This window comes from Ceratotherium simum, chromosome 13 (genome assembly GCF_057802395.1).
Source record: "Ceratotherium simum simum isolate JZ-2026a chromosome 13, ASM5780239v1, whole genome shotgun sequence".
Taxonomy (NCBI): Eukaryota; Metazoa; Chordata; class Mammalia; order Perissodactyla; family Rhinocerotidae; genus Ceratotherium; species Ceratotherium simum.
In genome coordinates, this window is record NC_141912.1 from 17,898,393 (window position 1) to 18,042,571 (window position 144,179).

The 144,179-nt window shown below is 37.1% G+C and overlaps 1 long non-coding RNA gene across 3 annotated transcripts; it reads right to left on the reverse strand.

The window, feature by feature from the left end:
• Positions 1-19,847: 19,847 nt before the first annotated feature.
• On the reverse strand, positions 19,848-96,184 carry LOC147915382 (uncharacterized). 3 transcript variants are annotated; one of them, XR_015553974.1, is made up of 7 exons: positions 96,106-96,184; positions 91,833-91,886; positions 60,640-61,999; positions 52,916-53,029; positions 47,557-47,644; positions 45,678-45,783; positions 19,848-20,281 (listed from the first exon to the last, which is right to left on the reverse strand). It is a non-coding gene; the product is annotated as an uncharacterized LOC147915382 (long non-coding RNA). The 3 variants fall into 3 exon arrangements; XR_015553975.1 differs by lacking the exons at positions 19,848-20,281; positions 45,678-45,783; positions 47,557-47,644; positions 52,916-53,029; positions 60,640-61,999 and adding an exon at positions 76,491-78,636; XR_015553976.1 differs by lacking the exons at positions 19,848-20,281; positions 45,678-45,783; positions 47,557-47,644; positions 52,916-53,029; positions 60,640-61,999 and adding an exon at positions 87,550-91,313.
• Positions 96,185-144,179: the final 47,995 nt, after the last annotated feature.

Here is a 144,179-nt window from a genome sequence, read left to right on the forward strand (position 1 = left end):
ATCCATAACTTTCTGTTAACCTTCTAGTCTTTTCAATTTGTGCAGAGTTATAAATTATGAAATAGAGACAGTTTAAATTAGAGTGAAAACATTTTCATTGGTGAAAATTTGCCTTTTATTTATTTTGTGACTTTTTACCCTATTATAGAGTGGGAATTGTAGCTGTACTTAAATGCTTTCAACCCACATTCTTAGATCCAATAGTATGTATGATGGTAAGAGAATCAAGTGGTGTCAGAAGGCCTGGCTTAAATTCTAGGCTTTGAAACTAACCCCTACGTCTCCTTTACATCTCAGGGCTTCATTTTCCTCACCTGTAAAATGATATAGTTGGGCAAAGTTGTTTCTAAAGTCCCTTTTGTTCTGAAAGTCTGTTTTCCTTGAGGGTCTTTGCTTCAAGTGGCATATTTGCACTACGTATTAACGATTTCTCTGTATTGATTTTTGGCTACTCTATTAAATAGAAACATGCTTATCCTTGCCTTCATGAGTGTAATGGAGACTAAAATGGAGAAGGTGACATGACTTTCACCCTTTAAGGGCACATTACCCTGAGCAACTTCTGGGCTGTGCTCCTAATCTACTTTTGATTATGTCTCTTCTTTCCCTAAAGACGTGGCAATAAGAAATTCAGAAAGAAGATGCCAATTATGTTTTCACACCCTCCCCCACTTTCATTTAAAAACACACTGCTATCATGCACTTATTTTATAATTTACCATTCATCTCTGTGACACTGCTGCGATCAGGATTTCAGAACATTTTTGAAAGGTGCATTGTCTCATACTGCTTTTGTAGTGAATTGCATTTTGCTGCTATCCACTTTCAAGGTTGCTGAAGCACACTCATAGTGGGTTACCATGATCCCAGACAAAAGCAACCCAGCAACACCAGATTACACACCCAGGCTTTCCTTACAGGGTTCTTATTTTACTTTTCAGCCTCAAAGACCTGGCTTTGCCCTGTACTTTTTCAGGGTCCGAGAGAAAAATATAATGAACTGTTAAGATCTAGCCTCAGAATTCAGCTCCTCTGAAGTCCTCGGTAGTGATACTACTTTTGCATTTACAATTCTAAGGACAAAAGGAAAGGGGACAGTAATTGACATTTAAGTCGCTTCTATCATATATTCCAAATGCCGTGGCAGGCATGTTATAAACCCTTTCTCATCTAATCCCTCCTAGCAATCTGTGAGATAGATAGTATTGTGGCCATGCTACAGATCAAACCCAAAGGCTTGGAGATATTTTGGAAATTACTGAATATTGCACAAAAAAGAAATGTAGAAGCAAGACTTGAACCCAGGTCTGTTTGTTTATCAAATCCATATGGTGGGTTTGTGATTCTTTCATCCTTTTTTATTTTTAAACAGTTCACTCTGTATACATAATAAATTTCTTACATTTACTCTTTCAATATCTAAGAGCTTGTTTTCTTTTTCTACCATGCAATCATCAGTAAATATGTTTACATCTTTCAGAGTTTGATGTTCCCCTGTCTGTCATTTCGCAAGGAGGACCAAGGTTCTGCAAATATTTTTAAATCTGACATGGAGTCTTTGCTAAGCCGACCATAATGGAACCCTATAACTCATGAGTCTGAACGTCCTTCTCTGCTATCGAAGCATCTATTTGCCCTGCCCTTTTCATCAAATAAGGGGATATAGTTCTTAGAGGTGAAGAACACAGGCAGGTTTATAAAAGTGTTGCTGGTGGAGATCAAGAGCTGGAGTCTTGTGAACACGTTGAGTTAGTTTAAGAACTTAATTTTTTAAATCTTTATAAACGAGGTGAGCTTTCAAGATTTTTTTCTATCGTGCATCCAGTTACATATATGTACAAAAATCGAAAATAGAAATTGTAAAAACTCCGCCAAGTGACCTAGAAACTATGGAAATTTCTTGCAAATGCTAGACAGAGAAAAGTCAACACCAAAGGCAGTGTACAAGCTGTGCACAGGTTGAAAATACTGAAGGTCGCATAGATGTCATTTTCCCAGATGTGCACGTCAGCACAAAGGTGCATCCTCAGCAATCGCTGTGGCAGGGCTCTCAGGGGAGAGAAACTTAGACTGTATCTAAGGAAACATGCTTGCCTCGTGCCATCAAATACTGAGATTTAATGTTTCTTTTACTCTTGTTCAATGAACAGACACTTTAGTCATAAGGCAGGGAGTCCTGAGACCTTCCTTCCAAAAATTAACAATTTTTAATTCTTAACAAGATCTCATGTTTCTAGGAGCAAGGGTTCTTTGCAGGGTTTTCATCACATTATTTTCTCGTGCTGGAGCACTTTTCAGGATCCTGTGGCTGCTTCCCATTGCTCGTCACACCCCAGACATAACAGTGACCTACTATATTCTGAAGCGATTTTAAAGGTTCAGTATTTGGAAACCACTCTTGTGAATTGAATACATTTTAGTTTTCTTCTTAGCAGACTGTAGTTGTGTATCTGGGTTGTTTAGAATGAAGTTATTTGCATTCACATTCAAGTGGTTACTCAAAGGAAATGCTCACTTCTTGCTGTTTCTCTTGAAGAAGATGATAAGAAATTGACCAAAAAAAGAAAATAAGATATAAAGGAAAAATTCCAGATCTGTTTAAATCCAAATTCCTATTGGTACTTTGATATTGGCGTATGCTGTTCTTTGTGCTATGGACAAGAAATCTCAATCTTCAAAACATTTTGAGGATAGTTTTATTGACAGACAAATTAGCTCACAGCAAAGATCCTAGCTCACATATAAGAAAACTATGTGGGGCCGGCCCGGTGTCACAAGTGGTTAAGTGCGTGCGCTCTGCTGCGGCAGCCCGGGGTTTGCTGGTTCGGATCCCGGGTGCGCACCGATGCACTGCTCGTTGAGCCATGCTGTGGTGGCGTCCCATATAAAGTAGAGGAAGATGGGCACGGATGTTAGCCCAGGGCCAGTCTTCCTCAGCGGAAAAAAAGAACAGAGGAGGATTGGCATCAGATGTTAGCTCAAGGCTGGTCTTCCTCACCAAAAAAAAAAAATAAAAAAAAGGAAAAAAAAAAAGAAAAAGTATGCTCGAGAATTCAATAAATAGCATCTCATATTTTGTGTCACCATGTGCAGTTCAGAGAGAAAGACGTGCGACTTCAGTAGTTCTGAACCCTGGCTGCACATCAGAATTCCTGGGGAGGGTTTGAAACTTACCGTTGCCCTGGTTCTCCCTGCCCCCAAAGTTTGGGTTCAATTTTCCTGGGGTGGGACCCAGGCTTTTTATTTCTAAAAGCTGCCCAAGTAAGTCTAATATGTAGCTAGGATTGAGGACCACTGCAACTTCTGGCAACTCTCATCAACGGAGTAGAAGACGGACTTGGGAGCTGGAAACGTGTCATCAGCTGGAGGAAGAGAGGAAAGAGAGGCAAAGGAAAGAAATGTTAGTTGGGTTTGAGCTCACCAACAATTATTGGAAACAATTATTATTTTCTCTTCCTCTTCCATGGCAGTGACGTGGCATAGTGGAAAAATTCCGACCTTGACATTGAGCAAATGACTGAATGTCCAATGGCAGGGCCAAACCAAAATTTCAGATTCAAAGCCTTAGAGGCAAGCCTATTAGAATTACTGCTTTAGTGATGTTGTTTTCCATATTACTACACGGAAAAATAAGAGTGAGGTCAATTTCAAGCTGGCTGGTGATGGGATTCAGAAGTAAAAAATAAAAAATGAATTTTTTTATTCCCACCCCCTCCTTCCTCCAATTTATGACTTGCCCTCACCGCCACTCCACATTCCCCACCACTGGCCCACGATTGGTGGCTGCCTCTGCTTCTGGTCCATATATATATATATATATATATATATATTTTTTTTTTTAATGTATATATCTATAGCCATGCCTTCCTCTCCTCCTTCAACCTTCTCATCCTGGTTAAGAAAGTGGCTGCATTTCTTACCCTGTCTTGGGTCTGTAATGCTGCTCCCCATCCTGAGGATTCTTCTTCAACTTCAGTTCTATCTGCTGTATTATTCTTTCCTACTACTAGTTCATAGGACGATTTTTTCAGTGTTTTCTTCTATTCAAGTCCTCCAGCCTGGTTGCTAAATTTTCTCATATAATTCTGAGCAAATAACCTGGGGGAAAACTAGTGTTTCTGTCTACAACTAGGGAGTTTGGGTACCTGGAGAATCAGGGACTCCAAAACAAAACATGTTTGTAAGATCATATCTTGACCCTGCCTCATGCAAAATATTACTAAAATGGGAATAATAATGTCTGCTTAAAAGTTGTTATTGAGATGACAGTAAAATAATACATTCCACATAGCTAGCAAACATTGGCACATTCCTACTTTCGGCTTCTGTCTCCCCTGTATTCCCTGAGGGCCAGAAACTGTGATATGGATCCCATCCAGGTTATTGTTAGTATTTAATATCCGATGATTGGAACATATGAGATATATTCCTATAATTCCAAAGAAAGAAGGGTGTGAAGGTTTTCTTATTTCCTCTAAATTACTCAGAAATCTTTTACAAATATTTTTTATCTATATTCATACAATTTGTTATTGACAATATGTTGGGGTTTATGAATTTGGAAAATGGAAATTTTCCCAGGTGGACTGTAGGGCTGCATTTATGTTGATGGACTCTAGGTTCCATTGAGGATGTTAATATTTATTTCATGAAAGCTTTGGGTCCCTCCTCCCTCCTTTAAGTAGACTTTATGTTTTAGAGCAGTTTTAGGTTCACAGCAAAATTGAGCAGAGGGTACAGAGAGTTCCCATGTGTACCCTGCCCCCATACATGCATAATCTCCTTGGCTATCAATATCCCTTACCACAGTGGTACATTTGTTACAACTGAACCTACATTGACACATTATCATCACACAAAGTCCGTATTTCACATTAGGGTTTACTCGTCATGTTGTACATTTTATGGGTTTTGACAAGTGTATAATGACACATATTCACCAATATAGTATCATTCAGAGTAGTTTCATTGCCCTAAAAATCCTCTGTGCTCTACATATTCATTCTTCCCTCTTTTTAACTTCTGTCAATCTCTGAACTCTTTGCTGTCTCCATAGGTTTGTCTTTTCCAGATTGTCATATAGTTGGAATCATACAGTAGGCAGCTTTTTCAGATTGGCTCTTCACTTAGTAAGAAGCATTTAAGTTTCCTCTGTGTTTTTTCATGGCTTGATAGCTTATTTCTTTTTAATGCTGAATAATAATCCATTGTCTGGATATACCACAGTTTGTTTATTCATTCACCTACTGGATAACATCTTGGTTGATTCCAAGTTTTAGCAATTACGAATGAAGCTGCTCTAAACATCCATGTGCAGATTTTTGTCTGGACACAAGTTTTCAACTCATTTGGGTAAATGCCAATAAGCACAATTGCTGGATTGTAAAAGCTCTATTTTTTGTCGTTTCAAAATTGAATGTCACTGACATTTACAGCATGGTAGATTATATCCACTTTAGAATTATAACAGAACTTTCCATCAGACAGACCCAACACTCAAATGGGATGTTTCACTCAACAGTTGACTATTTTGAAAAATACATATGTCACAATGTCAGACACTTCGGGTGTGTTGAATAGTATGCCTCATGCTATGGAGGCTTCCAGTGGAGAAATTCATTGTACCTTTGCTCCTATGTCATGGTTTTCAAAGAGTTATACCCCAACACGTATGCTGTACCAATGCTACGCCTACTTAAACTCCACTTTAAATATAAGTGATCTGAACTTATCTGTTGAACTGGTAGGGCAGATCCAAAAGAAAGGTATTTAGAGAGGGAGATGTGGATAAGAGATCTTGTTTTGGAGAAGGAAGATCCTAGATTAATGAGCTTATAATAAAAATTTAGTTATAAGAGAAGAGAAGTGATTCTGAATACAGCATGATTGCTATCTCCCAGATGTATCTTGTAACTTAGCTCCCCCTGGGTGCATATCTTGGACAATGGAGAGCAGAGACTGTACATTAAAGCTGAAATGATTTGTTTTTTCTAAAAAATTTACAGAACAATGGAGCATAAACAATTTTATTTCAGGAACTTTAGACCTGAGTGTAACCAAAAGGGAAAAAAGAATTCTCCCCTACTCTGTCACAGATAACCTTGTAGATTTAGCAAAACAAACCACCAGTGGGTGATGGAGCCTGTCAGAGCATGTGGGATCCATGAGTGCCAGTGTTGCCACCTATTGGATGTCTAGTAGGAATAAGAAGGATGTGGTAGTTACCAGGTAGAGCAGCAGTGGAGCTTGGCAGAGGAGACTTGTTCAGAAGCATATGTGTGGTAACGCTTGGGAATTCTCAGCTATTAGTAATAAGACTTAGAGGAAGGGCAACACTCTAGGCATGTGGAGCAACAAGATGGAAAGAGCCTGGGTCCCTAGACGACCTCATGAAGCCACCCCACAATACCAGCCCTAACCATCTCTCTCCAGGCCATTCAATGAGAAAGAAATAAAGTCATCTCTACCTGGCCAGTGTTATTTCAAGTCTCTGCTATTTGCAATGGATCTTCTATTCTGGTAAAACGCTTCTTTCTCAGGCCATCCTCCACAGAGTACTCTCATGCTATCTCCTGGCCTCCTCTGTGGATCTTCCTCTGCACAGCATTTTTTTTTTTTATAATTTCATTTATTTATTTTTTCCCCCAAAGCCCCAGTAGATAGTTGTATGTCATAGCTGCACATCCTTCTAGTTGCTGTACGTGGGACGCGACCTCAGCATGGCCGGAGAAGCGGTGTGTCGGGGCGTGCCCAGGATCCGAACCCGGGCCGCCAGCAGTGGAGCGCACACACTTAACCACTAAGCCATGGGGCCGGCCCACAAAGCTTATACCCCAGTTATTTCCTAAACCCCTCTTTCCTGTGAAAACATACACATAATTTGACAAATTCGTTCAGGTCTCTGTTATGGCTTTCCTTAAGAAACTGAAATTTTACAAGTGGTTAGTATTATTTGCATTTTAACAAAAGTTTTTATTATGTTAGGAAAAAAAGTGGCCAATGGTAGAGATGTAGTCTATGTCACCTACGGAGTTGACATTCTCATTCACTGAGACCTATAAGCATCCTTCAAAGAACATTTTGATTCTGCCCCTCCCCACCACCACCACTTTACTCATGTATATGGCTGACCTTGGGGAAAGAAATCCACAGTAGTATCCCACAAGCATCTCTTATAGCAATCTCAGTATATTTCCTACAGTATGACTAATCTGAATTGCTTCTACTCTGAAAACTAAATATTTTCCAAGATGTAAAGCTAAAAAAATAAAAGTAAAAAAGAAAGTAAAGGCATTCAAGTGGTCAATACTCAAGAGTGTTCGGGTAAAAAGGTAAATACAGTTAAAAATATGAAACCATTTAATTCAAACCTAAATCAGGGTAGAAACTATGTTCCTGATGACCTTATCTTCTTTCTGTTTCAGCATGTACCTCGTGAGCCATTGCTCTGTATGATGTAAGATATCATAGGTCATGACAAAATGACATGTCGTGACAAAATGAACAGTGCCTATCACACAGTAGATGATTAACAAATATTATTGAGTGAATGATGAATGACTCTGCTATGTGAACAATATTGTTTAGTAGGTAAATATCCACTTGTTAAACTTCTTATACATGTCTAGTCCCTTTGAAACCCTGTGTATAAGACTGGCATGGAAAACATGCCATCCAGAAGAAAATGAAGAAAGGAAGTTAAAGGGAAAACGTGGGGGAGGGAACAGAAAATTATAAGAAAGACAAAATTGATAATTCTCTTTTTGTACTCAGCACTATATTCCTAGAATAAAGTATTCTTTATTCAGCAGCAGAGTTTATTTAAGCCCCCTAAGCCCAGTATGAGGCATTAGAAGGTGGGAAAGAGCAATAGTTGGGCATTGAGAGTATTTATTTCCTCCACAAATGGGAAAACACAGACACAATTGCTGGAAATTTCTAGCAGTAACTTAGGATGCGGTAGAAAGGATTCCTAAGGAATCACAGGTGACCGTGATAGGCTTCAGGTAGCTGGTGTCTAATTTTACTCCTGGCAGTGGGTGAAGTCAGGAAGAAGACATCAGCTTCAACGTGTGAGGCTCACTGAAGCTAAACCAAGCGCTGCTCGGTTCAAAGGAATGGGTTAATTTTCTCTTCACTGAATTCTGCATGCCTGATCATTGTTTATAACTTATTTTTATTTGTTTAGCTTATTCCAGGTTGTATCATCTGGAATTCCCCCAGACTGACAAATTTACAGTGTTGACCAGTGAGCAGCCATTCATTCCCTTCTTTTAAGGAAAATGATGCCTGTACCTACTCAGTGCACACTCACCCCTGGCAAAGAGAGTTCTTCTCTCATGAAAATGTTCTCATAGGATACCATCCTCATTGCCTAATGCAATAGTGTATTCTCAACTTGGGTCTTTGCAGCAGATCAGTTTTGTGCTGGTAAATGTTTAACCACTAGCTCTGGGGTGGTGGGGGGCCCCTGGTTTGTAGCATTTGTCAATTTCTGTGATGTAAATATACGCACCATGACCTATTTCAATTTCCGTGGTGTAAATACACCCACCATGACCTATTTCATGTTCAGTATGAGGCCACCAAACCTATAGTTAGAAAGAGATGTGCACAATAGACTCTCGGGAGCCAGCGCAGGCCAGCTCCAGACATCATTATACGTTATAGTTAACCACCTCCCAGGTCCTTCTTGAAACTCGCTCTCAAATACCTCAAGAAATCTCAAGATTTCTCTTAAGACTGTAGACCTATTAAGGTCTCCCAGCTGGTTTTCCTCTGTACAGAATCCCCACAGTGGTTAACATATATTTTCTAAATCTTCCAGCAAGCTGCTGTCGATCTGCTGTTGAAAATCACCATCTTAGGGGCACAACCCATCCTCTGCCTTCCCTTCCTCCTCTCTCCTCCCTCTTTAGCTCTGTTCCACCTCTCCCCACTCTACTGCTGCCTTCTCTTCTGCTAGCCCCACAAATACTTCAGGAACTCCTGTTTTACTGTAAACTGTCCCCTATTTTTTCTTCCCTAATTTTCTCATGATTACCTAAATCTCAAAGTAATCTATCTCTCCTGATCCCAGCATGTGTCTGAAGACAGTGGTACCCTCGTCCAAGGAAATAAATGGCATTCTTGCTTTTCACCTTATAAGGTGAAAAGAAAGAATCAGAGAACTCCTTTCTCCCTACTGCCTCTTCTTGGCTGCTGTTACATTAATGTATCTAAAAATTAACTTATCTTTTGTAGTACCTCTTATTTCTTTATGTCATTTCTCTCTATCCCTGTTGTTTTCATGTGCTGAGTTCCAGGAAAGGTGGTAAACTTTCCCGGTGAATTAAACACCAGGTCCACAAGTTTTTTTCTCTTCCTCTTCCCTTGTCATTATCCTAATGAGTTTCAACAACTGCTTACTTTTATAAGCACACTTCTGGCTTCTCACTCTCATATACTGTTTTTTCTAGTCAAAATGAACTATTTGTTTTTATCATACACACACTTTATTCTCTCCCAACTCATAGATACAGTGGTTATTCTCCATTTAGCCCCTATCCCAATCCATTTTCTACCTCGAGCTGTACTCCGGAGAGCTGTCCCTACTGACTGTGTTGCCTAGCTCCCTTGCTCTCTTGCTCCTGATTAGGATCAGCTGATAGGAGTCACAGCAGGAGATTGGAGAGTGGGAGGAGAGAGGTTGAGGGACTTTTCCTCCTGTTCCCTTTCTGCTTCAGCATCATGGCTGTTCTAGTAGCTGCATCCCTCCAGGACAATAGCTCTGTTAGGTGGTCCTTTCTCCATGGCCCCAGTCTTCAGTGACTTCTAGAACATTCTTTCCTAGTTGTGACCTCTCCCTGTTGTGTATCCCTGGGCCCCTCAACATCCCTATCTGTCCCTTAACCCTACTAGCACCTCTGTAATTAATCGCTATAAATAGTCACTAAAATCTTTCCAGAGCCCCATCATATTGTGCCTTATGCTTCATACAAGGACCTCTTACTATTATAGGACCACAGCTAATATCAATTATTCCATCTAGAATTGCCCCTACAGAACTTTCTCCATGTGAAAACCTTATCCATTTTTAAGATACAGACCAAATGCTACTTACTACATAAAATAATATTCCCATGTATCTTCCAGTAGAAAGTAATACCTCTTTTCTCAGAATTCTCAAGGCATTTATCTACAACTCTTTTAATAGAAGTATGTAATTAACGAAAATAAAAAATAACATGTCAGTCACGTCTGTGTCAGATTTGAATGTGGAATTTGTTTGTTTCCTAAAGTATCAGTTCAGTGTCTTTCAATAAGTACCCGTAAAATATCTGCTGAATCGATGAACAGGTCATTCATGTTATCACCTTTCATTTCCCTACCCCATATATTTTGCCTAGCTCATCTTAACTACTAATAAGCATCCCTTTAAGAATTGACTTTATGTAGCATTTTCGATCTCTTTCCTCTCTCTCTATCTCACAAACTATATTCCACTTCTACAGTTCAACAATCTCTTTTATAAAGTTGAGTCCTAAATTTCTTACTTTTTTTTTTTGTAGTGTCAGGCTTGCATTTCTAACTGCAAATTTATCATCACTATATGTAGGCATCACTACCTTAGCCTCTCAATAGCCCAGGCCCAAATAATGACACTCTTCTTAGAAACAGCTCCTTAGCCTAATTTTCACACTTCTGAAAGTCATCTGTATCCTCTTATAACACAAAATCAGAAACTTGGAATTATCTTGAAATGCAATTTCTACTACTTCTTGATCCTACCTCTGCTAAGTCCCTTGCATTAAAAAATATATATATTTTCTTTAAATACTCCAGTCACTATATTTCATTCCTCTATTTATTTTTGCCAAAATTACTACCACATACTAAAAAGTCCTTGTATTTCCCATGTTTTCCTCATCACAGTATTCAGAGCTGTGCTATTTGAGAGCTAGGATAAATATCAGAAGCCATGTTCACCACCCTTATTTTACAGACACCAACAGGATCCAGAGAGGTCAAATGACTCACTTAATCTCATACATCTGGGTAATATGAGCCCAAGTCTCATGATACCTACTGTGGCATTTTTTCCACTATCCCAGGATTCAGCCTCTATCCTTCTGCCAGATTAATGTTCATCCTCGCTGACCTATTCATATTATGCTCTTGCTTATTAACTACTCACGCCTTTCTGTTGTTCATTAGCTAAGTCACTCTGGTATTCAGTTACTTACCCTGTATCCCCACATTCCACTTCTTGCCTTTTTTTCCCCACTGTCCCCTAATACACCTTTGTGTGTAAAATTATATGCTTATTATATAGCTTGTTCTTTTCCAACTACATTCTTGCTTTTCCACCTCTGTGTCTAATGTTTATGACTGTATTCCCTTCCCTGACCATCTTTGAAATACATTATCAATGCCATGTTCTCCATTACACCCTTTGATATTCCCTTAACTGGGTGTACTATCTCCCTTCTTTAACTCACACTAACATTGTGTCTATGATTTGTTATTGAAAGTATTTAATGATCCTGTGTAGAGTGATCATAAGCACGTTTGCTTCTCTTTCCATTTCCCTGTCCCTACTTACTCCTCTTTATGTCTCACACCACCAGGTCCAGTACTTTGTACAAAATGAACACTCAATGTTGATTAATTTTAATATTTATAATGGTCTAAGCTGTTGAACTTAAATGTTTCAGATACCTGATTATTTGTTTCAATACATTGGTATTTTTACTCTAATCTCTTAAGATGCACACCTGATGAATACAATTGAATATAACCTTGAGTTTGAGGGATAGTGGTACCAGGAAGTTGTGACACAGAATCTTACTCCTCCACTAAACAAAAGCAAAAACAAAACAACCGTACCAAAAATTTTCCAGCAGCAGAAAGAAAAATGGAATAATTATACACTTCAAAAAAGTGATGACCCTTGAAAGAACAGAAGATTCTGGTGTATTGGCTAGGTTGACAGGATTCCCAACCCTGCTCCTACCTCAGATAGCAGCACCGAGGATATAGGATGCCACAGAAGTCCTGAGAATATTTCTAAATATTGTCTAACTTGAAAAGGATGGGGCTAAAGGGATGAGTAGGCATGCTTGGGAAAATCAAGATAAAACACTGAGCAAATATTCTACAAACCACATCTGGACCTTGGCAGAAGCAGGAATGGCCCCTGATTCTTTTGCTCCAGCGTATAGTGCTAAGTTGGGGGAGGGAGCCAAACACCAGAAGAGTTGAATGCATGCCAAGCTGGGTGGAATGGAGACTAATAAAGGACATCTGGTGGGATCTCAGCAGTAAGAGTGAAGTTGGGGCCTCAGCAAAGACTGCCATCAGCCTGAGCTGTGCTTTCCCCTTCTCTACCTCCTGCTGTCTGAGCCCTCTAGTTCAGAAGGGAAGACAAACGATCCCAGATAAGGTGGGAATGATGTCAATGTGAAATCACACATGCTATTTCAAAGAAAAAGTGAGATCTGAACAAAGGTGGAAAAGGAAAGAAATGGTTTGAGAACTATGAAAAAATATTACAGCCCAAAAAAAGAAAATCAAAATATATAAATGGAGATAAGCATTGATTTTAAAATATAGCAAAGATAATCTAATTTGAAAGAAGATATAATCCAAGGAACCAAGGCAGATTCTCTGCTGGTGCTTTGCATGCATTATAGAATGGAATAAGGACATGGATTCAGTAACACAGGAAAGCACAATGATACCATAAAAGATCAGAATGAGAATAAAGGAGATATTGTAAAGAAAAAAACCCTAAGATAAAAAACAAAAACAGTACAGATAAAATAAACAAATGAGAAGCAGCAAGAAACAGAAAATTATGAAGGCTTCATTTAGTCATAATGAATAAAAGTAAAGAGACAAGTTTAAAATGGTTAGAAAGATAATAGATGTGAAAAGTATAGTCTATCAACCATAAAGGTGATTGATATTGCAGAAATAGATTCCAAAAACAGGACAGAAAATAATCAGAGATATAATATAGGAAAATCGACCTAAAGTAAATGAATGATTAAATCTTCCAGTTGATAGGGTACATCATACACCAAGAAAAGTTGATACAAAACTAGTAATATAAAAACATATTTTGTTAAGTTATTAAATAGAGCATCCTTCAAGTTTCTGGAAAGAAAAATCAAGTAATTTACAGATAGGAAAATCTGGCCTCAGAATACTCAGTTTCAGAAGCAATGTAACAAAATATCCATTATATCACGTCAATTTGCTCTTCAGATATAAAAACAACAGAAAAGCATTTCCATGTGAAATAACACGTTCAGTGAAACTCAGCAACAATGAAACTTTTTTGAAAAACCTGCTTGAAGGTACAATATAGCCATTTAAGAGGTGAATCAAAATAAAGAATACCGACGTTAGGAAACCATGATAATAGGACATGGAGTTAAACACAATTTATTTAAATAACACTCGAAGATAAAACAACTGGGTAACCATTATTAACCCAGATATATGATAAACCATTAAAAATTAAAAGCAATAAACTCAGAGGAAAGGAGGCATAGAGGTTATTAATTACCTCATCTTTCATAGAAGGAGTTAATTAATAATGGTGACTAAATTAAAATATGTAAGTTAAATAAATCCATGCTGACTACAATTTATTGATGATTTTAATAATTTTTTTCTTAAACTTAGAGGAATCTTTTAGTATCTATTACTTTGTATGATTAAAAAAATCTGAAGTTCTACAATTCTTCCATTTACCCTAGTTGCTTTTTCTGTCACTAAATTCATGTTAAATTAAAATTACTAGTCACTATTTTTAAATAACATTTATCCAGAGATTCTATTTTGAAATTATTTTTGTCTTTTGTTCTCTCTACATATTTTTGTCTCCATTTATCTATAGTTTTCTTTCAATAAATGTAGACATGTTATTGAAATATTCTATATGGAATATTAAGAGTAACACTTCCTCTTTTAAGTAATTTATTGCTTTTGTTTTCCCTAGTGTGGCCTAATTTAGTTTTAGGTTAAATATATATCATCACTTTAAAATTATTTTGATAAATTAATTTGAAATTATTCTTCAAAGTCCATAGGAAAGCATTGGGAAGACCAAGGTACAAAATATTGGTCTCCTACTATATAGTGAAGAACAAAGAGGATCAGGTTTAGTCAGCCTCCTGAGGCAGTCCAAACATACCAGGATTTGCAGCTTACTCATTTGTTAATTCCAGGAGAAATTTGGTTGCCTTTTTTACTCACATTTTAAAACTCCCACATCTGTTAGCCTTCAGTTTATTTGTTTGATTTACTATTTTGCTGCTGGGTGTAGGAGAAAGAGATTGTCTAGGAAAAGACTGAAGAAGAAAGAAAATGAAGACTGGTAAGGATTAGGGGAGTAAATGGATACCCGTCTGTATTAGTCAGGAAAAATTAGGTTCTGCTATGGTAACAAATTAACCCAGAACCTCAGTGACAGTGCAACAAAGTCTGATGACATTAGGAAGCTACTTTACCAGCAGCTATTCTCAAGCTGTTGACTCAGAGAGCCAGACTGCTGCCCTTTTAACAGTAATCCCAACAATCATTGAAACAAAGGAAGAGAGAACATAGAGGACTCATTCTTGCACTTTTTTTCCATTGGCCTAAAAGTGAAAAAACTCAGTTTTACTTATAGCCTATTGGCTAGTCCTAGTCACATGGTCCTAATCTAACTGCAATAAAACCTGGGGAATGCAGTATGCCTGTGTGTTCAGGAAGAAGACAATAAAACAGAATTTGGGGGACGCTTAATATAACCTCTTCCACATGATGTGAAAGTGAGACAATTATGTGGTTAAACATAATAATCTGAGAAATTAAAAGAACAGAAAACTTTAAAATAATTATTACTCCACATACATGATAAAAGAAAGACAAAATAAAAACCTGAGAGTAAATTGCTAGTGAGAAAATTTGCTCAAATAAGTGGAACCAAGTTGTTTTTTATTCCCTGTAACACTGTTCATAATAGGGAAAATCAGGAAAAAAATGTTCATAGCTAAACAAATTAAGGTATATCCATGCCACAGACTATCACTCAGAAATTTGGAAGAATGAGTTATATCTATCTGTAAAATTCACCATATGCCAAAAAATTAGATAGCCTAAATGAAATGGGTCAATTCCTAGAAACACACAGACTTCCAAACTGGCACAAGAAACTTACAAATATGAATAGGCCTATAACAAGTAAAAAGATTGAATTACTAATTTAAAACTTCCCACAAAGAAAAGCCAGGATTCATTGGCATCACTGGTGAATTCTACCAAACATTTAAAGAAGAATTAACACCAATTCTTCTCAAACTTTTCTGAACACTTGACGATGAGGAAACTTGCCAACTCATTCTTTGATGCCAGTATCACCCTGCTGCCAAAACCAAAAATATCATAAGGGAAAAAAAACCCTACATAACAATATACTTTATGAATATAGATCCTCAACAAAATACTAGCAAACCAAGTCCAGAGATGCATACAAAAAATTATACACCATGACCAAGGGTAATTTATTCCAGGAATGCAAGATTTGTTAAACAAATGAAAATCAATCAATATAATATAGCATACTAATAGAATAAAGAACAAAAACATTTTTTTCTCAGTGGGTACAGAAAAAGCATTTGACAAAATTCAATATCCTTTCATGATAAAAACATTCAACAAACTAGGAATAGAAGGGAACTTCCTCAGTCTGATACAGGGCATCCTTGATAAACCCAAATCTAACACCATACTTAATGATGAAACACTGAAAGCTTTCCCCCTAAGATCAGGAAGAAGACAAGGCTGTCTGTCCTTAATACTTTTATTTAACATTGTGCTAGAGATTCTAGCCTGGGCAATTAGTCAAGAGCATGAAACAAAAGGCATCCAGATTGGAAGGGAAAAGTAAAACTATCTCTATGAGATGCTCTTATCTATAGAAAATCATAAGAAGTCCACAAGAAAAGCCTATTAGAGCTAAAAACATGTTCAGCAAGGGTGCAGGATATAAGATCATATCCAAAAGCCAATTGTGTTTCTATATCTTAACCATCAACAATCTGAAAGTGCAAGTAGGAAAACAATTCCATTTACAATAACATCAAAAAAATATGATAAGAACTGAATAGATGGAACTGTTAAAGGACTAAATAAATGGAAAGACATCCTATGTTCATGTATTGGAAAAATTAATATTGTTAAGATAGCAGTATACCTCAAATTGATCTACACATTCAATCTACACATTCAACACAGTCCCTATCAAAATCCCAGCTGACTTATTTGCAGAAATTGACAAGCTGATTCTAAAATCGCCTCACCTTCTCCCTCAGAAGGGAAGGGGAGAGGGAGGAGGGTGAAAGGGATAATTCGGTACATGTGTGTGGTGATGGGTTGTAATTAGTATTTTGGTGGTGAACATGATGTAATCTATGCAGAAATAGAAGTACAATGATGTACACCTGAAATTTTTACAATGTCATAAACCAATGTTACTGCAATAAACAAAAAATTAAAAAAAAATAAAAAATAAAATCGCCTCACACATATACAAAAATTAAATCATAATCAATCAAAAACCTAAAGCTAATAGCTAAAACTATAAACTCTTAGAAGAAAACATAAGCATAGAATTTCATGACCTTGGTTTAGGCAATGGTTTCTTAGCTATAACATCAAAAGTACAAGTAAAACAAAAACAAAAGTGTAAGTATCACCAACAAAAATTAGATGTCAGACTTAATCAAAGTTTAAAATAATATGTACATCAAAGGACATTATCGAGAAAGTGAAAAAGAATCTACATAATTTGAGAAGATATTTGCAAATCATGTATCTGATAAGGGTCTAGTATTCAGAATATGTAAACAACTCTTACAATTCAACAACAAAAAGATAAACAATCCAATTTTAAAAATGGGTAAATAATTTGAATAAACATTTGTCCAAAGAAGATATACAAGTGGCTAAAAGCACATGAAAGGATGCTTAACATCATTAATCATTAGGGAAATGCAAACCCAAACCATAATTAAATACCACTTCACCTCCACTAGGATGGTTATAATCAGAAATACAGACAATAATAACGATGTGGAGGTATTGGAATCCTTATACACTGCTGATGGGATTATAAAATGGCATAGCCACATTGGAAAACAGTTTGGCAGCTCCTTAAGCTGGTGTTACCATACTTCAAATCAAGTGTTACTATATGACCCAGCAATTCCAATCCTAATCATGTATACAAGGGAAATGAAAACGTATAAGCATATGTCTGCACAAAAACTTGTATGTGCATGGTCAAACATATGGATAAAAATATTTGGTATATCCGTACAATGGAATATTCAGCCACAAAGAGAAATGAAGTACTGATACATGACACAACGTGGATGCCTTTGAAAGTATTATGCTACATGAGAAAAGGCAAATACAAAAGACTACGGATTCCATTCATATAAAATGTCAAGAATAGGCAAATCTAAGTAGAGACACAAAGTAGATTAGTGTTTTCTAGGAGCTTGGGGAAGTGGAGAATGGAAAGTAACTGCCAATGAGTAAGGGATTTCTTTTGGGGTGATGAAGTTTTCTGGAATTAATATTGTTTATGGTTGCACAACTTTGTGAACATACTAAAAACTGCTGAATTGTACATTTTAAAAGAGTAAATTTTATGTTACATGAATTATATCTCAAAATACTGTATGAGAAAAAAGTTCACCAAGGCAAATTGTCAATAAGGAAAAGAAAGTTATAGAATGAAATAGAGTGTAATCCCACCTACTTAAAAATGTATGCCTAGGGGCCGGCCCTGTGCCATAGCGGTTAAGTGCGCGCGCTCTGCTGCTGGTGGCCCGGGTTCGGATCCTGGGTGTGCACCGATGCACCGCTTGTCAGGCCATGCTGTGTCGGCGTCCCATATAAAGTAGAGGAAGATGGGCACGGATGTTAGCCCAGGGCCAGTCTTCCTCAGCAAAAAGAGGAGGATTGGCATGGATGTTAGCTCAGGGCTGATCTTCCTCACACACACACACACACACACACACACACACAAAAATGTATGCCTATCCATGTGCACACTCATATGAAAATGCATAGAGAAAGGACTGGAGTCATATAAAGAGAACTGTATTGGGAAGATTTCAAAGGGGGGACTCCTTACTCTCTCTATTTTGTAGTTTTTGAATGTTATATGTAGAGAATATATTCATATGTTATATAAAACTAAACAAAAAGAAAATGAAGTTAGAAAGTTTGAGATAGACACTATCATACTCCATCTTCAATACTCAGTTCATTTCTCTCCATTTTATGAAGTATTCCTTGATCCTTACATCTTTTACTGATTTGTCTTATCTCACTCTTACAACCCACACATCCCATGCTACATAATTTAGTGCCTATCATATGTTTAAATGAACCAATCATATGTGAAAGCACTTGCTAACCTGTGAAACACAAAACAAATATCATGGCAACATGTTGGGCAGTCTTTTGGCATTGTCAGTGTGAAATTAAGGATAGCAAAGGCAAGATTGGAAGTAAAGGTCAGAAGTTGGAGAAAGCAGAGTTGGGTGCTGAACCTACATCCTTAAAATAATAATGGTGTCAGAGGTCAAACTGAGATTGTATATTCTGAATTAACATAAAGAAAGACCTCAAATCTAGCAATTTCTGGGCAAATCGATTTCAAGCAAGCAGTGTTTGATAAGAGAGCAATCGTAGTAAGTCCAGAACTCACATAGAAAGTTTTCTGCTATTCTTTGAAGAAAAAAAAAAATGCATCAAAACAAAAACTACAAGACCTAAGTGAATAGGTTGGTGGTCTAGTGGTTAAGATTCAGCACTCTCACCACAGCGGCCTAGGTTCATTTCCAGTCAGGGAATCACACCTCCTGTCTGTCGGTTGTCATACTATGGTCACTGCGTGTTGCTGTGATGCTGAAAGCTATGCCACCAGTATTTCAAATACAGCAGAGTCACCCCTAGTGGACAGATTTCAGTGGAACTTCCAGACTGAAACAGATGAGAAGAGGACCTGCCCACCCACTTCCAAAAAAATGGGCCATGAAAACCCTATGGCTATCAGTGGAGCATTGTCTGATACAGCACTGAAAGGTGAGAGGATGGCGCAAAAACACCAGGCCAGGGCTCCACCCTACTGTGCACAGAGATGGCTAGGAGTTGGAATTGGACTCAACAGCACTAACAACGAGGAATGGATAAGTACACTTCATAATGGTCTTAAAAGCAAAGTTCTTGTCATAATATTGTTTTTATCTCTGCCTTCATGTTGTTTCATGTGTTAGGCTCAATTCCTCAGTTAGATTTCAAAATTGCAATCTACCAAGATTGTTGGATTTTGGGAAAACGCTCATATTTATTGTGCAGCAGCCTCTAGCACTTATTAGATTGAGAACCTGATTAATTTTGTTGATTTAATTGATAGACTGGCCAGTTACAGTGGGCTTGAAAAATGAAAATTAATTTTCCAAAAATATTGAGTCTGTTTTGACTACACCCAAATTAATATATTGCATGGTCATGATCACCCGATAAAACTTGCAACACCTATTTCACAGGGATCATAATAAATCTGACATGGGAAATAAAGTAGAAAAAGGAATTTATCTGACTGTCCCAAACAGCCAGAGTCTGACCGGGCTCTTAAAAATAATCTCTCTTGCTAACCTTTACTAATGTGATTATGATTATTTTTAATGCTCTTCTCATAGCAGATAACATGTGTTGAGAGTGTATGCACTAGGCACTAAGTTAAACATTTTTATGTGTATTATCTCATTTAATAATCACAACAATCCTATGCAGTAGGTACTATAATCAATTTATTGTACAAATGAGAAAGCTGAGATGAGTGAGTATAAACAACTTGTCCATGACCACACAGCTAGGTGGTGGTGAAGATGTGATTCTGTTTCAAGCCTGCTTAACTCCCAAATTCATGTTCTTTACCAATATACCATTCTAGCTACACAATGCTTAGTATCTGAATATTACTGAGGATCCTGGATTCCCATGTGATCCTGCCGTGGTCGTCTACTTCTTTAGGTCTTCAAAGGACGTGTGTATCCAGAGGACAAATCCCATTAGGGATTTAGTCTCCAACCCCAATAAGATATCTGGTGAACTAGTCTAGATTCTGCGGATGACTCTTCTCGTAGAGGCTAATGTTGGTCCAAGTGGCCTCCTTTTTCCCTTCTTCCTGAGTCCATCCACTTAATGCGCCAGTGCTGAAGGTATGAGTCTAGAAGAAATGACCAAGCAAGAGCGTCAGAAACTCATGTTTTCTCTCCTTGTTCTCCCTCATTTCCCCCTTTTTGCTCTGCTTATTCAATGACTCTATTTAATATATCTCATCAATAAAGATATTTTCTTTTTTTGTGTGTGAGGAAGATTAGCCCTGCGCTAACATCCGTGCCCATCTTCCTCCACTTTATATGGACACAGCCACAGCATGGCTTGACAAGTAGTGTGTCGGTGCGCACCCGGGATCAGAACCCTGGGCCGCCGCAGCGGAGTGCGCGCACTTAACCGCTCCGCCACTGGGCCAGCCCCAAGATATTTTCTAAGATAAAAAAAGGAGCAAGGTGGAAAAAAAAGAGAAAACCTCCAGAGAGAGAGGTTTTCAATTTTTTATTTTGGCAGAAAAACCAGGAAGCTTGTTAAGCACAAAAATGCCAACATCAACCTATCAAAGGGTATTCTGCCAACAGTCTGTTTCAGGAATCATGAGAATCCATTTGATTAGATGATAAGGAAGGGAAACGTCCAAGATTAAGAGAAATGGAAACACTTTTATCCAAAAGGCGAGAGTTCCAGATAGTTACTTATCATTTCATGCACCTCAATGGTCCGGGAAAGCAGGAATAGACTCTTTTAATTTGTCTGGAACTGATGACACCATGAACGTATTGAGTATGTAATTAATAATATTTTAAAATGGGAAAACAATAGTTTTCTGTTCACGTTTAGCTTGAGAAGGAGATCCAGAAAAGTGTGGCATTCATCTATATAGAAAATTCACGTGAGAGATAAAAACTGACTACTTTACCTTTATTTGTTTTTTTTTTTGTTTGTTTTGGTGAGGAAGATTGTCCCTGAGCTAACATCTGTGCCAATCTTCCTCTACTTTATATATGGGACATTGCCACAGCATGGTTTGATGAGTGGTGTGTAGGTCACGCCTGAGATCCAAACCCGTGAACCCTGGGATGCTGAAGCCGAGCACGCGAACATAACCACCAGGCCGGCCCCAACTACTTTACCTTTGTGAATAATAAGGAAAAGATTTTCAAAACACTACTTTTTTTTTTTCAAAAGTGACATAATGAAGAAAGATATAAGAGAGAAAGAAAAACAAAGCAAAAGAGAAAAGTTAGGCAACTCCCAAGAAATCAAAGTTTATTGGACTAAAAATCAGAAACAATGCTAAATAAAGAAAAAAGCAATGAATTCACATAAATCAGAGAGGAGATGTCGCTGTTAATGAAGAGAAGCACACAAACAAAACCTCTAGTGCACAAAGCAATGAATCCCTCACTATCTCATATTTCAAGCAAACCACAAGAGAGTGCGGGGAAAAAATGAGAGCAACACTTGCAGCTGAAATAACTCTTAAAGGGATAAATTCTTCTCTTTGTCTTACATTTTCTCATGATTTTCCTCTTGGAATTCAGCAAGCTCTTTTAAAAGAAGATACTTATAAATGCTGATCTAGCCTTTCACTGGATTAAATTTGTTTCTCTCCACAGTTCTTCTCCGATATTATTGAACATGCCCATAGATTTCTTCTTCACCAAAATTTTTATCCATAACTAAAGTATACCACCTCAAAGCGTCCAGAAGCCCACACCTAACACCCACGAGCACAGATCTGCAAAAACATTTTTCAATGAGTGGGTGGCTGATTTATGGTATGATGATGCAATGTATTCATCTCCTATACAACTTCTCTGATGATTTTCAAGGATGTATCTACACATTATTGGTAGTCTGATTAGCATCAGTAGACACAGCAGCAGCAAACATCCTGTGTACTTCCCCACCCCCACCTCATTCCTGTCACATGTTTCTACCATTTGAGTTATGATCTCATTCCTAATAGCCTCGAATAGGAGATTATGGAGGTTTTTTTCCCCTTTTTTTCCAGTGGGGCTAAAGCCAGCAGGGAATCTTCATTAAAATTCACCAAAAGGCCCATTTGTTTGCCATTTCCCTTCCCTCAACTCCCATATCCCTCCTACCCTGCTGTGAACTCTTCACAGAGCAGAGGGGTGACCCGTGGAAATCTCACCGCCATGTCGGGGTGCACAATCCAGAGAAACATTCTGAGCTGCTCCTGTCTGTCAAATGAAGATGATAAATATTTACTGTCTCTGGACACCCCTCCAGGTAGTTTTATATTCACGATTTTATTTTATTCTATATTTTAGGAAACAAGATTTCTTTCCTCATGAACAGGTGCAAATACTGCTGGCATTTATAACATTCCTCAAAGTCAAGGACTAAGAGAGGATCTAGGCTTGCACGATGTTAGTTGTTACAAGGGACCAATATCAGAGGATATTTTTTGAGGTGGTTGTTATTGTTGTTGGTTATTGCTTTCTTCCTCTTCATCCCAGTGAGACATAACTTTGCCAGAGTCATACTTCATACTCATCTATAGGAACATCTGGCCCATGTCTAACATTTAATTTCCACACCATTAGAGTCAAACAATACGTGTACATCAGTAGATAATGTAATGCATTATCACGCAAGGCAGAGAGTAGCAATTTATTAGCCTAATTTAAAATAGCCTTCAGCAAAAAATAGTGCATCTTAATTCAGAGTTCTGAATGGAATGACATGTTTTCCAGTAAAATCCAAAAGTATATACTCAAACATGCTTTGGAAAAACTTTCCTGCATACATTATCTTCTGAATTATTCAAGAAGGAAATATCAATTCTGTTTTTTATGTTCTAAACCAATTTTATCCATAATAACACAAAAAGAGATAATGGCCTTAAGAGAAGAGGAAAAAAGGAATTCCCTGGAACATAAGTAGACCCCACATCTTTATTTTTTAGAAATCACAACTTGAATGTGTAGGTTACTCACAATTTCTTTGCATATACTTAAAATCACAGAAAATTGCTTGCTTTGAATATAGCATGAATTTTGCTTCAATTTCTTCTCCTTAAGACATTTTCATTACTATTTTAGGTTTATAGACAATGGATATGTAGAGTCTTAGCTTGCCTTTGTGGAAGAATATTATAACTTTTCTAAGGATTTAAATGATATAATCTTAGAAAGTAGCTTAAACTATGGAGCCTGCACAAACCATTGTTATTAAAAACAGGTGTATTCAAATATCGTCTCAGTTCTTATTAATGAAAATCAACGTCTAGTTTCTTGACACAAATATCTGACATAGAAAGATGTGCAGTACTTGTTAACACTGATAGAAAACATTTCCATTCCCCTAAATATTATAAATGGAAATAATAGTATATACTTATAGCAAGTATATGGCAATATAAATTCTGAATTCTGTGACACTAATCAAAGCATAGTCATAAGGCTCATTGGATGCGACAATTCAGTCTCAAAATAGGTGGGCAAAATTTGTCATCTTGGGGTCCTCAGGTAGTCCTTAATCTGCTTTGGAATCTTCTTTCCCCAGTGATGTGCAAAGCCCATGGCCAGTCCTTGTGATGAATGCATATACCCAAGTTTTCGTGAGCTCATAGATTAATGAGGGAAGTAAGAAATGCACATACAAAACCAGAGTACATAATATAAAGTGCTAAATACCATAAAAATTTGGAAAAAGTGCGTTGGGAGATGAAGGAGAAAGGGATTTTTTTCTGGCTTTGGGCGACAGAAAGGCTTCAAAACAGAGTTTGCTTTGTGCTGAAATTTAGGGGACAGGTTGGCATACACTGGATATGTTCAGTGACACAGCCCAGAAGGCAAGATCCTGGCCCTTTAAGAGAGTTGCTGAGACTGTACGTCAGTCATGGTGTACCAGAATTAATATGGACCACCCTGCCCCCAAATCCCCATGTTCTACTACCAGGTTTTCTCCCAATAATCCTAATCTCTAGTTTGGATTCACCAGTTAGGTTAAAAATATTTGCTCCTGTTCACTTGTTGAGATCTTCTCTTTGGAACCTATAATGTGACTAATATTTTGTTCCCTCTCTTCCACTCCTGCGTTGTGATAGCTGGCCAATTTTGGTTTGGTACTGCTACTCCCTGACCTGTGATTAGCATGGGAGCAAATGGAGGAACCATCCAGGAGAGTGAGGTTTTGTCCTAATCCCTGATTGCCTGAGCTAACTTCTGGACTTTTTACTACATGAACTTCTAAAACCTGTTTTCACCCTTGATAGTCTTCAAATCAGTTTGTGGCTTCATTACTTCACTTTACCCTAGAAGGCTTGAATTTATAACAGATCTAGGAAATTTGTCCACAACCTCAAATACCTAGTCACACGTGCCTTACCCTACACTCAACCCCCAGCGCAGAGGTGCATATGCAAATTAGGTTCCCCAGTCTTCCAAAGTTTTCTAAAGCTGGGAATGGATAGTAACCTTGAGTCGCAGCCTTCTGTTCTATATTATAATAAATGTAATATAGCAAAACAAATTAAAAAGAAGGGTAAAAATTTTAAAGTTAAAATCCACCTCCCCAATCTCAATTTCCCAGTCCCAGCATCATTTCCCAGAGATAATTACATTTAAATGTTTCTAATTTTAGTTCTTGTAGTAATTATCACCATAATTATAAGTACTGGGCTTTTGATAGCTTATATAGACTTCATTCTGGAAAGAAGAGGAATTTAGTTCACTTACTAGAGTCTTCGCCGATGTCCATTCCAATTTATATTATTATTTTCCATTCTTCAAGTGATTACATTCATAATTTAAAATGATATTTGCTCTTCAATTTCAAAATTATCTCCACCATATAAGATTCTTTTTTTTTTGCCCGATAAATATTTATTGAGTGCCCACATTGAGCAAATCCTGTGCTAGATTCTGGCAATAAAACAGTGAGTAAAACAGACATAAACCCTGTCATCATGGAAATTACCACGTAACGAAAAAGGCAAAGATCAATCAATAATAACACAAACAAGATTCAATGACAAATGCTGCCCAGAAGTTCATAGTTACGAGAATTTATATTAAGGAGGTCAGGGATGGCTTCTCAGAAGAGGTTACCCTTGATAAGAAATCTGAAGGATGAATAGGATTTAAGTCTGTGGAAAATGGTAACAAGAGCATCCCAGGCACAGGAACAGCTCATGTAAAGGCCCTGTGGCAGAGACCTCATGATGAGTGTGATATGGAAGAACCCAGCGAGACTCAAATGGAGAAATTTGGGAAGAGCAAAGGGGTAAGAGAAAAGATAAATAAAGGCCAGGCAGGCCGAGCTTTGCAGGCTTTATTAAGGGGTTTTGCCTTTATCCTAAGAGCAGGAGGAAGGCACTTAATGGTTTTTAAGCAGAGGCAAATCATTATCAGAATAGAATTTCAAAAAGTTTATCCTGACTAATGTTTAGTGGATATGAATAAATGGGCTGGAGTATTATTTTTTTCCACCTAGCTCTTCTGTCAGTTTTAAGCTTGCTTTTAAATTACCAAGATTTTTGTTATTTTCATTTACTTTGTTACTTTATATGAGCCTTCAATGTTTTCCCTATAGGTTGAGTGTAAATGTTAAAAACAATAAAAATATCTATGACCCAGCAATCCCACTCCTAGGTATTTGCCCATATGCAAATAAGTGCACACATCCACCAAAATACTGTGGAAGGATGTTCACGGCTGCCTTATTCATAATGCCAAAAACCAAAAACAACTCAAATGTCCAAAAGAAGAATAGCTAAATTGTGGCGTATAAATGAAGTGATATATTAAATATTACACAGCAATGAAAAGAGAATGAACTACTGGCAAACACAATGATAAGCATGACTCTCACAGCAAAAGAAGCCAGGCGCAAAATAATACACATCATAAGAGTGCATTTAGACGAAGTTCAAGAACTGACAATACCAATGAATAGAGATAGATGTGGGAATGGTGATTACCATTTTGTGTGGGGAGAGAGATGACTGGAAAGGGACATAAAGACACCTTTTGGGAGTCTAGAAGTGTTCTACATTTTTATCTTAGTAGTCGTTACTTAGGTGTATATACCTTTAAAATTCATCAAACCTTATGAAGATTAGCTAATTTGATGCTCATTAGTCTCTATATATTCTACCTCAATAAAAATGTGAAAAGAAAAACAATAAACAGCATTTACAATACTATGATATTACAAATACTCCAGATCCAAGTGACACATTTGGCACAGATTCATGTGTACTCCTCTAAGGAGACTATTCCAAGAGTAAAGGTCAAATTGATTTTTTTTTATCTTATAGTCTATAATTTTCTCCAAGTCATACCATATGGACAGTGTACTTTCAAAGTCCTTGCATGTCAAAAAATATGTCTGTTTCACTCTCTCATTTGTTTAGCTCTAAATCATTTTCCCTCAGAACATTGAAGGAATTGTTCCATTGTTTTCTAGAATATTATTTTGTTAATGAAAAGTCTAAAGTTATTCTAATTTTTATAACTTTAAAATTTTCCTTTGAAAGCTTTAGGGAGCTTTCCTTTACACTTACAGTTCTGAAATTTCACCATAATAAATGTGGATATTGTACTGGATTCCCATTGTTGCTCAACAAATTACCATAAATTTAGCAATTTAAAACACCTGTTAATTATACCATAGTTTCTTAGGTCAGAAGTCCAGGAAAGTCTTAGCTAAATTCTCTGCTCAAGGTCTCACAAGGCTAAAATCAAGGTGTTTAGTGGGCTGCATTCTCATCTGGAGACTTGACTAGGGAGGAATTTACTTCCATGGTCCCTTAGGTTGTTGGCAGAATTCATTTTCTTGAAGCTGTAGAATTCACAACAGCTTGCTTCTTCAAAGGCAGCAAGAGAAAGAGAGAGTTTCTCCTTCCAGTCTCTGAGCTCAGGAAAGTACTAAGCCCCCTTTGAAAAAGCTCACTTGTTTAGGTCAGGCATACTTAAGATAATCTCTCTTTTGATTAACTCAAAGTCAGGCTGATTAAGGACCTTAATTATATCTTCAAAATCCCTTCACTTTTACCATGTAGTGTAACCTAGCATAGAGTTACATCCATGATGGTCCTGGGCCCCTCCTCATACCCAAGGGGAGACTATATAGGGCATGTACGTAAAGAGGTGGGAATCTTGGGGGCCATCTTAAAATACTACCTACTACAGATTTTTTAAAATTATTTTTTACTCTTTTTGATACTCATTTCTATATTCACAAAATTCTGAATAAACTGAGTTCAAGAAATGTTTGTTGAATATACAAATAATAAATGAATACATTGTTACTTTATAGCCCTTTTTAAACCTGAAGATGTGAATCTTTCTTCTACTCAGAGAAATTTTCCATCTTCAACAGTATGTTTTAACTTTCTATCTGAACTCTTAATGTATTTTTAATAAATATTATCCATGTCTCAATATTTTCTCTCATGTTTTTCATCTCTGTCATTTTGCTTTCTGTACTTAGACATAAGTGCATGGAGAGATAAACGTCTACAAATCTTTCAGATCCCAACTTTAATAACTTGTGTCCAAGTTTTTATTCAGTTATCCTATTCAATGTTTTATTTTGACAACCATATGTATCATTTCCAAGAACTATTTCTAGTTCTTTTATCCTGTTCAATTCTGGATAAGATAGGCTCTCAAATCTCTCTGAGAATACTGAAATCATAATTTTTAAGTTCTCTTTCCCTTCTGAATTATCTGTTTTTTTTCCAGAACCATTACTCTTTTTTATAAGCCCTCTCTTGTTGATTTTATAAACCCCCTTGTTGTAGGTGTTCCTCAAATGTCTGGTGAGCCTTGATTATTTATTTATATTTGTTAGTGAATGGCTGAGTAGTTTTGATGTGGTGGATGGTCCATAACTTTGATTCTATCTCTAAGATGCCGTGCTCTTTTCCATCTTTCTGCCTTAGCTCATACTGTTACTCTACCTGCATATGTAAGGCCTTCTTGGTCCCAGCATTCACAAACACCTCCTACCTCTTCAGTCAAAAACACACAGTTTAGAACATAATGTTAGTTGAACATATGTTAGCAGGTTACTGGTATGGTTTTCCTCTGCATCTATGTGGTCTGTTTTCCCACAGTCTCCCTTGAAAGGGTAGGCTGACTGCAGGCTTTGTGCGTGTGCATGAGGTGTGCCTTGTGACATAATTGACTTTAGTTGTACAGCAAAAGAGTGCAGGCAGTTAGTTGAGGAGCCAGCCAATACAAATTACTCTGAGGACACATTATCATTTTCCTCACTTAGTCAGATCTGTTTTTCTTTTAAAATATCTTGTCTGTTGGAAGGTTTACATTAGTCTTTGCTCTGCTTTTTCATGTACCAGCACCTACACCTATGGTCCCTAATTATCCCCTGGCAGATTGTTCCATTTTCTTAAATGGCAGCTCTTTGCATGTATCATAGGATGGATATGACTGTGAGTCATGCTGTACGAATGGATGTGGGGCTGTGGGTACCAAGACGTTGCTGGCTCAGTTGTTTAATAGAGAGTATGTTAATTAATTCCTTAATAACTACCCCACAGCCCACTTTTGCTCTCACTGCTTGACAACTTTGAGCATAGAGCCTTTCCTTTCTCTGCCAGAAAGAAGTATTCCCACTTCCATTGCAGCCTTCTGTGCAGTATCTGGTTCTGTTCTGGTGGTATATCCATTATTACGATTCCTTCTTTCCACCTTTCAGGTGGATGCTAGATCATAAAATGTTTTATTGATTGGAATAGGACTTGAAGCACAAGCAAGATTTATATTATTGTTCCTTTAATCAATATTTGAACATCTAGTTTACAAACACTAGTAGATACTACAGAAGATCAAAAGAAGAAAAAAAGAGTCTCTTCATCCCAGGACCTTAGACTCTAGTAGGATTTAAATAATTATAGCAGAGGAGTAAAGACATTCAAAGGCAGGAAGAAATAAATGAGCATGCCATGAATGATACAGAATCAAAGCTATGAACTGACTACTTCAGAATAGTCTGGTATGTTGAGTAATGAATTAGGGGCTACGCCAATGAGGGACTCCCAGAAGCTCATTCCCAAGCTATGGGTGGGAGTGAAGTCACTAAATCTGAGGGCTGGTAACTCAAGAGGATAATAGCTAAGAGTGATGGAGCTAATGTGAAATAGATAGGATAGAGCTTCTGGCTATTCCTAGGCACTTCCTTGGGCATCTCTGTAAGCTATTACAGATCACCCAGGGTGTATTATCTTTCTATTGCTGTGCAATACATTGCTACAAATCCAGCATCTTAAAGCAACACAAATTTATTATATCACAGTTTCCATAGCTCAGGAGTCTGGGCATAGAATGACTGGTTTCTCTGCTCAGGGTCTCATAAGTCTGAAATGAAAGTGTCAGGTAGACTAAGATCTCATGTGGATGCTCTGGGGAAAAATCCACCTCCAAGCTTATTCTTGTTGTTGGTAGAATTTAGTTTCTTGCAGTTGTAAGACTGAGGTTCCTCTTACTTGGCTGGCTGTCAGCCAGGGTCTGCTCTCAGCTCCTAAGAGTCACCTACATTCCTTGCCTTGTGGCCTCCTCCATATTCAAGCTAGCAGTAGCAAGTCAAATCCTCTCATGCTTCAAATCTTTGACCTTGTTTGTCTTTATCCTCTAGACTCAGATTTAAAGAGCTCATGTGATTAGGTCAGGCCCACTCAAATAATCTCCCTTTTGATTAGTTCAAAGTTAACTCAGTAGCAACCAAAATTACATTTCCAAAATCCCTTTTGCTATGTAACTTAATTGGAGAGATGTCCTATCATATTCAAGGGCTCCTTTCACAGTTAAAGGGAGGGAGTTATACATGGATGTGGATCCTTGGGGATCATCTTAGAATTCTGCTGACCACATGGGCTCTCAGAAACTACATTCCTTATGGCACCACTGCTAACAAGGAGAAAAAATATCAAAAACCTACGTCCCCTCCCTCTTTCCTTTTCTCTATTCATACCTACCCTCATAATTTATCCCATGCAGAGTCAAACTTCTCTGAAAAGAGACAAGCAAGAAACTGTTATGGGTAGAGACTTTGTCTTTAGGCCTTGTATTGAGGTCTATTTTTACTAGGCTAAATGAGTGCAATATAGAGATTATTATATGAATCCTTTATATATTCATTATATGAAAATGAATCCTTTATCTTTTCTGTTATTAACCTGAAGGTCAATCTGAAACCCCTGATTCTCCCACGAAGAAAAGGGAAATGAGTTAAATTTACATTTACAAAGTGTCTACCATGGACTAGGCACAATATTTTACATATTTATATATACGTTCACTTACATCAGTCTCACAGCATGTATGAATATTATTATTTCCATTTTATGGATGAGAAACCAAGGAGGCAAAATAACTTGGTCGAGGCCACACAAATGAAGTGAGGAAGCTAAGACTTTAATCTAGACTGAGGACTTTTACAGATGTTAGTGCACACCCTGGGAGGCAAGCACACAAAAAAGACAACTCTTTCTATTAGCAGATGTGAGAGACAGGCATGGGGATGCTTAGGTTGCTTTGCCTAGTGTCACAAATGAAGCTGTGTGGATCTGCAGGGCAAGTGTCTAGATATCCAAATTTGGTTCTAGGGCTTGACCTACTAAACCATTCATTGTACTGGGCAAATTCTCATTCTCATTCCTCCACAGGCCATAGGTCAATGTCACAGTTGGGGACTTGCACATAAGGATCTACAATGATGACTAGAGTGGCGCTGGGTCCACTTCGACTCTCCTTTCCTAGTCAAGGAGGCTTGAATAACAGTATAAGACAATATCTGAGACCCTAAATCCTGATAGAGGGGGCATTGTTGTCATGGCAGCTGTCTTAATGTGTTCAGGCTGCTATAACAAAACATCACAGACTGGGTGGCTTATAAACAACAGAAATTTATTTCTCACACTAGTAGAGCCTGGAAGTCCAAGATCAGAGTGTCAGCATGGTCAGGCGAGGGCTCTCTTCTGGGTCACAGACTTCTCATGATGTCCTCACATGGTGGAAGGGGCTAGGGAGCTCTATGGGTCTCTTTAATAAAAGCACTAATTCCATCCTTGAGGGCCCCACCCTCATAATTTAAGCACCACCTAAAGGCCTCACCTCCTAACACTGTCACATTTCACACATGAATTTTAGAGGGACACAAACATTCAGACCATAGCAGCAACATTCTAGGTATATTTTTATTTATTCATCTCATTACTGGAAATAAAAAAGATTTATAAGGGTTTACACAGATACAAAAAATATAACAACATAACATAAATAGTAACTTAAAGAATTCTTATTATTCATTAGGTACTAGGCACTTTCCTTAAAACAATCCTATTAGTTATGTACCAATATTGACCTCATTTTGTAAATGAGAACAAGGAATGTTAAGGAAGTGAAAGAATTCACTTGAAGTTAATCAGTTAATGAGTAATGGATGCAGGACTCAAACACAGGTCTTTACAACCCCAATATCCATGTTAAATAAGAAAGGAAAGTACGAGTATGAGCATAATTTGGCATGAGGAATAAAATACATACTATGAATTACTATGTACTTGATATGGGCAGAATTCAGATTGGACTTTAAACTTTCTATAAGATGGTAAAAAGAAGGAAATCTGATCAATCACTATTCTCAATATCTATTCCTAGGATGAAATCAATCACTCAACTATTCTTGATAGTACGATCACAAGAACATCCTACTCAGAGTCTGTGGAGAGGACCCTGCATAATTGTATGTATATAAGAGCTAATATTGTGAACATTTTACTCTAGGTCAAGTACTTGACATGCATTTTATCCTTAATTCTTATAATAAGCCGTGGTTTGAATAATATTATTATCTTCATTCGACACGTGGGCAAACTGAGACTTAGAGATGCTAACTAACTTGGCCAAGGTCACAGAGCCAGTGAGTGGTAATGTCACGATCGAAACTCAGATAGTCAGATGCAACTTGTGATCATTGTGCTATGCTGCCTCCAATGACCAGTTTATTAGTAGTCTTACAGTAGTTTCATGGTGCTATTTCTTATGGCGTTGCTAAATATAAGCATCACTCCAAAGCACAAGGCAGTAAAAAATAAAAGACTATTGAGAGACAATAAAACAGAGCAGGCAGAGAAATATACAGCTGAGTCCAGGGATAGATTCTTAGAGTATTTAGAGCATGAGTTTTCAACATGGGCAATATCATCCAACATGGGGTGACAGTTGGTTCTTGGGAGGCATAAAACCTTAGGTATTAAAGTGATTGTTGCCTTCCACAGGGCCACAGCACATAGACATATATACCGTATACCTCTGGTATTCAAACTTCACTAGGAGCAGGGAGGATATTGGAGGAAGGGAGGAATGTGTACAAAGGCTCTATAAGGGGACAATTAAAAAAAATTTTGAGAAATGATGGTTTAGAGAAATAGATTGCCTGCGTGTTCTTCAGATTATCTTCCTAGATATTATTTCTCCCACTTGTGGATTTGATAGCTGTGGAGCATCAGTGCATTCCAGATTATCTGCTCTGATCAAGAGGACAGTTGGCCTGTTACCAATTGTATACAATACTTACGCCAAGCAGATATCTGTGAAGGGATACATTTGACATTTCGTGTGAAGACTGAGTTGCCTAACAAATCCAGTAAGGACACAAGTGCAACTTCTGTGAGAAGGTGACAAAGTCTGTAAACTGTGCGAAGATTCTGCTTATGATGGATTCAAAATTACTTTATACTATAAACACATAGGTGGTAAAAGGTCCAAAATTCTCTTCCAAATAGTATGGCAGAATAATGTTAGTCTAAAAGTTCCCTGCCTCAGGGGGAAAAAACCCTCATTTTGTTAAAGAACTAATACATACTTTTGAGCAGTGCTATCCTTTCCCTGTTTTATATGTGCTTTTAAAAAAGTTTTACTTGTTTTTAAGACAACTACAAAGATAATGGCTTCAGATTTAGAATAATTAAATTATAGCCCTCTTTTTCTGGCAAGAATCAGGTTAGCTTTGGTGGTCTATTAATGCTATCCCAAAAGAATGCAGAGGTAGATTAATTCAACTTCCTCCTGTCTGGTCTGGGATTTTACCCTACTTAGAGGGTAATAAGTAAGCCTGTTACTGCTTCACAGACGCTGCCAGAAGACACAAAACTCCTGAATCAGAGACAAAGGACTTCATTACTTACAACAAAGCAAGCAGCATAAACACCAGCATGTTTGCAGCCTTTATGCTTTGGCCCCCATGTCCCACAGGGGTGATGCACAGAGCCCAGATTGATGTTACACCAAAGCAGTGGCTTTGCCTTACAGCCAAGGAACATTGAAATTGGGATCTTTTACCCCTTGGCCCCCATGTCCCACAGGGGTGATGCAGAAAGCCCATATTGATATTACACCTGCAGTGGCTTTGCCTTGCAGCCAAGGAACATGGAGATTGGAAATCTGCTATTTTATAGCAAGTAGTAAGCAAGCCTGCTCTTTGTCACAGAGACGTTATCTCATCCTTTATGGATGCTCACTGCAAACACAACACTGAAAAATAGCCAGGTAAAGATTGATTAGGGCTTGAATTCTTTGCATACTCAGCAAGACAGTAAAAGCAAAGAGACCCAAGGAGGAGTATCTCCCAATATGTTTCACCTAGTGTTCTCCACACCCTCGGTTCAGTGTGATGTTCTTCTTCCAAAGATACTATAGGTACATTTCATTCTCATACTTAATTCCTTCTTCCAATTCCTTTATTTCCTCTGGGCTTTCTCTGACTTTAGCAGAGGAATACCCTGCAAAGAGTAAGCTGTCATAACTACTCACTTTCCTATGGTATTTATTCACTGCCTAAAAGTAAACTAAATTATTCACCTAGTAAAAAGATGCTAACAAATTTGAGAAAGTAATCATCAACTGTATTTGAGTTGCATCAAAATTTAGGAGCACTGAGAGATTAGATAGAAACATGTTTCTAGATTAACTTTAGGTAATATTATGAAAAGGATCTCTAAATGCATGGGAAATTGGACAAGGTAAATTCTAAACTCTCAACTTTTTGTTTCTTTGATATTGTGAAGGGTCACTACCCAATATAAACTTACAGACAGTTATCTCTAATTGTCCTTATCCATGCAGTCTTTTGGAAAGTCATAATGTTACTCAGTGGGAAGAGGGTATTTGTTGACACTAGATTAATATTATTGGAATGACCTTTTAATCATATCACAATGTCCTCCCTTCCACAGGTAGAATAGCTTATAACAGCTCTATTTTCCTACAGAGCACTAGAAATTCTTATATATTAACTGTATTTTTAAAGAGATTTACTAACAGTTTAAACATAAAGAACTAGCAAAATAACCAGAAAGAATTATTGTCTCTAGGAGGCAAAGGGAGTGGGGAGGGAGTTACAAGAGATTTTATTTGACCCCGTGCAATATCTCTGCGCTAAGACATAGATATTTTGCAAGGTGTGTGTTTGAGTCAGAAAGGAAAACCAGACTCTTGAATCCCAGGAGAATTTCCGTTTAAACTGAAATAGGTGAGCCTATTGCCCAAGATTTATTTTAACACAACACTCTTTGTGGCTCTCGTGTATCTAGAATGATTTCTTTGCACTGTGCCAGGTGTAAATAAGTTCTGGTGAAATCAGATGATCAAATACTGGGGTCTTATTCAGTTTGAGTTTTATAGACATGGCTTTATGTAATTTGCTTTGTTTTTCTGGCAGGTGAAATTTTGTATTCTTTTCTTGATTATACAACTACATTGAGCTCCTATTTAGAAATTATCTGTGGTCAACAAACCAAAGGTTTAAGTTCCAAGGCACATCAGTTCATAAAACAGGTACAGCCAAACACCTAAATCCCTTAGATTGAAAAAAATAAAGACAAAGAGAAGGTGCTTAAGCTAAATCTGCCTTGAGGCGCTAGAAAGTTATGGGTTGGTGGGTTTTATAAGACTACTTACTATGCTATTCAATTAAAAAAAAAGAGAGAGAGCAGTTACCATAGCAACATCACATCTAATGGTACTTATGCTACCTCTGAGATACAAAACACTTTCTTCCAGGGACACATTGACCAATACAGCCTGTTATGGAAAGTTTTATGCCTAACGTTAGTCTTGCAGGAGGTAAAATGTATTTTAATGATATGAGGAACACACACACATACAATCTTAATTTGCAGTGTTCATTTATTATAACACAGTTTTAACTCATTTTCTTTCTTCTCCAACATTTTTAAAGATCAAATTGTTTTGCTGAACTTTAGGGAAAATAAAATCCATTTAAGAGTAACAAGTATAAATAGACTTCTGCTGATATATGAACATGGAGATATTTTTAATACTTCCCTGAGAGACACTAAATTTATATAATTTTTTATTGGAATAACACTGACTTTGTGATTATTAATACAGAAATTTGGATATTATCTGTGTTTGTGTAAATTACATTTTAATTCCTGGCCAGAAAAAACATGTTAAATTCCTGTTCATTTTTTATAAAAAAACTCTCACTTAAATAAAGTAAAATAAAACAATTATTTAATAAAGTAAAAATATTTGGGCTAAATAGTATTAATCTCACAAACTAGTTAAATAAATATCAAAGAAAAATACGAATAGCAAACAAAAGCAAACATTATTTTAGCATAGAGGAGAATATCTACATCTTCTCTCAGATGAATTTTAAGAAACTGAATGGGACTCAACCCTAAATTTGTTTTTAAACAACTAGCAAACATGTACCAATAAATATCTTCTTTTTTAATGGTGTTTTTGGATAGTCTGTAGTAAAGAGATCCATTTAAGGACTGCCTTTCTGATTGTCCAGGTGCTTGGAGTATTGCACTCAAATCCAATGTCAAGATCAGAATGTACCCAACATGAGGCTGAAGTTAAACACTATACATCTTCCTTGTTCCATATATAAGGACTATATTTACCTATTTGCCATTTACATCTTGCCTGCTTCTGAAAACAGGGCTTAATATGGTTGCTACATGAATCTTAGGATGTTCTTGATGAAACTTGGTTTCTGACCTGAAAATTTAATGATTGCTCAGAACTCAATAGAGATTGTCATTAATGCAAAAATTATTTTTGAACTCAAAGTTTGTTGGAAAGTAAACTTTTTGTTACTTGGACCATGGACCACATTTTCATGCAGAAACAATGTAATAAATACAGTTTAGGCTTCCTGGAAGGCTCATAAAACCTATGTGATCTAGGATATAACAGAACTGCTTTAGACTTGCAATAAAACATAACTGGCTGTACTATATATGAAATCAAAACATAAAACTGAAAATAAATCATTTTTACTACAAATGCTAATACTTGAGAAATTAGATTTTATTTCAGCAACATAATAGATTATTTACAACTTTTTGGAACTTTGGAGAAAACTTTAGAGACCTTTCAAAAATTTCTTTATTCAATAATTATTCAGGAGAGGGGAAGTCAAGATGGCGGCGTAGGCAGACTCTGAACTCACCTTCTCCCGCGGACATAACCAATTTAGAACTACTCGTGGAAAAATTACCCCTGGGACAGAACTGAAAACTGGATAAGAGGAACTCCTGCAACAACGGACAATCCTAACTGAGGTGGAAGAGGCAGAAACTCCCTTCTGGAGAGGAAAAACGCCGCCTTCACAAGCCGCCAGCTTCACGGCCGCCGGGAGCAGCGCACAGGTACGCAGCCCTCCCTGGAGGCGCGGGGCCCTGAGCCGGGGAGCGCCCCCGCTGTGGGCATTTTGTGGACCCAGCACAATCGACACCAGCGGCATAATATCTGACTTTGCCTGCTACTAAAACATTGGGGAGTACCCCCAGAAAAGCAGGTTCACAAAGAAACTAAAACCGGCTCTTAAAGGGCCCACGCGCAAACTCACCCGTTTCAGAAAGCAACCTAAAATCACCAGAAAGAAAGGTGCACAGTGCTGTGGTGAAAAGAGACTCACCTGATGGGCCCTGAGTGCATCTCGGTGAGGGGTGAGACCTCTCCAGGGACTGGGACATTGGCAGCGGCCATTGTTGTGGCCTGGTGTGGCATGCTAACACAGACGCCATTGGAGTTCTCCCTGGGGCCTGCTAGCCCAGGTCTGCCCCACCCGCTAGAGCACCGATTTAATCCAGCTCAGCCAGGGCAGGCAGCCCACCCTAGAGACTGGCCCCACCCAACAACAAGCCCTCAGACAACTTGTGGGCCTGCATAGATTGGTGACTGGATTCTCTGCAGCCTGGCGACAGAGCCGACTTCAGCGGGGCAGGACATGCACAGGGAGCGGGTGGAGAGTGTGGGGTGGTGGTGCAGTGTGTGGGGCTCCCGCCGTGGAGGGACTGGGTCCGCTTCAGGAGGTCAGGGCATGCACACGGGGCAGGACTGTGTTGACTGTGTGTGTGGACCTATGGGCAGCAGGGCTTGTGAGCTGCAGAAGACTTGTGTTTCTCAAAGACCCAAATAGGGGGTTTGCCCCACCTTCCAAAGCCTGAAACAATTGGGTGCTCCTGTGCCTGAGGCCAGCCCCACCCAGCTGCAATCCTCAGAGAGCTGACAAGAGACCTAAAGGCTGGAGGCTTATAACAATTGTAAGCCCCTGAGCCTAACAACCTGCCACTCTGGGAGCCTACTCACTTAAAAGAAATACTGCAACACAAATGTGGTATGAGAACTTGCAGCCAACTGTGCTGGGGCTCCCCACACCTGATAAAAAGACTGAAGGGCCCACAACAACTACAAGCAGCTGAGCATTACAACAGCTGGCCAGGAGCATAACTCGGCCTCCCTGGGCACCTACAGGGAGAGCAAACAGGCCACAACAGAAGGACACACGTAGCCCACATAGGGGTCACCCCTGGAACATTGAGAACTGAGGGAAGCACACGGCAGGCCTCCTAAGCCATCACTTACATCAGATCACCTATCCAAGAGCAGGAGACGTAGATGACCTACCTAATACATAGACACAAGCACAGGGAAAGAGGCAAAATGAGGAGGCAAAGGAATACATTCCAAGTAAGGGAAGAGGACAAAACCCCAGAAAAGGAACTAAGTGAAACAGAAATGAGCAACCTACCTGACAGAGAGTTCAAACAAAGAGTGTTAAGGATGCTCACTGATCTGGGGAGAAGAATAGATGAACTCAGTGAGAATGTCAACAAAGAAATGGAAGATATAAAAAAGAACCAATCAGAAATGAAGAATACAATACTGGAAATGAAAAATTCACTAGAGGGACTCAAAAGCAGAGTAGAGGATACAGAAGAACAGATCTGCGAGCTGGACAAAAGACTAGAAGAAATTGCCCAAGCTGAAAAGGTAAAAGAGAAAAGAATTAAAAAGAGTGAGGACAGTCTAAGGGACCTCTGGGACAACATCAAGCGCACTAACATCCGTGTTATAGGTGTCCCGGAAGGAGAAGAGCGAGACAAAGGGGCCGAGAATCTATTTCAGGAAATAATAGATGAAAACTTCCCTAACCTAAGGAAGGAAACAGACATCCAGGTACAGGAAGCACAGAGAGCCCCAAACAAGATAAACCCAAAGAGGCCCACACCAAGACACATCATAATCAAAATGTTCAGAATTAAAGATAAAGAGAGAATCCTAAAAGCCGCAAGAGAAAGTCAAGTTACATACAAAGGAAACCCGATAAGGCTATCAGCTGACTTCTCAGCAGAAACCTTACAGTCTAGAAGAGAGTGGCACAATATATTTAAAGTGCTAAAAGGAAAAAACTTACAGCGAAGAATACTCTACCCAGCAAGATTATCATTCAAAATGGAAGGAAAGATCAAAAATTTCCCAGACAAGCAAAAATTAAAGGAGTTCGTCAACAAGAAACCAGTGCTACAAGAAATGTTAAAGGGACTACTTTAAGGGAAAAAGAGAAGACCACAAATAGGAAAAATTATCTATTTCCATGATAAGAACGTAACGGATACAAATGCACAAAAAAGAGGTTAGATATGATATCAAAAACATAAAAGGAGGGAGGAGGGGAGTTAAAGAGTAGAGCTTTCAGACAGAGGTCAAACTAAAGAGACCATCAATTCTGTATAGAAGAAGAAAGGAACAGAGAAGGACTACTAAAACACTGAGAAAAAAAAGTTAAAAAATGGCACTAAGTACATACTTATAAATAGCTACTTTAAACGTGAGTGGACTAAATGCTCCAATTAAAAGGCATAGGGTGGCTGAATGGATAAAAACACAAGACGTGTATATATGCTGCATACAAGAGACACACTTCAGACCTAGAGACACTCACAAACTGAAAGTGAAGGGATGGACAAAGATACTCCACGCAAATGGCAATGAAAGAAAGCTGGGGTAGCAGTACTCATATCAGACAAAATAGACTTTAAAACAAAAACTGTAAAAAGAGACAAAGAAGGGCATTACATAATGATCAAGGGAACAATCCAACAAGAGGATATAACACTTGTAAATATCTACACACCAAATGTAGGTGCACCTAAATATATGAAGCAATTATTAACAGACATAAAAACAGAAATAGACAGTAACACAATAATAGTAGGTGACTTTAACACTCCACTTACACCAACAGATAGATCATCCAAACAGAAGATCAATAAGGAAACATTGGCCTTAAATGACACACTAGAACAGATGGACCTAGTAGATATATATAGAGCATTCCATCCAAAAACTGAAGAATACACGTTCTTTTCAAGTGCACATGGAACATTCTCCAGGATTGATCACATATTAGGCCACAAAACAAGTCTCCATAAATTTAAGAAGATTGAAATAATACTAAGCATCTTTTCTGACCACAACGGTATGAAACTAGAAATCAACTATAGGAAGAAAATCAGAAAAGCCACAAATATGTGGAGATTACACAAAATGCTACTGAACAACGACTGGGTCAACGAAGAAATCAAAAAATACCTGGAGACAAATGAAAATGGAAATACGACATGCCAGAATTTATGGGATACAGCAAAAGCTGTTCTAAGAGGGAAGTTTATAGCGATACAGGCCTATCTCAGCAAACAAGAAAAATCTCAAATAAACAATCTAACAATGCACCTAAAGGAACTGGAAAAAGAAGAACAAGCAAAGCCCAAAATCAGTAGAAGAAGGGAAATAATAAAAATCAGAGCAGAAATAAATGAAATAGAGACTAAAAAACAATAGAAAAAATTAATAAAACCAAGAGCTGCTTCTTTGAAAAGATCAACAAAATTGACAAACCTTTAGCTAGACTCACCAAGAAAAAAAGAGAGAAGGCACAAATAAGTAAAATCTAAAATGAAAGAGGAGAGGTTACAACAGACACCTCAGAAACACAAAAGATTATAAGAGAATACTATGAAAAGCTATATGCCAACCAATTCGACAATCTGGAAGAAATGGATAAATTCTTAGAATCATACAACCTTCCAAAACTGGATCAAGAAGAAGTAGAGAATTTGAATAGACCAATCACAAGTAAGGAGATCGAAACAGTAATCAAAAACCTCCCCCAAAATAAAAGTCCAGGACCAGACGGCTTCCCTGGTGAATTCTACCAAACATTCAAAGAAGACTTAATACCTATCCTTCTCAAACTCTTCCAAAAAATTGAGGAGGGGGGGAAGCTCCCTAACTCATTCTACGAAGCTGACATTACCCTGATACCAAAACCAGACAAGGACAACACAAAAAAAGAAAATTACAGGCCAATATCACTGATGAACATCGATGCAAAAATCCTCAACAAGATACTAGCAAATCGCATACAACAATATGTTAAAAAGATTATACACCATGATCAAGTGGGATTTATTCCAGGTATGCAGGGATGGTTTAACATTTGCAAATCAATCAAAGTAATACACCACATTAATAAAATGAAGAATAAAAATCACATGATCATCTCAATAGATGCAGAGAAAGCATTTGACAAGATACAGCATCCATTTATGATAAAAACTCTGAATAAAATGGGTATAGAAGGAAAGTACCTCAACATAATAAAGACCATATATGACAAACCCACAGATAATATCATCCTCAATGGTGAAAAACTGAAAGCTATCCCTCTAAGAACAGGAACGAGACAAGGATGCCCACCCTGTTTAACATAGTACTGGAAGTCCTAGCCAGAGCAATCAGGCAAGAGAAAGAAATAAAAGGGATCCAAATTGGAAAGGAAGAAGTGAAACTCTCACTATTTGCAGATGACATGATTTTATATATAGAAAACCCTAAAGAATCCACCAGAAAACTTTTAGAAGTAATAAACGAATACAGTAAAGTTGCAGGATACAAAATCAACATACAAAAATCAGTTGCATTTCTATACGCTAACAACAAAGTAGCAGAAAGAGAAATTAAGAATACCATCCCATTTCCAATTGCAACAAAAAGAATAAAATACCTAGGAATAAACTTAACCAAAGAGGTGAAATATCTGTACACCGAAATCTATAAAACATTTCTGAACGAAATTGAAGAAGACACAAAGAAATGGAAAGATATTCCATGCTCTTGGATTGGAAGAATTAACATAGTTAAGATGTCCATACTTCCTAAAGCCATCTATAGATTCAATGCTATCCCTATCAAAGTTCCAACAACATTTTTCACAGAAATAGAACAAAGAATCCTAAAATTTATATGGAACAACAAAAGACCCCAACTAGCTAAAGGAATCCTGAGAAAAAAGAACAAAGCTGGAGGTATCACACTCCTTGATTTCAAAATATTCTACAAAGCTATAGTAACCAAAACAGCATGGTACTGGCTCAAAAACAGACACACAGATCAATGGAATAAAATCGAAAGCCCAGAAATAAACCCACACATCTATGGACAGCTAATCTTTGACATAGGAGCCAAGAACATACAATGGGGAAAAGAAAGTCTCTTCAACAAATGGTGTTGGGAAAACTGGATAGCCACATGCAAAAAAATGCAAGTAGACCCTTACCTTACACCATACACAAAAATTAACTCCAAATGGATTAAAGACTTGAATGTAAGACCTGAAACTGTGAAACTTCTAGAAGAAAACATAGGCAGTACGCTCTTCGACATCAGTCTTAGCAACATATTTTCTTTTTTTTTTTTATAATTTTATTTATTTATTTTTCCCCCAAAGCCCCAGTAGATAGTTGTACGTCATAGCTGCACATCCTTCTAGTTGCTGTACGTGGGACACGACCTCAGCATGGCCGGAGAAGCGGTGCGTCGGTGCATGCCCGGGATCCGAACCCGGGCCACCAGCAGCGGAGTGCATGCACTTAACTGCTAAGCCACAGGGCTGGCCCTTAGCAACATATTTTCAAACACCATGTCTGACAGGGCAAGAGAAACAATAGAAAAAATAAACAAATGGGACTACATCAAACTAAAAACCTTCTGCACAGCAAAGGAAACCATCAACAAAACGAAAAGACAACCTAACAATTGGGAGAAGATATTTGCAAACCATACATCTGATAAGGGCTTGATCTCCAAAATATAAAGAACTCATGCATCTCAACAACAAAAAAACTACCAACCCAATTAAAAAATGGGCAAAAGACCTGAACAGACATTTCTCCAAAGAAGATATACAGATGGCCAACAGACACATGAAAAGATGTTCAAAATCACTATCAGGGAAATGCAAATCAAAACTACAATTAGATATCACCTCAAGCCCGTCAGAATGGCTATAATTAACAAGGCAGGAAACAACATGTGTTGGAGAGGATGTGGAGAGAAGGGAACTCTCATACACTGCTGGTGGGAGTGCAAACTGGTGCAGCCACTGTGGAAAACAGTATGGAGATTCCTCAAAAAATCAAGGATAGAACTACCATATGATCCAGCTATTCCAGTGTTGAAGTATTTATCCAAAGAACTTGAAAACACCAATTTGTAAAGGTACATGCACCCCTGTGTTCCTTGCAGTGTTATTCACAACAGCCAAGACTTGGAAGCAACCTAAGTGCCCATCAAGGGACGAATGGATAAAGAGCTGTGGTATATATACACAATGGAATACTACTCAGCCATAAGAAACGATGAAATCCAGCCATTTGTGACAACATGGATGGACATTGAGGGTATAATGCAAAGTGAAATACGTCAGAGGGAGAAGGTCAAATACCTTATGATTTCCTTCATTAAGTAGTAGATAATAACAACAATAAACAAACACATAGGGACAGAGATTGGATTGGTGGTTACCAGAGGGGAAGGGGGGAGGGAGGAGGGTGAAAGGGATAATTCGGTACATGTGTGTGGTGAGGGGTTGTAATTAGTATTTTGGTGGTGAACATGATGTAATCTATGCAGAAATAGAAGTATAATGATGTACACCTGAAATTTTTACAATGTTATAAACCAATGTTACTGTAATAAACACAAAATTAAAAAAAATAATAATAATTATTCAGGGAGCAGCTACTCTAAGCCAGGTATTGTTCTAAGGACTACAGAGGTAAAGAAGATAGAGAAGCTTCCTAAAATCTTATTATGGTGGCAGAAATAAACAATGCACAAGTAAACAACAATGAAAAAAATAATTTTTCATTGTCATATATGTTGCAAAATCAATAAGGTATATGGCGTGATAGAGAATAACTGGTGTTTTAAGACAGAGGTCACTTGAACACAGAGAGAACAGAGAGATGATTGTTGAGCTGATGCTTAAAATATGAAATGGAAGAGATAAGTGATAAGAGTTGTAAAGAGAAGTAATAATAAAGGACCAGAAGCAAAAGGAGGCCAGTGTGGCTGGTGCTGGGTGAAGAGGAGAATGGTTAGGGGTAATCAGCAGATAAAACAAGATTCTATAGGCCATGGTGAGTATTTTCTGCTGAGAGCAATGAAAAGCTACTGAAGCTAAGATATAAAGCCCTTAAGCAGAGCAGTAATTCCATCAGATTAGAAGACCACCCCTTTACTACAGACCACTTAATGATCAGGCCCCTTACTCACAAAAAAATATAGTGCTTGGATTACTTTCTTATTGATTTGTCTTTCTTATAGCTATACTCCCTATTTTCAACTCCCATTTACAATCTTTACATTTTAAAAATGTTAATGTTGGAGCCATGCAGAGAATGGACTGAGTGCTATTAGGAAGCTCTTACTGCAATCCAGGAATGATATTATGGTACATTAGAATGCAGGGGTGGCAGTGGGGATGGAAGAGAAGTAAAAGGGTTCAACATATATTTCTTAGATATCAGGAAGTGTAGGAACTAAAGATGACTCATATTTATTTCTCTAGCAACTAGCTGAATGCTAGTGTCATTTATAGCAATTAAGGATTCAAGAAGAGGACTTGTTTAAGGAGATGGGGTAGGGAGGCCAAAAATTCTGTTTGGGGAATATTAATTATGAGATGGCTATTAGACTTTCTAGAACAGATGTCAGGTAGATAGTTGGATAAATTAGTCTGCAGCGCAATAGAGAATTTGCATATTTTGTTTCAGCCAAGATTGAGATCTTTCTAAGTGTGTGTGAGTAATGGATAGCAATATAATATTAGTCATATAAAATTAAGAATAATTATGAAGGTAAAAGGATGCTACTAATAATTACTCAAGGACAACTGGTAAAAACTAGGACTGTATGTTCAACGACTGATGGAGAGAGAGGGACATAGTTGAACATATTTGAAAGGAAATGCTTCTAGTGATGAATATGAAACCTAAAGAAGGAAGTGAAGCAAAGGATCATGACAGAAAGTTTAAAAGTGGTGGAAACATTGGATTTGATATCTGGATCAGTTCAAAAAGTGTTGCTGGGGGGCAGAGGGTATGTGGAAAAGAATAGATAATTGTAGGGTAGAACTGATGGCTTTCTTTTTAAATTTATTCAACATTTATGGCTGTTTCTTTGGTATATATATCATTAGATCAATCCTATGCTTATCTCCATGATTAGATCACTTTTTATTTACTAACAGAACAGAGAACATAAGGAAAATGAGGGAAAATGGTGGAAAGATATAGAGAAAAGAAAAAAACAGATAGATAAAGTACAAACATTTTTTTTAAAAGGAGTTCCCGGGTATAAAGGAGAAGCTTGTGTTAGGGGGAATAAAAAAAAACCTCCTAGAGAAGAACAGATAAAAATGGAATAAAATAATATATATTTAATGAGAGAGCATTTGAAGACAATAGAGATCAACTAAGGCCAACAGATTTCATGGGCTAAGATCTCAGAGAGAAGGAAAAATCATTGAGTTGAGTCCTATACTCAACTAAGTATTTTCCACTTGGGTCATTTGTGTATAGAAGCCTAGAGCCTAAATAGAAATCCGAGTGCTTGTTGCAGACTCACTAGCCTCAAGAGACAAAAATAGGCACCCTATATTCAAGAAACCAAGGATGCCAGAGAAAAGATAACCACAGAGGAATTAGCCCTGTATTCTGTGTTCACTTTTCTCTCAAAAAATTTGCCAGTTCCTAAGCTTCGTATGCCTAGATCAAGAGGTCAAGAAATTGAGCAAAAAGCCACTGATGAGGCTAAACAGCAGACTGAAGATTTTACCTGACTGATAGTTCTGAAGAGATGAAACTTGGAATTGAAGTCTCTTTGTGAAGGAGAGATCACGGTAAAACCTCAGGCTTTCTCTTGAGAGCTGTGGAGGGCTACACTGCAGGAGTAGGAGCAAATTAGAAATAGCAGAACATCACAAAGCTGAGACATAACATTGAATAATCTCAATGCTTGATTGTATTAAAACAGTTTTCTTATATCTATTTGCTGCCAGAGGGTGATTAACTTCTCTCTGGAGGAAGATAACTTCAACCAAAACACCCATAAATTTTCATATACAATGTCTGGCAGACAATCTGAAATTACCAGGCTTGCCAGTAAATGAGACCAAATGACAGAAAGCCAAGAGAAAATTTACACAATAAAACAGATTCGTGGATGATACAGATATTGCAGTCATCCAAACCAGACTTTCAAATGCCTATGATTAATAAACTCAAATACCTATGATATAGTTTTTTGAAATATGGTAAATATCACAAGAGAATTAGAATCAATAACAAAGAATCAAATGGAAATTCCAGAACTAAAAAAGCAAAATAATCTAACACTGATAATTCAAAATATGCATTTAAGAGAAGAGAAAGAGAGGATTAGGGAACTGGAAGATAGAACAGTAGGAAATATCCAGATTGTAGTATTGAGACAAAACATTGAAAACACAGAAAATGACACAAGACATATGGAAGTTGGTGAATAGATGTAACATAATCTATATTTGCATTTCCATATGGAGACGAGAAAAGTGAAAAAGTATCATTAGAAAAGATATTTCAAAGAATATTTCTAAACCTATGAAATGTATCAAGTCACAGGTCAAAGAAACATGAGACCCAAAGAGGATATATACAAATAAAACCACGTATAGGTACATTAGAGTCAAACTGCTGAAAACCAGAGGCAAAAGGAAAATCTTAAAGAGAAAAATGACACAACACTTTCAAAGAGTTAACAGACTTTTCAACAGAAATGAAGAAGTCAGAAGAAACTGCATTAGTTTACTAGGGCTACTGTTAACAAAGTACTACAAACTGGCTGACTTAAAGAAAGAAATTTATTGTCTCACTGTTCTGGAGGTTAGAAGTATGAAATAAAGGTGTCAGAAGTGCCATTTTCCCTCTGAAACTTGTAGATGAATCTTTTCTTGACTCTTCCTAGCTTCTGGTAGCTTGCTGGCAATCTTTGGCATTCTGGGGATTATAGATATATCACTCCAATCTTCTATTTTCATATAGCATTCTCCTGTGTCTCTTCAAATCATCTTTGGTACGTGTATGTCTGAATCTGTGTCCAAATTTCCCCTTTTTATAAGAACACTAGTTACATTATGTTAGAGCTCATGCCAATGACTTCATTTTAACTTGATTAACTCTTTAAATACCCTATTTCCAAAAAAAGGTCACATTCTGATGTACTGGCAGTTAGATCTTCAACGTATCTTTTTGGGTGACACAATTCAACACATAAAAACAATAAAATGCCATCTTCAAAGAGCTGAGAAAAAAAGGGACACCTGAAATTTATACTCAGTGAAAATACATAGAAAAAAATGAAGCCAAAGTAAAAACATTCAGAAAAATAAAAGCTGAGAGAATTCATTGACAGTACATCTGAAGTAAAAGAAAGCCTAGTAGGAATCCTTTAGGCAGTAGAAAATGACCCCAGATGGAAAGCATATCATATGTAAAGACAGAAGAGCAACAAAAGGGTAAATATGTAGGAACATGCAAATTAATAATGATTGTATAAATCAATAATAAAAATAGTATCTCCTGGGGTTTAAAACGCACATGGAATTAAAACACTAAAAAATAGTAGCAGAGAAGTTGAAAGATAGGTAAGAGAAAATAAACTGTTCTAAAATTCTTACCTTGTGTAGAAAGGAGAATGTAGAAAAGGAAAACTTAAAGTTTTCTTCAATAAGTTGTGGATAGGCTTTATGTTTTACAGAACAATCACTAAAAATAAAAACACGCAGCAAGTTAATATAGAATACAAATGAAATAAAAATCCATAATTTAGAAAGAAAGCAAAAAGCAAAAGAAAGAGAATAAAGAAAAAGTAGGGCTAAGAGAAAACAAATAGTAAAATGATAGGTATAAACTCAAACACATATATCAATGATTACATTAAAAGTAAATAGAAAGCATGTTCAAATTAAAAGACAAAGGGAATGGCTGCATGAAAATAACAACTATATGTTGCTTATCAAACACACACAAAGTGTAGTGAGACACAAAGATTGGAAGTAAAAGGATGGAAAAAATATACCATACAAACACTCAATGTTATATAGCTTTGCTAATATCAAACAAAGTAGACCTTAAAGTGAAATATTACTAGAGGTAAATAAAAACATTTAATAATTTGAATCAATTTAAAACAAAGAAATGAAATTCTAAATTCATAGGTACCTAATAATATAGCCTCAAAACATATAAAGAAAAACACTTAGAGAAATGAAAGGAGATGTAGACAAATAGAGAAAGATTTTAATGGACAACTGTCAATAACTGATAAAATAAACAAGCAAAAATTCTTAAAGATATAAGATAATTAGGCAACATAATTAATATACCTGTCCTAATGGAAACATATACAACACTGCATGGGATAACTACAGAATACATTTTCTCTTCAATTGGATATGAATAATCAACAAAAATAGACTATATATTGGACCATAAAGTAATTCTCAACAAATTTTATAGTATTGGAGCCATACATAGTATGTTCTCTATACCAAGTGAAATCAAAGTAGAAAAAAAATAATAGAAGATAACTATAACATCTCAAAATATTTAGAAACTAAGCAAGGTCTTCTAAATATTACATAATTCAAAGAGAAAATCACAATGATAATAAGAAAATATTTTGAAAATTGAAAGCAGCAAGAGAGAAAGACTCATCATACACAAGAGCTACTGAATAAAATTAACAGCAGATTTCTCCTCAGAAATCATGGAGGCCAGAAGGCAGTGGGATGACATACTCAAAGGTCTGAAAGAAAAAAGAGTGTCAACCAAGAATTCTATATCTGGCAAAACAATCTTTTGTAAAAGGAGGAGAAATTGAGACCTTCCCAGATAAATAAAAAATGGAGAAAAGTCATTGCTAGCAGACCTACTGTCTAAGAAATACTAAAAGAAATCCTTTAAGCTGAAATGAAAGGACACTAGACAGTAACTGGAATGCACATGAAAATATAAAGAACAATGGTAAAGGTATCAATATAGGTAAATGTACTAGAAAGTATAATGTATTTTCTGTTTATAATTCCTTTTTTTCTTATGTCTGATTTAGAAGGCAACTTCATAAATCAATAATTATAAATCTAAGTTGATGGGCATACAATGTGTAAAGATGTAATTAGTGAAAATAACAGCATAAAAGAAAGGGAGAAATGGAGCATTATAGAAGCAAAGTTTTTATACACTATTGAAATTAAGTTGGTGTTAATCCAAACCACGTTGTTATAAGTTAAGATGTTAATGATAACCCTTAGGACAATACTAAGAAAATAACTTAAAAATTATATATTTAAAAAATGAAAAGAAAATGAAAAAAATTAAAAACTTTTGTTTTTCAAAGGACACAATCAAGAAAGTAAAAAGATAAAACTAGGAGAGAACATTTGCAAATCATATATCTGATAAAGGTTTAGTATCCAAAATATATAAAGAATTTTTACAACTCAACAATAAAAAGACAAATAACCCAATTTTATTTTATTTTATTTATTTATTTTTTTTGTGAGGAAGATCAGCCCTGTGCTAACATCTGCCAATCCTCCTCTTTTTTTTTTTTTTTACTGAGGAAGACTGGCCCTGGGCTAACATCCGTACCCATCTTCCTCCACTTTATATGGGAAGCCGCCACAGCATGGCCTGCCAAGCAGTGCGTTGGTGTGTGCCCGGGATCCGAACCGGCGAACCCCACGCCGCCGCAGCAGAGTGCGCGCACTTAACCGCTTGCACCACCAGGCTGGCCCCCAATAACCCAATTTTAAAAAGGGGCAAAGGATGTGAATAGACATTTCTACAAATAATATATACAGATGGCCAATAAGCACATGAAAAGATGCTCACTATCATTAGTCATCAGAGAAATGCAAATCAAAACCAAAATTCAGCACCACTTCATATGCACTAGGATGGTTTTAATTAAAAACAAACCGAAAACAAATGTTGATGAGAATGAGAAGAGGATGAGCCTTCATACACTGCTGGTGGGAATGTAAAATGATACAGCCACTGTAGAAAACAATTTGTCATTTCCTCAAAAAGTTAATCACAGAATGATCGTATGACCCGGAAATTCCACTCCTAGGTATGTACCCACGAGAACTGAAAACAGATGTTCACACAAAAACTTGTACATCATGTTTATAACAGAATTATTCATAATAGTTGGAAGTGGAAACAACACAAACGTGCATGTACTGATTAATAGAAAAACAAAATGTATAGCCAAATAATGCAATATTACTCAACCCTAAAAGGAATGAAGTACTGACACGTGGATGTGTCATGTAACACATCCATGTTATGTGGATATGACACATAACATGGATGAACCTTGAAAACATTATGCTAGGTAAAAGAAGTCAGATACACAAGACCACATGTTGTATGATTCCATTTATTTGAAATGTCCAGTTTGTGCCTGTTATTCCAAAGTAATAATTCAATGCGTACCCTTTCATGCTCAAAATTGTCCCCATTTAAATGACAAATCACAAGATTATCCTATCCTTGTGTAAAATGTGAGGTAGAATGTAAAGTATGTTGGATTTACCTGAGGAAGAAGGGTAGTGCTATAGAGTAATTTTAGATCAGACACTTTTCCAGGATGCAGGCCAGAGTAAGTCATTTCAGCAAACATGATGGGACCAAGGACTGGGCCAAAAACAACCAACAAGAGCAACAACACAAAAACAATAGCAACAAACTATTGTTCATCTATAAGAGATAATTCATCTTCATCTTCATCTATAAGTGATAATTATGCATGTGATGATCATGACTCAGAAAGTATAGTGAGGTGAAATTTTCCAAATACTACTACTCTCTTATTGAAAAAGTGGAAAATGCCTTTTATACCAATGTTTAAAAATAGTCCCAAGTGGTTTTGTATGTGTTGATTATGCTCTTCAAGAATCATTCTATCTGGTCCTCTTCAATATTTGTAATTAGACACTTGAAAGAGTCTTTCTCTATATGAATATTTCATTGCTAAAACCAGGAAATACATTATTTACAACATGTCTTGTGGGGACCTTGTAGATATCCCTGTGCTTTTCCAGGTATTCTTGAAAATAAAGCATGTTTCTTACCTTTCCTATTTCAATAGTTTTTATATCCAGAAACTCACTATTTATTTTAAATAAAATATCAGTAACTTTCCTAACTCTATATTACTAAAGCAAAACAATTTTGGATGCTCCTCCGTGAGTGAAATGGAGGATATGTCTGAAGTGTCTAATTTTATCTGAAAAAATTAACAAAAATGAAAATTTCTTGTGTTGCATATTTAAAAATTTGATGGCAATCTAAAATTATAATTGGCATTAATGTATTCTAAAATATGAATTATTAAATGAATTACATCGATGTAACAAAAGACAGTCTGTACCAGCTTTATCCTCAAGCATTCTGAATCACTTTTTTCAGCCTACTTTGAAAGCTGCTAAATACGTAAAGGAAATTTTTCTAATTGGAACAATATATACATTATATTTACATTTTTTAAAAACTACATTTTCACTCTTTCCTATGTGAATAACATTAGAATAATATAATTCAGGACATCTAGGATCTTCAAACATTTGTAGAATCTTTTCTTTGTAGTGTCTCCTTATTCCTGAACCCTATATTGCAAAGAACACTTTTCACCAGTCAGAGTTGGAAACTATTTGTTCCATTCCTGGTGGTCACAGGAGAGGGTCTGGCCCAGGAAAGAACTGACTCACACTGCTCAGTGATGTCTTGTTTGCCAGGTATCTTCCAGGAAGAGAATGTCTAGAATCCTTCTGGAAGCATCCAGGAGGGCCCCCTCCTCTCCACTCCCGCTACCCAACTAGATAGAAAGACCAGCTTCTTCCTTTTAGGAGTCAGAGAATTAACAGAGAAATGCCTCTGGAATACAATTTGCTTAAGATGAGAAAAAAAGAAAAATCAGAATGCCATTTTGTCAGCTATTCCCAAGGTGAGCACTATGGGAAAGGTGAAAAGCTAGGAGAGAGAACAAGATAAGAGAATTAAAAGCCTTTGCATTACATTCAGAAGGAATTGGTCTAAATAGAAGGCTATATTGAAGGAGAAGAACAAAGTTGGAGGACTGACACTACCATTCTTCAAGACTTACTATAAAACTACGGTAATCAAGACAGTGTGGTATTGGCAAAAGAATAGAAAAATAGATGGGTGGAACAGAATAGAGAGCCCAAAAACAGACCCAGATAAATATTGTCAACTGGTCTTGGACAAAGAAGCAAAGGTAACACAACGGAGAAAAGATAGTCTTTTCAACAAATGCTGCTGGAACAACTGGGCATCCGCATGCAAAATAATGAGTCTAGACGCAGACTTGACACCATTCCCCAAAATTATCTTAAATGAATCGCAGATGTAAATGTAAAATGCAAAACTATAAAACTCCTAGAAGGTAACATAAAAGAAAATCTAGATGACCTCGAGTTTGGCCATGACTTTTTAGATAACAACCCTAAAGGCATGCTCCATGAAAGAAATCATTGATAAATTAGACTTCATTAAAATAAAAAATTTCTGCTCTGCAAAAGACACTGTTAAGAGAATGAGAAGACAAGCTATAGACGGAGAGAAAATGTTTGCAAAAGACGTGTCAGATAAAGGCCTGTGATCCAAAATGTACACAGAGCTCTTAACAGTCTACTATAAGAAAACAAACAACCCAATTAAAAAATGGGCAAAAGAACTGATCAGATACTGCATCAAAAAAGATATACAGATGGCAAATAAGCATATGAAAAGATGCTCCACACCATATGTCATTAGTGACTTGCAAATTAAAACAAGGTGTTACCACACCTATTACAATGATGAAAATCCAAAACACTGATAACACCAAATGCTGGCAGAGATGTAGAGCAACAGAAACTCTCATTCCTTGCTTGTGAGAATGCAAAATGGTACGGCCTCTTTGGAAGACAGTTTGGCAGTTTATTACAAAACTAAAAATACTCTTACCATATGATCCAGCAATGGTGCTCCTTGGTAATTACCCAAATGAGATGAAAAATTATGTTTACACAAAAGCCTGCACATGGATGTTTAAAGCAGCTTTATTCATGATTCCCAAACCTGGAAACAAGCAAGATGTCCTTCGGTGAATGAATGGATAAATGAACTGTAGTACATCCAGACAGTGAAATATCATTCAGAGCTAAAAAGGAATGAGCTATCAAGCCATGAAAAGACATTAAGGAAACTTAAGTGTATATTTCTAACTGAAAGAAGCCAATCTGAAAAGACTACATACTCTATAATTCCAACTATATGACGTTCTGGAAAAGGCGAAAGTATGGAGATAGTAAAAACATCAGTGGTTGTCAGGCATTAATGCAGGGAGTTAGGGATGAGTAAGCAGAGCACAGAGGATTTTTAGGGCAGTGAAACTCCTCTGTATGATACTATAATGGTAGATACACGTCATTATACATTTGTCAAAACCCATAGAATGCACAACAGGACAAGTGAACCCTGACATAAACTATGGACTTTGAGTGATAACAATGTGTCAATGTAAGTTCATGAATTTTAACAAATCTACCACTCTGGTTGAGGATATGGCAGTGGGGGAGAACATGGAGGAGGTGGGGCAGGGAGCATATGAGAACTCTCTGTGTACTCTATACACAGTTCTGCTGTGAACCTAAAACTGTTCTAAAAAATACAGTCTATTTCGGGGGAAAATAAAAACAGCCTCTAGTTTTATCCTCTACATTTAGCTTCACCTAGCAATCAAAAGGGTCAGGCCTGGAGTTATTTCTGAAGCTCAGGTACTGAAGAAAGGAAGCAACAGGCTATTGTTGCCTGTCACCAGCTTTCAGATAGCCTGTCAGTCAAAGCCAGCTTTGTCCTCTACTCCAAGTCAGCAATGCTGCTACTTGTACTGGGCTTGGTAAAATTGTACCTCAAATTGCAATGACTCCTCTCGTAGCCCTACTGTAGCAGCTCTCCAGTTGCATTAGTGGGTGTCATTTTCACTCTTTCCTAAGCCCGTTTTTAGACAACTTTTGGTTTATTCTGGTCCATGGCTTTTATTCCCCTTACAAAGTGCACCAAAGTTAGAAATATATAGGAAGAAATAAACAAAAAACACAGAGAAAAAACACAGAGAAAGCTCCTTAAAATTATTTTTTCATATATAAATTTCAAAAACATGGCATTGTGCCATACTCTAGATGATAAAGTTGTTTCCCATGGGGGTATGTGTTAACAATTCTGATGTTGTTATACATGTATACTGGAATTGAACAATGAAGAAAACGGATGGCAGATGGTAGGAGCCAGGTTTCTTACTGTTGGAGTGAGAATTTATAGAGGAGCAAGGGGAGGAGGCTAGAATGGTCCATGCGGTAATGGATTAGAGCTGGAGACATGATTATGAAGTCATATTTAGGTTAATATAGATATAGATGGTTACATATAAAAATATTTAGAGGTATGTGTATATGCAAGGGTTAGCGTACACACATATGTTTCCTTGCGTAGTCAGCTGAGGGGGTCTAAAAGCAACCAGTAGCAACAAGCATAGTTAGCACCCAGATCTTGGTTTCTAATACTCTTCTCTGATAAAAGGAATCAGGGAGCCTTGGAGAAATAGTTATTTTTAGGACTGGGGACAGAAATATATAGTCATGCACCACGTGACATTTTGGTCAACGATGAGCTGCATGTATGACAGTGGTCCCATAAGATTAGTACCATGTAGCCTAGGTGTGTAGTAGGCTATACCATCTAGGTTTGTGGTATACTCTATGATGTTCGCACAATTATGAATTCGCCTAACGACGCGTTTCTCAGAACGCATACCTGTCGTCAGGGGTCGCGTGACTATACAAGATAAGAAGATGAGCCTGGAGCACTTTGTAGTGCCAGAAAGTAAAGAAGTGCTAAAAGCAAAACACACAAATGAGAAAAACCTCATAAATATGAGGGTAAGTCAAAGGGACATAGTAGTCACCTGTAAGAGCTCTCAGTGGCCAAAGCTGGACTCCCTTGAGCAACAAAATAAATAAATAGTATTGGATTATAAACCAAAGTATCAAATAAGTATCCCTGAGTCCATACTGATATAAATATATGGTCCAATACGTAAATAAAGTGAGAAGAAGAGACAAATTTCCCATGCAGACAAATTCCAAGTAAATTATTTAAACACTCCCCCCTAAATGAGAAGGAACATAACTTCCAGTCCTTAAGTGTGAGCTGTGCATAGTGACTTTCTTCCAAAGAGCGCAGATTGAAAAGGGGGAAAAATAGTAACTTTACAATGGAGAAACATGACAAACACTACCTAAGCCAGGTGATTAGGGTCAACATCAACAGTGTAATATTGTATGTGTTGCGGTGTAATATTATGTGTTGATACTATGTGCACTTGGTATGATGTGTTGAGAATAGCTCTTTACCTCTGTGATCTTCAAATGCGTAACTCCAGGCTAAGCATGAGAAAAACATGAGGCAAGCCCCAATTAAGGGACTTCCTGTAACATACTTGACCAGTACTTTTCAAAACTGTCAAGGTCATCAAAAACAATGTAAGTCTGAGAATCTGCCACAGCCAAGAGCAGCCTAAGGAGACAAGACAACTAAATGTAATGTGGTATCCTGGATGGAATTTTGGAACAGAAAAAAGACATTAGGTAAAAACTAAGGAAATCTGAATAAAATATGGACTTTAGCTAATAATAATGTATCAGTATTGGTTCAGTAATGTAACAAATGTACCATACTAGCATTAGATGTTAATAGGAGGCAGATCTGGGTCCTGGGTATATGGAAACTCTCTGTACTATCTTCACAATTTTTTGTACACATAAAACTGTTTTAAAATAAAAGAAGTTTATTTTAAAAAAAACATGCATTTTGTTACACTGGGAAAAATGGTATATAAAGGAGGTGTGTATTAATGTATCTCTATAATATGCTTGCATTAAGATAAGCATACTTTGGGACTTGGAAGTGACTCTTGCAATAGAGTGGTCTTAAATAAAACCAGAGTGTGTCCACAAGAAAATGGTTGAGAATGGCTACTGGCAAATAAAGAAACTTTTGTATTTGAGATTATTTGTGATAACAAAAATAGCACTCTTTAGAAATGGAGACATTCTCAGGATACCTGAGCACAAAGAAATGATATAACATTCCAAGTGCAAACCCTGGCTTCCCCATGGTGAAGAAACCTCCATGGAAAAATAAATATATTTTAAGTCCATCTATGCAGGATGAATGAAAATCCATTTGCCCACGTTATTGAGCATATTTTCACAAAACACGAATGATGAGAGAGATATCTGAGAAGTTAGGGCAGGCCAACTGGCCTGGGGCAGGCCACAATTATTCCCAGAGAAAAATTGTGATTCCTGGGAAATATAGAATGATCGAGGGCAAAATCAACCCAGATTTAGGTGATCAGGCAGTTGAGGAACAGTTTTGCAGCAACGAGCATGACCAAAGTGCGTTAGAATAGATCTGAGACAGGGAAGACTGATGTCTGGGGGTTCATGAGAGGAGAGAAGGTTGTTGGAGTTCCAGGAGGAATCTGAATTTAAGAACTCAGAGTCATGAGTTACAGATCTAGGCCCATTATCTGTTTCTATCCCTTACCAGCTGTGCCACTCTCCTAAGCCTTAATTTCATCATCTGAAATATGGGAATAATAAGAGTTTTTACCTCATAAGGTTGTTGTGAGTATTAAATAACATATAATTTTAAATGTTTAGAATAGTGCTTGACTCATTTAATAAGGGACAGCTACAACTATTATAATTATGTTATTACTCATATCATTTTAAGGGATGCCTACAGGGGCCAATAGTATATGAGGGAAGTGTCTAAAACAGTGTCTGTCACAAACTAGGGATAAGATGAGTGTTCATTTTTTGATGCCTCTTCCTAAAATGATGATGGCTTGGCCATGTGGTTTGGCAGATTGGGCTTTCAGTTGGTTCATTTTCATTGATATCTGCTCCTAATTATCGATGTGGTATTTGCATGTCCATTAGAGAGTTTTTCATTTCCTTTCAATTCCTTTTTCTCTGCGTTAATGTGTAAGTTCAGCAATAATCATCATAGTTAACCATTCACTGAACTTTTAACTTTTAAACCCACAATCCAAGTCTACACTTAATGCTATAATCCATTCTTTTCCCATTGAATCAGCTCTGCTAAAAAACATTTGAAGAGCAGTACACACATGGATATCATGTGTGCTTATAAGTTTTCTGAATAATAGTCATTTAATCTTTTCATTAGGAAAAGAAGTCATAGTGATCAGTAAAAATTTTTTTCTTTTTAATTCCACTTCTAGGTGTGATATGTCTTGGAGAGATGATAAAATGAGGACATGATGATTCTGCAATGTTCTTATTCTCTAGGGCAGGGGATCAGAGATATATTTTAAACCTACAAAGCTAAAGTCCAAAGATTTGGGTCTGGTCATAACTTAATAGCTATGTGCCTTAGTCTGGGTTCCCTTGAAAGCAGAATTAAGATCATGTCTTATGTGGGGTAGTTGAGGTAGTTTATTGGAGAATGTGATGGTAAAGAGCAAGTGTACAGGGCAGAGGGAATGAAATCCGAAAGAAGGAAAAGCCAATACAAGAAAGCTTTATCAAGTTGGCTCCCAAAGAGGACGACTAGAATTTCATCCCACCCGACCTTCACAGGAGCATTATGAAATGACTCTCAAACTGTCCATCCATGTAGAGAAGAGTGAAGCCTTTAACAACTGGCAACTGATACCCATGTGTGTTAACTCTGCTGTACTTCTGGCTTGCACATGTGTGAGTGATAAATGGGTTCTCATGAGTATTTCGTACCTTGGCATCAGAAAATTCCCAGGACAGAAATGTGAGAGATGTAGTCCAGGCCTAAGGTAGGGCTTTGCATGTTGTACCTGTGCAAACTTGGACAAAGCCAGCATGGGAGCAGTCACTGAAGCAATGGGTGAACTGAAGAGGTGGATAAGAGATGTCAGGCACACTGCATAAAGTCACTTTGTCATTTACTTACTGTGGAATGGATAAACATACTAGGGAATATTAATACAATGGAATTCTATACATCAGTGAGAATGAACAAACTACAGCTACACAGAACAACGTGGATGAATCTCACAAAGGAAACGTTGGACAGACATAAAAGAGTATATATTTTATTATTCAGTGTATATAAGGTTTAAAAATAGGAAAAAGTAATCTATCATATTAGAAGTCAAGATAATGGTACACTTGGGGAGGTAGTGACTGCAAGGGAGCATGAGGGGACTTCTGTAGTACTGGCAATTTACTGTGTCTTCATTTGGGTGCTGGTTACATATATGTACTCACTGTATGAAAAAACCATCAAACTGTACACTTGTGATTTTTCAACATTTTGCTTGTGGTTTATAGTGTGATACAATTTATACACACATGTACACACACGCACACATACACACAAAGAAATCAATTCCCTAAGTAGAAGATCTTTACTGAGCAGTTAAGTGCAAGTCTTAAAATCACTGAGCAAGGGAACCTCACTATTTCTCAAATTAAAAATATGTCTGGACAAAAATTTGCAAGAGTTTTGAGAAATACAGATTTGATGGTTGGAGATAAAAGAGTGTCATTATTTGTTGATCTGGCTAATTCATTCAGTCTTTGCAGGCAATAAATACTGATCTATTAAGCTTGCCCTTTCTGTAAGGTATTATACTAGGTACTTAGTTAAAAATAAAGGAAGCAAAGATCCTGTCTTCCCAGAGTTTACAGAGCTATCAGGAGCTAAGAGATGCATGCTATAAAGTAGATTCCAGGTGCTCTCGTCACACAGACAGAAAAAAAGGTAGCTATGCGATATATTATGCTAATTAGCTTGACTGTAGTAATCATTTCACTATGTATATGTATAGCAAATCATTATGTTGTATACCTTAAATATACACAATTTTGATTTAAAAAAATAAAATAAAACATTCAGTATCATAAAAAAGGTACAAAGAAAATATTGCAAAAGTTTAAAAGTGGAAGAGGTCACTCAGATCTCAGAGGCTCAAGAAAGGCTTCATAGTAGAGGGAATATTTTCAGTTATGCTTCTGTCAAAGTAGGTTGAATTTAGCTATGTGGAGACTGGTGAGTAGGACCAGCTAAGGACCACATTAACACAGGAAAATGGCTGAACTGGGGACAATGAGTCACTTTGTCCAGAGCCACAGAGTTTAAGAGTGAGTAGATCCGTTTATTTGTTTAATGTGAGTAGATTCACTTATTTGTTAGTTAATTCAACAAACATTTCTTAAGTTCCTCCCATGGGCCAGGACTGAGAATATAACTATAAATAAGTTTCCCATTCTCTCTGCCCTTGTGGACTTCATAAAGCCAAAGGGGAGAAAAATAAGTAAATGAGTCTTTAAAATCAAGTGTGATGCCGGGTATGATGGGGGGACAGGTGCTGTGAAGGTTTAAAGCAGGGCTACATGACCCAGTTGTGGGTTCAGAAAAGGACTCCCAGGAGGAATGTCATGCCAAGTAAGATCTGAATAGTGACATAGGGTCACATCAATGTTGGCTCTTGGATGCCAGGCTGAGAAATTCGAACAGTATAGAATAAGTTATGTTGTTTGCATTGAAACTTGAACAAAGAGGTGATATGATCCGAACTGATCTTTAGGAAGTTTAATCTTGCTGCTACACGGGATGAATGTGAGTAACAGAGGCGTTAAGAGTAGGGAAGACTAGTTAGCACATTTCAAGTGAGAGGAAGTAAACATCTGAACAAGTCTGGCTAGGAAAATTTAGCAAAATGAATAGATCTGAGATGTACTAAAGCAATAGATCTGAGAGAATTTGTCCACCGATTTTATTTTGGATAGGGAAAAGAAAAGGGGTGCAAAGACTGTGAGCCTAGGTAACTTGTCTCATTTGCAAAGAGGATACTCAAGAGAGGAGGCACGCAGGGATAGAGGGGGCATGAGAGTGTGTGTGCTTTGGAGAGAGAGCAGCATTGGATGCATTGAATTTGAGATGTCAGAAGGACATCTTGATAGGGAGTTTTAGATAGGTAGAGTTTTAGAGTTTTGGAGAGATGCCAGAGCTGGATATGTAGATTTGGAAGCCTTGCACCACATGGAAATATTTATTGCAGCCATGAAACCAGATGAGATCGTCAGATGACACAATGTACAGAGAAAAATAAGAAAAGCAAGCCAATAGTGAGACCCAGGGTGCAGGGGCAACATTGAGAGGGGGTAGGAGAGAGGGTAGAAAAGACAGAGAGGGAGCAGGTAAAGAGAGGGAGGAAGAAAGTCCCAGAAAGTCATTAGAGCAAAGTTTCAGGAAGAAAATCAGTGGGTGCAGAGTGTCAGATCTGATAGGAGGTTCATGATATTAGAGCTCTGCTTAAAAGCCATGCTCCTATTATGTGTATGTTGCCTTGGGTCAGGCAATGTGTGAAAAGAGAACAGCTACGATTGATATTGCTTTATTTGGTATTTCCCCCAAAGTCAGCTTCCTATGCAGTGGGATAACTAACATTTTGAGCCAAGTGCTGTGAGCATATTTTCATTAGAGCCAAGACTTTAAAAACCAAACCGAACCATTTGCAAGTGGTCATTTGGGTGCAAAGATTTTGTAACTCTGCCTTCGTAACACTCTATAAAACAACTCAGTCAGCCCTGGTAGTCTAGTGGTTAAGATACTCTCACCTCCATGGCCCAGATTCGTTTCCAGTTGGGGAACCACGCCACCCGTCTGTCGGTTGTCATGCTGTGGTGGCTGCGTGTTGCCGTGATGCTGAAAGCTATGCCGCTGGTATTTCAAATACCAGCAGGGTCATCCGCAGTAGACAGGTTTCAGCCAAGCTTCCAGACTAAGATAGACTAGGAAGAAGGACCTGGCCACTCACTTCCGAAAAAATCGGCCATGAAAACCCTATGAACAGCAACAGGGCATTGTCTGATATAGTGCCAGAAGGTAAGAGGATGGTGCAAAAAGACCAGGCAGGGTCCCACTCTGCCGTACACAGGGTCGCTAGAGCTGGAATTCACTCGAGGGCATTAACAAAAATAAAACAACTCATTCTAATGACAATGTAAGCTAAAAAGGCAATAAATACTTTAAAAGCAAAAAGTTCTTCATTAAAGAAAAAAATTCTTGTGACAGCACAAACTGAAACGAAGAGAAAGGTGCTAAAAACTAGGCAAAGGCAAACAGATGCCAACTTTTTAAGTAGGTATTCATGTCAAGCAGATGAGAAGAAGCTGCCTACGTGAGGGTAGTGGTCTCTCCTTTGAAAATTTTCCTACTAAAATCTGGGATGAGTTGACCCATATTAAAATCTGAGTGGATCCAGATTTGTCATTTCATCACTCAGGCAGGTGTCAGGTCTCTTAAGCAGTATGTTCATATATCCATCCCAGTTTGCCCTGTTGTCCTGGTGTAATTATCAATAATACCTTGTTTCATTTTCAAACTTGTCCCAGAATGGATGCTAAATTATATGTTCACTCTACTGCTAGGTCTCTTATACACTCGGTAGAAAGTAATAGAGGAATTGGAGGGCTCTGACGTTCAGATGGACTGGAATTTGAATCCAGATTCCATCATTTTCAAGCTTAGTTTTGGCAAGATTTGCTCTTGGGCGAGGTTTAACCTCTCTAGGCCTCAGTTTCCTCAAATGATAAAGAAGAATAGTTATAGAACCTACTGAATAGGGTTACCAGAATGAGGGGATGTCCATAAAGGGTTGAGCACTTTGCCTGGAACTTACAGAAACACTTGATAAATGCTACCAGTTGTTATTATCATTATTATTATTGTCATCCCCCGTCTAGAGCCCTTCCACAGACTGGGGTTTATTTGAAGCTATGTTTCTTTAGTTGATGACCTCCTCAAGTTCCAAGGGGAGCCACTTTCCCAGTGCCAAGACTCCACTGCAGATGAAATTTCCCTTGGTGTCAGGTGCAGTAAGGAATGCCCTTAATAATCTTTCATCCAGGTGGGTTTATCCCAACATCGAGCTCACTATAGGCTCCATGGTAATCAGCAGTAGCTCCTGGACCCAATCTGAAGTGAAGACAGAAATAGAAGTAATAATTATAAACACACTCAACAAACTACATAACTACCATTCTGAGTTCACACCATATAAATTGATAAAGCATTCCCTTGTCTCTACAGGTATTGTTACACGTATAACGATATGAATCTTGGGAGAATAAAGTCTTTTTCGTACAGTTCTGAAATTATGTCCTGTAACCCGAAATACAAGTCTTCTATTTCTTCTCCTGCTGCCATTCTAGTGGACCAATGTAGCTGCAAACCTCTAGAAACCGAACCAAATTACTCTGTGGATTTCTACACTGCCTCGGAAGTCAGAAAACATGCATAATATTCTTTTGCTTTATAAGGATTCCGTTATCAGTTTAGGCCGCTAGTCTGTGTCTTGAAAATTGTATGACACACCTAATGCAATAATGCTAACACTACTTTTGCCTTTTTAAGCCTTTTTCTGCGAAAGGTCTTATTACCATCCTCTTTGGTTGATGAAAGAATTAGATCATTAGTCATGCTTAATGAAAGTATGTGTTGCCTCAGCATCACCAGTTACCGGCATCTGATTTTAAGAACTGGAGGTTTGCCTGATATCCTTATGCATCATTGAGTTCAAGGTATTTTTAAGCCTTTTACGTTTGCGATTTAGATTTCTCTTATATCTCATCTGCACAGATGATGTCAGCGTTTGTGGACATTAGTGATTGCCCATGAGAAAGGGAGTGAGTCAAACTAGGGATGTTCCCTTTCTGTAAGTGCTAATCCTGTTCCTGTTTGGTTTCAGCTGGGGCTGGGGTGTGGCAACGCACGAGTCCACAGGGTGCTGGTCACACCCATCAGAGGCTTGCAAGTCCTCCAGCAGATGTAGATTTCCATTGTGCTTCCAAGAAGTCTCAGCTACTGCACTCTGTCCTCCCTTCTCCAGGCTCAAGGGATCTTCTGGACAAGAAGCAGATCACAGCAAGCAGCAAAAATCCGTCTGAAATTTCAGATTCTGGATGTATTTGCCAAACAATGTATTATTCTCTGTTTAAGAGACTACGGCAACTCACTGCTCTAAATAATACATTTCATCTTCTGATTGCCCGAGACTTGCATCATTTTCCCAAAATATTTACAAGCGGTGCAGGGACGTGATGAAGAACCCATTCTTTCACCAAGAGGGACCTGAGGATGAATTTGAAGCTTGCCACTGATGAATTGGATGACTTCACATATATAATCCTGAACTTCCTCATCTTTATAATTGTTTTCATAATAGGAGCCACTATAAAAGACTGCAAGGAAGATGACAGGAGATAAGACAAGCATTTAGTTAAGTGTCTGGCACACGAGTATTCAATAAATGCTGGCCATTACAGTATATTAACCTATCATTTAAGTGAAGTATGTTTTTTGGGGTTTTTTTTGTTTGTTTTCTTTTTGAGGAGGATTGGCCCTGAGCTCACATCTGTTGCCAATCCTCCTCTTTTTGCTGAGGAAGATTGGCCCTGGGCTAACATCCCTGCCCATCTTCCTCTACTTTATATGGGACGCCTGCCACAGCATGGCTTGACAAGTGGTGCCTATGTCCGTGCCCAGGATCAGAACCCGCTAACCCCGAGCCCCCAAAGTGGAACGCGCGAACTTAGCCACTACACCACCTGTCCGGCCGCTTAAGTGAAGTGTTTTGACTCTCGTAACAATAGGTTGCAGCCTGGGCTGAGACTCCACATCCTGATATACTGTTCTTCCACATCACATCAGGCCAGCCTCGGTCGAGAATACAGTACAGACCCTCTTCAGGCCTCTGTCTTCAGAAATATCATTGCTCTGAAGATAGCAAGTAGAGAAAGAGCTGATGACAAGTTACTGAGCTGGAAATAAAGGGGTAGAAAGAATGCATTTATGAACGCATGAGTTTTCAAAAACCTCTCAGCGCATCTATGGGACTTTATTTGGAACCAGTGCCATCTGTTTGCCGGATGTCTCTGACAGAAATGTGTCCATGAATTTGGACCCTTCTTTTTTTTCCCTCTCAGCTGTGCAGTGTAGCCAGATGTTCTTGTGTTTCAGAAGCAACCACGTCCATCAAGCTCTTTGCGGGACGGGATCATTCATGCTTGTGTAACTTCATTTCTCCAGCAGCGGGACTAGTGGGCTTGTTTATCCACTTTCTTTTCCTGATTTTTTTCTCATGTTGCTTCAAATTAAATTAAAAGCCAGTACTGTCACTAATTAACCAAAGGTGGCACGTTTGTAAACCTGGATTTGCCAGGTTGCCAGTTGAGAAAAATCCCTCTGCGCTCTTTGCCAAAACCGTGTTTACCGGGCACCATTGGTGTCTTGGCAATGCTGCTTGGGTTTTGTCAGAACATAATGTAGCCGTGTACAAGCTGTCCTTCGGAGATGTTAGCTGACTTGCGTTTTCCCAGACTTAAATATGCTGTGAACTAATTAACACCAGCGTGAGAGTAAACACTCAAATATCGCTACCTTGCAAATAACAGCACACAAATTTCTGTGCATGGGTTTCTGTCTCCTAAAAGGAGAATGATGATGGTTGTTATCACAGGAAGAGAAAATATTGGGCAAGTAAAGCATTGGCATCTGCTCACAGGCAGTCTCTCGTCCCAGTTTCTAACAAGCTTGCAAACCCCAGGGTAGAGCCATATTATCGGAAATGAGTGTTAAAAATATGGCAGATTTGGGCCATAGAAGAGGTAACCGTGTATTTGGGGGCAAGAGTGCCATAAAGAAGGTTCAGTTGAGGAGGCAACTTGGATTCATGCTGGAAAGAAATATTTTTTCCCTTTTTTTCCCCCTTCTATCTGCATAAAAGCTCCACTGGCGGCAGGACCACTGAAATCCAGGATCTCCCTACCTAAGATGACTTTATTGCTTATGGACACCCTGAGGGTGACACCCTTTGGGCTGTGGAGTAAAAGAGGTGTCTGCTTCCTCTAACCCTTCATCTGAAGTGACCCTGACAGTGGGAATCTGAGATTCCAAGTGCCCAAAGGAAGTGAAGTTGAAGAGGAGAACAGAGAGCAGCTTTATGGAAATAATGCTGATTTTTATACATTCCAATGGAAATACACTTCATTTTTTTTCCTTAAAAACTTGCTTTTAGTGTAGAAACACATAGACCAAAAAGTCACCTTTACATATATATCCCATATCGGCGCTGCCCAATAGAACTTTCTGTGATAATGGAAATGTTTTCTGTGCTGCCTAATATGGTAGCCTCTAGCCACACTGTGGCCGTTAGCACTTGAGTGAGCCTAGTGAGACTGAAAAACTGAATATTTAATTTATCTTAATTTAAATGCTAGTAGTGACGTGACTGTGGCCTCTCTATTGGGCAGCAAAACAGCAGCTTTATAGCATATGAAATATGACATTGTTGTGCATTTTTGTAAACCTTTTTAATTTCTGGTATCAGAGAAGATGGCTGGTTCTCATATCTGTTTCTGCTTTCTATCTATTGTAATAGTTTGGGTTGAAGTTTATGAAGAAAATCAAGTCATTCCCAAATATATACTCAGAAGGGAAGAAATATACTCAAGATTTAATAAAATTAACAAATTTTAATGCCTCATCAAAGACATTCTTAAATGAAATTACCTTAAAAAAATGCTTGGTGCCACTGCCTGCATTCATGCTAAGGCCCCAGGAGTTTTACCCACCACTGTTTTTGTACCAATCGTATAAAAATGTCAATGCAATGAGTTAAAACAAATAACATCTAAGTATTATTTTATAAATAGTTTAGACTTTTCAGACCCCCTGAAAGGATATCAGGGACCCCTAGAATTCTACAGACCACACTTTGAGAACTGCTCTAGAAGCTCTCAGTCTTCCCCATCCTGCACACCCCTCCCCTCCACAAAGTCACACACATACCACCTTTTATCTAACAGAATAACTGAGCTCTATTCTTGGAGACATTGGAACCAGCCAATAAAAAGGATCCCATCTTCTCCCCCAAGCACTTAAGTTATATTTTCCAACAAACATAATTCCTACCTTAAAAGGCATTCTGGTGCCATTTGTAAGAATCATGACGTTCCCTGTTTACTCTCTCCCGTGCAAGCCAATCTGTAAGTTCTTGCTTCACCACAAGCTCAGCATTTTCAAACTGTCTGCTGGAAAGCTCCACCAGGAAACTCACCTGTAAATAATTATCTATTTCTCTGTCTCCTTGGTTGTCTATTTCTGCTATCAGGCTGAGAATTCCTTACAAGGAAATAGTATTTACTTGATAAATATTAACTGGATGAATGGATGCGTGAATAATGTATCAGCTTGGCCCATCCACAGCTCTCCCACACTGACCTTCTCTTCTTGTTTCATTTTTTCTTATTGGTCCTCCATTCCACACAGTCACTAAGAATAGGCGTTTCAGCCAAGCATGATCTTTGAGCATTTCCTCTTCTTCTGTCTAGTTTATGTGAAAATCATGAGATATAGCCAGTCCTCAGAGTGAATAAATACCTGGCTATGTGCCATTTGGACCTGGTAATGGTGAGTAAAATATGTCTAATTGGTATTTTTAATTGAAGAATAGAGTTGTGGCCTCTTTTAGCTCTCTGGTTCTCAATGTAAGACTTAGCTGAAATGAGCTCTATCCATATCACACGGCAACGTGAATAATATATTTTGAGTAATTGTCAGAAACTTTAAAAGGATTCTCCACAACTCGGATCTATTTAAAACTCAAGAGGGCTTCAGATGTCCTCACTGCCCTGGATTTCATCGTGCTAAAACTCACAGAGCCAAATGTCACAGACCCCACCCTTGGCCGAGGACCCATAGCCTCATGTTATGTGGGGATTCACTGTACCATCTTTTAGTTACCAAGTTTATTTCTGGACTCATTACCGACTGCCTAAATTCTTTAAGGCTCCACAGCAAAATGGTCTCCAGGGGATTGTAACACGTTCTGAATTTGAGTTGCAAAGGAGTCTGGAGACTATTACTTTCCATTGGAGCCCAGAGACTGCAGTGAAATAGTGTTACTTTCTCACATAAATGTATTTTCCTAACCATCACTAGGAAAAAACTTCCATAATATATGATCAAGGTGTGTTGAGCTATTGATATGAAAATTTGATATTCTGAAGGAAGCATGGTGGAGTGGTGTTAGAATTGGACCAGATATTGAGACCTTTCTTTTAGACTTGGTTTTGCCCCGGACTACTTGTATGAACTTGGACAAGTAATTGAAAATCTTTGTGTTTCAGTCTCTTAAACTATCACACGTGACATAAACCATAACTTTTTTTCCATCTTTGAATTCTCTGGTTTTCTAAATCCATATAATCCTCTACTGTCCTACTCTGATGGGCCTGCTCGCACACTTTGCCTTTTGCAAACATAGATTATTAAAAATTAAACTGCATTTCATTTTGCTTGGAAACTATTTACTAAAGTACATATTATGAGATGGAAATGTGAGTAATAAAGTATATATGATTTGGCTTCCATGAGTACTAAGCCAAGTGCATTATTAGAAACCTAGGACCAGAAGCACTTTATTTTCCACTTGAAGGAATAACTTGTTTTGTCAAACACCTCTGTAAAATCTAGAGTCAGCGATTTACAAACAAACATAAAGATGAAAAATATTTCTAAATTTTCCGGTTTGTCGACAGCAACAATTATTTGCAAATATAGATTCATAAATATAAAGTCATATACTTGATTAAAATTGAATGGCAGATACAAGATGTAACAGAGTGCATTATTTTCTAAGGTCTTTATTTCATCGAGTGGGACATGATGAATGCCATTCATCTTGGTTCAAGTACTCAGGCAAAGGTACTCATACACATTTGCACATCACATAGTTCTGGCACTAGAAAAACCTGCCTTCTAATAACTTTCCAATATTGCCAGATTGGTTACAGGGAGGCATTATTCATAACTGCAGCATATTAGCTTTTCTATGTTTCATTTAGAAAGATACACCACACACGTCTGCCTGTGGTTTGAGCCTTGGTGTAACCATTCCATTTGCAGTGAGGATGTGTTTCATATTAATACCTTGACACACCTGTGCCTTTCTTCATATCATCATTATGACTATGCCTTGTGATCAAACACTGTCAGTGTGAGGGTGAGTGGAGTGGCATTTATTAGTCTTAGACCACACGGTGACTTACGCTGGAGCAAGTCAGCGTGCTGAGTTTGTTTGATAAGACTGTGGATAGAAAAAAGCGCTATGATTTCAAAAATGGGACACATTCACAGGAAGTGGACTTCTGTCTAGGAAACAAGCAGATCAAAAGAATCAGCTGTTGTCTCTTAAGAGGTGGTGGAAACTGCTTTGTCAGTAAGCAAGGTTAAATTGGTGTGAGTTTTCTGCTGAGGTTGTTCATTGCATTTAAAAAATGCAATTTTTGCCATGAAAATTCTTAAGAATTAAATTTTACATTTCCTTATGAACAGACTTTTTGTGAAATGTCCTTTTACTAAATAGATAATATTTTTGTCCTTTTCATGTGACTCCAGTTTACTACTTGCTAAATTAGAGGAGTATAATTCCAGATTCAACTACAGTGAGCCATTTGACTGATCACAGTAAGTGCAACATAGCCTCATTAATATCTACCCCCATCTTTAGGGAATTGAAGTTTTCCAAAGGCATACGCTAAACTATAGTGGAGCAAGCATCCTTAAGTTAAATGACCAGTGACAACCCATTTATTTACCTCTCATCACCTTTTCAAAGAATCCTAGTTACAAGATGTCATCATTCTATTCCCTTAGGATTAGCTTAAGGGTGATTATTCTCCCTCTCCTCTCACTCCCATTTGTTTTATATTTCCTTACCTAGAAATTTCAAGATAAAATTAAAAAGTGCCCCAAATGATTTTATTTCTATTCTTTTTGGGATATTGCTTCAATGTTGCCCTGCCTTTATATTTTGATGACCAAGTATAAAGTGTGAGCAACAAGACAAGAGAAACCGGAAAGGAATCAGGAGCGATCAAATTACTACCGCAGGTGATGCATCTGAATGAACTGAAGTTTGCATAGTATTTAAATTGACTAAGGAGAGTACCGTTGGGAAATTAAGAGCAAGAACTTTTAATCTGGCAATGACCACAAATTAAAACTTTTATGTAAGAACATATACTTGCGCTTGCCTGCAGGATGACACCTATGTCTTCTCTCTCTCCCTCATCAATCCTCCCATGCGATTTTGCTTTGTTTAATTTATGTGACTGGCTTGCAAGTGTGAGCTAACCAAGAAAGGGCTGTTTCTAAGGATAGTAAATCAAAATAACATCAGAATCACTTCAAACATTGTTTTTGATATTTAAGTTCAGAAAAAGTAGTTCAAGCTACAAATCCTTTTGCTTCACACCTGCTTTCCATCTCAAGTATGTCTTCAGTGACATTGTGCAAAGCAACTAAAAGGGCAATTCCATTTCCATAGGTTACATTAACCTTGCAGAAGTCAAGAATCAAAAAAACAAAAAGAATGAAAAGAAAGAAAAAACCAAGCTTTCTTGGTTTGAGCCTAGGAACTAAATAAGCACGAGATAAAAATCACAGTGGAAGTGAGTGTCATTGAAAGAAAGTGACTTGTTTTTATCGCAAGGCTATTTTCAGTTAAGTCCACTCTAATTCTTATCTTTATTCATCCTACAGGTTATAGATAATGCATGACCATATTAAAATTCTTTTCTTGGTCTGAATCTCCCTATCTCTGGTAGACAAGCTGGGTCCTTGACAGCTTGATTGTATGTGTGTTGATTTTTAAAAGACAACAATGGGAAACCCAGATCTTGCACAGCAATTCTAGAAAGCAATAGTAATTGAATTAAATGATTTAGAGTGAGTAGTAGAAGTAAGGGAATAGGAGATCTGAATTGTTTTTAGGAAAACTTTTACTGAAGTATAATATACATACAGAAAAGTACAAGGACAAATATCGTATGATCTCACTCATAAGTAGAAGATAAAAACAACAACAAACAGACACATAGAGACGGATATTGGATTGGTGGTTACCAGAGGGGGGAGAGGAAGGAGGAGGGTGAAAGGGATGATTAGGCACATGTGTGTGGTGATGGATTGTAATTAGTATTTGGGTGGTGAGCATGATGTAATGAATGCAGAAATAGAAATATAATGATGTAAAAAAAAACGAATGCTCAAAAAAAAGTACAAAAATGTTTACTGCTCAATTTGATGAATTTGCACAAAGTGAACACACTCCCCTAACCATCAACCAAATCAAGAAATGGAACATTAATCAGCACCCAAGAAGCCGCCATGCCCTACCTATACATACAATTCCCCCTAAGGTAATTTTTCTCATGACTTCTATCACTATAGTTTTGTGTAGCCAGTATTTGAAATTGATAGAGACAGAATTATACAGTGTGTATTCTCTTATGTCTGTCTTCTTTCACTCTGTAGTATACTTGTAGAGATTCACTCATGTTGTTGCATGTGACAGTATCTTGCTTATTCTCATTGCTATATGATATCCTATTGTATATATCTACAATATATCAAATGTTCATTAATATTTAGGCTCTTATCAATAGTGCTCTGATCGACATTGTTTTGGCACATATACATAGACATTTCTGTTAACCATATACTTTGGGGTTATAAAGTATGCATATAATACACATTAGTAGATACTGCTGAAATATTTCTCTTAGTAGCTTTACCAATTCACACACCCATCAGAAATGTATGAGGCTTCCAGTTGCCCTACATCATCACTATCTCTTAGTATTGTCAGTCTTTGTTATTTTAGCCAATTCGGTGGGTGTGTAGGGGTTTCATATTTTAGTTTCAATTAGAATTTCCTTGACAACCAACAAAGGTGGACACTTTTCCTACGGCTATAGGCCATTTGGATGTGTTATTTGGGAAGTGCTTGTTAAAATCCTGAGCTCATTTTTCTACTGACATGTCCTTTCATTATTGATATGGAGTTCTGTATGTTTCTGGTATAAGTCTTCTGTTATAAGTCTTTTGGCATTCCCAACGTAATCCCCCTCTCTGTAGCTTACTTTGTCACTCTCTCAATGGTGTCTTTTAATGAACACATGTTTTAATTTTAATTTTGTCCAATTTACCAAAATTTTCCTGTGATTAGTGCTTTTTGGGTCCTGTTGAAGAAATCATTCCTCCCTATGCAAATTTCATGAGAATATTCTGTGTTACCTTCTAGAGGCCCTAGGGTTTTACTTTTTTCATTTAGATCTATAAGCCGCCTTGAATTATGAATTATATTGATTTTTCCTCTCTAATATACCTCACCCAATACAATTTATTGAAAATACAATCCTTTCCCTCACTGCATTGCAGTGACACCTTTCTTATACCTCGGGAGACTATATATTTGTGGGTCTATTTCTGGATTCTTTATTCTATTCTATTGGTCTATTTGCCCATCATTAAGCCAACAGCACAGTTTTAATTATAAAGCTTTAGAATAAGTCTTGGTATCTGGTAGTATGAGTCCTCCAACTTTGTTTTTCCTCAAGATAGCCTTTCATTTACATAAGTCTTTTTGAATAAGCGTGACAATCTGGCTTCCCACCCCCAATTGCAACAATACAACAACAACAACAACACCTTCTGGAATTTTGATAGAAATTATGGTAACTATATAGATCAGTTTGGGGAAATTTGAAACCGTGAAAATATTGAGTCTTCAATCTGTGAACATGGAATGTGCTTTTATTTATTTATAAGATGCTCTAATTTCTCTTGATAGTGTTTCTAATTTTCAGTGCACAGGTCTTACACATCTTTTCTAGATATCTCATAATTTTTGAGCTATTGTAAATTGTACATATTATTTTTAAATTTAAATTTTATAGTTGTTTCATTTGATCCTTTTTTTCATATTTTATAACTGAAAAGTTATACTTGGTCTACTATACTTTGGTCTACTAAAAATACTCTATTTTAACTTAAAGTGGAAATTGAGACCTGCTTAGAATATAAGTAGTCTCCCCTGGGGGATATGTACCAAGACCCTCAGTGGATGCCTGAAACTGCAGATAGTACTGAACTCTATATAAACTATGTTTTTTCCTACACATACATACCTATGATAAAGTCTGATTTATAAATTAGGCACAGTAAGAGATTAACAACAATAACTTCTCTTTGGCATATCTGAATTACCAACATCACTACTCTTGTGCTTGGGAGCCATTATTAAGTAAAATAAGGGTTACTTGAACACAAGCACTGTGATACCAAGACAGCCGATCTGATAACCAGATGGCTACTAAGTGACTAACTGGCGGGTAGTGTATACAGCTTGGAAATGCTGGAAAAAGGGATGATTCATGTCCTGGGAGAGCATGAAATTTCATCAATGTTACTTAGAACGGCTCACAATTTAAAACTTAAGAATTGTTTATTTCTGGAGTTGCCCATTTAATATTTTTGGACTGATGTTGACTGCGTAACTGAAACTGCAGAAAGCGAAATCACAGATAAGGGGGGACTACTGTAACTATTGTATTAACAGGAGTACCTTTGTACATATGAAAAGAGAAAGTCGTTTTGCAGCATTAATTATTATTTGCCCTATAGTGATCTTTAAAGTAATTGTGGGAGAGAAAGTGAGGGACTTTTCCTCAGTTCTGACAATCTGTCTTACCATGAGACCATGTGTGGGCATTCTCAGCAAAACTCAAAGTAAAGGGTTAAGTGGATTAAATCAGTGGCCACAATAAAGGTGCAATAAATGGGCATGTAATTACCCCACTGTGCAAAACTCCTTCAGCGTAAATGACCCAAACTACTAGTTATTTGTCTACTGCTCTATCATTATCCCATGTGCATCCACCTCTAGTAGGGACTGCCAGATTCATACATGGTTTGTGTGTTGTGAGGTGCTGTATCTCTCCTAAGTAGTTTCTGTCGGTGTGGAACTAACTTGTTAGGGGATAAGGATAGGAAATTATGGTACCCTGATTGGCAGTGACCGGAATGGGATGATAGATTGTGGGGAGTGGACAGAAATGGAGGGAAGACAAAGGCATAAAGAATAAACAGTTGTTCACTATATGGCTGATTGCCTCTGTTTTGTAGCTTGATTGTTAACTCCCACATTTAAATAATAGAAATTGTATTATTATTTTCTTCCTTGCTAATGCACATGGAAAATCCGTATAACACAATCAGTAAAATAAACTCCAGCCCAGGGAGCAATCTTCTTTAAGTCTACAAAAAGTAAATTCAAAATGTAAATAAATTTCACACACTTTTATATATACTTCTAACAATCAAAGCAAATTAATGAGTTATCCAGAACACGTGTAATTCTCATCTGATGGGGAAACTGACATGCAAGGAAATTAATATCCAATGCCTTGATAAGGAGCTGGATTCTAGGACTTTTGAATCTTGCTTTAGAATTCTTTCATTAAAACCATACTGATATTTTAATCTTATTCCTTCTAGAAATGCCTCTTGGCATCCCAAAGCATAAAAGTGGTGACCTTAGAATATTTCTGAACTGCATTAAATGTCTACTCTTCTTCTTACATTGTAAGCATTTGTCTACTTTTGCATATTTCATTGACATTTTCATAGGAACCCCCTTTGGGTTATCTTCCCAGGCCTAGCATTATGGCTTATTCTCTGTCTCAGATAGAGTGTAGAACAACGAAACAGCAACCCAACTACATAGAGGGCAGAATGTGGCCCTTTTTTGGCAATGGAGCATAATTAGTGATATAAAAAAAGTGGCTAATCAGATCCAAAGCAACTTCTAAAATGTTAAAAAGAAAAGATCGAAGCAGAATCAAAGTAAAAACAAACCCAATCGTAATTGACAAGCATGCACTGGACTCCTGAACCACAGAAAATGTTACTGAAAAGCCAACGGTTTGTTCAGGCAAACCCTAAATTTTATTTCCCCTCTCTTACTGCTTTAGTTTCTTTAGTTTTTTTTTCTGAAATCAAATTAACAATATTTATTGGCCCAGCAGCCATGAGAAGACGAGGAAGAGAGGCAATATAATAAATAGAGAAGAAATGACTGAGCCGTGAGTCTGGACATGTGATTTCTCAGTCTCTGCTCTAAACGCTAATGGCTGTGTGACCTCGCTCAAGTTTCATAACCTCTCAGACCAGCCACATACTGATCTCTAAAATGAGAGTGTTTGGCTTGATATCATCTGGCGTCCTGGCTAGCTCAAAGGTTCCTATGATCTCTTGGCCTAGTGGGGAAAAGATAGATAGAGGCTAAAAAGTATTTGATGATGACTCTAAAAGAGCTTCTGTTGGTTTGTCTCATTTGGACTTATTTTCCCATTCCCAGATGCTGGCAATGAGGTTTAAAGGCCACACGCTGAAAGGATTTGGGGAAAAATTTTTTGAATATTTATATGAACTGTTTGAGAAATTATGTGGAATATAAAAATGTTTGTGACATAGTCCATGTCACAGAGGAGCTTTCACTCTCCATGGGGAAGACATTCTGTACAAATACAGAATAATGTTGTAAAAATCCAAATAAGCCTGAAGTGCTAACATTACAAAAGTATAAACGTTGGCTGCTATAAGAATTCAGAGATACATGAGCTGCATACAGCAGCACGGAAGATGATCTTGAAGGAGAGGCTGGGAGAATGGCCATGTAGATAGACAGATGTATAGATGGTAGTGCACAATTGTGATGGGAACAAGATCATCAAGTTGTTGAATACACAGAAATGAAGGCAGCATCTCCCAGGAATAGTGAGAAGAAAGTCATCTTGGATCAGAGGAACTGTTTACAGCACCAGTGGGAGGTAGGATTGGAAGAGTCAGGGAGTGCCCCTTCTTTCTAGACGTTCAGGCTGAAGAAGATGGACTTTTCCTGATAGTTAATGGGGAGCTAGCCATGAGAAGGGATTACAGGAGACAATTTAATCTTTTAGAAAGACCAAACAAGGGCCAACTGGAAGAACTGATTAAATGAGAGAAGAGACTAGTAGCAAGAGTCAAGTTAGACATCTATTGCAATTGTCAGGTAGAGGTGAAGACCTAAAGCATTATAAATGGAAAAGTCCCATATTGAAAGTTTCTTCACTAACTCACCCTTCTTCTTTCCTCCTTTCCCTTCCTTATCTGAATAAGCCTCTGGGTAATGAGGTATTATAGTTAGAATTGTGCTTTCACTCTTCAAGCCTAAGAAATTATCCCTGCCTCCGGTGGTGGTCTTTGGTTGGATAGAATTGATTTTGCAGCTTGCCTCATGGGGGCCTCTGGGAAAATCGTTTGTTGGGGTGACCTTTTGTTTTCTCATGATTGTGGAGATATGACCCAATCCCCACCCTTAGCTCAAAAAGAAAACAAATCCTCTGCATTACTTTGTTGGCTCTCCTCACTTCTTAATCTCGGCCAACTTTTTTCCAGGGTCTTCCTCTATCTGCTCTCCTCCCACGATAATATTCTTAGATGTTTTGTTCCCTTGGAGCCGAAGACACACACTCTTTATGTAGTCAAAAAGAGTAGATCTCACCAAAGTCACTCTGGACTAGCTGTCCTTAGCCCAGTGATAATAGTTCCACTATCTAAAAGAAAAATGCAATTTTACCACAAACACTCCCATGATGATTCAGCCTTAACTCTTGCCAGAGGGAGGGCTGCGCCATTTTTTTTTTCTCTCCCCAGCACGCAGGCTGCTGTGAAGAAGCATCTGCTGTCTAATTCTTTTCTATATTAGGATAAAATGCTTTTTGGCTTGCTGATTTCAGGCCCTTAGGAAAAGAGGGAAAAAAGAGTTTCTCATAGAATCTTCATTGCACAACCAATCGATCTGTGTCCTGGGAACCCCAGGGATATATTCAGGGACTGGGCCACAAGAGCAATAGCTCAGAGCTGATGGGGTCCGAAGCTGGACGAGACGAACTCGCTCTGGGGGTACAGATGGTATCTGTTTAGCTAGAATTCTTCCACCGTGCTTGCTTTAACACCCAGATCATTTTAACTGTCTTCTTATCACATTTGGAGGGCCAGCATTCTTTCCCAAAGATTAAGCAGACATAGCTTTTGATTTTCACAGTTCAAATAAGGAATTGGAGAGCCAGCTGAAAAGAATGGGGTCTAGGAATAAAAACACTCATTCAAAGATGGATATGTTCTTGAGAATATGTCTGAAAAGCACCTGAAGGAAAGAAGTCTTGGGGCAGTATTTCCCTTTCAGTTCCTTCTGCACACCCCTAGGGCTGCTTCTGATGAAGACAAGGGCACAGTGTTCACATTAACGTTCCTCACCCAGATCTGGGGCTGGAGACCAGGGAGGTAGGGATCCTGGAGGCAGCATCAACCTGTTGAAGACTGTTGGCCTATCTATCTTATTAGAAGACTAGCTAGGAAAGCTGGGAAAAATGGATTGTATTTTGCTCTCTCCCTGTCATCCTTCAGCTTTCTGGTGTGCCAGTGACCTGGCTCACCTGGCGAGTGCTAGCAAGCTGCACCACATTCCTGGACACCATTCAGAAGAGAACAGGGAGGCCCAGGCTGTCCCCTGGGAAACAATCGCATCTGCAGGCTGTGAGCTGTTTTTGTTTGTTTTGGTTGTTGTTAATATAGTAATAATAATAACGATTGTTGTTGCTGCTATGATTTAGTCAAACTGGCCCATTTGATGTATTTCCTATCACACTTTGAATGACCGCATGGACATGGGGATATAGCTTGTTGAACATGCTTTAAACTAGCAAATCTCATATGTCTTATGACTTGCAATTATTATTTAAGGACCAGAGAGAATGCAGCCTTCTTTTTTGTTCCATAAGATGGATTTCAAAGCCAAGTGAGTCATATCACAATTGAAAGGACTAATTAAAAAAAAAAACGTCAAGGTAATGGAGGAGGAAGAGCGTTTATTAAATGATAAACATACTCTTCTTCACAAAGCCCAGACTTCCTGCTTCCAGTCATAACATACTGGTTCTCAGAGTTTTAACAACGCAGCTCTCAAAAGACTTCCCTTATGGTTGTGGGCAATTCACAGATTTCAGCTTCTAGCTCCCTGGTTAGAGTTGATGGGCCAGGGAACAATTTTTATTAGGTTTCAATGCATCTGTAGTGCTTAAATAAGAGACTGAAACAGGCACTTGTTCCGTGCTGTAGGGTGATAAGTTGCATTAATTTTTATTTTAGGCTGTCTCCAAACATGGCTTTTATAGACTAATAAAAAAGCAATTTTTATAAGTTCACAAAAAACAATGAGCACAGTCGAGCATAAATATCTTACAACCAGGGCCAGAGGAAAATTATGAACTAAAAAATCTGCTGAAAGGAGCAGAAAAAAGCACAATACCTAGATGCCGCATTCTCAAGTTAAATTAAACTGGCACCTCAATGGAAGATTCTGTAAATGTAAATTTCCACTGGTGATTCCTCCCCATTCTCATCCCACTGCAGTTGGAACTCTGGCTCCCTACCCTTCACTAATTCATGCCCACTATACTGTTTAAGATCGACCTCAAAAACTCAGCTCTTTGTGGGTAACGTCAGCTGTTAATCGGAGTCCTCCTCTGCATCCTTGGAATCTTACTTTTCAGTATTTTGTTTTATATTAATCCTTAGGTGTTTGTTTTTCTTTAACCTTGACTAAATTGAAAGCTTTTTCAAAAATAGGGAATTTTTTTTCTTTCTGTAAAGAGAATCCCACAATAGCATCTGATGTAAGACCATTGGTTAATATTTGCTAAATACTTGTTATCATTATTTTTGTGATGCAAAGGATATGACGTAGTTACATCAACTCCCAATTCTTTCCCACCATTATAATCCTAAGATTCTGATATAAGAATCTCATAAAATGGAAAGAATGTAAGTTCAAGGATTCTACCTTTCCGTTTACTGCACTTTATTAATAATGCAGACCCAGAGCAATTAAAATTATCTTGAATCCAACTAAAATTTAACCTGTCAACAATTGTTGAAGACTATTTCCAATATTTACAGGTGTTTAAGTAAAAATTTTATGGAATAGCAAAATCAAAGCATGGACCAGGGCAGCCTTAATTTCTTTAGGACATTGCCTGATTTTTTTTTCACTTCTGAGCCTAGATACACAGTTGCATTTTTTCAATTTTTCTTCCAATAATTGCAGAAAATGATCACTTAGTTGAAAAATTCACATTCCCAAAAACTTGTTCAGAGTATACTGGGAAACACTAACACCTTAATAGGAAATTTTTCAGCAAAATTATTCCACTATCATATCTCTGGAGCAATATTTTATAAATGTATGGGCAGAATCTCTCAGACAATAAAAAATATAAAGTATATACTGAACAATCCTCCTTATCAAAGCTATTTCTGGAGGTTTTTATGTAGTGGTAGCTACTACGTTGTTATACAATTATAAGGCGTATATGACATACATTATCTCAATTAACCTTTAACGTTATGTATCAAAAGACTTTTCCTAAAAGTTAAAAAAAAGATCAGTGACTCATTCACATCTTTTGTTTACTTAGTGCCAAATAAGAATATTTGGAAACTTCCAAATGATTGATGGTGATGTTAATTTTTGATTCTGCCAGTCTGGGCTCATGGGGTTACCCTTTAAATTCGGAGCATAAATCACTGCTTTTATTACTTCTGTGAATTTCATGTTTCAGCCATACGATGAGCTTGAAATGAAGATTTTCCATTGCTTCAATACTCTATGCAAAAAGGGAAAGAAGCAAGTAAGCACACATAAAGTATCCGGGAATTCTAATTTTAGTATACAACCTGTCGCCTTAGACAAAGCATCTTGACTTTCTCAGGCCATAAGCTGGTTAAACTTTCCTAAGGTAGTGCTCACTGATGAACTATTTGTTTGTTTGTTTTTAGAAAAATAAAGGCGGTACCTAGACTTGAGTTGAAAGTCCTACCTATAAGGTAATCCATCTATATGGTACCCTTTGTATTTGACATTTTCTTCACTATGTACCGCTTAGTGGAAGCACATGGGAGGTGGGGCAATTGGAGGCTATGCCATAGTTTCTGTACAGGAGGGATTTGGAGGTCAAGAGTACTTGTCTGAAAGTTGTCTTTACCCAGAAAGGACATCATTTTACTTAAGTTGCATGTTTATTTTGAGAAGATTTAGAGGGATTTCTGGAGATTATAAGGAGAATTGTGTATATTACTTAAGGTAATGCTGGCAGCTAAAACTAACAAATCCCAAAATCTCGATGGCTTAAGACAATAAAAATTTACTTTTTATTCATATAACAGCCTAATGCATATTCCTGGTTAAGTGGCTTTTCTCAGAGTACTAATTCCTGGCCCAGGCTCCTTCCACTTGGGGCTCTGGCTTCTTCAACAAAAGGCTTTTAAGGACATCAAGAAGTTTTCAGCATCAAGCTGTGAAAGGGGTTGAGGAAGGAGGGATTTCCTTTTTAATAGATCAGGCCTAGAAGTAGCATATCCCCTTGTCTGGAACTAATTAAAATGGCCACACTTACTGCAAGGGAGATTGGGAAATGTAGTCCAGCTGTGTATCCAAAAAAGATTAAGAATGGGTTTGGTGATCAGCTAGTAATCTCAGCTACAGACCTCAAATTCAGCTTCCAAGTCTTCCCTTTATAACTCTTCTGAAAGGAATATGATGCACAAACACTAGAGTCAGGCTTCCATCTTCTAAGTACCCATCTTCGAGGTATCACTGATGGCTATGAGATTCCCACAGAGCCCAGCAGCCATGAAAAGGCCCTCCTTCTGTGTCTCCTGTTGACCATGTTCTACTACACTTCCTGATTCATTGGTCCACACCTCTGTAAGGATCACCAGCTACCAGGGATGACATGTAAAAGATGGGACTCATAGTGCGCAGGAGTTATATTTCAAACCTTCAAATCTGAGTATTCTCACTGCCTTTTTCTCCTAACTTGGCATTGATTTTCTTCATGGTTGAATGAGCTTTTTAATTCTGCCAAGGTGGAAGTTCATATTTGCAACTTTTTTTTTTCATTTGAAAAGAAAATGAAAGCTAAAAAAGTCTGATTAATTCTGAAGAGCTAGAAAAGTTTAGTTTTTTCCCACCCCCATATAACACAAAAATGGATGTGCTAATTTAGCTGAAATGTTATGAAATATGTACTATTGGGTTGAAACCAAGTATGGAAATTCCATGAACAATTCCCACTGTGATATCTCTTCAGAGACACCTGTTCACATCCTACCAAACAGATTTCTATTCCAATAATTAAAATGTAAAACATCAGTAAAAAAATCACCTACCAATTTGGGGATGCCTTAGCTCTCTGAGTGAATTTGATCCTTTACAACAGTATCACAGATGACTCTAGTGATGGAGCAATACACTACACTTTTATATACTAAAATTAGCAATAATTGTCAGGATTTTATTATTGTTATTTTAAGCTAAAAATTTCAATCTGAAGTTATAATTTCACTATTGTTTAAATTTTCTCCCATAAACACTTTTCAACAATCAACTAGCCTTATGAACACTTTGACTCTTAATGAAATGGTTAGTGGAAGGACAGTTGGATGTCAGATGTTGGAAGCCAGTTTCCCACAGCATTTAAAGTTCTTGGAATTCCATTGATGATATTCTCACACTATGCATACTCAAAAATTCACTGACAACACACATCTGCGTTTACCCTTTTAATCATGACAATGTCCACAATACTTTTCATATTCCTAAAGGATTGAGTAATACCTTGAGAATCTTCGAAGGCAAACATGACTTACGTTGGACCTGAAATCATCCTACCATCCATAAGAGGAAGAGTCTAAAATTGGAAATAACTTATATACCGGAAGCAGAAAATTGTCAGAACTGCATATTTCTGGCTCAAAGACAAATTAATATAATGAAAGGATCTGCCAAGTAATGAAAGAAAAGACATAGCCCTGGATATATGGGCCTTTGGTATCCCTTTTCTCACTCTTCATCTGCATTCCAAATCAATTCTGTTTGAATTAAGGAATTTTTTCAATGTATAGAATATACTGTTGTGCATATTTCCACTTTTTTGACAACAACAGATACACATGGAAGCAATCACAGGATGGGGGAGGATCATCAATCAGTCTTTTCATGTTGTATAGAGAGGAAAAATGGCTTGTTTCTTGATTATCCTCCTTAAAAGGGTGTTAGGAAAGGAATATAGGTACCACAGATTTAATTTCCTACAACTCTGGGGTATAATCAGAATCAAAGGACCAGAAAGCACTTGAAACCAGACGTGCTCAATACACTTGCCATCACTCTTCTTCCCACTCTCTTGGCCAACATCGCTAATGGATCACGTTATCCTTTCCCATTGGGCCCAGTTATGGGTGAAGAATTGTTCTCAAGATAAGGCTGTAGGTATCTACTACCAATTGACTATTGGTCTAAGTTGTAATTCAATGTGAAAATCTATTTGTTATTCCTGACATAGAAGATCCCTGGATGAGAATCAAAGGGAAAGAAAAGTTACAGACAGTCACAACCTTGGGAATCTCTCTTTAGATTCATGTAGTCAAATCTACAATAGAAGCGATCATTTACATTATTGCTGAGGTTATTTTTTTTCTTGAGACTTTGTCTCAAGAAGTTTTGATGTCTTTCTGGCAGGGACATCTGTGATGACCACACGAAGGGTAAAGAGCATGATAGAGAAAGAAGTTTAACCTTCATTATCTATAGAACACCCTTTTCCCTGTGTTAAAGTCTCACCAGTTATCAAGCTGTGGGTTATACAGGCTGTCAAATGCAGTAATCTCAACAAAACAGACTGAACTGCTAACCATTATGGTGGGGCCCAAGATGGGGTTTCCAGGGGCGACAGTTCAGGGCTTATTTCTCTCTTCCGGGTCTTTGAACAACAAAATCTCTACTGGCCCATAGCTTTTTGGTCAACTAGTTGCTCACTGTAAATTAATTCTGAATCATAGACAAAAACAACACATGACCAAACCACACAACCAGCAGCTTTTGTACTAACCTCAAATCTATTTTATCTTTCTTACTGTTTTTTGCCCTGATATCCTAAGTTATTTTTAATTTGTAAAAATCATAGTATGTTGTTTTTAGATATCTTCAATCCTTTTTAGAACAAGGCAACACATAAACACATAAAAATGAATTAATATATAAATACATCAAAATTACCACCACTAGTCTTTTTACATTTCACAGTCCACAAATCTACCACAGAAGGTTAACATTGTCTGAAAATTGTTTAATTGTTTTAGTATTGTGTCTATTAGCCAAGGGGGTCTTTTTCCCAATTTATCCAAAAGAAATATGTTACAGGCATGCTAATATATCTAAGAATAACACCGCTGGTATTTTCAGTCTTATGCTTACATTTATTCATTTGTGTAACGTCCTTTATTTACATGTTTAAGATATTGTAGGGCCTATTTTTCCAGATGTAGAAGCTAAACCTATTAAAGGTATTCCATGATTTAACCAATGTCTAAGAAAACACCGGAGGTGCAAGAAGCTATAAGAAGTTGGCTCATGCCTCTAGGGGTTAATATTCCCTTAAGAGAAGACATTATTCCCTCTCTTTATTTATATCTGTGAAATCTTGCTTTTGACTTGACTGGAATGAGGAAAATAATGTCTCTCAGGTAACTGATAGACTGTGAAATTAAGTTCAAGAAATCAGACCACTTGAAGGAGCAATCTTTATCCTTGAAACCACCCTGCCATCACAACCTCAAAGAAATCTGGTTTTGAACTCATCCATCAGTTTTCTTTCCTCTATTTATTTTTGCAGTTGGTGGAAGAAACGGGTGGTTTTGAGACTGGCAGGAGTAAGTTTGAGAGAAAACAAAGCTTTCTTGCAGGACTTTTTACTGGCAATAGTATCATTTTTCCTTTGAGTCCTCAATGCATTTCTTAGTTTTGCAAATATTTTCCTTTTGAAGCCTTCTTACCAAAGCAGTCAGCTGGATTCATGACAATTGCAACTTGTTGCAGACAAGAGCTGTTTCTTTATTTTACACCTGCCAAATATATTGCAGTTTACCTGGGCATTTGTAACCATTGGTGGTTCCAACTTTAATGTTGAAATGAACTAGGTTCCATGTTAAGGAAGCAGCCTATTGTCTTGTTGACAGAGGTGGCTTATCATCTTACACAATAAAATTAAACCTGCTATTTACTGTGCACACTATTTAAGTGTCAGGTGCTTGGTGTATGTTATTTCTGAGTCAAACAAAAATAATAATGTTATTATTATTATTATTGTCCTTACTAAATAGCTGCAAAAACAATGTCAGAGTGATTAAAAAGAATTAAATAGGTGACTGAAAACCATATGGAAAATTGGAATTTAATGACTTTTTTTTTGTGAGGAAGATCAGCCCTGAGCTAATATCCATGCCAATCCTCCTCTTTTTGCTGAGGAAGACCAGCCCTGAGCTAACATCTATTACCAGTCCTCCTCCTTTTTTTTCTCCCCAAAGCCCCAGTAGATAGGTGTATGTCATAGTTGCACATCCTTCTAGTTGCTGTATGTGGGACACCGCCTCAGCATGGTGCGTCGGTGCGTGCCCGGGATCTGAACCCGGGCCGCCAGTAGTGGAGCATGCGCACTTAACCGCTAAGGCACGGGGCCGGCCCCACAAAATTAGAATTTAAACCCAGGAAAATATGAACTCAAAACCGGTGTTCTATACCATTCCCCTCTCACCATAAATGTTCTCTGAATACAGTCACTCAGCCTTCAACTTTTCAAATACAAAGTTTACACCAATCACATTTTGCAGATCTCTTGATGAGAATTACCTTATAGTGTTTACATTCCTTCCTCTTTCAAGAGAAGGAAAATGCCAAAATTTGTGGAATTGTACACAGGGTTATTCTTGGTCTTATTGTTTTTGCAGTGAGTTGCATTTGGGATCTTTAGTCATTTGAAGGTTCAAATTCAGTGCTGTAATTCAGGAACCAATGAAAATAAATCAGCAAATCTTATAGCAGCACTTGCATGCATTATTTTTCAAAACACAAATAAAAATCAGTGCCTAATGGAATTTTTAGAGATATTTCAGAGAATTTTGCCTTCCTAAAGTTCTTTAATTTGAATAACTTTTTGCCATGTCTACCTCCATTTTCTTTTATACTCCATTTTCTTCTTGCTCCTTTATTTTTTTGCACTTGTAAGATATGATTTGATCCAATACGAATGATATGGAGTGTATATAAGAATGTGCTTGTCAACTAGAGCAACATTTGCCCCATGTAGTTTTCTTTTTACTTTTTATAGACTATCCTGGACCTTGAATACTCCCACAGGGCAATAAACAGATATATATGCTGTTTTAGAAATATTTTATTTCTGCTATTTTTTCTTACCCTTTTCCTGCCATATACAGCAAAGAAATAAGTCTAATTTTCTGGATTCTGAGAATTGTCACATTTCAGTTCATGTTGTAGTTGTTCATACATTTAATTAAAAGCTATTTTTGAGTGCCTTGTGTGTGTGTCAAGTACCACAATAGGCACTGGGGCTATGGCAGTGAAATAAAGCCATTTGGGTCCTCTGAAAATCACAGGGCAAGGAAGAAGACAGAGAGAATCTGAAACGGTCAATGTGGTGAGAGTTACAAAAGGGGAAAGCTGGGGTGTGTTTTGAACCAATGACAGATGACTTAATTTAGTCTGCAGTTTTGGAAGATCAGCAACATCTTCCCTGAGCAAGTGACATTTGTGCTGAGAAATACAGGAATTGGCCAGATGTGAAATGACTGGGGAAGGATAGTCAGGCTTTCCAGGCATCATGAGCCACTTTTGTGAGGGACATGAGGTGAAATAAGAGGCCAGCTTCCTTCCTTGCCTAGAGTTCATTACCAGTATTCAGGACATATTTTAGAAGTCCTTTTTGCCAATGTCTAAAATCAAATTTTTAGGAAAAACTTTGCTGCTGTATTTCCTACTTCCCATACTTTGGTTATTTTTCAACTCTTGACTAAGATAAGAATAAGATGGGGATGAAAACCCAGAAGAGGTTTCTGCATTTTAGTAAGGAGGTATTTCAAGGGAATAGGAATCATTTATTATTCCTTACTATAATACTCAGCATAACTCTATGAGATCAATATTATTTCTGTTTTTACAATAGAAGCAACTGAGGCTCAGGGAGGCGAAGGTACTCATTCTGTAGGAATTAGAGCCAGAATGTGAAACCATGTATCTTTGACTCAAAAGCCCATGTTAATGCCTCTACAAAGTAGCAAAGGCACAAAAGTGGCTTCTCAAGAGCACATTTGGGAACAGTGATAGTCCATATTAACTGAAGGTAAGGAAAGCACACAGAAGATGAGGCTGGAAGGTGGAACATGATAAGAGAGGAGTACAAGCTGATGTAATGGAAATTGTTGGCTGTCTACTCAAAGCCCAGTTCCATTCCAAATAGGTATCTTCCCATCATCACCACCCCCACACGGGGGAATCTGACCATCTCCAGCAAAAGGGGTTTTATGTTTCTAAGAATAATTTCAATTCCCTTGTCAGTAATTGGTTCAGGAACATGGACCAAAGCCAATTAGCACTCCTCATTCCCCAGCCCATTGGGATGTTTTTAGGAATGGCATATGACCTGCCTCAATGGGCATATGACTCAAGTGGGCCAATGGGATGGCAGGAGGGAGTTTAAGAGGTCATCTGAGGGGCTGGCCCTGTGGCGTAGTGGTTATGTCCGGCACGCTCCGCTTCAGCAGCCTGGGTTTGTGGGTTTGGATCTCAGGCACGGACTACACCACTCATCAAGCCATGTTGTGGGAGCGACCCACATACAAAATAGAGGAAGATTGGCACAGATGTTAGCTCAGGGGCTAATCTCCCTCAAGCAAAAAAAGAGGAAGATTGGCAACAGATGTCAGCTCAGAGCAAATCTACCTCAAAAAAAAAAAAAAGAGGTCACCTGAGAAAAAGATTTATTGATTTAAAAAACAACTACTAGAAGATATGTGAGGTCCAAAACTGCCATAGCCATTTTGCTACCAGCCTGGAAGAGAATCTCACTAAGGTGAAAAGTCATAACTTTTAGAGGGGAACATAAAGTCAAAGTCACCAGGTGGTTAAGATCTCCATTCCTGGAATAACCTGGTGCTTTCTAATCCTGGCTCTGCCATATACTAGCCAGGTGACCACAGACCAGTTACTTAACTTCTCTAAGCCACTGTTGATTGATCTGTTAAATGGAGATATTGATAGTACCACCTTATAGAGTTTTGGGGAAGAATAAATGAATATATATAGCTTAGCATCTGACACTCAATAAATGGTAGTTTTATTACTATAACTTCAGCCATAGTGAAACCTTTATGTTTCTATGAAGGAGGAAAACTTAGTGGCTATATTTGAATCTAAGGATTTTAACAAACATTATCAACATTTAATATAAGTTATATTTCAGTGTAGATCTTCTATATTTGCTTCTTATTTACTAAGAACCAGAGTCACTAAATTTCTATTTCTCCAGATTTTAGGCAAGCAAGAGAATCAGCTGTGAAACTGATTGTGGTATATCAAATTACTGAATTGCATCAACTGGAATTGATATACAGCTCAAGTTTTATACTTCATAGCACCTCTGAACCAAGAGGAAAAGAGGGCTGTCCATGAAATTAGATTAAATAATAACTTAGGCCTTAGCCCCTTGCTGATTCCATAAATCACCGAGGTCTTAAGCAATGAGATTAACTAAGGCTGATCTATGGAACAGTGTACTTCTCTTGACTGTCAACTGGATCCAAGAACAAGGTACTCAACTCCATATGCAGAAATTGAAAGAGCAGGAGGAACACATTTCATGGACTTCTACCAATAAAGGAAGCTTGCATATTTATGCTATGATTTGGCAGTTGAGATTTTTGGTCACAGAAAGACATATAGAGGAGAAAGGACAACCAGCAAATGCGTCCTACTTTTGAATCTGGTGTGAATTTACTGGTGGTTCATCATCTGGGCCCTGAAGAATGCTGTTACAACAATGAACCTCTATATTTTTCAAGTTTTTAATGGGGATAACATGAGATAATAAGAGGAGCAATAATCCCTTACGTTTAAAAAATTGTTTTTAATTTTCCTAGCATATCTTTTCATTTACTTTTTATGTCCCTAGTAGCAGCAGAAGTATGAATTGAGGAAGCAATCATGATTTTTATTATTAGTTGTTATAACTGTTAATAATTATAAAGCCTGAGGTTAAACCTGTTTGCCATTTAGGCTGGGATGTATAGGAGAGGTCAACGCCCATTGTAGCCATAGGCTCACTCAAGTCATTGACAGATAAGAAGAGAGGGTGGCAGACGAGGGGAGTACAAAATGTAGAAGAGAGAAGTCAGAAATAGAGAAAACAAGGAAGGAAGAGTCAAGGTCAAGTGGCCAGCAAGAAGCACAATTAACTATTCTCAGGTGTGAGTCAGGGCTATAATAGCCTGTGAAAACCCTCCATTTCTACCCAAAGTGAGGGCTGCCCATTCCATGGTAATCTGGGCTACCTCCATTGATAAATTCAATATACTTTGCAGAGAATGATTTTTTTTTATCCTGCCAAATGTAATTCTAAATATGTGATTATACATATCCCCCCCACCCCCACCAGCCCCCGGGGCCTAGTATTTAAGGGATTTCCTGATTCACTGCTATAGAATCAAGCTGTGTAAACCTTTGGCTTACTCTCGGCCTATTCTTGTTTACCTAGCAATGAAATAGCGCAACCAAGAAGGTTAGCAAAACTTGCATCCAGTAGTCTTGCATGAAGGAGCCGTAGTCTATGTGGCATGACCACCCACCCCGGCTTAATCTCTCTTGCCTGACAACTCCTCATATTGTCTTTAAAGCAATGATATTCAAAGTGGGATCCTGTACCATGTAAATTAGATTCAACTAGCTTGCTTATTAAATATGCAGATTCCTGGATTCTGACATGCTGGGCATGGCACTTACTTGCCTGCACTTTTGACAAGCATTTCAATTAATACATGAAATAAAACTTTCCCTAAGTCCTCTTTCTTCCACCCAATGACCCTTCCCAAACTTGCTCTTAGGTGGCTGTCAATCAATCTTTTACAGAGGTGTTAAAAATAATCACGATGTTCACAGATACAATTTAATGGAGTAACTGTCCCCAAGGGTATTTGCATTTTTGAAGTGCTTCTCCAAGAAGGTATAATATTTTTCTTGTTGAGAAGGAAATTGTAATATTAAAAAGCTAGCTTGTCAATGTGTGATATGCAAATACTCAAATAATAAGATAATAATTATAACCAAGAATTATACAACACTGATTTACTATGTGTCAGGTCCATTATAACCATTATCGCTAATTCTTACTACAAAACCTACGAGGAAAAATTTCCCCTTTGCACTGAAGAAAAAACTGAGGGTTGAAGTGATGAAATGTCTTTTTTCCAAAACCATACATTTAGCAGATGCCTGAATCAGAATTTTAATTTTATGTTGTTTTGGCCATACAGCTCAGTCTCTTTCCATGAGACCAAACTCCTTTCTGAAAAACCAGCCTTTCACAAAGTACCCATTAGACACCATCCTTAGAGAATTTCTATGACATCCATTTGGCTAAAGTTACTGAGAACCCTAATTATTTTTATGAACTATTAAACCTTTTTACATGTTTCTAGACATTTCTTTAATACAGTTTAGCACTGCTAGGTTGAAAATGTGTCATTTTCATTACTGCCCTGAGACTCTCTCTGCACCCAGCTCTTTTATTTCTGCTACTTTGGTTTCATTCCTATCACCTTTCAAAGAGCTGCCTGTCTGAAATTTATTTTTTTACATTATTTGCATTCTTATGAATTAACTCCAAAAAAAGTTTATAGATTTTTCAGAGATGTGTAGGAAGTGTGGGGATTTATTTACGTAATTCTTACTTACTGACTGGAGAATGCATTCCCAGGGCTTATCAGCTTGTTCTGTCAGTTTGACACTTAGTTGAAAGTATGTGCCACTTTGATTCTCAAGGAACACAATCTCTTTCCCATGTTCATCTCCCAGATATTTTTGGAGAAGACTTTCTACATGCTGAATCTAAATACATTTGTCCAACTACTTCAGTTTTGGTTTGTTTTATTTTGTTTTTCTCCAGCAAGGACACAAAACTAGAAGTCAAACTTCCAAGATGTGTTTTGGAACCTTAGATAGCAATTTGTTTAAACTGAACATGACTTTTACCCAAAGACATGACTGGAAGGATTTAGAATCCTTTTGACCGGCAAGTGTTCTTTAAGTAGCTACGTGGAGAGAGGCCATCACTTTGCACTGAGTAAGGTAAATCAATGGAGAATATAAATCACAGTCTCCCTTGGTACATTCATTACATTTGCTGACCCCAGGCCTACTTGCCCTCGGAGGCATTCGTCTTCACTCCCCTGTCCTCTGTATCATCAGGGGAAAAGAGGGTGTTGAGCATTTTCCAATCTGTCTGTCAGCCACCCTTTGGTTGTGTTTGGCCAATAGTTTACATAGGCAGGACCTTGTGGGGGGTGAGGAGAGAAAAAAAGCCAAGCATTTCTCTCCCATCTTCTTTGCCTCGAGTAGGTTCTTGAGCATTGGCTTCAAACACTCCACATCTCCAGCTCCTACTGGCATATCTGCTATGCTTCCAGCTTCCACCAAGTGATCTTGGTCACAAGGCTCAGGGAACGCCATCTCTTCCCTTTGTCTGTTCATTCTAGGAGTGGGAGTGGCTTCTTGCTTTTGGAATCTCTTGGTTTACCTTACTGTCTTGTTTTGTTTTTCTGGTTAAACCCTGACCTATACACCTCTATGCACATAACATTCATCATGGCATTAATAACATGTTTAGGGTTATTTCAGTGCCTTGTATTGACAACCTAGAAGAGTATGGGTAAATTACAGCAAACTAACTATTGCCATGATGTTGAGCTATAATTAATTATTGAGTATTTGCTATTATGTATTTTTGACTGAGTAGAAGAAAATATATTTTGCTGAAAGGATTTTTTAATTGCTACACTAACCACACAGTAACCCTTTCTATTTCTACTTAAAGGAAATATTTTGGAAGAAATTAACAAACCAATTTTTTGAGGTTTTTGTTTATTTTTTGATAGAGTTTAAAGTTATTAAATTATTAGTAAAAAAATTTGATTCCACATACATTCCAAAGTATAATTTCCTATGAAAATCTCTTAAATATGTAAGTCAACACAAATGTAGACACCTATCAAATGGTTTCATAGTATCATCAACTTTGTAAGATTTGACATAAAAACCTCTTCATCTACATTCAAAAAATTAATTAATAATATATTTTGTGTATTTATACAAAGTACAAAAGAGCGTCAAAATTACTTTTCCCACATGGCTATTCAAATATAAGAAAGCTAACCAGAGACTTTCATAGATTGGCTGGAGATTCCCCAGGGTACTACTGGTGGGGAAACCATTCCTAGCTCTAGTCCCAAATTGTTACACAGACAATACTGGCTTTCCTCAAACTTTTTTCTTTTATTCCTGTTTGTACAATTAAACTACATTTATAGCTTCCTTTGCAGGTAGATGAGGTCATGTGTCCGAGTTCTGGCCAATGGAATGTGGGAGAAAGTGATTGTGCCTCGTTCAGTCCTGATTCTTAGAAACTTCCTGATATATTCTCCACTTGTGCTTGATTTTCTTTCACTTTGCCAAAAGCAAATAATATAATTGATGAATCTGAGATTCTTATAGATAGCAAGCTACAAGCTGGATCTGGGTTCCTGAATGACTGCATGGAACAGAGAGCCCCACATTTCCCAAAGGCTGATGTGTATTGAACTGTGATGTGCGGAAAAATTTTGCTTTTACTGTTAAGTCACTGAAATTTCAAGGTTGGAGTATCAAGCGTTTGCCTTGACTAGTATACAGATAAATTAAGCACTGACAGAATAAAATTTCATAGATACACTATTAATCTGAGACCTGAATTTGTCCTTTTGGATTCTTTTTACTACTTCATCCATCTTTTCCTCTCATTTTCCTTCTTCTGATTTCTCTATGTTCATTTTAATATGGAAAAATAGGCTCTGTTGAAATATAAATTAAGCAGGGCATACTGCCAAAGGCTTGTCTTATGGTATGCCTTGAGAATTTAATTTGTATTTTATTTTTCGTAGCTATAGTAGGAAACCTTTTTGTTAGGCTTTTGAGGGGTGAAGCATCAGAAGCAAATAGCAGGGATTTGCCCCACCTTCTCTGGAAGCTGGACAAAAGACTTGCTCTGTGTTTATAGCAATTGAGCCTTTCTAAATGGGCCATCAATCTCTTCTAGAATGGATTGCCTGCTCTTTTGCAGAAGGTAAGTCATGAAGGAACTCTTTTCATAAGGACCTTAAAAAAATCAAGTCTTGGTAGGACCTGAGGACAGAATAGGAAAAAGAAATAGGTTCAGGATATTTGATTATATTCTAAGGCCCGGAACATTCTGGAGACAATACGCAAATGAAGTATGTGAGAGGGACTCCATGTAAGTGCTTAGGACTAATGGATGAACTAGAGGACCTATCTCATGCTTATCCCCATGCTTCCATCATAATTGATCAACCACTATGTGAGGACACACCTCTGATGTCCCAAGACCACTACATACCTGATGGAACAGTGGAGGAGCAAAAGACCCAGTACTTTGTGTGATGGGGTGATCTATGCCAGTTATTCTTGAAGCTAGATCAGAAGACAGTGGATGTTCCATTGCTTGACAGTTTTGTGAAACTATATCCTAGGCATGGATGTGTCATATTTATTGATTTCCACTCTTCAATATTTTTAGCCTATATGTAATTGCATATCTTATCCCAAATAAAATAGGGAACTGAGGGCTCTAATAATGCAGTTCCCACTTGCATTAAATATTCCATACAATAAGAATAAGTTTACCTTCTCTTGCATGTGGCTCCTTCTGCTAGGTCATGCTGGATTCAGAATGGCATCCTGGTAGAGTAGAAAGAACATCATCTTTGAAGTAAAAAATATATCTGTTTTTCTGCTAGGAAATATACTTACCTTTTTTCGACTTTCCTCTTTGGGCTACCAACATCATGGAAATGTGACAAGGAAAAAATGAGATAATATATATGAATGCACCTAGCATGTTGCCTGGCACATGGCAGGCACTCAGCAAATCTATAGATACTATGCAATGATGTCTTTTAAAAGTAAATGGACCTTGGTGTTTCTGTATCCAGGGAGACCCAGAGAGAACACCTATCATTCCTAATACAGGTGGAGCCATGCTGTTTTCCTCGTGTCTGCTCAAGCATTTAACTTCCTTCTCTTCATAGCTCCGGTGAGGTCGGGGCTCCAATAGTAGGGGAGGGTTGAAGAATATAGGAATAAAGGCCGTCATGTTCCCTGGTATGATTAGTGCCTCACACTTCACACCTTGTCCTGCAACTAGCCCCAGAATGACAAGGATTTAGTTTTCCAAACTCTGATCCAAGAACAGACATTGTCTCCCTGAATTTTTACAATAATCCCAAGGAAAAGGCATTATGATCTTCATTTGATAGGTGGAAACTCTGCGAATCAGAGCACAAAGTAACTTGACTAACATTATACAACAAGTCAGGCTTTGTCTGGAATCTACAGTCAGGACTTCTTTTATCATAGGGCTTATATATTTGATGTAATTTTTTCCTTTTCCAAAATACATTTCCTCTGCAGCAGCAAAGGCAAGCAGAAAGAGATCAATTTTCTTTTTTACCTTTTTGGTCTTAATATCATTGACAAAAAAAAAGAACACTATCTTTGTGTCTCTGGACTATTTTCAACACCCTTACACACTGTAAAACAGTGCCCATTTTCCTTATCCTGATCCAGTAAGTCATTCTCAGAGCTGTTCACTACCACTGGGGATCACAGCTCCCCTGCCTCTACAGAGAATAACTTCTCATTGCACAGTTACCTTCATCCAAAACACTATAGTAATTTTCACTTAGTATAGGAATTATGACCAAGAAACAATCATCTGAATAATAGTCTAGCTGAAGACAAGCCTTTTATCTATTTTTCAAAACTTTGGAGTTATTATTCAAAGTCCAATGCAGTTTCTGAACACAAGTCTGTGCCATGTAAGGCACTGGGTGAAAACACACAAAGAAGTAGAAATCGAAATTTTGTTCATGGGGACAACATGTACACAATAATGCAAGACAGTGTATAAGTAGTTGTCAGAGGAGAAAAATGAACAATAAGGGAGAGATCGATTTGTGATGTGGTGATGGGGAAGTTTTCCTGAAGGAAGCGAACTTTGAAAGTGATTAGGATTTCAAAATAGAAAAGGGTTAAGAAAGAATGATTTAGACTTGGAAGAAGAGTATATACAAAAGGACAGAGGAAAAATATGTGCAAGGAATGACATTGAAATTAAGAAAAAAAAGCCTCATCAGAGTGAGAATCAAGTTGGGCAGAAAGGAGAAATAAGTTAAGTTAGGTGAGAAGCTTGTACAATGTGGAGTGTTAAAGAACACGGTTAGGACAACTGGACTTCAGCCAGGTGGCTGTGGGAAAACTCTGGGAGTTTGAAGTAAGAGACCATAATGAAAGGGATGTTTAAGAAAGACTAAAAAGTCAAGGGTGGGGAGTGGATATTCAAAGCAGAAAAATTTGTTAGGGATTATTCCAGTTTTCCCAGAAGAGGTGTTGAATATCTGGAAAAGCAAAAGGAACAGGAGGTTAGAAATAAAAAACAGTATAGGTGGATCTAAGACATTAGGAAGAAACATCACTTGGAGTTAATAGTTGAAGGCTTATGGTCATGGCTCTCAAACTCGAGCGTGCATCAGAATCTTCTGCAGGGCTTGTCAAAGCACAGATTTCTGGGTCCCAATCCAGAGTTCTTGCTCTTTATGATAGAGGGTTACAGGAGCCAAGAGGTCCTCAAGATTCCATATAAGGTAGGATTATGGTATCTACTACTTAATGTCAGGCACCGTATTATGTAGATTTCATTTCCCATGATTACAGTAGATGTGTAGTAAAGTCAGGGGATGTTGTATTAATGCTTATCAAATCTCACACGTTATTGGAACATACAATACTATAAGCACATTTAACACCAATTTCTGTACCCACACTCCTTTTCTGAGGTCATAACAGCGATTTAACAATCACATTGCCCAGGAGTGATATACCATGTATTTTCCAAAAATAACCAAAATGAGAACTCCTGGGGTACATAACTCAGCTCTCTCCTTCCAACATGTGCAAGGTTTCCTTCATCTCCTATTATGCTCTTTGGACCCATAGTCATGCAAATGACACAAACGAACTGATGCATTCTGTGAACCAGATGGTCACATGTGGGAACAGAGATGGGATGGAGACAATAGAAGTAATAGCCTATAAAGTAGATTAGTGCTACTGAAATTCTACTTTTTTCTGTTAATACCAAGTGAAAGGTTAATTATTTCCATCCGTGTTCACTTAACGGAGAGAATTAATCTCGAAGGCACAGTAAGAAATTTTCAGCAAAATTCCATGACTGCTTATTCCAAAATAGGAGAGGAGACTGATTGAATGTGTGCTGGAGAGCATGATGGAAACAATGAAGAGGCTCACGTAAAACTCTGTTTGCTTGAGATATGTGGCTGGGTTTGTAAGTAGTTGGGAAGAGAGTAAAGAAAGAATATATTCCATCTTCTTTCTCAGTATTAAACACTGATGAAACAAGAGATAGTCTTTTGGTTCCCTGATGCTGTTCTTCTCTGAAATCCAAGATATTTGAAATTAAGATATAAACTCCTTTCCTCTCTACACCATATGAATCATGTTTAACATGGGTTACATTTAAAGATGTCATGTATACTCATATTTTTTAGACATAGGAATATTTACAATCTTTCTAAATTTTGTGTAATACTGTTGTTACTTTTCTAAGCAGTCCTTCCCCACAACATATTATACATCTATAACATCTTAATTTATAATACCACATTTAATCCTATGTCAATATCTTCATATGAAAAGAAATGTGTTCTCATTGTGGTGGGCACTACTGCCTTGCAGCTTATAGATTTACTTGCTGAAGAACCATTTAGTTCATAAATGGCAGTTAAAATTCAGGATGATGATATTTCATTCACCCTTTTGTTAATATAAAAATCAAGGTTGATCTGTTGCCTGGCTGGCTCTATATTTTTTACAGAAGCATCTAGGACACAGGTCTTTTGTAAATAGTTACATAAAATAGAAAGAATACCATACTCCATTGTATATTAGTGCTTTAAAAAACAATGAGACACAGCAAATAAAGGAAGCCATATAATACTTCTGTAGTAAAATAAACATTTGGCTCCATTATTACAAATCAAAAGAAAGTGTGTTTTCAGTAAAATTCACTGAATGATAAAACTATAAAAATAAAAAAAAAAGAGTAAGAACAAAATGCTTAGCCTTTATTCCATTACATAAAAATATTTATATTATATATTTTTTCTTATTATGAAAGTAAAGCATGCTTATTTGTAGACAGTTTGGAAAAGACCAAGAGTATAAAGGATAAAATAAAAATCGCCCATTATTCTACAGATAATCAGTATTAACATTTTGCTATATTTTCTCCTCATCACTCTTTTACACATTAAACATAGGTAGCTATATATGTATACTAAAGATATCCTATATTTGAAATAGTCCAGGCGAGGAGGAGTCAAGATGGCGGCGTAGGCAGACTCTGAACTCACCTCCTCCCGTGGACACAGCCAATTTAGAACTACTCGTGGAAAAATTACCCCTGAGACAGAACTGAAATACTGGATAAGAGGAACTCCTGCAACAACGGACAATCCTAACTGGGGTAGAAGAGGCAGAGACTCCCTTCTGGAGAGGAAAAACGCCGCCTTCACAAGCCGCCAGCTTCACGACCGCCGGGAGCAGTGCACAGGTACGCAGCATCCCTGGAGGCGCGGGGCCCTGAGCCGGGGAGCGCCCCCGCTGTGGGCATTTTGTGGACCCAGCACAATTGAGACCAGCGGCATAATATCTGACTTTGCCTGCTACTAAAGCATTGGGTAGCACCCCCAGAAAACCCGGTTCACAAAGAAACTAAAACTGGCTCTTAAAGGGCCACGGCACAAACTCACCCGTCCAGAAAGCATCCTAAAATCACCAGAAAGAAAGGTGCACAGTGCTTCGGTGACAAGAGACTCACCTAATAGGCCCTGAGTGCATCTCGGTGAGGGGTGAGACCTCTCCAGGGACTGGGACATTGGCGGCGGCCATTGTTGTGGCCTGGTGTGGGCGTGCTGACACAGACGCCATTGGAGTTCTCCTGAGACCTGCTAGCCCAGGGTCTGCTCCACCCGCTAGAGCACCGGTTTAATCCAGCTCAGCCAGGGCAGGCAGCCCACCCTGGAGACTGGCCCCACCCAACAACAAGCCCTCAGGCAACGTGTGGGCCTGCATAGATTAGTGACTGGATCCTCTGCAGCCTGGCAACTGAGCTGACTTGAGCGGGGCAGGGTGTGCACAAGGAGCGGGTGGAGAGTCTGGGGTGGTGGCGGAGTGTGTGGGGCTCCTGCCGTGGAGAGACTGGGTCCGCTTGGGGAGGTCGGGGCGCTCACACGGGGCAGGACTGTGTTGACTGTGTGTGTGGACCTGTGGGCAACAGGGCTTGTCAGCTGCAGAAGACTTGTGCTTCTCAAAGACCCACATAGGAGGTTTGCTCCACCTTCCAAAACCTGAAACAATTGGGTGCTCCTGTGCCTGAGGCCAGCCCCACCCAGCTGCAATCCTCAGAGAGCTGACAAGAGACCTAATAGGCTAGAGGTTTACAGCAATTCTAAGGCCCTGAGCCTAACAACCTGCCACACTGGGGGCCTACTCACTTAAAAGAAATACTGCAACACAAATGTGGTATTAGAACTTGCAGCCAACTGTGCTGGGGATCCCCACACCTGATAAAGAGACTGAAGGGCCCACAACAACTACAAGCAGCTGAGCATTACAACAGCTGGCCAGGAGCATAACTCAGCCTCCCTGGTCGCCTATAGGGAGAGCTAACAGGCCACAATAGAAGGACACACGTAGCCCACATAGGGGCCACCCCTGGAACATTGAGAACTGAGGGAAGCACACTGGAAGCCTCCTAAGGCATCACTTACATAAGGTCACCTATTCAAGAGCAGGAGACGAAGCTGACCTACCTAATACATAGACACAAGCACAGGGAAAGAGGCAAAATGAGGAGCCAAGGGAATACATTCCCAGTAAGGAACAGGACAAAACCCCAGAAAAGGAACTAAGTGAAACAGAAATGAGCAACCTACCCGACAGAGAGTTCAAACTAAGAGTGTTAAGGATGCTCACTGATCTGGGGGAGAAGAATAGATGAACTCAGTGAGAATGTCAACAAAGAAATGGAAGATATAAAAAAGAACCAATCAGAAATGAAGAATACAATACTGGAAATGAAAAACTCATTAGAGGGACTCAAAAGCAGAGTAGAGGATACAGAAGAATGGATTCAGAGCTGGAAGAAAGACTAGAAGAAATTACCCAAGGTGAACAGGTAAAAGAGAAAAGAATTAAAAAGAGTGAGGACAGTCTAAGGGACCTCTGGGACAACATCAAGCGCACTAACATCCGTGTTATAGGTGTCCCGGAAGGAGAAGAGCGAGACAAGGGGGCAGAGAATCTATTTCAAGAAATAATAGATGAAAACTTCCCTAACCTAAGGAAGGAAACAGACATCCAGGTACAGGAAGCACAGAGAGCCCCAAACAAGATAAACCCAAAGAGGCCCACACCAAGACACATCATAATCAAAATGTCCAGAATTAAAGATAAAGAGAGAATCCTAAAAGCCGCAAGAGAATGTCAAGTTACATACAAAGGAAACCCCATAAGGCTATCAGCTGACTTCTCAGCAGAAACCTTACAGGCTAGAAGAGAATGGCACGATATATTTAAAGTGCTAAAAGGAAAAACTTATAGCCAAGAATACTCTACCCAGCCAGGTTATCGCACAAAAAGGAAGGAGAGATCAAAATTTTCCCAGATAAGAAAAAATTAAAGGAGTTTGTCACCAAGAAACCAGTGTTACAAGAAATGTTAAAGGGACTGATTTAAGGGGAAAAGAGAAGACCACAAATAGGAAAAATTATCTATTTCCAATGATTAGAACGTAATGGATACAAATGCACAAAAAAGAGGTTGGATATGATATCAAAAACATAAAAGGAGGGAGGAGGGTAGTTAAAGAGTACAGCTTTCAGCCAGAGGCCAAACTAAAGTGACCATCAATTCTGTATAGAAGAAGTAAGGAACAGAGAAGGACTACTAAAACACTGAGGAAAAAAAAAAAGTTAAAAATGGCAGTAAATACATACTTATCAATAGCTACTTTAAACGTCAATGGACTAAATGCTCCAATTAAAAGGCATAGGGTGGCTGACTGGATAAAAACAAGACCCATATATATGCTGCATACAAGAGACACACTTCAGACCTAAAGACACTCACAAACTGAAAGTGAAGGGATGGAAAAAGATACTCCACGAAATGGCAATGAAAAGAAAGCTGGAGTAGCAGTACTCATATCAGACAAAATAGACTTTAAAACAAAAACTGTAAACGAGACAAAGAAGGGCATTACATAATGATCAAGGGAACAATCCAACAAGAGGATATAACACTTGTAAATATCTACGCACTCCAATGTAGGTGCACCTAAATATATAAAGCAATTATTAACAGACATAAAAACAGAAATAGACAGTAACACAATAATAGTAGGGACTTTAACACTCCACTTACACCAACGGATAGATCATCCAAACAGAAGATCAATAAGGAAACATTGGCCTTAAACGACACACTAGAACAGATGGACCTAGTAGATATATACAGAGCATTCCATCCAAAAACCGAAGAATACACGTTCTTTCAAATGCACATGGAACGTTTCTCCAGGATTGATCACATATTAGGCCACAAAACAAGTCTCCATAAATTTAAGAAGATTGAAATAATACCAAGCATCTTTTCTGACCACAACGGTATGAAACTAGAAATCAACTATAGGAAGAAAATCAGAAAAGCCACAAATACATGGAGATTAAACAAAATGCTACTGAACAACGACTGGGTTAATAAAGAAATCAAAGAAGAAATCAAAAAATACCTGGAGACAAATGAAAATGAAAATACGACATGCCAGAATTTATGGGATACAGCAAAAGCGGTTCTAAGAGGGAAGTTTATAGCAATACAGGCCTATCTCAACAAACAAGAAAAATCTCAAATAAACAATCTAACAATGCACCTAAAGGAACTGGAAAAAGATGAAATAGTCCAGGCTTCTTTTAAAAAATGTAACATGCTTCTTTTTAAAAAAATAAAAATATTATTGTTTTTCACATAATGTTCAAAGTTCTTTTTAAGTACTCTTATTAGTCGTGGAATAATATTACATGGTCATATCATGACTATGTATTTAATTATCCCCCTATTGAAAGTCATGTATATTAACATCAAATTTTGATACTACGAATAATGACATGATAAACTTACTTCTTCTTATTGGATTCCTACTGAGTTTTTGCACTCTGATGAGAGGGCAGAAATTTAGCAAGCAACTAATCAGAGCCACACCTATTAGGACTTCTTACTTGATTTTTTAGAGGATGGAAGAGTCAAGAATTCATTTATTCAAATATGTTTTTAATAACTACTCTTTTTTAGGCATGGTTCTACTAGGGACACATCAGTAGACAAAATTTATAAAGTCCCTGGCTTCATGGAGCTTGGGTCCCAGAGTTGTCATTTATTAAGATAGAGAAAAGAAAAATAGAAACAGTGTTTTGGGGGAGCTCAAAAGGAGGGGAGGGGAGTAGAGTTGTGTAAAATTCTGCTTTGAACATGTTGGGTTTGAGGTGCCAGTGAGATATCCAATTAAAGATTTACTGAAAGAGCTAGGAATATGTCTGCGCTAGATACATTGATTTGGGACTGATCAGCATACAGTTGGGCGTTAACATCATGGGGGTAAATATAATCGGTCAGGGAAAAATGCTGACCGAAAATTACTGAGTATGCAGGACTTACACCTAAGGAACACCAACATTTTAAACAGAGGTATCTGCAAAGGATATGGAGAGAGAAAAGAAGGAAAAGAAACTCCTAAAATTGTGAAGCCGTGGAGCCAAGGGGAGTGTATTGCCAGAAAAAGGCAACAGACAATGGTAATACTTCTGAGAAATCAACTGAAATAAATACATACTGAGAAGTGCACATTGTGTGTAGAAACATGAAGTTCATTATTAACGCAGATTAGAAATACAACCTCACTACAAAGCTACACACTTCTTTGATCTCTTATCTCCATTGTCCCTGCTTCATGTTAGCTATTCCCTTCTGTGGCAACATCTTGTAATTCGTTATGACTTGTTACTGTGCCACTCCTGAAATCATAAAGTCAAACATTACACTCTGTGGCCATAAACATCATTTCTCCCAACTCAAGCACTCAAATGTTTCCAGTGCACAAAACTATTTGATATTGATCCCCTCAGTAGATTGACTCCTTTTCTTTCTATCCATTAGTCCTTTCCATTCCACAATCCAAACACTGTCCCAAGAACCTTGAACAACTTTGATCCAGAAAAACAGGAATACTTTGGGGGCATTGCTCATGTGACAATGCACCTCCACTGTGAACAAATGGAGATGCTAGACTCAACGTAAAAACATCTTTTTATATAAAAATCTTCTTATAAGATTTCTTTTTTTAACAGGTGAGAGATGAGTTCCAGCAATCTCCTTAATTGCAAAACACATCAGGAGGCACATCTATGGTTCCACAGAAGAAGGTGTAATTGACTTTCCATTAAAAACTCTCAGCCTTCTTGTGATTGCCATTTTAAAAAGCCCACCTACTTCCCTGAAATTGCCACTTATCCAATGAGTCTATGGCATTTAGAAATCTCCCAGAGAGAGGAAAGATCTAAACCTATTGAAGCCAGAGTGGTTGGGCTAAATGGCTGTTGTCTTAGTTTAAGTTAAAATCTTGAGATAAGGATTCAAGTGCAAGTGGTTTATTTGGGTGTGATACCAAGAAATAACAATAGAGGTAAAGGGGGTGAGACAGAGAAAGAAAAGCAACCAAGAAAGAGTGTATTATTACACCAGTTAACCTATTGAGTAACTGGAGCTTAATCCTACCGGATTAAGGAGTATTAAGGGAATTCAGGGACTCACTGTAGGACATGTAACTCCAAGTATCCCCACTTCCCTCTTGTCCCCTGGAAGGAGCTGAAGTATTTACACCCACTAAAAATAATCCTCAGTTAGCAATGCCCCCAGGTTGGGGGAAGGGTGGGGGAGACAGAGAAAAACTCAAGATAGGTGTCATGCATTACAATGAGAAGGCACCCTCTGCTCCAGCCTATTCTGATGTCTGCCTATCCAAAGATGCTTTGATAGCTGCAAACATTTTATCTCCAAGGTATAGGATTCTATAAAAATGTATGGGCTTCTATTTTGGGAAAGAGTTTTGTTTAAAAATTGTTATTTGGAATTGAAGAGCTCTAGATTAGTGATATTCAAATTGTTTCTATTTACGTTATTCAGGAGACCTCTTTTCTGCTGAATTTCATTCAAACAAACCAGTATGAGACCGTTAGTTTTGTCTAATGGTATAACCCAGTTGAAAGAGATGGTTGCACACATGCAAATGGCTGAATAAGACTTAACATGAAAGAAAGTTTGATCTTGTTCTCCTAATTTTATTCTCCTTACCTGTTACCTTAATCAACATAGGCTAGCTTTATTCCAGCATAAAAGTTAACCCCTCAATCCCAATGACTTGACACACTGAAGGGTTATATTTTAATCACACCATGTGCATTATGGTACCACAAGAGTTTCTGCTCCATGTAGTCATTCGAGGATCCAGGCTGACAAGGGGTTGATAATCTTATAGCCGCACGCTGTGCAAGAGGCAGCCTCTTTTGTCACAGAAGCAAGAGGAGGTAGTATGAAGAATCATATGTGAGTTTTCTTTGTCTCAACTCATAGGTGACGAATCATTTCTGCCCACATTGGCCAGAACCATTCACATTACAATGCCTAACTGAAAGAGGCTGAGGAATGTAAGGGAGCAAAGAGTATACGTGATGATCATTGTTGTTTTTGCCACACGTTCCAAACAGAAGACACCTTAAAAATGATCCACAGCAGGGGTTTTCCAGCTTTGCACTCCAGGAAGCCTACTGTCCCCAGCATCCATTAGGAACTCTTGAAAGTGGAACAGTCATTCTGCTCCCCCTCCCATGTTAACCAGAAAAGTCTTTCTTCAATATTTTCTCCATATTGATGTTTCTCATAAGATTTTGTTTGAAGAAAGGATTCTGTAGCTTTAAAAAAAAAAATGTGGAATATGGCAAATGTGGTCCAGCTTTTTCATTTAAATGATAAGAAAAATCAAGTCTCAATGATACAGAGCTTTTAAGGTCATGCAGCTGGTTAGCAGAAGACTTTGTACCAGAAGCTTGCTAAGACACCATCCACTTTAACATTATGCCCCAATAGACTGCTCAGTGTTGGGAAAAACTTTTCTCTAAGATGTTTGTCAGGAGTATCTGGAAAAACTTAAGCAAGAAGTGATTTGGGAAAAGAAAAATGAAAGGACAAATAAAAAAAGAAAAAAAAAACCAGGAGAGAGAGGCAGATAGAAAAAAAAACTTTGGCAAAGTGAAAAAGGGTAAAGTGAGAGAGCCAGAGAGAGAGGTGCAGGAGGTGTGAAGAGGCTGTGAGCCCAAACAAGAGAGCCACTCAGTCTAGACTCCAGATGTGAGTACATGGCTTCAGTGAGTTCAGTGCTGGACTCTGCAAATCCTTTTGCCAGATGTCATGGCTGAGCTACAAATCCTTGGATGGGTGAGAGAATTGGCTTTTGTTCTGTTCAGTCTTTTGCTTCTTAGCGTGTGACTGGTCACTCCGCTGGCTCCTCTAAGGTTACAATACCAGAGAGTGGAAAGGCCTTCTTTTAATCCTGCAGTCAGCATTTTGACTGACCCTGAAGAAGTGAAGTAGAGCACTGAAGCCCTCTTGAGTGTCCAGAGGCAGGTTGGTAGAACTTGAACTAGTAGGTGTGGCCTCTTTTCCAAATGGAGATCAACCTGACCCCAAGAAAGGCAAAGCTATGGAGAGACATAGTAAATAAAATAAACACAGGCTACTGCTTGCTAGCAACAGGATCTCGGGTAAATTGCCTTATTTTTCTGGGATTCCGTTTCCTCTGAGGGATTTAATTAAATGGTCTCTAAGCTCCATTTGAACACTGACATTCCATAATTCTGTGAAATGGCACCACAAAGGAAGGATAAACAAGAAAGCCATGTCCCTTCCAAGCTTATATGATAGAATATTAAAAAGCAAAACACTCTGCTTTGTTAAATAAACAAGGTAAATGCTTTTTTTTGCTCCCTGCAAGTGAGCAACTTGAAGAATCTGGCAATGAGTTCAACACATGAGAACTAAGAGGGAACAGCTCTAAGGACAAGGAATAGTTCTAGAAAAAGGAATATATTAAAGTGCCAGCCCTAGGCAACAATTCAGAAGTCAACAGAATTTAGGTTTCTTATTCTCCCATCACTCTTCATTCTTCAAACCAATGCTTAGTATCTGCTACATGCTATGGCCTAAGGATTTGATGGCAAGAGAAATAGCTCTGTCTTCAACCTCATAAGGCTTAAAACATAATGGTGGATGTAGGCATTAAACAAACCTATAATGCAGTCTACTAAGGACAATTACAGGGGCAGACATTTGGGGGATGGGGATGGGACAAGTATCCAGACCAGGCATGGAAGACCAGAGATCACGGAGGATGTGCATTTTAAGCTGAGTCCTGTCAGAAAGGTAAGACAGAGTTAGTCAGACAAAGAGGTGGAGAAGGAAAGTTCTAGGCAACAACTTGAGGCATGTTCAGGAAACTGACAGTAATGTATTATGACTGTCGCTTATTGCTTATGTGACCATGAGCATGTTACTTAACCTCTCTGAGCCTCAGTTTCCTCGTCTGGAAAATGGGACAATAACAGATTGCACAGAGGGTTGTTTTTAACATTAAATGAGATGGCTATATATGTGTGTGTGTGTGTATATATATATATATATATATATATAGCACCTACTATAAAGCCTACCATATAGGAGATGCTCAATAAATGATAGCAAATTGTAATATTACAGTGCAGGACTTGGAAAAGGCAATACAGGAGTCAAAATTTTTCCCAGGTGTCTGGCTTTGGGGATTGGTTAAATGGTGTTACCACTCTACTCATCTAAGGAATATAGGAAGAAAAGTGGATGTGTGTTTGTGGGGGGTGATAGTAAGATAATAAATTCAATTCTAGACATACTGAGTGGGAGGCACATGTGCAATCAGCAGATGGAGCGTCCTGTAGGTGGTTTAATATATACATCTGGAGTAAGGGAGAGAGACCTGAGCTGAAGACGTATTTTCAACTTAACACACATATGATACAAAAATAATGCCCCCAACTTCTCTTTTCAATGTCCTATGTTGTCCTTCTAAAAAACTCCTTTTCTTTGATTCATGTTTCCATCACCTATAGCTGTCAATTTCTAAATTATTAGCTGATAAGGAATTATATTTTAATAGTGGGGGATTGGAAATGTTAAGAAAACTGAAATACTTTCAAGACCCTTAAGAAACAGAGCACCAGTAGATAGGCTTGTGAAATCTCACAATCAACCAAGGTTGAACTACTGGGCCAAGTTGGTTGCGCCACACAGAGAGCCATAGGCTCCTAAGCAGAATTTTTTCTATGCATCCATTATTTTCTGCAAAGAAAACCGTGGTACGTTAATAGGAGGCGTCAGACATAGTTGCTGAAGTGAATACTTAAGATTTTCCTGACATTTCTGCCTACCCAATAAATCAAAATAGCTACAAAACATCATCAGTGTAGCAAATCTGCCTGCCCCCTCTTTTCTGTTTTTTGTTTTAAATTAATATCAGATGAAACAATTAATGCCTTTCAGAGCATTTTCCAGATCGAAAACACACACATAATCACATGACAAAATTGGAATTTAAAGAGGAAAAAACAACTTTATTTAACATAAAACTTATCGAAAAATTCAAAGGCTGCCAACTGGGCAGGAAATTAAGGTGAGGTCTCTAAAAAGTCTCTCTGCTCATCAATAAGAGGGAACAGCAGGAGGCTTGGCTGAGGCTTGGCAGTTCCCTAGATGTTTTCAATTCAAAGTCCTTGTTTAGTGAGGCTGTAAACTGTCCCAGATATTATCTCTCTCTCTCCCACTGAGTATAAAACCCCATCAAGCCTCTACTCTAGAATTAAATTCTCATCCTGCTAGGCCTTCTTTTCTGCTATTTTCTATGACCTCAGACTTTCTAGAATCCGAATTTCTGGTTTACAATCCACCTTCATGTAGCCCCTGAATTCTCTGTCCTTGGTGCTGGGTAAACAAAGGCAGGAGAAAGCTCAGGCTTAGAGCAAATTTTTTTTCTCTAATGAGGATGAGGGTGAGGGTTGTGAGACTCTCTAAAGAGTATTTAATTAATAAACATTTATTCATCATAAATATGACATGTGACCAGCACTCTATTTAAGTCAACTCTCCCACTGCTTACAATGTAACCTTTATATTGAAGCTGTGGCTGCTATTGCTGCTTTAAAAAATACTAGATTTTGTGTTAGAACAGTGGAATGTGTATCTTAGTTCTCTCCTTAATACCTGCTTGAAGTTGGGCAAGTCATTATCAGTACTTTAAAATTCAATGCTCCTCTCTAGAAAAATGGAGAGCCAGATTTTCTCTCTGTGCTCCAGTATTATTTTATCCATACTTGTATTTCAGAAATTCATACCTTTCATTGTAATGATTATTTGCATGTCACTGAGATTATGGATTGCATCTCTGTCACTTCTGTATACCTCTGTATTCCCAGAATTTAAACATTGCATGTTGTAGATGTTCAATGAGGTATTATAAAAAGCATTAAAATATCTTTGCCTCACAAAGTTGTCAAATATATTAAAAGCAAGCATTAGAGTTGCACCTGCCTTCTCCTTCAAACATTCAGAAATACAAGATATAACAAAATCATACTTTTAGTATAACAAAGCTCAAAAGAAAAGGAAGGAAAATCCTCATGCTGTTAAAATAAATAAGGAAGTCAAAGCCAGGGTTTTGAGTTCAGCTAATGCTAAGGAGGCCTAGGAGACATTAAATGAGAGTATACACCAAACAGCTAACTAAAGAGTTATAATGTCCATGTTGGAGAAGGGAGATGTGGCCTTGAACCCATGAAAGGTGAAGACCTATAATTGAGAGCTTTGTGTAAAGATGGGTGCTTGGAAGAGTTACTCCCTCTAGGGAAACTAGACTAGAAAAAGTCCACCCTGAGACGTTTCTACTCTGGTAGAAAAAAAAAAGGATCTGAATTTCTATGACTAACACAATTCAAGAATCACAAATGATAAACTATTGCATAAAAATTGGTCTTAAATTGAAGATATCCCAAACCTCATAAGAGAAGAAAATAAAACTCTTCCAAGAGGACATAACCCAGGGTGAATGAGGCTACCACAGAAAAACCAGCCCCACGGAAAATAAGTTTAAATTTTAAAAAATTACCAGTTACTTGATGAAATGGTCAGCCATGAAAAAGAGTCAGCAGAAACAAATAGGAAAATTAGAATTTTTGATAATAGAATATCTAAAAGACATAGTATAATAGCTATGTTGAACATGATTAAAGAGACAAAAGAGAACATAAAAATCATAATAAAAGAATATGATTCCATAGGGGAAGGGAAGCAGATTTGTAAAATATCCAAGTAGAAATATCAGCCATTGAAATAAACTCAATGGTCAGGTTAAACAGCAGAAAAACACAATTGCAAAGAGAATAAGTGAAATGGATAATAGATATGAGAAAATTACACAGAGTACTATATCTAACAATAATAATAATAAACAGCAAAGAGAGGTCAAAATATATAGATGACAGAAGGAGAATGACCAAAATACAAATGATAGGTTTTCCAGAAAAAGAAGTTGGAAAGAATTGGACAAAGGCATTATTCAACAGTAATGGCTGAGATTTCTCTGGCATTGAGGAAAGTCTTGAGTTCTCAGATTGAAGAAGCACATTGAGAAAGGTTAAAAAACAATTCTGCTTCTAAACATATGTGAAGAAACCGAAGAAACCAAAATCTTATAAAATCTTAAAAGCAGCCAGAAAGATGAGGCAGATTACTTACAATAAACCAAAATTAGCAACAAAGAAGCCAAAAGACAAAGAAATAAGATTTTTCAAAGGACTGAGGGAAAATAACTGTGAATGTAGAATTTCAACACCAGCCAAACAATTCCAAAAAGTAAAAATGAGATGACAATAATTTTAGAAAAAAAATGTATTGGAAGAATTTACCATCCATAAACCCTCGCTGTAAAAACTGTAGGAGAATGAATATCAGTAGGAGAGAAATTCAACCCAAAGAAAGAAGCAAAAGTTCAAGAAGTAAAAGTGATCACAAAGCAAAAATGAGCAAAGAAACTGATGGGTAAACCTAAGAAAGCATCAGTTCTAAATAGCCATAATAATTAAAATAAATAATTTTGTTAGATTTTGTGAACAAGGTGGAAATAAAACACAAACAGTAATAACAAAATGGAAAATGGAAAGTTTAAAGCATTTTAATGTCCTTTTTTTTTCTTTTTGGTGAGGAAGATTAGTCCTGAGCTAATATCTGTTGCCAATCCTCCTCTTTTTGCTGAGGAAGATTGGCCCTGGGCTAACATCCGTGCTACTTTATATGTGGGATGCCTGCCACAGCATGGCTTGATAAGCGGCTTGATCCCAGGTCCATGCCTGGGATCTGAACCTGAGAACCCCGGGCTGCTGAAGCAGAGTGTACGAACTTAACCACTACACCACCGGGCCGGCCCCAATGACCTCATTTTTGTAGGAATATAGTAGAGAAAGTGTCTAACTTTAGACATCACTGAATTAAGAATGTCATAAGAGAATAGAAATAAAATCAATAAATGTATGAATTCCAACCCAGTATAGAAAGAGAAAAAGGAAGGAAGCAAGGAAGACAGAAAGAAGGAAAGAAGGAAAGAATTAAGTTTGATCAATTCGATAGAAGGCAGGAAAGGAGAAGAGTAAAGCAAAGAAAAATATAGTAAAAGAAAAGAAATTCCAAATATGTTAGTAATGTCAATAAAAGTAAATAGATTTAAATTGCTTGTTATTTTTTGTCAGTGACCAAAATGTAGCATAAAAAATCCAGCTACATGCTATTTATGAGATATCTAAAATGTAAGTACACAAAATGTTTGAAAATTAAAGAATGAAAAATATATCTGAGAAAACCTTGTCAAAAATAAAGCTTGTCTAGCCATGTTAATAGCAGACAAAATAGAATTCCACGAAAAACTTATTAAGGGCAAAGAATTATTATAACAATAGAAGGAAATGTTTGCAAGATTTACATAGCAATGCAAAGTTCTTTTGGCACATAGCCTAATTTTAATTATATAATTATTTGTTATATAAATATGTAGATTGACAGAAATGCAATAAGAAACTGAAAAATATGAAGTTAGAAATGTTGACCAAACTCACAAAAACCAAATCACCAAATAAAACTCTAAAATTCTTAGAAAAGCATAAAAAAGAAAATGTCAGAATATACAAGATTTGAACAACAAAATTAATAAGCTAGATCTAATGGACATATATTGAATTCCGTAATCAATAATTAGTGACTATACAATCTTATCCAACACAAACTGAACATTTTGAAATTGACCATCTACTATGTCACAAAAGATTCAAGAAATAACAAAAAATTTATGTAATAGAGACAATGTTTTCTGATTATAAAGCATGAAAATTGGTACTCAGTTATGAAAGATAGCCATAAAGTTACAAATTTAAAAATTTAGAAATTCATTTGTAAATAATTCTTGGGTCAAAGAAGTGGTAATAGAACTTGCAAAGTATTTAGAGCTAAATAATGAGATATCACATAGCGAAACTGTAATGCTGCTAAAATATTATTGGCATGTAAATTTATGGCTGACCTGTATAGATTTATGCAAATGAGTTCCAGTGCCCTCTGGCTTCATGATGGAGCCACAGCAGGAGATCAAACTGAGTTAGGAAATTGACGGTAGTGGATTATTCTCCTGGCATTCAGCCCAAGAGGTAGGCTGGCTATGTCCCACTTCAGTTTACTGCTCCTCTCAGAGGAGCGGACTGTGCCTAACTCTCTCTCCTCCTGGGTTCCAATAAGCATTCCCTCCGCTCATTTCTCTGGGCCTGGAGGTTAACTACCCAGCTGCTACTAGCCCTGGGTTACTTTGCTATCTCTTGTGGTTCCCCTATACCCATATCTTTGTAAACAGTCCTGTTGTAAATAAACCCTCCTCAAATTATACTGTTTTGAGAGTGCCATCTGTTTCCTGTTGCGACCATGACTGAATCAGTGATAACGATTTAATTTAAAAGACCTGTTGCACTCTTGGAGAAAAGAAGGGAGTAGAGTAAGGGCAAAAATGGTGTTGCTTTTCTGGTATGACTATAATCTGGATCTGGCAGATACACAATTGCTCCCCTTTCTTTCCCAGGGCACATTTGTGGATTCTTCAGCAACCCGCTATCCCTGGATATCTCTTACCTGTACTTGCCTTAGCATGTCATGACATCTCTCCTGCTGGCAACCATTTGGCCAACTTTTTTTTTTTTTCCTGTTTAAAACCACTTTATTGAGATATAATTGGCATACAAAATACTGTACATATTTAATGTATACAACTTAAGAGTTTGGCGATAAGTACACACCAGAGAAACCATCACTACAATATATGCCATGAACATATCCATCTCTTCTGAAGTCACATCTTCCATTTAAAAAATGCAAGAACAAGGTCATCCTTAATACTCATATATTTTATATTATTCCTTTTCAATTTAAACATGTATTTCCATTCTTCCTCTACATAAATTTTATCCCATTGTAATATATTCTTATGCTGGAAAATCTTTCACAATCACCTATCATATTTGTCTGAAACAAAAATGTATATAAAATTGAATATATGTCTAATTTTAAGTGTTAAAAATCATTTTAATTAGTATTATTAAACTGCTGATCAAAATGATATAATTATTAGTCTAAGTTATATGAAGTTGCCAGTGTTCACCTATTTTGACCTACAAATATGGCAATTTCACATGGTTCAACATTTGGCCAACTTTGACTCCCATCCCAGACCCTGTGCTGCTGACAGGTGGATAGCTCCTCTGTTCTTCAGGGGAATAGTGAGAGGGGCGAGAGGAAATACAATTAGATGGGTGAAGAGGCAGTGTTTCAACTGAGTCTGTAAGATTTTATTTCTATATTTTAAAAAAAGATCTTTATCGATGTCACAAAATATTAGCATTAATATTAACACATGTTAATTTGGATGGAAAATACAGTGATGCCATATTATTTTTTGTATGTTGGAGGATATTTAATACTTAGGAAGACAATTTTTGAAAACAGTAATGCGACAAGGTATGTAAGAGTCTCTCACACAGGATTTAGCACATTTCTGTAACATCCTATTCCCACCCCATCCCTCATCTCCACTGCCATCGCCACGATGATTTCAGATTGTGACTATGAGACAGACCACTTACGATAAACAAAAATTAGCAGCAAAGAAGTCAAAAAACAAAGAAATGAGATTTTTCAAAGGACTGAAGGGAAATAACTGTGAACTTAGAATTTTAACACCAGCCAAATGATCCCAAAAAGTAAGAGTGAGATGACGATAATTTTAGGAAAAAAAATTCTGGGAGAATTTACCATCCACAAACCTTGGCTGTACAAACTATAGAAAAATGAATATCAGTTGGAGACGAATTTAACCCAAAGGAAGAACTAAAATTTCAAGAAGAAAAGTATGAGGTGTGAGGTCTACATCCTGCCCACTGCATTCCAAAGATCCCAAACCAATTTGTCAAATGAGATCTTTCTAAGTTCTTTGGGATGGGATCAGGTTGGGAAGGGAGGAGAAGATGAGAAAGGGTTATAGGATTTCTTAACAGAGTTTGAGCACATATTTAGGTCCCGTCCAATCCCGTAATTAGGCCTCCAGCTGTTGCTGCTTCCCTACTCTGATTTCTTTTCCCTTGATCGGAGAATCTTCACCACAGCAGCCACTGCTTCTCCCTGGGGAACTTCAGCTCGCCTTTATTTCCTTATCTCCACAAAACCACATCCCACTTCTCTGTAATCTAGGAAATCTAGGAGCAGCGAGAGGTATAAGGTTTGCCTTAAGGCCCCAGTAACAGAACAAAGAAAGTTTATTGGGAATGTTTGAAAGGTGAATAGAAGGCTCTATCAGGATTGAAACAGAGAGCCTGGTAACACTTATATATTTAGTTCCAAGATTCTTCTGCATTAAAGAGACTGTCATGAACTTGAATCACACCTTTAAACTTGGCACTCACTCCTGGTCCGTACTATCCACAGACTCCAAGATTTTCCCTTAATTATCAGCCAGGATCTATTGGTATGTATTTGTATAAGATTACATGGTACATAGAAGAATAGAATGTTCAAGCTAAGTCTTTCAATTTAGAGATAAAGAAATTGAAGTCTCATCTTTTGTTAGTGGCAGGCCTGATTTTAAGTCTTGGGTTTCTCTCTGACTGCAGGTCTAGGGCTTTTCCAATTGTTGGATCAGATATGTGGATATCTGTAAAAGCATATAAGAGTTTTCTCAGTTAATAAGTATAAAATTCTTTTAAATTAAATCTGGGAAATGAGAAACTACTGACCCAAGTTATATAAACATTTTTATTTATTAGCATATTAATTTATCAAAAATTGTTGAGGACCTATTATAAGCTAGGCATTGAGGTTCATAGGGGTCATACAGCTCTTGAAAGGAGCCACAGTACATTGGCCCAAGATAGATAGCCTTAAATAATGGAAGAGGTTATTTTAGGTACTGCCTATAAATTTAATTTAATACATTTATTTTTATTCACACATCATAATGTTTTTCTAGCCTCTTGGAGGACAATCTTGGCTCAACGTTTAAGTGGTCTGATGATATCCAGGACACTTGCCAGTTGATGTTGTGATAGTAAATTTTTGAAGAGCTGGCATTGACTTCTAAAGTTCTTCCTCTAAAGCGGTCAAATACTTTTCTGCATCCAGGTTTGGGATTCTTTGAAAACCAGTGACCCTGGGAGGAACACTCATTTACCACTTGCCCTCAAAACTCTCCAATATCAAGTGGCTTCTATTTGCATAACACTTTTATTTTTCAAGGCACTTGCCAGTATATTATTGCCATCTGGTCCTCTAGAAATCACATAATGTTGGTCAAGAAATTGAAGCTTGCCAAAGGCATGTAAGTCTCAATGATAGAGGCAAAAGCTTTTAGAACAAGGCCGGTAGAAGATTAGAAAGTTTAGAAAGGACGTGAAAGGGAAGACCAGAATTATCCTACTATTGGTATAATGCTCTTTGTGTGGTGCCGTGGTATCCCAGTTTTGCTCTAGGCCATGGCAAGATGCAGATCTGAGAGAATAGATGCAATTGATTCTGGAAAGTAATTCTGAAGATTTAATGAAAACTATTGAGATATTAATGGTTACTTAAGGTAGTCATGATAAGGAAAATTCAGTCCTGCTAATGATTCAAAAAATGCTCAAATGCATTGCCTCCATTTTTAACCAACTGAGAGCTGCTTTTTGGAGAAGTGGCTCTATTCAGATGTACTTTTCAGGCGAGTACATCTTCCCAACAGACTGGCCAAGGCATAAAGCTTTAAATTTTTTTCTTTACTAAGCATTCAATCTCTGTGTTCTAACAAAATACTCCCACCCTCTTTTTCACAGAGCCCCCCTTTCTCAGATTTCTGGCCTTCAGATCCAAGTAGACTTTGATTATTTGGCCAGAAAGTCTCTAGGACCTTTCTTGACTTTGAATCCTCAAGTCAAGCCATATTCTAGGACAGGCTGACTGCTCTCTATGACTCTTCATATCTCCCATATCTTCCCTGGCCCTCACATCCCTATCCCAGGGGTGGTGATTAATACCCTGTGAGTCATGGTAAATGGCACAGCCAACCATTTCCTGCCTGGACTATGGGCTCTGGGCTACCCCTTCTCCTTAGAAATTTTTGGTGATGACTCCTGGGGAAAAGAGAAAGGGGATTAAAATGTATCACTGTTCAGCCAGGCTCTAGATTAGGTATTTTTCACATTTAATCCTATCAACAGTTGCTTGCATTGTTCTTTAATATACTATTTTCCTTATGAAGAAACTAAGGCTCAGATTGGCTAGTAACTTGTTCTCTGTCACACAGCTAACAGTCTCAGGTGAGCTGGCCTTATAAAAGTCAAACCATTGCAGTTTGCTAATATAAACATAATTTAATTGTAAAACAACTATGTCATACCTCCAAGTAACTAGCGTTTAAGTTTTTGCAGAAGTGTAATGGCAGGAACGTAGGATTCTCCCACATCTTCAAGTTAGAATGAACACATAATGACATTTCTAGGAACAAATTGGTCCCAGAAGTCATTTCGGCTCTGACTTCAACCTTCTTTTCCATAAAATTCCTTAATTCAGTGCCCTCTGACCCACCTTGCCTTGTGTTCAGATTAGTATGATCAGGACACAGGTTTTACTTTAGTTACAATAAATTTCTCCCTGCATTGATATGTTTTTGTATTTCCCCTGAATAGAATTTTACTAAGGATTTTGAGATAGCTTAATGTAACCTGCACATTTTTCAAGGCTTTTAAATATTTTTAAATATAAAGAGTATTGGCTTACACCCTAATATCATGTAGAATGGAAAATCCAGCGTCTCATCCACTATTGATGAGGATTCTTTGGGAAACAATCTTTCTCCTAATTACCTGGATTTATATCCTGCTTCTGTTCTCAGTTTCCACACTTGACTTCTTAAATATGCTCTTCCTTTCAACATTCTATCTTATAACTGGAAAAAGCCATGATGCCTTCCATTCCCAGAGTACCACTGGCCTAAAGATAAGCGTACAGCAGAAACTACTGAAGGCCTGGGGCTACATAATGCCATTAGATTGCAGAATAATCAAGAAAGCTTCTTGTCCTTTATAATCCTTTTTCAATCTCACATTCTTCCGCTGGGAAATGTTTCCCATTGTCCTCATCTTCTTGGATTCAGTGTCCCACCATGATTCTGAACTCCCCCTTCCCTCCTATGAGTTCCTGCTCTCTCCTCTCTATTTTTTCTGATGGTGATTTTCCCACAACCAAAATGTTCCTGCTTTTATTAACATCGAGAACCCTTGTGCTCTGTCCTTAGAGACCCAGAAACACTTTTCAAGATTGTGATATTGTTTGTCAGATGACATAAATAACTATGACATGACTATTTAAATAAGTAGACATCGCCTTGGTGTAAAATAATGTGTTACCAGAGAAAGTTAAGAAATTATACATTATAAATAATCAAACATCTGATAAAGAGAATTCTCAAATGTAGCATATCTGGATTAACATCTCTTTAAAATATTACAGTATAGGGGCCGGCCCTGTGGCTTAGCGGTTAAGTGCGTGCATTCCACTACTGGCGGCCAGGGTTCGGATCCCGGGCGCGCACCGACATACCGCTTGTCTGGCCATGCTGAGGCAGCGTCCCACATACAGCAACTAGCAGGATATGCAACTATAACATACAACTATTACTAGGGCTTTGGGGAAAAAGAGGAGGAGGATTGGCAATAGATGTTAGCTCAGATCCGGTCTTCCTCAGCAAAAAGAGGAGGATTAGCATGGATGTTAGCTCAGGGCTGATCTTCCTCAAAGGAAAAAAAAATATATCACAGTATAACTGAAATACTGTTTTCATTAAAATTTCACTGAATAGAATCTGTTTATTCTTGCAAAGCTAGAGAGCGTTTTGGTATCATATAGTACTTCTGCTTTATATATGTTGAGCTTTGCATTAGAAGAGCACAAAAAAGTGTTAACTAATAAACATCTTTAGATGTTAAAGCTCTGAAAACAGAAAGTATGCAAAGCAACTGATGAATGTGTGGGTTAAAATATGTATGCAAATGTCCTCCAATGACAAATGAATAGTTGCATCTCTAGATAGCTGGATAGACAGACAAAAATACACAGGGGCACAAATGTTGCCTTCACATTGATGGCTAAGTCCATGGAACATTTGCCCTGGGCTTTAAGTACATGGACCAACCTTAGAATTGCCAGGGAATATGGGCACTGCCTGGGGAGGAGTGATTGACTCTGCATAATGAATTCTCAGGCTGAGAAGTATGTGTCAAAGACTTTTCTCACACTCTACAACAAGGCCACCCATGGGCTTTAACAGACTTGACTCTATTTGAAGTTTCTTTTGAAAAATAAAGCCCTGATACCACATTTGAAATTTAACAGGGTCAATTTGCATGGACTTTTTTCCCCTTCCAATTGAAGCCCCTGCCCAGTAGTTATTATTTCTCCTTCCACATTTATTTTTATTATATTGTATTGCTTCAAATCATTTCAAAATGTTTTTAATGCAATATATTTTAGAAAAAAATAGTTCTGAATTCATAAGCGATCCCTATGGTGTATCCTTGGCATTGGCTATAAAATTCCAAAGTATCTAATTTATTTGATTGATTGACTTTTCAGTGTTTTAAAGGGTACCAAGCCCAACAACAAATAATTTTTCTCTTACCAAATGGAATGTGAATTAAAAAAAGATAAGTGCATTTTTGTATTCAGCCTGTGGTCTTTGTGAAGTTGTTTTTTTCTTTCATACAGTTCTGACATGACTGAGAAAGCATCTTTTTCTTTTTATAGCAATAACAGCTCACCCTGCTATTCTTCAATAAGGTCCATCTGCAGGCCTAGCCCAGGACTCTGCTGTGGTGGTGCCTCAACCAGAATGCCGCAAATGGCCCATGATGCCAGCAAACACAGCACAGACTAGGGAGGGACTGGGGCCTATAGGGGCCTTTCCTGTTTGGTGAGGAGAAGAGGCTTCCTCTGAAACCTTTTCTGATTGGAAGATGCATCTTCATTCTCTTAGAGTCTGCAGACCTAAGCACAATGCAAAGAGATTAGAAACAGGTGAATACAACCTATAACTTAGACAAAGGTTTGTATAGTATGGCCTTGAAAAAGCAACTCTTTTCTTATCTCCTCTCCTCTCATTTCCATCAGTCTTCAATTCGGTTAGCAGAATGGGGCTGTCCAAAAGAACTGCATTCTCTTATCTTGCTGACCGCAGCAATCACTCTTTGTAATCCCAGCAGAAGAGTGTCAGGTGGTTATGAAGCAGCTAGAAGGCTGAAGGACAGGAGAGAGTGTTGCTACAAACTCCCTTCACAAACACTAGCATCTCCACAGCTTGTTGCTTACCATGTGCAAAGCTATCCTTTCCACAGCTCTGGAAACCCATTACCTAAGAATAAAGTTAAAGAAAGTTAGATTGACTTTTAAGAGCACTTTCTAGAGATGATGATAAAATCTGCTTCCATCTTTGAAACCTAGAAAGAACTTCAACCAATGACTTGAATTTTTTATTGTGCGAATCTATTTGGAAGGAAAGGGTAATGGTGTAGGCAAAGTAATTCTCTCTGTGAATCCATTTCAGGTTTCAAATTAGATTATAAGTGACCTCTTAAATTTGGCTTGTCAGATGCAAAATCAAACCAAAATGTGAATTTTTCATTCCAAGAATAATAAATTGGTTTGTTTTCATTTCTCTCAACGTGATAAAAAAGCATACTAGGATGAGGTTAAGGGAAATTATCCTGTTATTTGTTCTTGCCATAGGCCTTTGTAAGGTTCCAGAAGGAAAATTAATCAATTGTGAAGTATAGATGAGTACCTACACTGTGCAATATTAGACCAGCAGTTTCCAACTCAATCTTCAGGGCTCTCAAATTTTCTACAAGATTAATCTTCATGGCCCAGCACCTCCCACAGGATCTTCGTGCAGATCAACCAGTGATCTCTAGGTTTGTGACAAGACTGGATTTATGTGGTCTTCCCACATATATTGCATCACAACTAGGGAAAATACAGCTGCAAGAAGGGGTTTGGCTCTGTTAGGTTTGACCCAGCCCTGGAAGCCAGAAGCACTTTGTCAGTGGTCATGTCAAAATAACCAAAAGTAGACTATATCGCAGGAAGCATCTGGCTAATGTGCTTATGTAGTGAACTGGGCAGAAGATGAGGACAACCTCCTAGAGTGAAGAATTACTCATAGTGTGCTCATTATCCCCAAATGCTTATAAGTATCAGCATAATGAAATATACTTCTCAGAGTGCCATTCTAAATTTCAACAGAAATTATTTTTTAATTATTCCCTCTCAACACATACCTTATGTACTAGAGTGAATGAATAGATTTGTTAGGGAAATTTCTAGCATTGGGTTCGAAGACTTGTTGGAAAAACAAACTTTATAATTATAGTTTGTGCTTTGCACCTGAAATAACTGCACAACTCTTTGTGTTTTCTCTTTGTATTTCAAACAGCCAGGCACCCCAGACTGGAGAGTAGGATCCAGTGCAATGATGATGTCTGGAAGTAGTAATACAGAAATCCCTTACATTGACCCATTATGAAAAGATGATCCAATGTCACAAATGTCAAGGAGTAAAAACTAAGGAAAGAAATTAAGGAATGTGGTGGAGAGGCACAGTGAAAAGGATCTTGGCTCCTATAATCACTACCCTCACAAATACTTCACTGATGAGTCAACCCAAACCTCATCATTCTCACCAATACCCCCAAGACTGAAAGATCCATTCTGAGAAGATATCCTTATCTGTGATTTCCTTCCTCCTCCCAGGAAGCAGTGGTAACAGCTGCTGGATAGAAATAAATGAAATGGGAAGGGTCTGATGGCACTGACTCTTTCAGAAGAATGTCAAGGCTCCAGGGCCTTATATCAGTTTGAGGGAGATATCTAGACCCTAAGGATATGCCTCTGCGGAAATGAGTGACACCTCCCAATTAGGTGGGGTGAACCCTGGTATTGGACGTTTAATGAAACTTGATAAGCATCAGAGACCAGGTATTCTAAGATAGACTGTAAATTACCTTGGAGGATTTACTCACATTATGTAATTCCATATATGTTTTTTGTACTATAAAAAAAGCTTTCTGAGAACACAAATTTAATATATCCAGAATGAAAAGGAAGAGAAATTATAGGTCTAAGCAAACAAGTTAAGGACAAATCATCAGAGAACTAACAAATAAATTAGACACAGCAAGAAATACAGCATACATAATTGATCATTACAAAGAGAAAAGGTTTGAAGTAAGCACAGGGAAGGCTCACGAAAAATATAGAGATTAAAGCAATAGAGATAAGACAATAGAAATGGAAGACAGATAAGAATGATCCTATATATAGACATCGGGCATCCATAAATATAAAAATTTAGCAAATTGAAAAGAAAAAGCATTCAAAGGTATTAAAAGAAAATTTCCCTTGAACTGGAAAAAAACCTAAATTTGCAAATTAAAAGAGCACACTGTAAATCTAGACGCATCTTGGTGTATTTAACTTCCAGGAAAAATACAGAATTACTCAGGAATCCTGAGAGGAAAAAGTGAGTAGCTTCCAAGACAGAAGAAGAGAATAAACTCAGCAATGTTCAATGACAGGGGTCAGATGTTTGTTAACAAAGTTCTGGATGCAAGAAACTGTGACAAAGAAAATTAAGCTCCACAGTGATGTAATTAAAACCTAAAGGCAACAGGCAGATATTCGAAATGTTAAAGGAGCTCGTAGATTAAAATGGCTCAACCCATTCCTAATGAGCTCATTGTAAATTTAAAAAAAGAAACCACCCAGATGACGACACAATTAAACAAATTGTGAAATTACTTAAAGAATGGAAGAAGATAGATATGATTTAGAGGTTGTATGCATGGAATTATCTTAAATATATAATTAACACTAATTTGCAGTTTATTGTTATAAAATAGAATGTAAACAGAAGAAACTTTGACAATATAAAACAGCCAAATCAGGAGGAGAGAGAGGCAGAAGATAGAGAGAGGGGTGCAAGTGTCAATGTTCTCATCTTTACTGTGGAGAGTCAATCTGTACTGTATCTAGTGAAAACATGATTAAAAACAATATTGACATTAGTTCCTTACAATTATTTCTAGATTATTTTCTTAATCTTAAAATGATCTTTTAGAAAATGATAAATGTACCTGTCATATAGAATAATAAAGCAGAATTTCAGCTTTCCTTTAGTTTTTCCTCAATTTACTTTTCTTCTATAATTAAATCCAAGTAAAATCCAATGTAATACTATATAGTAGTTTAAATAGTACAACAATACATTGATATCCTCTCAATCACTACATTGATTCTCTTTGTTTTGTCAGGTATAATTTACATACAGTAAAATTCACCTTTTTAGATAAACACTCTGTAGGTTTTGACAAATGTCATGTAACCACCACCATAATCAAGAAATATATAAAATATTTATATCATTACAAAAACTTTCCTTAGGCCTCTTTGTAATCAATCCTTGCTCTCATCCTCTCCCCCTCCCTCAGCAAATGCCACTGGCCAATCATTTATATGTTTTCTGTCCCTATAGTTTTGCCTTTTCTTGGACATCATATAAATGGAATCAGATAGTACATTTGAGTCCGACTTCTTTTATTCAGTCTGACTTTTGAGATTTATCCAAGTTGCCATTGTGTGTGCTTATTCCTTCTTATTGCTGAATATTATTCTATTCTATGGATATACCACCATTTGAAGGACATTTGGGTTGTTTCCATTTTTTATGACTATGAATATTCACACACAGGTTATGCGTAACATTTGTCTCCAATTCTTTAGAACAAAAACCTAAAAATGGTTTTTCTGAGTCATAGAGTAAGTGTATATTTTTAACTTTATGAGAAACTGCTGGACTGTTTCCCAAAGTGGTTGTACCATTTTGTATCACAACCAGCAACATACGAGAATTCTAGTTGCTCTGCATCCTTATCAACATTTACAATTCTGTTTTTTTAAGTCATTTCAGTAGGTGTTTAGCTCTTTATCATCTTTTTGTTTGTTTAAATATTTATATACACAGAAAGATGCCAAAAATGATGTTTTGCTTTGGTTAATAATGATTATTTGATGGTGGTGGGGTCCAGAGAGGTTTGGAAATTTATAGCTTTGTTTTTTTTTTCTGAATTGCTTAAATTCTTCATAATGAGTATATATTATTTATTAAAAACAAAGAGAGTTTGAGAAAACTTGAAAATTATTTTAATAGCTGTATAACACTACACATGAAGTATATACTAAAAAACACTTAACCATCTCCCTATTTTGGGATATTTAGATTGTTTACAGGTTTTTACTAAAATAAGTAAAACGCTGTTTATTTCTGTGTATAAATCTTTGTTTCAAATTTATATTTTCATAGTATAATCTCAGCTACACAATTACTGCATTAGAGAAAATGACTAACTTTATATTATATATTTTTGATACATATTCCCAAGTTTCTCAGCAAAATATTATACAGATGAACCTTGTTTTATTGTGCTTCACAGGTATTGTATTTTTTACAAATTGAAGGTTTGTGGCAATGCTGCCTCAGGCAAGTCTATCAGCGCCTTTTTTCCAACAGCATTTGCTCACTTCGTGTCTCTCTGTCACATTTTGTTAATTCTCACAATATTTCAAACTTCATTATTATTATATTTGTCATCAGTGATTAGGGATTTTTGTGATCACTGATTTGTGATCAGTGATCTTTGAGATTACTATTGTAATTGTCTTGGGGTTGCACAAACCTTGCCCATATAAGACAATGAACTTAATGGATAAATGTTGTGTGTGTTCTGACTGCTCCACCAAAAGGCCCTTCCCCTGTCTCTCTCCCTCTCCTCAGGCCTCCCTATTCCAAGCACAACAATATTGAAATTAGACCAGTTAATAACCCTACAATGGCCTCTAAGTATTCAAGTGAAAGAAAGAGTTGCACACCTTTCACTTTAAATCAAAAGTTGGAAATGATTAAGCTTAGTGAAGGAGGCGTGTCAAAAGCCGAGATAAGCTGAATGCTAGACCTGTTATACCAAACAATTAGCCAAGCTGTGAATGAAAAGGAAAAGTTCTTGAAGGAAATTAAAAGTGCTACTCCAGTGAACACACAAATGATAAGAAAGTGAAACAGCCTTATTGCTGATATGGAGAAAGTTTTAGAGGTCTGGATAGAAGATCAAACCAGCCACAATATTCCTTTAAGCCAAAGCCTAATCTAGAGCAAGGCTCTAACTCTCTTCAATTCTGTGAAAGCTGAGAGGTGAGGAGGCTGCAAAAGAAAAGTTTGAAGCTAGCAGAGATTGGTTCATGAGGTTCAAGGAGAGAAGCCATCTCCATAATATAAAAGTGCAAGGTGAGGCAGCCATTGCTGATGTAGAAGCTGCAGCAAGTTCTCCAGAGGATCTAGCTAAGGTGATTAATGAAGGTGGCTACACTCAACAACAGATTTTCAATGTAGACAGATGCCTTCTAGGACTTTCACAGCTAGAGAGGAGAAGTCAGTTCCTGGCTTCAAAGTTTCAAAGGACAGGCTGACTCTCTTCTTAGGGGCTAACACAGCTGGTGACTTTAAGTTGAAGCTAATGCTCATTTACCATTCTGAAAATCCTAGGGCCCTTAAGAATTATGCTAAATTTACTCTGCACATGCTTTGTAAATGGAACAATAAAGCTTGGATGATAGCATGTCTGTTTACAAAATGATTTACTGGATATTTTAAGCCCACTGTTGAGACCTATTGCTCAGAAAAAAAGATTTCTTTCAAAATATTACTGCTTATTGACTATGTACCTGGTCACCCAAGAGCTCTGATGGGGATGTACAAGGAGATTAATATTTTCATGTCCGTTAACACAGCATTCATTCTGCAGCCCATGGATCTAGGAGTAATTTTGACTTTTAAGTCTTAGTATTTGAGTAACACATTTCATAAGGCTGTAGCTGCCATAGGTAGTGATTGATGGATCTGGACAAAGTAATTTGAAAACCTCTGGAAAGGATTCACCATTTAGATGCCATTAAGGATATTTGTGATTCATGGGAAGAGGTTAGAATATCAACATTAATGGGAGTTTGGAAGAAGTTGATTCCAACCCTCACAGATGACTTGAGGCGTTCAAGACTTCAGTGGAGGAAGTAACTGCAGATGTTGTGGAAACAGCAAGAGAACTAGAATTAGAAGTGAAGCCTAAAGATGTGACTGAATTGCTACAATCTCATGACAAAACTTTAACAGATGAAGAGTTGCTTCTTATGGATGAGCAAAGAAAGTGTTTTTTTGTGATGGAATATACTCCTGGTGAAGATGATATGAAGATTGTTGAAATGACAACAAAGGATTTAGAATATTACATATACTTAGTTGATAAAGCAGCATCAGGGTTTGAGAGGATTGACTCCAATTTCGAAAGAAGTTCTACTGTGTGTAAAATGCTATCAAACAGCATCGCATGCTACAGAGAGATTGTTAGTGAAAGGAAGAGTCTATTGATGCAGCAAACTTCATTGTTGTCTTATTTAAGAAATTGCCACAGCCCCCCCAACCTTCAGTAACCACCGCCCTGATCAGTCAGCAGCCATCAACATTGAGGCAAGACCCTCCACCAGCAAAAAGATTACGACTCTGAGGTATGTCTGTACCAATTTATATTCCAAACATTTATATTTAGGCGTGCCCATCTCCTCACATCCTTATTTGTAGTGAATATTCTCATTTTAAAAATTGCTGTTAAGGGCTGGCCCGGTGGTATAGTGGTTAAGTTTGCACGCTCTGCTTTGGTGGCCTGGGGTTTGTGGGTTTGGATCCCGGGTGTGGTCCTACACACCACTCATCAAGCCATACAATGGTGGTGTCCCACATACAAAATAGAGGGAGATTGGCACACATGTTAGCTCAGGGACAATCTTCCTCACAAAAAAAGAATCACTGTTAATTTGCTTAGTTGTAGATATCAACAATATGGATTTTAGTCAGATGAACTTTTGTGTAAATATTTTCCCCAGAGTGAAGTCTACCGCTTTAATCTATTTGTTCTGTTTTAAACTTTTATAAATTTATATGAAGTCAAATCTACTAATCTTTTCTTTTTGATGCATTTCAGCTTAAAAACCTATTATACATTTAGAGATTTGATATTTACTATATACTCTTACATCATTTCATCATTTGTTATTTTATCTTTTAACTCATTAATCTTGAGACAATTGATACAATATAAGGTAAAACTCTAAAAAAGAAAGTTTTTCCCAAAATAGCTAACCAATAATTCTGCTCTTGTCCATTTTATTGTGATAGCATCATTAACATACGTTAAATCCTTTAAGTGTAGTCTGAATGGTTTTGGGGCAAGTATGATATATGTAAGTATATTTAAGGTTTATTGAGCACTAACTATTTGTCAGGCACTTTGACAGGCACTTTAGATGCATTATTTAATTTAACGTTTACAATAGTGCCAAGAAGCAAACGTTAATGTTATCTTTAATTTGCAGAGGGGGAAACTGAGGCTTAGTGAGGTTCGGATAACTTGCACAAGTAGTATATTTAGTAAACAGTGGAGCCAAGATTCAAACGTAGGGTTAAAAAAATTTTGTTTTCATTAATCCTTTATTTTTTAGAATAATTTTAGATTTACAGAAAAATTGTGAAGATAGTACAGAGAGTTTCCTTATATCCTGAATATAGTTTCCCCTATTGTTAAGAGCATACATTAGTATGGTACATTTGTTACAATTAATAAACCAATGTTGATACATTATTATTAACTACTAAAGTCCATATCTTATTCATATTTTCTTACTTCTTAATGCCCTTTTTTTATTCCATGATCCCATCCAAGAAACCATATTACATTTAGGTGTCATTTTACCTAAGGCTTTCTCAACTGTGATGGTTCTCAGACTTTCCTTGCTTTTGATGACCTTGATATTTTGATTGATACTGGTCAGGTATATTGTAGGAAGCATCTCAATTGGGATTTGTCTGATGTTTTTCTCATGATTAGCCTAGAGTTATAAGATTTGGGGAGGAAAATCACAGAGATAAAGTCCCATTTCATCACATCATATCAAGGGTATATACTAATAACATGATTTATGACTGTTGATGTTGACCTTGATCACCGTATTGAAGTAGTGTTTATCACATTTCTCCACTGTAAAGTTACACCTCGTGCTCTTTTCTATACTGTACTCTTTGGAAAGAAGTCACTAGTCTCAGCCTATACTTAAGGACTAAGGAACTATGCTGTCCTTCATTTAAGACTGAATGCCTACATATTTGGAATTATTCTACATGGGAGATTTGTCTCTGCTTCACCATTTATTTATTCATTCAATCATTTATTTATATCAGTATAGAATGAATGATGCTTATTTTATATGTTGGGTTATAAGACAATACCATTTTATTTATTTTATTGAGCAAATTGTTTCAGCTCTGCTATCAAGAGCTCTTTCAGTTGACTCCTGTGTCCCTTGGTCCTACCCCATTAATATGTGTGTATTTAGGTTTTTTGTTGTTTGTTTTGATACTCCCTTACTCTCTGGTGCTACAAGATGCTCCAGGCTCATCTTGTATATTTCCTGCCCAAGTCCTAGACTGAGTGATTTCTCCACGGTGCCCTGGTTCCTGTTATTGGAGAATGGAATTAGAAACTAAGATATGCGTGCTAGATGTGCTTGTTGCTACTGGGGTGTCATTTCCCTTAGGCCCTCTCAAATGAAAGCGCAAAAATATATATGCGTGTATACTAACCTGTGTATATACACATATCTATAAATATTTCTATGTGTAATTATTTATATGTGTATTAAATTAAATATAATTACTGATTTCTTGAACTCTAATCCACTACCACATGGGGGAAGTTTCACTCTTCCTAATTTGTCAAGAATTTTGTCATGAATGGGTGTTGCATTTTTTGTCAAATGCTTTTTCTGAATCGATTGATTTGATCATACAATACTTCTTTAGTCTGCTAAAGTATAGCATTACATTTTTTTTTTTTTAACACTGAACTGTCCTTGCATACCTGGAATAAATCCCACTTGGTCATAGAATATAATTCTTTTTACACATTGTTGGATTTTATTTGCTAATATTTTGTTGAGGATTTTTACGTCTATGTTCATGAGAGATATTGGTCTATAAATTTCCTTTCTTGTAATATCTTCATCTAGTTTTGGTATTAGAGTAACACTGGCTTAATAGAATGTTAGGAAGCATTCCCTCTGCTTTTATATTCTGGAAGAGATTGTAGATAATTGGTATCATTTCTTCTTTAAACGTTTGGTAGAATCACCAGTGAACCCATCTGGGCCTGGTGCTTTCTGTTTTGGAAGCTTATTAATTATTGATTCAATTGCTTTAATAGATATAGGCCTATTTAGATGATCATTGTTTGAGTTTTGGTAGTTTGTGTCTTTCAAGGAATTGGTCTATTTCATCTAAAATGTCAAATTTGTGAGCATCGAATGGTCCATAATATTTACTTATAATCCTTTTATAGTTCATTCGATTAGTAGTGATGACTCCTCTTTCATTTCTAAGATTAGTAATTTGTGTCTTTTCTTCTTATCCTCATTCTTCTAGGGGTATGATGTTTTCCGCATGGCTTCTTTCAAGATTTTCTCTTTGTCTTTGTTTTTCTGCAGTTTGAATGTGATATGTCTAAGAGTATATTTTTCAGTACCTATCATGCTTGGTGTTTTCTGAGCTTCCTAGATCTGTGGTGTGACATCTGTCATTAATTTTGGAAAATTCCTGGCCTTTATTAATTCAAATATTTCCTCTGTCTGTTACATTCTCTTCTACTCCTTCTGTTATTCCAATTATATGTATGATGCACTGTTTGTAATCATCTCACAGTCTTGGCTGTTCTAGTCTTTTTTTTCATCTTTTTTTCTTTGCATTTCAGTTTGCGCTCTTTCTACTGACATATCTTCAAGCTTACTAATTCTTTCATTGGCCGTATCCGGTCTCTTGATGAGCCCATCAAAAGAATTCTTCATTTCTTTTACAGTGCTTTTGATTTCTAGCATTTCCTTTTGTTTTTTCCTTAGAATTTTGTATCTCTGTTTACATTATCTATCTGTACTTACATATTATCTACGTTTTCCATTAGAGCTCTTACTATATTACTAATAATTAATTTAAATTTCATATCTGATAATTTTATATACTGTGTCATATCTGAGTCTGGGTTTGAGGCTTGCTTTGTCCCTTTGAACTAGTTTTTCTTGCCTTTTAGCATGCTTTGCAATTTTTTGTTAAAATCCTGACATGATGTATTGAATAACAAGAATGGTAAACATAAAGGTAAGTTGGCCTTTAGCATGAAGTTCTATGTTAATCTGCCTAGGAGTTGGGCTGTCTTTAATGTTTGCTGCAGCTGTAGTCGCCAGAGGCTTCAGTTCCCTTGCATATTTTTGTTGTTGTTTTTCTCTCTGGTGTCTTTAGTTTTCCCTAAGGATTCCTTCTTGAATAGGCCCTGTGTCTTGCAGCTGTATTGGTTGTAAATTACTGGTATTTTACTGGAGCCCTGTTGATGTGGTAAGGTGTGGGGGAGGGAAAATGTCCTATAATCTTATGTTTAAATCTCGGTCTTTCTGTGGCCTTGTGTTCTTGGGTCATGACCTTCAGAAGTGTTTCTTAGCCTTTTTTTCTTCCTTTCTGTAAGATAGGAAGGCAAGACAGGGCTAGAGTTGGCTAACTGACCTTCTACCAGGTAGATAAGGCTCTATTCCCTTGGAGAGCTGTCTTTATTATGGAAAACACTCTAGGTGTATTTTGAAATGGTTACTTTTCACCACACCTGCCAAAGACACAAGGTGATTTTTTTGGATCTTCAACTGGTTTTTTGGGATCTTCAACTGAGAACTTGGTGGAATTCCTAGAGGTAAAATTGTGGTAGCCTCTCTAAGACTGGGTCCCCAGGAGTTTCTGACTCTCAAACTAATCCACACTCAGCCTCCAGCAATTCATTAAAATTACCATTCAAGAGTTCCCACCAGTTTATGGCTCTAGCAGCTTCTGCTCCAGTTAAACTTACCTTAGCTGTGATACTCTATATTCACCAGTCCCTGTAGATTTCATGGTGGTAGTTTACTCTGTGACCTCGATTCTGTGGTGGGTCTAAGAAAAGTCAATGATATTTTGTTTAGTCAGCTTTTTATTTGTTGTGAGGATGGGAGTGATGATTTCCAAGCTTTTTACATGATGGAGCTGAAAGTAGATGTCTCTAAACCTAACTTGCTTAGAAATCAACATCCATGTTCTTAACCACCATTCTATACTGTCTCTATTCCCTCTATTGGTCTTTCCACTCTATTGATTAAATTGTTATAGCTTTAAAATGTAAACCAACACCTAATATCTTGTCTTTATGTCTTCTCTATTCATGTTTTTTTCCTAATCTATTCAAAACTTTATTTTTCAGGGAGGCCCTCAATCCTTTTGTCAAAGCCCCAGAATTAAATATATTTAGGTTTTATTTTGAACAAAATTTAATAAAGAAAAATTGATATCTTTATAATATGCACTCTTTTCTTACAAGAACATTTGACTCGTCATTGATTAACTCTTCCTAATATCTTTCACAAATTTTATAGTTTTTCTTTATATGGTTTTTACGTGCTATCATGTTAAATTTATTACTTATATGACATATTGAAATGCTCTATTTTTTTGTTCAATTTTCAGGTAGTTAGGTTGATAAAGCTTGAGAGCAGTATGTTAAATTTCCCCATTAAAGTTTTAAAATCTTCCAATTTAGATTTTAAATTTGTTACTATATTTTAAACTTCCTTGTAGGTTTTTTCATAAAACCAACTAGCTCTTTTTTTTTTTTATTTGGCCTGTGATTCATCTTATTTTTTTTTTTTTTTTTTTTGGTGAGGAAGATCAGACTTGTGCTAACATCTGCCAATCCTCCTCCTTTTTTTTGCTGAGGAAGACTGGCCCTGGGCTAACGTCTGTGCCCATCTTCCTCCACTTTATATGGGATGCCGCCACAGCATGGCTTGCCAAGCGGTGTGTCGGTGCACGCCCAGGATCCAAACCAGTGAACCCTGGTCTGCCACAGCAAAGCACGTGCACTTAACCGCTTGTGCCACTGGGCCAGCCCCAGGGTTTTTTTTTTTTTGATGCCTTTTTTTCCTATTTCATGGAGACTTTTTCCCCTATCGTATTGAGAACATGACCTGATGTGTTACAGAATAATTTTCCACTCATTTTATGAGGTATGCTTTTCCATGAATTTCCAGAATTTTACTCCCTTTCTCTGATGATGAATTTTCTCCTTGGTCTTTTTAAAAAATTTTGACTCATATATTTGTTCAATGGACAAACATGTGCTGAGATTAAATTATGTTTCAGTCTCTGAAATACGTGCTAAAGATATGAAGTCCATTGAGACTTTGGCCCAGCAGTCATGAAGCAGAGAATATTATAGTGAAGACAGAGAATTAAATGAAAAATTACAATATGATTAATGCTGTGATTGAGGTACACTGCAAATTATCTGTTAAATCTTGATTACGCGATCTTTCTAAATCTCCACTTCCTTGTGTGTTAAAACAGGGATAAGAACACCACCTATCTCTTGGGATTATTGTTAAGAGCAAATGAGGTCAAGCATTTAAAATGCCTATCAGGTTGCCTGGTCCAGAGCAGTTGTTTAAACATTGTTAGCTATTATTTTTGTCATGAACAGCTCACCATGAGCCCCCTATCTAAAACTCTACCATCGGTCATTTTCTGCCCCAGTGCCCTGTATTATTTCTTCAAAGCACTTATTACCATGTGACATTCTCTATTTGTTTACTGATTTATTGATATTTCTTCCCATTAGAATTTGAGTTCAAGCAGGCAGGGACTCTGTTTTTATTGTAACTGCTTGCTTTTGCCCAGGGTCTGGAAAAACAGTGTTTAATCAATGATGAATAAATAATTAAAATATTTTCTCTAATAACTTTATTATCTCAATTCATGCTAATATGGAAACTACATGCTAATATGGAAAATATGGAAACTACAGAACTATATAAAAAGATCTCATCTTTGAGCATTTGAGAAAAAATGCTTTGAACTTTTCGGCGAATTTTCTTCCTAGGTTTTCCTATGTATACGCCAGTTAGGTCATATTGTTTTTACAATGCCTTATCTTGCTTTTGCTGACTTAACTTTCCAACATATGCCTTTTCTTTATATTTCAAAACTCTTTTTTCATAGATTCATAATATTATGTTATATGCTCATTTACCAAAACCCTGATTATTCCATAATAAGTATTACACAATTTTTGCAGGAACCTACAAGTATAAGAACAGCATAATTATGGTCATTTAGTCAATAAATACTAATTAATTTAATCATTTATTCGATAAATACTAATTATGCTGGAAATATATGGAAGAACAAGTAAACACCATCCTTGCTCTCATGGAGCTTACATTCTAGTGAAGAAGACACACTGTGTGTAATCAATCTCTCAAGTTTTTCTATCATAATGATGATGAGTTTTACAAAGGAGATGTATAAGCTTTTAACAGTCCCTATCAAATCTGGATGGGGGAAATATCAAAGAAAATGTGAGGAAATGACATTTTAAGTGAGATCTGAATGTTAATTAGAGATTAGCAATACAAAGTACAGGAAAGGACCCAAGGGAGTGGGAGGAAGAGAATATTCGAAACTGAGAGAAAAAAGAATGAAAGCCATGATGTGGAAATGAGCACCGAATAAGGAAGAACAAACAAACAAACAATAGAACATGGAGAGCAAAGGAGAGTGAGGGTGTTACCTGTGTGCCTGTGTCAATTTGATGTATTATACATACCTACATAACACCCAGAACAGTACCAGGTTTAGGTACTGAGAAATAAGTAATAAAGTATAGACCATAGATTCACCAAATGTCGAGCTCACATTCTGAGTTGTTTTTTTGGTAATGATGATGAGCACTTACTCATTGCCCAGCCCTTTGGTGATCAGTGGTAGAGCATGTATGTATAAGCCTGATTCCCATGATGAGTTGAGCCACTCGTGGTCATAGAACCCACCCACTGTATATTAGTCCGTGGGCTTATCCTTACAGATCCCAAGCTCTAATCAACTGAGCAAACCTATCTTAATGGTACAGATAGATAAATACATGGTCTTCCTTGAGAGCAATGCTTGCTCAAAATGATATCATCTTTTTGGCTATTTCTTTTTAGTGGACTTCAAAGAAAGATCACAGACAGCCTCAAAGTTTTTCTTAAAGCTCTGAGAAAGATGCAGTGTGAATTCTCTCCTCCATAAAACTGCAGTGGTGCTAGTAAGTGAAAATTGAATTTTATAGCACAATATTCTAATGAACATGTCTCATCTAGAAATTAAGATCAATAGGAAAAATACTAAAAATACTAGGAGGAAAGAGTCATGTAGCATTTGTATTTGATGCCTAATCATTGACCAAGTCCTCAGAAAAACTGACCTAAAAAGAGACATTATTTAGATTCATCTTTCCATCTATTCCTTGTGTGAATTATCTATATCAAAGCATTAAAAATAGCAAACTCCAGTTTTCCATGAATCTCATGCTTTATTAAACAATACAAGTCTGCATGTAAGTTATAACACCAAGTAGAATATTTCTTTAATTATATGAGTTATCTAGAAGGATTTTCTAGAGAAACCATTAACACATCCATTAAGCATTTATCAGGAATCTTGTATATGGAAAGCATTACATAGGCACTGATGGAAACACAGAGATGAAAAAGTCACAGTCTTTGCTTTTAAGGAATGTACAACATGTGCTATAGAATGCCAGTTGTAGAAAAATGGCGGCAGCTTTTGGTTTAATAGAATCCAAGTTGAGCATAAGGCAAAATAAAAATAATCCACTTTATGTGTTTAAAGTGGTGCTGGAACCAGTTCTACTCAATGTTATCATATCATGTGATTTAAATAAGAGGCAAACCTCTATGCCTCAGAATACATGGCTTTTCATGTTGCCGTGATAACCCTTTGTACCCGACATGAAATTCCCCCAACAGAGTCTGTCATAAGTGAAACAATGAGGACAGGGTTTTGAGTCAAGAGACCCATGCTATAACATTTCTATAAAGAACATTTGGTTGAAAAGATGACATTTAAGCTGCCTTTCACTCAAAGCTTCCTGATGTCACTGCTGTTAACATTGCCTAATTTTTCCAATTAGTTAGTCCTGCAAGCCTGTCCGGACCATTGTTTTTGCCTCAAGCCCAAGAAGTAGAACTTTAAAGGTGCTATGATGGATGCCTGAAAAAGGGCTTACCCATGCTCTGAAAACACTTTAGAATTTTTTTTAACATTCTCACTGAGACACATGAAATGAAGCTTTTCACTGACTTTCTTATTCGATTTTACACCTGTACATAAAAGACAGTATGTAATCCCTACACTATGAGATGTCATTATCCTTATTATAGAACAGGCAAGAATGAGCTCCGGATATACATATACATATATTCATAGAGATAGATGTGCATATCTCTAATAATACATATCTATATACTATATGTCTCTATCATTGGGATACAAATCTTTTACCATGTTATGAAATTTGTTATAAACTCCCAGACACATATATTTTTGATCAAAACAGTTATATCATGACAGATGGTCTATTCACTATGATACATTTAATAATCTGAGGCTTGTGTTGGTACAGTAGACTATTTAATTTTATGTTCATTAGAGATAACATTTCATCACTGTGGTTTCCCCACAGACTGGGAACAGATTGAGACTGAAACAAAGTAGCACCTTATACCCCAGAAGTCTATAATCAGATAGCCAGGACTCCAGAGATGTGGCTAGGGCAGCAGAATTCCACTTAATGGCAATCAAAGAAGTTACCATCATGGATTCTACATTTATGCCGTGGTACTGAACTTAACAGCAGGGAGGCAGCTTAAGAATATCTGCTTTTTGGCAAATTGTATAAAGGCCTTTTACCAGAAGCTTTGGAGACATCAAGAGCAGCAGCAAGCAACATGGTTACATTTCTGAACTTAATTTGAATTATTATTATAGTAAAATAAAATTTACCAAATGAACATTTAGTGGTATTGGGGCAAGGGAAAGAAGCAAAAGCTTTCATCAGTAAAATCTGGGACAGCTGCAGGCCCTCACAAGATTCCCTCCTGTGAATTGTAAGGCTTTTGCAACATGTGACCTTGTACTATTTATAAAAAAGAGAGTGTTCCTCTAAGAGCCAAGATCTAAGGCATAAAACACAATTGATGTTTCATAGAGTTTGGAGAGAGTATAATGAACCTCTGAAGTTAGAAAATGATATCAATTCTGACCTTTAAGCCCTGGATGGAATCTGGCTATGGATGAGATGGAAGTTTTCCAAAAAATTAATCTCAGCCTTCCCTTCAATGTAAATATTATGCATTAATTCTGGGAATTTGTCTTTGGATTGCAATTTTTTTTTCTCCCCTTACTAACTGTGTGCTAGATGTCTCTGAGGTGGGTCATGATGACATATGAAAAGAGAAAAATAATAGCATCTATTTAATCGGTACCTGTTATTTATTTGCCTGGCTCTGTGCAAGCAGCGTCTCATTATTCTCACAACACCGCTGTGAGCCTGGCATTAAGCTGCTTGGGGTGAGGAAGCTGAGACACAGAGACGTAAGTAATTTGTGGAACTGGGATGTGATCTCTAGTTCTCTGATTCTAAGGCTCATGTTTAGTCACTGCATTGTACTAATTCAAAATTAGGAGACAATCTGTCACCTGAAGACTTACTTTTAGTTGTCCTTTAAAAAGAACTAAAATGTCTGAAAACTTTAGTTTGGTGACTGCTGTCTAAGTTAACTTAAAAAACAGCAGGTCATGCAGCAGGTCAGACATAGTCCTTCTCTAGGCACAGTGGAGAATAAAGAAGAAATATACAGCGGGGCTTCAAGGTGTTTATGGACTAACAGGATAAGACATTATTGATGATTACAAGAGTTGCATAACAAAAAGAATAATAACTGACACTTACAGAGCACTTTCTAAGTGGCACACCCTCTCCTGAACACTCCATGTGTGTTAACTCTTATGAGCACTCGGAAATGGGTAATATTCTGATCTCTTTTCCTGACAAGGTCTTAATCTAATAGCAACATAAGAAAGTTTCTAAAGGTAGAATGAGGACTCAGGGCCCGCAGGCTCCCCCAGAGTCTGGGATCTCAACACCCTATTGTCTTAGAATCATGATTTGACTCAACATTCTATCCAAAGGGATTGGTTCTAGCTTCCCTTAAAAGTAAAGAATACTATCAATACGTGGCTGCTTTGAACCTGATTGAGAGCAAAGCAAATAGTTCAGATAGGGGCTCACTCTCTTATTTCCTTAAAACAAGGTGTGACCAAAAATCAGAGCAAGGTGTGACATTACCAGAGGTGTGGGGAAAAAATTGTTTGGGAAGACTTTTACCACCTCCTGATCAGGATATGCCCTGAGGGATTCAATATGTATTCCTTTGCATCTGAAATTTGACATAACAGGTTTTTCCACCAATTCTATCTCTTGTCCTAATTCCTTATTTTGGAAATAGATACTGCTGCAGTTTTCATTTTAGTAGTTTTGATATGGTTAAACATTTACATTGTTTAAATATCAAAAACCATTTTAAAATACAGAAATATTTACAGTGAAATGTCTTGCTCCTACCTCTGATCTCTACCGGCTCTCAGTCCACATCGCCTGACCCCAAGAAAGCACTGTCTGCTATGTATCCTTCCAGAGTTTTGTAATGCCTGTGCAAGAAAATATGAATATATATTATTCTCTCTGTTTTTAGACAAAAGTTAGCATACTGCATACATTGTTCTGCACCCTTCTTTTTTTCCAAACAATATTTACTTGGAGGTCTTTCCCTATTAGCGTATGATTTCTCTTTCTCTTTCTTTTTTAGTGTCACTACCTAGTGTTCCACTGTTTGGATGATCAGAATCTATCTACTCTCTAGTGAACTCTTTATGGACATTTTGACTGCTTCCAGTGTTTTACTATTACAAATCCTGATACACTGGATAACCTTGAATATATTTCATTGAGCACATCTACAGGTATATCTGCAGAACTAATTCCCATATTGGAAATGGGTCAAAAGTTATATAAGTTTACAGTTTTGATAGGTATTATCAAATTGCCTTGTGTGACTATCGTACCATTTCAGGCCTTCCAACGCTTTTTCACTTCGTAACACTCATAGGAAGTAAAACCATTAACATGTGGGATAAACTGGAAAAGATTTGGAGCTCTATAAAAGATGACTGTCCAGAAAGAACAAGCCTAGGACTTCTAACTGACTGAGATCCATCTAGCTGCCAGAGAACTGAGATCACTATTTCCCAGCACAATGGCTGGAAATCTCTGTGGCAATACATGTTTCAATCAGCAAACCCTGAGAATGTCTATTTCCCCTCAGCCTCACCAATGAAGAGTTTAAACTTTGAACTTTGAGTTAACTTGATAGGTTAAAAATAGTATATCTATGCAGTTTCACTTTATTATTAGTGAGATTGACCATTTTTCATATAAGAGTTTTTCTAAGCTTTTTATATGTGAACTATCTTCAATCCATTTGCTTTTCTATTTAACTGTTTGTCTTTTATTATTGACTTGAAGAAGCTATTCATATATTAAGAAAAAATAGCCCTCTGTCGATATGAATTGCAAATCTTTTCCTCCAGTTTATGTTTGTGTCTTGACTCATGCATGGTGTTTTGTTTTATTTTGTTTGCATTTATTTGCAGAAGGTGCCTTTCTGTTTTCTTCGGTTGTCTTTTACAATTTGGATTTTGAGTTTTTGGTTAAAAAGGACTTCCCCACTTCAGCTTTACAAACGAATTCTCCCATTTTCTCTACCATTTTAAAGATTTGACTTCTTTATTGTTAGAAAAAAAAAAACTTCCATTTGGAATTGTTCCTGATGTTAGGTGTGAAATATGGATTCAACTTTTTTCCCCAGATGGGTTATATTAACACCATTTACCATTTTTGCCTTCCCATTTGACAAATGTTTCAATTTTTCTTCATATGGGTTTGTACATTTTTATTAGGTTTATTTATAGAGATATTGTTTTGCATGTTTTTGCTGTTTTAAATATTTTTCCCTTTATGTGTTCTGCTTGCTTTTTGTGCATAATAAATTTATTTCTTTCTATTTGTTAATGTTTATATCCTATGATGTCCTTAAATTCTTTTGCTCTTTGTAGTGTTTTATTCTCTTGGGTTTTCAAATGTACCATCATATCTCCACACAGTTATAGCTTATAATGTTTATGCTTCTAATTTTCCTTTATCTTGTCTAATCATATTGACTAGTAATGCCAGTACCTTCTGGAATAACAGAGGTGATAGCCAGCATTCTTGTCTTAATCTTGATTTTAGTATGATTGCCTCTAGTATATTGCCATTTAGCATGCTGCTGACTTTGGATTGAGATGAATATACGCCTACTACATTTAAAAGGTGTCCATTCATCCTTATTTAATTGAATGTGTTTGTAGAGAGTGGCTATTGTATTTTGTCAAATGCTTTTTAGCATATATGGGAATGATCATAATTTTTATTCAATATTATAAGCTATATATTAACATATTTCCTAATAATGAATCATCTTTATACTTCTAGAATAAATTCTTTTGTCAAAATAATTATTCATTTTATGTGCTTTTGGATTGCATTTGATAGCATTTTCTTTAGAATGTTTCCATCATTATTTATAACAGATTAATCTATAGTTTTGTTTGTGTATGCAACATCTTTATCAGGTTTTATTATCAATTTTATACTCTCTTTCCAAAAAGAATTTAAAGGTTTTCTTTTGTCTACTATTCTCTAGAACAGTTTAAATAGTCTGGGTGTTATTTGCTTTTAAATTCCCCTATGAAAGTGTCTAAACCTGCTGCTTTGCTGGGAATAAACTTTTGATAGTTTTATCTATTGCTTCTATTGAAATAGATTTTCTATATTTCTTGAGGAAATTTTGTGTAAGTCACATTTTTCTAAAAAAAACTATTTCAACCAAGTTTTTCAATTTAGTCTTCTTATGAATCTTTAATTTGCTCGGTTCCTGTGTGGTTAATTCCCCCTTTACTGTTTTACTGGTTCGTTGTGTTTCATTGTTTGTTTTTTATTGTAGTTTTTCTCTTTTATTCCTGATTAAGGTTACCTAATGATTTACTAACTTTTTAAACAACCAGATTTTGCCTTTATATATTAAATCTACCATTTTTCTAACTCACTAGAATTATAAAATACAGGCCATAGGGTCTCTGTCATAATTAATCAACTCTGCTATTATAACATCAAAGCAGCTATAGACAATATGTAAATGAATGCATATGTCTGTGTTTGAATAAATCTTTTTTATGGGTACTAAATTTTTAATTTTGTACAATTTTCACATTTCTTGAACTATTAACTTTCATTTTATCAACCATTTAATAAAATACAAACACCCTTATATTGTAAGCCATACAAAAACAGGCATTGGACCAGAGTTGGCCCATAGGATGGCTTTCTGGTCCCTACTTTACCTGATACAGCTTTAGTTATATCTTTCTTTACAAAGTATCTATTAGTTCCCTAATATGAACAATAATAACAATTTTCCTGTATTTACTTCCTGTAGCCTTCCTTCCTCCACTTTATTTTTTTAATCGATATTTTCTTTCTCATTGTTTTACTTTATACTATTAAATAAGCCTATACTTCCATTAAGTGAGTTAGGAACATTTATTGACAAACTCTGACCCTGAGCTATCACACATGAGACAACTCAGAAATGTATCCACTTTCTTTCACCTCCCCAATATTTTCAGTATATGATATCTACCTTGGTAGAGGATGCAATAATTTTTTTTTGCCACGTTCTACGCACATTTATTTTTTACTCAATTCTACAGGTAAATAAATTTACTGCTGAACACCAGTTTTGTACTCATTTATTTCCCACTCATCTCTTTGTTGACTGAAGATTTTCCTCTGGTAGTTTCCTTAAAAAGAGCTTAGATTTTTATATATTTAAAACTTTATAGTTGAAGGTAAGTTTATCTGGGTATAAAATATGAATTCTTCCTTTCTTTTATTGAATACCTTTTATATATTGCTCTACTGACTTCTGACTTTGTATGTTGCTGTAGAGAAATACGTAGACAGCCTGATTGTTTTATCTTACTCTTTTATGTAGCTTAATCTTTGTACTTGACCACTCAAATGATCTTTTTGTTTAAATCTTAAAATTCCAATAACATTATTAGCATAGTTGTGGTGTTGCTCCTTCCGTTTCAGTGTTCCCCAGCACATTGTCCTTCCAGTGTAGAAATTCAAGACATTTTAATTTTGGAGAAGTTTTCTTGATGTATTTCTTTAAAGATAAGTTACTTTCCATTTTGTTGTTTTTGTTTGTTTCTTTCTTCAGGGATTCCAATTATACGTATATTGGATTTATAGTTTTGCTTGTTTTCTATATCCATCATTTTGTCTACCTTTTTTAAGTTGATTTACTTTATTTCTAAGTCATGTAGTTTACTTTTCTCATTTCTATCAGCTATTTCCTTTGCTATGTTTTCCACTTTGTGGATCCTGGATAGAACTCCTTGCGTTTTCATCTCTATTTACATGGTAATTTTGGTTTTTCTTCTACTTTTTCCTGATTTCTACCAGTTCAACTTTCATCTCCTCCTATTGTAATTCCCACTCTTCTCTGAGTTCTAATATTACTGACTAGAGGTCTAAATTTATAAAGGATACTGCTCAATTTTTTTACTTACTGAAAAATTTTGAGGTCAAATATTTAGTCTCTATGTCACAATTTTTCTTATGAGTGTTCTTTTTGGAGTGAGTTTTGATGCATTTTTCACATGTTTTCATGTAGGAATTTTGTTAGTCACTAGGCTGGTTCTTTTCATATTACTTGTCAGTGAATGAGTTGGATTTTCTTGGACCAGTATTTCCAGAGATTTGGTAGGAGAGAGGGGAAGCTGCAGACAGAGTAACCTTTGAATTTTCACTACATAAAGGTTTTTTATTTGCTGCCACAAGGATAGATAGCTCTATACAAGTATTGCTCATCTATATGAGTGTTTTGTAGCCCTAAATCCTCTGATTCTCTAGGTCAAACGTAGTGAAGGGTGAGGTTCTATCAACAGCTTGTTGATTTCAGTTACAGCAGACATTTTGCAAAAAAGGTCATCCGTTTTAAATTCAAGGTGAGCCCCTCGCCTCCAAAAACCATAATTTTGTTATTATCCTCTGAGCTCTGCTGCTGTTGGGCTCCTTCTCACTCATCGTGTTTCACATTTTCACTGACGCCCAAGGGAATTCTGCTAATATTTTACAATTCCAAAATCTCTTGCTTTTCTTTTAAAATTATATCAGTCTTCCTGGTTTGATAAAACTAAAGTTTCTAGAGGTTTTTGTTGTTGTTCTTCTGTTACTATTGTATGATTTTCAGGAGGGAGAGAGGAACTATGATGATTTTCTCAGCCATATTTATACCAGAATTTTGTAATACTGTGCTTTGAAAGAGTTAAGCGAGAAAAATGGCACCTATAACTAGCTTTCAACAGATGGAGTGTAAACTCTAAGAAGTAAGTACAGTACTATGATGAGACCATGAAAATTTGAAATCTCCAAGAATTAATCCTGGAGCAAAAATATATACATCTAAAGAATCAGCATAAATGATGGAGACTGTAAGAACCATGGGAATTCAGATAAAGAGAAAATGAAGTGTTGACAGAAGCAGTGATTGAAGGGGCTATATGCAAACAGAGATTAGAAGGAATCACTGGAGACTTGAGCAAAGTTCACTTGTGTTCTTCCCTATAATTTTTGGTCTAATAAGTTTGGAAAATTCTTTCTCACTTACCATTCTGTGTTACTGGTTGCTTTCCATCTACCTCAGGATAGCTCAAACTGAAAAAAAATGGAGAGAGATAGAACCACTTGAGGGAGAAGAAGAAGGTTTTAGAATAAAGAAATATTTTCTCTCTGTAGTCTCCAGAGTCTATGCCAGTTCCCCAGAACCAAACCAGGCTCCCAGAGGCATTCCGGACCAAGAGTTCTTGGCACAGAGAAGATTTCCAAAAGACAGAGGTGCCTTTGAGCCATATCCTGGAAGCTGAAACCAAGCCAAAAAAGCTTGGAGAGTGAGAGGAGAAAGCAGTTGCAGAACATTTTGTGTTACATACTTGTTGCTGGCCCCTTTGCTTTATACTCTTTTAAAAATTATTTTTTCCTCTTAAATATTTTAGTCTGTTTTTATTAGTCATTTCAAGGAGGATCATATAAAGATTTAGGGAAGGCTGGACCCTCATTCCTCTCCACGGCCTCCAGTCCAGCACTCTGCCTTTGCTCTCTCCACCACTGTTTACTTATAAGCTTGGTTTTGGCAGCCAGTAAATTTATTTTACATTTTACTGAAGTGTGAGGGGAAATACTGATAGAAAAACTAAACAAAATCCCTCACAAAATGGTATCACCAAACGAGCAAAGTACCTGAAAGAGTCAAACATCCGGGTGCCCAGAACTCAAAGGCTGATTTTTCTTCCCTATAAGGCACCTCAGAATCTCTTCCTGCTCTGGCTGGTGATAAGATCATCCAAAAATTAATCACTCATGAAGAGAGGGCTGTATTCACTGTCAACCTACACTGAAAGTCTGAGTCCCTGCCTCCCCAAGTTGCTTGTCTGTATTACCACAAGCTTTTCAGAACAGGGTGCACAAACTCCTTTGTTGTTGCTTTAAAGAAATGGGAAATGCTAGATCTTCTATCTAGTTAAAGTGTAATTTTTTTCTGCTACTGCCTCACCTATCGGTGATTATTGTAAAATAACATTAAATAATTTCTCCCTTATACGTAATCATGTATCTCACCATAAAATCTATTTTTTAAAAGGAAAATTACAATGGCCATATGTAAAACTAAGGATATATAAAAGCACTTTGGAAAATATAAGTTTACATGATTTTTCACAGCAATTCTGTGAGAGTAGATATTCAGCAGATGTGTATGTGGGGGCATATATATATATATATATGCCTATATATATAGTATATATATATATATATAATATTTATAAACAAACTTATGTGTTCCATTAAATATGTCAATAGTGGAATGATATAAATCTTCCAGCTCTATTTCTACCTTTCTGTATCCCTTAGTGAAACTTGAGGTCTTCATGCAAATTTTAATGTGTATTTTCCACAATAAAAATATCATGGGTTGTTGACAACTTATGCAATCTGGCCTGGGCCTTCCACATTCAAGGGTGGCCCAGACGTCGACTGAGATGTAGATAACACTGCTGAAATTCATTTCCCTGAGAAATGCAACAGTATTAGTCAGAAAGCTAGATAATGGTAAGGTAACAAACACACCTAAAATATTAGTGGCTTATAACAATGAAAGTTTATTTCTTGCTTACACTACATGTTTATTGTGAGTTGACTGTGAGAGCCCTTTCGATCTCTTCACTCTAGGTGCCATGCTGGGAGCTCTGTCACTACTTGGAGTATAACTAGTTCAGCTGGCGGCAGGGAGGAGGGAGCATGAAGAATTTCTAACTGTTTCCTACCACTTCTACTCAGCTTCCATTGGCCAAACAAAGTTAAAGAAACATCAACTTCATGGGAGTGGGAAAATACAGTCCCACCATATGAGGGGGATGAAGAGGGCTCGGTTTTCATTGAACAGCCCTAATGACTCCCAGAAATGAACACATTTGATAATATTTCCATTATTCCTGTTCTATGTTACTGATAGAAATAGGGGAATGGAAAAGACTTCTCAATATATTTTTGCCCTTTAATTTGACTCCCAATGAGAAAAGGAAAAAGCTCATGGGATATGTTTTACATGTAGGTGGTAATAGCAGTACTTTCCTATAAGTAGATAGGAAAAAATATTCTGAAAGAGTTTGGAGTAGTGAGAGAACTTTGCCAAGACCCTTCTCCCTATCTTTTATATAGAACAAAAGCCTTAATCTTTGGGGGAAAAGGACAACAAACACTCTTGTCTATTGCAAATAGGGGAAGGAAGTGGAAAAATAACCTCTACCCCTGGAGAAGGAGCAAGGACACATAGTAGACTCAGGACTACATGATGAGAGGAAAAGGAGCATCAACAAAGCCACAAACACAAGACCTAGGTACTTGGTGATGGCCTAAGACAGAAGCTTAGTTGGAACGATAGAAATACCCCAAGCCCCCTGCCAGGCTACTCAGCTTCTGGTAAGAAGTGACCTGCAAGAGGTAGACCCTCTTTGAGGCACTGCACAAAGGAAAGACCAAAAGTTGAGGGTTGAGAAGACACCAGAAAAAAGAAAAAGCCTTCTGATGAAACTAGAAAAATATGTAGTGCACTGGGGGTTACCATAGCAACAAATCTCAAACCCAGCTCAATTCCTAATTAGATTAACCCCCACAATAAAGTCCCAGCAGAAAGAAAGGTATTCCTGTTTCTAGGCATAAACACTATATACCTCAGTCTTTATTATAGTACATAAGACGTCTTGTTTTCAAAATAATTACAAAGCATTAGAAAAGAAAAAAAAAATTCCCAGGAAACAAAGTGATCCTTAAAAGCAAACTCAGATATTACAAATAATTACGATTAATATGTAAATATTCTAATTGAAAAGAGAGATAACATTCAATATCAATTGAGTAATTTCGGCAGAAAGAAGCAAACTATAAGAAAGTATCAAATGGAAGTGTTAGTATTAGAAATGAAAAACACAGTAATAGAGATAAAGAACACCTTTGACAGGTTCAATAGTAGATTTGACTGATCCAAGGTGTATTAGTTTGCTAGGGCTGCCATAACAAATTATCACAGACTTAAACAACAGAAATATTTTCCTCAAAATTGGGCAGTCTGGAAGATTGAGACAAGGAGCTGGAAGGGTTGGTTTCTTCTGAAGCTCTCTCATTGTCTTGTAGATGGTCATATTCACTCTGTATCTTCACATGATATTCCCTCTGTGTGTGTCTGTATGTCCTAATCTCCTCTTCTTATAAGGGTACCTGTCATATCGGATTAGAATCCAGCCTAATGACTTCATTTTAACTTAATTACTTCTTTAAAGAGGTCACCAAAAGAGATTCTATCTCCAAATACAGTCATATTCTGAGGTACTAGGGGTTAGGACTTCAACGTTTGAATTTGGGGGGGATACCACTCAGCCCATAACACAAGGAAAGATTCAGTGAACTTGAAGATAAGTCTACAGATATTACACAAATTAAAACTGAAAGAGAAAAATGTAGGGAGGGACAACTGAACAGAAGAGATCATCCAAGAGCTGTGAGGCAATATCGAATGGTCTAATGTTCATGTAATTACAATCCCAGAAGGAGAAGAGACAGAGTAGAGGGAAAAAAATAAAAAAAATAAAGATGAAGAATCTTTTAAAATTAGTGACAGACATGAACCTCAGATACAAGAAGCTCAGGGAACACAAAGCATGAAAAATACCTGATACACACTAACACACATTCACATGTACACCACACCACATCTAAGTACATCATATTCAAGCTGATAAAAACAAAAGGTAAAGAAAATCTTGAAGGAAGTCAAAGAAAAAGACATATTACCTACACAAGACTGAGGATAATAATTAAAGCAGACTTTTCATCAGAAGCCATGCAAACTAGAAAACAATGGTGTGACATCTTTAAACTTCTGAAAGAAAAAAATCCTATCAATCCTGAATTTTCTACTCAGCAAAAATATATTCAAAAAGTTAAAGAAAAATAAGTAATTTTTTTAGATTGAGAAAAGTAACATGTGAGAATTTGACAGACCTAGTCAACAAGAAATATTGGATGAAGTTCTTTGGGCAGAAGGAACATGATAAGAGAAAGAAAAAGAAACTTAGATCTACACAAAAAAGAAGAGTGCTAGAAATGGAAGTAATATAAAATTGTTTTCTTTTTAATTACTCTAAAAAGCTACTGATTAGATAAAGCAAAGATGTTAGGAATGTATGCTTCATTTATAGCATATAGAGAAGCACAACATATAACAATAGCACAATGGATAAAAAGGGGGAATTGGGAATATACTGTTATAAGTTTTTTTACACTACATGTAAAGGGATATAATCTTATTTAAATGTAGACTTTGGTTAACTAAAGATGTATATTGTAAAACATGTATATTGTAAACCCTAGGGCCACAACTAAACATTCTTTATCAATAGAGGAGATAAAGTAAAATTATTTTAAAAAATACGACAAAAGCAGAAGAGAGAAAAATAAACAAAACAAATGGAAAAAATAGAAAATAACTAGAAAGTTAGCAGACCTGAAAATATTATCAACCATATTGACCTAACCAGCATTTAATAAAGTTTACAGAAACCCAACAAAAACCAGAATACATATGGAACATTCAACAAGATAGACCTTAATAATTGTTTTTAAAATACCTTAAAATGTGAAATAATAGAAATCATATACTCTTGGACTATAAAAGAATTAAATTAGAAATCAATAAAGAAAATCATAAGGAAATTCCCAAAATATTTGGATTAAAAAACATTTCAAAATAGCCAATGAGTCAAAGAGAAAATTCTCGGGGAAATTTTAAAATATTTTGAACTGACAAAAACAAACTCTGAAAATACAACATACCAAAAGTTGTGTAATGCTACTAATGTAGTACATGGGGGAAAAATTATAGCATTAAATGTTTACATGATAAAGAGGAAAGATATCAGATCAGTAATCTAAGCTTCTACCTTAAGAATGTAAAGAAAGAAAAGCAAATTGAACTAAAAATAAGCAAAATGAAGAACTAATAAAAAATAAATGCAGATATCAATGAAACTGAAAGCAGAAGAACAATAGAGAAAATAAATAAAACCTAAAGGTGTTTCTTTGAGAAAAATTAATAAAATTTAAAAATCTCTAGCTGAATGACCAAAACAAAAAGAGAGAAATTACAAATTATCAATATTAGGAATGAAAAATGGGACATTACTACAGATCCCACAGACATTAAAAGGCTATAAAGAGACCTTACAGACACTTAAAGAATATAAGGAGAATATTAAGAACA